Source organism: Onychomys torridus, chromosome 13 (assembly GCF_903995425.1).
Source record: "Onychomys torridus chromosome 13, mOncTor1.1, whole genome shotgun sequence".
NCBI classification, from domain to species: domain Eukaryota; kingdom Metazoa; phylum Chordata; class Mammalia; order Rodentia; family Cricetidae; genus Onychomys; species Onychomys torridus.
In genome coordinates, this window is record NC_050455.1 from 35,608,623 (window position 1) to 35,752,801 (window position 144,179).

The window sequence follows — 144,179 nt, forward strand, 5'->3', positions numbered from 1 at the left end:
AGGACATCCTGTCAAATGCCTGAGGGGAAGGGATCTTGGACCGCACGCTCTGAAACGGTGACCCAAACAAATCATTTCTCACTCAGATTGTTTAAGTTTGGCATTCCGTCACTGCAAGGCAAAATTAACTAATGGGCACGCTGGGGCTCATGAATCCTGTGCAGAATGCTACAACTATTGGAAGACACAGGAAACTCCATTATAACAGTAAAATTGCCAGTTCCTGGCTCCCTGCAGCTCAGTTTCTGTTGGAGATTACTCATGTTGCCTTACCAGAGTCTCACAACATCACATCGCCAAGTATGAGTCTGTTATCTCCTTGTATGTGTGAAGCTATTTGAAGCAGTCCACTGATGAATAGTTTCACACATCTATTAGAAAATATATAATTATGGGGTTTCATAAGAAGTTTTGCTTAGGCCAAGGCAAAAGACAAACAATAAGGACAATATTTAATAATAGTATGGACAGAGGTGAGAAATTTACATCTTCATAATTGATCATCTGCACTCAGGTGGCTAGTGTTTTTCCATGTTCCTCATTCATGCAGAGGAAGGTGTGGATTGATTAGTGAGTTTTGGAGAAAAAAACTTGCCCTGCATTAGAGTGGAGATGCCCCACCCTCTCTCTCTTTCAACAAGGGCTTTGTGCCTGAAGACAGTTATATGATGGGAAGGTGAGGCAGGAAGCCACCAGTGATCCTGATAAGCCAATGTGTAGGTGACTATGTCTAACTGAAAAGTAACAGATTGGTAAACCACACTTGGCTGGAATTCTGAAGCCACATTTACCAATGGTAACAGAGGTGACCACTAAAAAACAAAATTCCTTTGTTGTTTTGTTTTTTTAGATGGGCGTCTCCCTATCTTGTCCAGGCTTATCTTAACTCCCAAACTCACATGCAATCCCTGTGTGTCTATCATCCTACTAGCTGGGTGTGCTGGCTAGTTTTATGTCAACTTGACAGAAGCTAGAGTCATCAGAGAGGAGGAAACCTCAGTTGAGAAAATGCCTCCATAAGATTGGGCTGTAGGCAAGCCTGTAGGGCATTTTATGAATTAGTGACTGATGGGGGAGGTCCCAGCCCATTGCGGATGGTGCTGTCCCTGGATTGGTAGTTCTGGATTGTATTAGAAAGCAGGCTAGGAAGGGGCAAGCCAGTAAGCAGCACTCCTCCTTGGCCCTGCGTCAGCTCCTGTCTCCAGGTTCCACTGGGCTGAGTTCTTGCCTTAGCTTTCCTCATTAGACTGACTCAGAGTATGTAAGCCAAATAGACCCTTTCCTCCACAAGTTGCTTTTGGTCATGATGTTTCATCACAGCAATAGTACCTCTAACTAAGACACTGGGGATTGCAGGAGTACCCAGGGTGATATTTTCAATCATCTTCCAGTTTGCTCCTAACTGGGAACCACAGAAGTTTGGGAAGGTGAATTCCATAAAACCAGTGGGCATGGGTTTGGTTGTTTTGTGGTCAGTTACTACGGCCCTAAACACAAGGTCATTAAACGTCAAGCTGAAGTGACTTGGGGCTGGTCGGGCGTTCCCTTCCTGTTGGTCCCTTGATGCTTACACTGGGTGGTCAAATGACAAGCTGCTGAGTGTGAGCCTTGCTGTGTTAGGTACCCTCTTCTTTATGGGGCACAGACGAGGGTGTTACACTCTTCATCAGCCAGCTGTGCTCAGTATGTTCTCAAATCTTTGGTTTTAACAAACTTGTGCTCACAGGAGCACCATATGCCTAGACGACTTCGATGAGTTTGTCTGTCGATGGTACTTTTTTATCTTGAGGAATAAGTCGATTATCAGTCTCTGACCCGTATGGGAGATACTGGACAGACTGGCGGTGATGTCTACGTGCACAACGGGTGTGGAGTCATCCTGCCTCTCCATCTGAACTCAAACCAGAGTCAGATGTCACTGGGAAAATGAATGGCCTCAGGCAAGACACAGCTTGATAGTGGCGTACACGACAAGTGTGAACTTAGGGCATCATGGCGTGGCCTGAACTCCATGGGCTCACAAAGAAACTCCCAGGTGGTTTTGAGAATGTCTCATGTACATGCAACTAGCCTTTCTTCCATTTTGTTGCCTAGCCTAACCCTGCTGACACTAACCTATCCCTGCTGACACTAACCTAATACTACCACCACTAGCCTAACCCTGCTGATACTAACTTAATACTACCACCACTAGCCTAACCCTGTTGCCAACGCTTCATGACATGGCTGCTCAATGGTCCATCACTGCATCTCCACTTCTGGCCTCAGGGAAAGAACACCATGGCTCCTTCAGGGGACCAACCCAGTCTTCCATTGAGTCCCCACAGCCCATCAAGTACTAAGTAGAAATGAACTGTATGTCATGAAACACAATGAGATGAACTTTGAACAGAACACACTCAGTAGGTGGATTCTCTGAGACCTTAGGTTCAGGACTGCTCCAGGGTCTATGAAAAAGCCTCTTGTCCCCTCTGTGTGACAGGAAATAGCTCTGATACTTTTTGCTAAGGTTCCCACTCCACATCTGTGTTGGTTAGCTTTTTTCAACTTGACACAAACTTAGACATATCTTCAAAGAGGAAACCTCAATTGAGAAAATGCCTCCATCAGATTGGCCTGTACACAAATTCATGACTGATGTGTGTGTGTGGGGGGGGGGGCATGCAGCTCACTATGGGTGATGCCACTCTTGGGGAAGTGGTTCTTGGTTGTATAACAAAGCAAGCTGAGCAAGCCATGGAGAGCAAGGCAGTTAACAGTGTTTCTCCATGGTCTCTGCTACAGTTCCTGCCCGGCTTCCCTCACTGACAGAGTATAAAATGTCAGCAGAAATAAACCCTCTCCTCCCCAACTTGGCTTTGGTTAGTGCTTTCTATGACAACAGAGACACACAATGGGACAGCATTTTACACTGCTTGTAAAGATGAATAAATTTTCTTCTCTTTTCCTCCTGTGGCTGCTTCTTCCCCCTCCACTCAGCCGGAATCTGCCTCCTTCTGGAACGCCTGATAGGAAATGGGTGTTGATGAGAAATCTGCTGACCCCTTTCTTCCTCCATCCACCCTCTTATGGTCTGGTCCTTTGATCTTGACAGGATATTCATAAAGAAAACAATCCAACATCAATGCCTTCCCAAAGTTTGCTTCTCCATTCTTGAAAATACCAAGACAGGAATGTTCTCAGTCAGCCACATTCCTCTCTGTGGTCTCTTCTGTAAGGGGGATCTTGTCTCTACTGTAAGACTCTACAACTAGTCTCCTTGGATTCAGCTGGGACACCCACAGTCTGTAAAGAGAAAAGTAATCTATACTGTTCTGTACTATACTATGCTAATAAGAAATTTACAGAGACATAATTTATATTTAAAGCAATAAGAAATCACCGGGAGTGGCACACACCTTTTATCCCAGCACTCAGGAACAGTAGCAGACAGACCTCTGTGAGTTCAAGACCAGCCTGGTCTACGGAATGAGTTCCAGGACAACCAGGACTGTTACAAACAGAGGAACCCTGTCTCAAAAAACCAAGAGAGAGACAGAGAGAGAGAGAGAGACAGAGACAGAGATAGAGACAGAGAGACAGAGAGAGAGATATGGAGAGATATAAATCCAATGCATGTGATCATCCATGTCAACATTGGTACAGAGCCCTCCTGCTCTCTTGACTTATAATCATGTTTTAAATATATATCTGGCAGAGCTGGAGAGAAGGCCCAGCAGGGAAGATACTTGCTGCCCTTGCAGAGAACCTGGATTCAGTCCCCAGCTCTGACATGGCAGTTCACAACCACCAGGAACTCCCACCCCAGAAGATCTGACACTCTTTTCTGGCCTCTGTGGTGTACACACAGAAAACATACACACACGCAGAAAAAACACTCATGCACATTAAAAAATAAAAATAAAGAAACTTTTTTGTAAGTCAGAAAATGTTTCCCAAGATAAGTTTTTCCCAAAAGTAAAGGTACTAACAACTTGTAATTCAGATTTTCTCCAAGGTTTTATATATATATATATATATAATTGTAATCAAAGTTACTAAAATACCAGGGTATCCCACTACACATATTCATTTCCTGACTTGAAGACATCTATGTTTAGAATGTGTTTATAGAAAGCCTTTAACTATGGTGTTTTTGATGATGTACATTTCATATCTCTGTGAGTGCCTATTGCCAGAAAAGACCCAGAATGGTCATTTTGCATAACTTGCTACAACACAGGCACACTTGTCTTCAGAGGAGGGCAGAACAGGGTGCATTTTCCAGATCTATAATCCATCAGGGCTCACCTGATCCCAAATACCTTTGCCTGTGTTCTTACACCCTCTGTCTGTATGTGTCTGCTCATGCATGGTTTGGACCTTTTCTGACTTAGAAACTCAAGTGTTCTCTGTAGATTCCTGTCCTGGCATGAGATGAAGTACTAGTTTATGAGTCTGAATGTAGCCTGCGGCAGCCGGGGTAGTTACCACTACTAGGAGCTGTAGAATTTCATTGTGTGAGTCTAATTAATTTCAACCCTAGTTCAGTATCTACCAGACTGATGGGAAACCCTATTTTCAATTTTATTTGAGGAAGCTCCTTCCCTCCTTCAGATTATGCAACAGTTGAGGATGCCTATAAGTATAATGTTGAAAAAGTTCAGAAAATACCTCTGGTTTTCATTCATCTCGATAATTACCAGATTGCTTATTGCTTAAATCTCTCTTATCCCTTGAGGGATTTTGCTTTGTGAAAGGTTAGAATCAACAGGTCCCAGAGACTAGTCTTCCTTCTACATTTCCAAAATGCTTAATAGGATGGGTCATAGGTCCCTGTTCCCTATATGCACACACACTCACATACACATACACACACACACACACACACACACACACACACACACACACACACCCCTTTTCTGTTTACTTAGGATCCACAAAGGCCTTCAGAAGCCTTCCTCCTCACCCTCCCCAGCTTCCTACCTGAACACCATTATCCTTTCAATCACATAGTCAGAAAGAGGCCAGAGAGGCTGGCTGATGTCACTTTAGTCCCTAGGGACAAGATCACAAAGGTTTGTCCTCACATAAGAATGAGGAAGGGAAAATATAGGGAGAAGGCTCTGGAAGGCTGAGCGTCTACTTTTGTAAGCTAGCTGAAACAAGATACAAATGAATGTTTGCCAACTGGACATGGAAGGCTCAAGGCACAGGTTTCAATGGTCCAGGCAAGAAGTGTTGTCTTTGTGCTGGTCGTGAGCTAGGATATAGTGATCTGTTGATGAATGTTAACAATAAGCTCTTCAGGGGAAGAAAAACACCACAATTTATGGTGCTGACAAGTTTCCATGGTACGAATGCTCCCGTGATGGCCCACTTTATTTTTATTTATTTACTTGTTTGTTTTGTTTATTTACTTGTTTTGTTTTCAAGACAGGGCTTCACTTGTAGTACTGATTGTCCCCAATATGTAGATCAGGCTGGCCTCGAACTTTCAGAAAACTGCCTGCCTGTGTCTCCCCAGTGCTGGGATTAAAGGCGAGTGCCACCATGCCCAGCACCTATTATGTCTAATATTTAATCTGCTGGTTTGCTTGCAAAATTTCTGAATATAAATCCCTAAGAACTGTGTGAGCGTATGATGGCACGGCACTGCTTAAAAAGGTTAAAAGGTCAGGAGAATTCTGTATAAATGCATTATAATCATATAAATTTCTTTCTGGGACTGAAGACACTTTTTAAAAAAAGATTTGTTTATTTATTTATCATGTACACAGTGTTGTGCCTGCATGTTTGGTGAATGCCAGAAAAGGAGACCAGATCTCATTAAAGATGGTTGTAAGCCATCATGCGGTTGCTGAGAATTGAACTCAGGACCCCTGGAAGAACAGGCAGTGTTCTTAACTGCTGAGCCATCTCTCTAGCCCCAACTGAAGACACTTTCAATCATGCCCGTCACGGCTCTGGGCACAGAGGGCTATCCGACTTCAGTTGCTTTGGACTACTTTCCGGCTCTGAAGAACCTCTTTATTCTCAAGGGGTTGTTCTGGTTGTACTTTGTAAGCATGAAACCTGTCACTCTGGTATGTAGCTAGTCATCTCCAGATGTTTGACAGTTGAACAACCCCTCCTGAACTTGTGTAAGGAGACCCTTCAGACTACATATGGAGAGCCAGTTTTACGTAATTGCTTCATGTGCCTGTGAATTATTTTAAAAAATATACTGAGTATGGTGGCTCATAGCTGTAATCCCAGCACTTGTGAGGCCCAGGCAGGAGAATTGCTGACTTCAAGGTCAGCCTGGGCTACACAGTAAGTTCCAGGATAATCTGGGCTGCAGTGTGAGATGCAGTCTCAGGAAACAAAATAAGTAAATAAACAAACCAGGGCTAGAGTGTCAGAAAACAGCATTTGTTGGCATGAGTGAGGCCTTGGGTCTGATCCCCAGCACTGCAAAAAGGTAGCATAAAAAATAAGCTAGCCAGGCACAGTGGGGTACACTTTCCATCCCAGCACTTGAGAGGAAAGGGTGTGAGGATTATTTCAAGCTTAAGGCCAGTTTGCAGGCCCACTGAGATACTATCTCAAAAAAGAAATCAAATAAATAAAAAAAGAAACCCAAAGCCTCTCCATAAACATCACGTGGGGCATGTTTTCATGTGGTCCTGTCATACCTTCAGCCACTTAGAGGTTCAACACTGAAACACAAGAGCAAACACAAAGGATGCTTCAACGTTCTGAGGAGAATAGAGCAGAATTCTAAGTTGACCATGACCAACATTGGGCTTTCCTAAGGCTCTCTTGATTGTAATAGATAATCTCCATGTGAGTGACAGACTTCTGAGAGTGTTGGAGCTTTGCATTACCTCAGTTAGCTAGCGAGCAGAGGGAAAATGGCTGAACTGACAAGTGGGGATTTCAAGAGATGGGTTCTGCCCACACGAGAGCCTTCCAGCAAGGGCAACCCAACCGTCGACCAACACTCCACTTCCTCGGGCCTTTCATCGCACTGGACCCTCAGTGGAGAAATATACCAAGCAATATTTGTAAAATGCCATCTCCTGCCCTGTAGTCATTGCAGAATCGTTTGCAGTGGTAAAAGGTCTGAAAATATCCAAGATTTGAGAACTAATGTGCACGTGGTGGACCCTGATGTGGAAAGAGCTTGTGGGTGACCAGCACTGGCTCCAGAACACGAACTTGTTTATAAAAAATGGAGGAAAGAAATAAACAAACACATGAAATGGTAAACTGGCTGCCTCTAAAGGGGGAAACTGAATACCTGGTAGCTGGAAGGCAGGAGATCCCACCATGTACCTTCTACATCTTTTCATTACTGATCGTCATTGTGTCCTACCTATTTTGACACACACAGGTGTACTTCCCCCCCCCCAAATATAAATTTTGAAACAACTGTGATGAGAAAACATTTTTCTTCTAAGCATTCACCCATGCTCATGTTCTGTGGCATTAAACGCTTTCCCAGTGCTGTGTACCTGTTGCCATCATCAATATCCAAACATTTCATCAATGTCACCACAACCTCTGTTACCATTTCAACAATAAATCTTTAGTTCTCCTCACTCTAGTCTCCAATAACCCCTCTTCTGCTTTGTTTCCATGACTGTGCATATCCTGGTACTTCAAATATAAGACTGTACAATATTTGTCTTTCTGTGTTTGGCTTACATCATTTTTCCATGTGTATTTTTTTCTCTAAACACCTGCCAGTTAGATAAATAAAGTTATGAATGTCTGAGGTTTCCTTAGAGACAAAGAGGTCATATCTTTGTGAAATGTGTTGACACATCTCCGATGAGGTAGCTCATGCTTCTGATGCTTTCTAGAAACCCCACTGTAACCTGGAAAAGGTTAGGGATATGGCTCAGTGGTAGAGCACCTGCTTAGCATGTGCAAAGCCCTAGGTTGGGTCCTCAGCACTGAACAAAAAGTGTAATTAGCCATGCTGGAGGCATGTTTCTGCAATCCCAACTTTAGGGAGTGAGAAACCAGTGTGTGGTAAGTTCAAGGCCAGTGTGGGATAGCTAGAAAAATACTGTGTTTTGTACGGGGTATGGAGATGCATACCTTTCATTTCAGCACTTGGGAGGAAGAGGAAGATAGACTTCTATGAGTTCAGAGCCAGGCAGGTCTACTAATTGAGTTCTAGGCTAGCCAGTGATAGCCAGCAAAGCCATGTGAGCAAACAAAGAGATGTTAACTGTTGCCCTTTCTTGCTCATGTTAATGCTATCTTAATTTCATAAAATGAAGCCCAACGCGTCGTGGCTTGCATATGGCTCATATGGAGCATTACTTCATTTGTGGGGTTTGAGTGTTTTGTTTGTTTGTTTGTTTGTTTTAGATACGCTCTCACTTCATAGCCCTAGCTAGAAATCACTTTGTAGACCAGACTGGCTTTGAACTCACAGAGAACCACCTACCTCTTGCCTCCTGAGTGCTAGGCTTAACTGTGTGCACTGCCATGCCCACTTTCATGTGTAGTGTTTTGAGAGAGTCTCATGTAGCCCAGGCTGGCCTCCAACTCACTGTGTAACAGAGGAAGATGTCAAACTGATCCCTGTCTCCACCCCCACCAAGTGCTGGAGATGATATATAGCCATATGCCACCATACCCATCCCAAACCAAATCTTTATCTAGGGCCCCCAGGGACATTTACAGGAACCACGAGTCCCTTCTGAAGTTGCATGCAAATTGTGGGTGGTTTCTTTCTGGTGTTCTTTTTCTTTTGTATCCAAGATTCTCAAATTCATCAAAAGACACTAAATAGGATAATTAACACTTCCTTCTCCCATGAATCATATTCAAAATCCCTTTAAGGTTCATCAGCTTAGTTTGTTTAAATGTGTGATTGATGAACCCATACCAAAAGATGATTCACTGGACATAGATCCTTTAAAAAAAAAATCAGTGGATAAAAAAAAAAATCCCTGGAATTGACATATTTAACGGAAATAATATTGTTCATTTAATTGGTCACAGAGAAGAATGTACCATCAGGATACATGAATGTCTGATTACTGTGTGAGGAAGAGATGGAGTTTATTCTATGCATCTCTTAAATACCGAGCAGCTTCTGTGTGTCTTCATATTCCGAATCCAGCGGTAAAGGAAATCAGTCTCCCCATGGAGCTTCTGTCCTGTCAGCAAGATCTCCATGACAACAGGTGAGTGAGGACCAGGGACAGCATCCTGCAAAGAGTGGCTCCCAGCGTCCGGAGACTGCGCTGTTAGGTAGGGTGCATGGAGAACTCCTCTCTGGGAGGGGGAAATGGCGGCCTAAATCTGTGGAACTTTTGCTTATTTGCTTGCTCCATAATTTTGTTTCATTTTGAGATATGGTCTTATTATGAATCCCAGACTGAGCTGGAGCTCTGTGTCTTCTTGCCTCCGCCTCCCCAGTCCAGAGATGACAGGCACACACAGCACCCCACATTCGAGCTGAAATTTGAAGGGTGTGAATGAGCCATACACGTGGAGAGCAGAGAGAAAGGGTCCTCACTGACAGAGGGTGGTGGTGTGGAGCGTACTCTGATGAGTGGGGAGCCACTGAGTCCTATGGTGGTGTTCAGATGGCCTGACTTTTGAATCCTTTCCCCCTTTCATTTTATGTATGTTTATTTGTGTGTGTGTGTGTGTGTGTGTGTGTGTGTGTGTGTGTGTGTGTATGCATACGCGTGTGCATGCATGCTCCATGTTATATGTGTGGAGGTCAGAGGACAACTTTTGGGAACCAGTTTCTCCTTCCACTGTGGGTCCCAGGGATTAAATTCAGGCGATTAGGTTCTCACAGTGTCTTATTACTTTATGATTGCCGCGGTAAACACAAGGCAACTTGTAAAGGAAAGCATTTAATTTGGAGGCTCCTGGTTCCAGATCATCATGGTGAAGAGCGTGGCAACAGGCAAGGCGGGAATGGCCCTGAAACAGCAGCTGAGAGCTCACATCAGTTCCACAAGCACAAAGCAGAGAGAGAACTAACCAGCAATGATGTGGCTTTTGAAAGCATGAAGACCAGTCCTGGTGCTATATACTTCTTCCAACAAGGTCACACCTTCTGATCCTTCCCAAACAGTTCTACCAACATTTGCACCAAACATGCACTGTTAATACTAAGCCATCTCATTGGCCCACAAGGCTTTGCACCCTCATCCCTCTTTTTAGCAGCCAGGCATGACTGCTTTCTTCAAATGTTTTCTCACTTCAAAAATCATCAGAGGCTTTGCCACAGGTGCTGACAGTCAGTGAGCAAAGTGAATGTTAAGCCCTGCAAGGAGCAGCTCCTGTAGGGATCATACAAAAAAAATGAGGGAGAGGTCAGGGCCAGTCATAGAGACTGGGGACAAGGACATCCGGGCTGGGTTTTGGATTCACAAGGTCCTTGAGTTCACATGTTACATGCATGTCACATATAGGACGTGCCTGTGATTGTGTATTACAGGTGCTATCTATTAAATATTTTAATATACCGGGCTGGCAAGATGGCTCAGCAGGTAAAGGCACTTGTTCCCAAGCCAGACAACCTGAGTTCAATTCCCGGAACCCATACAGACTGTGTCTAGCACGTGAGGTAGGCTAGGCTCACCGAGGGGGCCAGGGAACAGATTGGGATAGACAGGAAGGCTCCCTGCCAAAGACACCAACATCCTAATGGTCTATTAATGTTACTGTTTGTGGCAAAAGAGATGATTAAGGGCACAACCTTGAGATGGAGACATTATCCAACCATGGAGTCCCTCAAAATAGAAAACAGAAGTAGAATGTAAGGGAAGTGATGGTGTGTGGGAGCCCATTTTCAGGTTCCTCATGGCTTTACTCAGCAGCTCTGCAGAGAGAGGATGATTAGACCATGGGCCTGAGTGCAGGTGTCTGAGATTGTCTGCACTTGGTGGTGCTGGGGGAGGTCTTTTGCTTCACCCCTTGACATTTCTATAAATACCCTAGGGCAGAGATAGTTGGGGCCCATTGGAATAGGTTCCAGGCCCTCTCGAGGCTATCCTGTATTTTCTGTCTGTTTATCTTCAATATAAATCCTTCTATCTAATATTTCCTGCTACTCTCACTCAAGAGAACTCTGGGGAAATGTGGGGGTGTGGGTAGCATGCCCCCCACCCCACCCAGTGAACCTGCCATTTTGTTGGCTCTGGAGATAGAAAGGGGCAGAATCAAGAGGCAGGAAAATCCAACAGCAGATCCTACTCAGAAACTACAGAAAGGGGCAAAGTCCTGATTAGCACAGCAAAACTGTTAGACTTCTATGACAGAGCCGATAGCAAACTGGAGTTGGCATTGCTTTAGGCTACTAAGTCTGTCGCATACTGTAGTCACAGAAGAAAAATAATAGCATCTAATGTATTAGGCTTGCTTTCCAGAATGAATTGTGTTATGTCCAAGTAACTGAATAATCTTTACTGTGGAGTAAGCACTCAATAAGCATTAATATCCACCTCAAAGATGCGAAGTTTTTGTAAGCGCATCTGAGATGATAGGTCTAGAAACCATTTCCGGAAAAGACTTTACTTCCTAACTGAGTCCCAAGATGCTTACTCCAAGATGATAAGAGACATCCCTAAGAGGATTGTTCAAACCCGGGGTAGCAAACTTAAATGCATATGTAGACTATGAGGGTAATATAAATAGAAACAGGTGCGTCGGAGCTGTAGCAGGCTGGAGGGATGGCCTCTTCAGGAGGAGCCCCTAGCTGAAAATACAGCCTAAGTTGCCAGATAACTTCAAGGTTTAAGATGTTAAGAATCTATCTCCTTCTATAATGTTTTCACTGTTTAAATGTTGGCTACAAAGCCCCATTTGAACACATGCAAACAAAGACACACATGCAATGTTCAGGCAAGAACACCCCTGTGTTGGTATTCAATTAGTGAAAATAGAACCCCCAAGTTGCTGTTGAATGTAGCTCCTTGGCTTTCACAATCCTTTATCATAAGAACATCTTTTGGGATGGGAGTATACCTCAGTGGTGAAGTATTTGCCTAATATGGAAGAAGCCTTGAGTTTGATTGCTAGCAACACACACACACACACACACACACACACACACACACACACACACACACACTAACCTTCTCCCAAACCAAAGAATCTTTTCACATTGCTTTGGTATTTTTATCTCAATCTAAGAAACGATCATTTATATGATGATTTTTATCATGTGGGTCAAAAAGCAACATCTACTTCTTCTCAAATCCGGTTTTATTAAAGTTGTTTGGCAATTTTGGTGGCAGTACCGAGGGGGGACACATTACACACAGTTTCAGTTTTTTGTTTGCAGGAGGTCTGGGTCCATGCGCATTTCTAAACCATTGCTGGCCAGTACCAAGGAGCCAACTTCTATGTGCTTCCCTATTCTCCATAGGAATTTGTCAAATAGGCTTGAAAAAATAAAATCCAGATTAAAAAAATTCCCATCAGATATTAAGAACATACAAAGTATATTAAAGATTTCTGCATTAGTCTTCCAGGTATATCAAAACTGACGTTTGATAGCTTGTAGTTTCTGACTTTTACTTTAGATTATTACAGTTCCGAGACCAGAGAGTTACCAAAGGCTGAGATGCCCCCAGTGACCCCCCCCCCCCAGTAGAGTTTCCATGGATTAGAGGACAGAAGAACCCAGAACAATGTGATTTGGCCATTAAAAATCATGCAAGATTTTCTTTAGTGGGATTTTTCTCCTGCGTAGCTCAGGACACCTTTGCCTCCTTAACGACCACTTTGCAGAAGAACCGAGCATGGGCTTATTGAACTGTGTTACTGGACAGCAAATGGTGGGTGGCCTCTCTGCCCAAAGTAAACATTCAGAGGACCCAGGAGCAGAACTTTGCAGGACTTGGTATGCTTTAGTTGTTCTCCAGTGAGCCTGAAGTTGGCTGTAAGGAAGGAAAAGAGAAAGCTGTGTAAGAATTTCTGCCCAAGGCAAGAAGGCTTGTGCTAAGTAGGTGGTTCTTAACATGTGGGTTGTAATCCCCCAAAGACTGTCAGAAAACACAGATATTTACATTATGATTAATAACAGTAGCTTATTACAGTTATGAAGTAGCAACAAAAGTAGTTTTAAGCTTGGGGGTCACTACAACATGAGGAATTATATTAAAGGGTTGCCTCACTAGGAGGGTTGAGAACCACTGCTCTAAGTGGTCTTATTTCTCAGGCAGAATTTGAAAGCCCCGCCATGGCAGTGGAGCCTTATGCCTTTCTTCTTGTGATAGGATTATCTTTTAGAGTTCCAAACATGGAAGACAAAGGTAAAACAAGACAATGAGTTACCTGAGGATTATGGCAGCCTGTTTCCATGTACTATTTCTTTCTTTCTTTCTTTCTTTCTTTTTTTTTTTTTTTTTGAGCTGAGGATTGAACCCAGGGCTTTGCGCTTGCTAGGCAAGCACTCTACCACTGAGCTAAATCCCAATCCCCATGTACTATTTCTTGATAAGTTTCCATGTACTTCATTTACGACTAAATGAAGACCATCCCAATTTATTTCACCAACAGCAGAAGACTGTTCTAACATAGTAATATTGGTTGTCCTATGGGGGAAAATGCTTGTCCTTCAAGAAGGATGTCTTAGCATATCTCAATATATTTGTGGTCTAAAGAACATCACATCTCAGTGAACTAGCTAGCACATGTGACAGTCCAAACACAGACTTCAGAACAGTCTCAGCAAATGCAATTTATTGATGTTCCAGTAAATTTGACCTATAAGCATTTTTAAGTCATTGTAGTGGGAAACAGGACAATAATGACTTCAGTCTTATTTTTCAAGTGGAGAAAACATTTTCTTTAGGAATGAGCATGCACATGGAAGTTTCTCAAAAAACAAGTCTTTGCATTTAATTTAATTTAAAAAAATAAATTATCTCCAATGTTTAAGAAATAATAAGGATAGACTGGACTTTTACCCAGAGATTTCATTCAAGAATATCTTAGACTTATGATATTTCAATATGCTTATTATTTTAAAAATAATGTGTACTTATGTGCTTGTGAGTACAGGTGCCCAAGTTGGTTAGGGGCATTGATCTCCCTGGACCTGGCGTTAAAGGAAGTGGTAAACTTCTGGGAATAAAATCTGGGAACCAAATACAGGTTCTCTGCAAGAACCATGAGCTCCTGAGCCATCTCTCCAGCACATTAAATCAGCTTAGGACAATAAAAGCCTACATGCAACACACTATTGTTAACCTCTAAGTCATGCATTTTAAAAAAGATTTATGTGTTGAGTGTTTTGCCTACATGTACATATGTGCACAATGTGAATGCCTGCCCATGGAGGTTATAAGAGGACACTGGCATTAGATCCCCCTAAAGATAGAGTTAAGAATGATGTGGAACCCATGTGGATCCTGGGAACTGAATCTGGGCCCTCTGCAAGAGCAACAGGTGCTCTTAACGCCTGAGCCATCTCTGCAGCCCCTTCTAAGTCATTTGAATCCAGGAAACTATACTTACAAATGGAGTCCTGATTCCAAATTTGCTGTGGAATGTCATGGTGACTTTGTTTTTATGCCCCGTTCTTTGATCAAAGGCATGGCATGTATCGAAAGGCGGGCTGTACAAGTGGAGGCTCACGGCGGGCTCTGTGTGGCTGACATTCTCCACTCGATGTAACCCGATGGAATCTGACCAGGCCAAAGAGGACAGGGAACAACAATCAAGATGGCAGCTGAAGGCAAAACGTTTCTTAACCACCCACAGTCTTTCATTGATATTGACAAATATGGAATGAATACACATTAGAATTAATTCGCTTGTTATGGATAGTAAGGGCCATGCAGGCATCCTTACTTCTCAAACTGCCTCACATTTCAGTGGAAGACTAAAACTAGATACAATACAGCAAGAAAGAAAACATTCATAACAACGTGAAAGCTTAAAAGGTAGTTTCATTTAAAAAAAGAAAAGAAAAGAAAAGAAAGTCCTTAACTACTCAGGGGGAAAAAAACCAAGAAAGAAACTTGATTTCAAAACACTCAGATAGCTCAGGAACTGGCAGTCCCAAGCCCTGACGGACTCAACACGCTGACTGGCTGAAAGGCCATTTAGGAAGAAGGGTCTCAAATCCCCCTTCACCATTTCCCTCCCCTCCATACTCCCCACCCCTGGAGACGACAGAACTGGAAAGAGCACCGTGGCTGAACTCAGGACTGGTGGGTGCCAGGTTAAATGCAAGTGAATGAAACATCAATCACGTGTGAATGACAAGGGTCTGGCTTTCCTGACCTGCCAGCATCATCCAGGACTTCTTTCTCCAGGCAGAGATGGAAGCGACTCTGTAAGGAGTCTCACCGGCTCATAGACAAGCCCTTCCCCATCCTGCCACCCGCACCTCTCTGCTAAAGGGCTCTGCCTGACCCTCAGAGAGAGAGCCTGTGACAAGCCCCATCCTGTGTACAAAGCACCAGTGAACTCTTTTTGTCCCTGGATTTTACACATGAGCACACAACTGAGTTAGCCTCCAGTACAGAGGACAGAGGGTGGCCTGAGCAGCCTGGAAAAGCGAGTTGAAACACGACACGGAGAAGATCTGGGAAAGTCTATTATTAGCATTCTTCCTGAGACAGAATACCCAGCAGGGAGCAGGAATCAAAACAATTTTTGTTTTTATTTATTTCTTCTTTGAGAGATGATCTCGTGCAGCCCAGGGTCACCTTGAACTTCTTTCTCTGCCCCTCCTCCAAGTTTGGGGTGGTTTTCTTTATGTGGGACTAGGGATTGAACCTCGGACTTTGTGCATGCATGCCAGGCAGACACTCTACCAGCTGAGCTACACACTCCAAAAGGCTTCTCAAAATAGAAAGACAGCTGGATGTGGTGGTGCATGCCTGTAGGAAAGGCTCAAGAAGCAGAGGCAGGAGGATTGCCAAATAAAACAAAACCTGAACAGAAGGGCTGGCAGAAAAAGTGGGAGGTAGATTCAAAGAATCAAAGGACAAAGATTAAAACAATAGCAAAGAGAAAAAGGATCAAAAGACATGTTCAGGGAGCTTAATATCCAAACAAGAGGCCTTTCAGAAACACGACCCACAGGCATGACATGAGAATATTTCATGGATTAATGGGGACAAGTGTCCAAACTGAAGGTAACCAGGCACCCAGCATAACAATGAGTCCTTAGGTGACCTTATTACTGTGAGACAACATGGGACAGCATGCAGGCACCACACGAGAGATTCCAGACCTTTCCAGAAGATCTTTCAGAGAAAGAGTTAAGAATCAAAATGACCATGACTTTCAACAGGATCTGGATGGAACAGGATACACTAAAAGATCAAGATACAGACTTCTTAGGAACAATGATTGACAGGTCACAATCCAAATCCAGCTAATTTATCTATCAAGTTATAAGATTTGAATACACGGTTTTTGGTGTTTCTTTTTTAGATATTAGGAAGTCTCAAAAATTGACTGTCCACGACTCCTTTCATAAAGAGACACCTGAAGACATGCTTACCCAAACAAGACTGTGAGCCAAGAACAAAGAAAACGTGCTTCAGGGAATAAGCTCCAACACAGGAAAAAGCAAAGGGAAGGCTTAGATAACATCCAGGGTACTCATAGATTGACAGTGAGTCTTGGCTTAGAGATAACTCATCTAGACAGGGAGAACTATGTCCAGGAAGATTAAAAAACAACAACAACAACAACAACAATCCCCCCCCCTCTCTGTCTCTCTCTCTGTCTCTCTGCCCCTCCTCCCCCATTGTTTTTTTCAAGACAGGGTCTCACTGTGTAACTCTAGTTGTCTTGGAATTCACTCTGTAGATCAGGCTGGCCTTGAAGTAACAGAGATCCACCTGCCTTTGCCTCCTTAGTGCTGGGATTAGAGGCATGTGCCACTATGCCTGGCCCAATGTTCTCTTCGGGATTTCTCTGTGTCTCCAAGGCTGACACTGAACTCACTGTGTAGCCCAGGCTTGCTTCAAACTTGCAATAAATAAATAAATAAATAAATAAATAAATAAATAAATAAATAAATAAATGAATGAATGAATGAATAAATAAATGAATGAATGAATGAATGAATAAAATAAATCCTCCTGCTTCAGCCTCTTGAGTGCTGGAGTTACATGGCATGCTAGCACTTGGCATTAATAAAACCAAGATGATCTAGCACCCGCTTATGCACAATTTTGAATGAGCATTTGGTGCTGACTGAATGTTCTACATACAAATAATGTTTGGCTTTTCTAATTGAAGGCACCGACACCAACCGGCTCATGATGGACAATCCCGCAGTCAAAGGCCCTCAGATCAAGTGACCCATCCTTTAGAAGAGCCCAAGGTCCATACATGGGCCTCACTGTTCACAGTCTCAGCATTTTAATCTTCGCCTTTGTCTCCCCTATGTGTCTGGTACACCTTCTGTTACAGTCATACTAGGCCTTTCTTGGTGGTTTTTAACCAAGGTCCTGTTGACCTTTTCCCAACTGAAACAGGCTCCTGGGTCTCTGTTCCAGCTCTCCTCTTGCCTCCATGCTATGTTGTATGCTGCTACCAAATGGGTAAAGCCATTCCCATTACAGCTCTGCTGGGGGGGGGGTCATCTTTCTCCTGCTCTGGAGGCTTGTGTCTTGATCTTGTTCACAGTCCCCTTGCACCTCCTGTCCACTCTACCTTCCTTCTTCTTTCCACTGGCCCCCATTCCTCAACTTTCCGTTCTCTGCAAGGATTGTGCCCTTCCCTGGACTGGGAACCTCCCCCTGATCATATCCATATCCACCCCTAATCTGTGAAAATCAGAGGTTGGAAAGCTTTCAACAGATTTCTGTAATTAGTCTACAAAAATATTCAGTATAGCTCACCCCACGTTTTACCAATTGGCAAAAATTAACATTAAAAATCAGATTTTTTTTTTCGAGACAGGGTTTCTCTGTGTAGGGGCCTGTCCTGGATCTCATTCTGTAGACCAGATTGGCCTCAAACTCACAGAGATCTGCCTGGCTCTGCCTCCCGAGTGCTGGGATTAAAGGTGCGCACCACCACCGCCCGGTTTAAAAATTAGAATCTCACACTTTTATGGAAAAAGAATCAGGACTCTCTCACTGGGGTTGGTGGCCTTGGCTGTCCCTTTAGTGTTCATCACTAAAATTGTTTGTCCCTGGTCTGCATCCACCTTCACTGTGCCTGTGGTCGCTTCTGACTGGAGCCCCCCCCCCCAAAAAAAAAGCTCTTTTTCCAGATGGAATGTGCGTTCTCAAGGACTCTGATTCCAGCTGAAAGTAATTATCCTAAGAGGCTTTTACTATGATATGGTGTCAGTGACAAGTCTGTTCTTACAAAGCTGGTGTACCTTCTATATAGCAACTCTCAAATATTTGAGAAAACAAAATGTCTTCAGAGGAAACCCACAGACTTGGGTGAACACAAGAGAAAACATTTCCCATACAATCTAATCTTTGTAAGCGATTTGCATTCCTAAACTAATAATCTAATAAATCTGAGCCAAGTAGCAAGGCCAAAACTAGACTTTAGGATATATGAAGGAAGTGGTGTGCTTGCCAGGGAAAAACTGTAATATTTTATTTTATATAAGCAGGACATCATCCTGATTAAAAGCATATGTTTGGGCTCAAACTGCATGGATTCAAATACTGGCTCAATATTTAGAACCTGAGTGAGTCCAGACAAGTTATTCAATCTTCATATGTACTGGCAATCTCATCTATAAATGAGAACAAAAATTATGACTCTCATATGTTTTAATGAACTTTTGGAAAGTTATGATCCTTTTTAGAAATAGAAGTAAATTTAATGCCTCTCCTGGGGAGCATTTGGCTCTTCCAGCAGACATTGGGGAAAGAACAAATTCTTGGTAAGATATCTATAAGTCATTACCCAACAATATACATTGCAAAATTTCCCTGGAGAAAAATCTTTTAGGTATGCTGTATGCAGTTTAGAAAAATGGGCACTAGCTAATGTTCTTAATCACGTCCAGAACATTTCTTTGCATTTTCTAATACAAACACACTATACATTTCCCAAGTAGACGCAACTCTTTTCTATAAATTCATATCCCACTATCTCTGTTCTATGTTTTGGCAGGTAAATGACAATCTTCATGCATATGTTTTGAATGAATGATTCCAACCCTGCTTTAAAGCCTTAGAAACCCATTGTGTTTAGGCCATATTCCAACTATTTTCCATCAACATGCACAGATAAGAGTTCAGCTTTTCCTGTGCACTCATAGACACAGGATAGGGTGTTACCGTTAATGTAGGCACACTGGTTTTCCCTCAAGGTTCTTTCTGACTTCTTGATCATCTCATTCGATTTTTTGTCAGGCCAGGCAAACAATGTTTCCTTTAGGTTTCCTTGCAGCATCTTCAAAAAGCAGTGGGAGTCCGTGTGATCGTGAATACTGCTATATATGCACAAAATGACAAAAGAACTCAGTGGTTGGTCCAGTACCCCATGGACTGAGCTGATTTGTTTCAGTTGTTGTGTTTTACATCTATCGATTTACAGTTCAGCATCATTGTTCTGGGCATGATAACAACACATCATCCACATCAAGGCATGTAACTTACCTTAGATGTAAGCTCCCGCTGAAGAGCAGCTTTTGATTTTGAAAATGTTATAACTGTAATCTGGTAACAAAACACAAACCCAGAAACCTTTCCTTTTATTTTTTCCCCCAACAGTTTTTCGTTTGTCTGCTTGTTTTTGTTTTTGTCTTTTTGTTTTTTGTTTTGCTTATGGTTGTCTTTGAGACAGGCTCCATCATGCGGCTAGGACTGGACTAGGCTTCATGACTTCCTCTCAGAAGGGAGGAATGCAGGATTGCTGGGATCACAGGCATGACACAGTGCCCAGAAAAGTGCAGCATTTAATAACTCATCTCAACTGTGCTAGAACTTGACCATGAAAGAATATTAGAAGAGGAAGAGTGCTTGTGTAATATGTGAGGTCCTGGGCTCTTATCTCTGGCATCTTACACACACACACACACACATGCCAGAGATAAGAGGTTCATTAAAGAAATTTTTGAAAGAACAAATATAGTCATCTTTAATAATTGTACCACATTGGAATCATGTAATAGTTTATGTTTTTCCCCATAGGCTTTTCCTCCTTTCTTCTTCGTGTGGGTGGGAGAATGTATATGAGTGTATTATCACCCTGAAATGATGATGTAAGGTATACATAGTGTTACCGTCTTACAGGAGTAGCTTTTACTTGTGATCATCTTGGAGTGGCCTACCTGTGAGGATCTTCCAATATTGGTGGGAGGAAGCAAACTACATATTAAGTAAAAAGGAATTTACTCATGTGATCTTAGAGCAAAAAGTATTTATATGAAGTCATCACAGTGACCAAGTTGATTAAAATATATAAATGTATTTAATTTTTAGCATTTCTATAACATTGAATTCTGTCAATGTTTAAATGTCTCATAAAAGGAACTGTTTCCTGAGTCCACAGACTCTAACCCTAACCCTGCTAATCTGTTTTTAAAAACTACCGAGGGAATGACTGACAGCTACCCCATTGTATCCATGGATGTCCCCATAGATCCAACATCCGAAAGACTTGTAATTTTGCATTTCTTTCCTCTCACCAAAAATGGGTCTGGTTATTGTTTTGACAAAAAAACCTGAGAGATCTGTTTAAAAGTACAGAATTATTCATTTGGTAACAAAGCTGACAAATGTACAAACTAAAGACAAAGAAACACATTTTATAAGTATTGGGGTTGGTGTAAACTAAACTGCCTTCCTGGTAAAGAAGCTGAACAATTAGCGGGAGGTAGACAGAAGTTTCCTGAATTTGTGACATGTTTTTCTAGCTCCAAATCTTGCCAGTTTGGTCTTTGGTCCCACAGTTGTTGACACATCTCACATACCGCAAAGGTCAAAGGTCAGGGTTAAGCAGAGTTCCAAAAACAATTTAACTCCATAAGAGACAGAGACATTGAATTAAAGTAACTATTCGCCTCCTTTGAATTACTACTCACTTGGGGTGGAGGCCTTGGTTTTTTGTTTTTTTGTTTTTTGTTTTCATTATTTTACATTTTCTTATTTATTTGTTTATTTCTTGATTCTGTGTGTGTGTGTGTGTGTGTGTGTGTGTGTGTGTACAATTTGTAAGAGTTGGTTTTCTCTCTGGATTCCAGTAATTGGAAAGAATCATCAAGCTTGGTGGCAAGGACACTTATTCACTGAGCCTTATGCTGGCTGGGGGTGTGTGGATGTGATGGGGGTGATTTTAATGTACATAGTACATACCTGACACACACACACACACACACACACACACACACACACACACCCGCCCTCCCAGACAAACTCCATGCTGAGATTAGTGGACAATGTAAACAAATAATTCTAAAATGTAAATTGCTAGTCCTTGTGAAGTTGGTGGCTAACCTGGCACTATTTACTGTTCACATGCTGGGCAGACACTAAGAACTACCTTGACTGGGACTGGGCCGTAGTCCATGTTAGATGGTAGAGTAACATGAGACACCATCTGATTCCTAGCATTGCAAAACACAGATTTATTTTTAAAATATTTATTTTGAGACAGAGTCTCACTAGGTAGCCCAGACTGTCCTAGCACTCACTGTGTACACCATAACTTAATACTAATGGAACCTTGAGATTATTAAATACCTGTTTAAAAATATATTATAAAAAGTTAACAGTTTAAGAAGTTGATAGAATGTGCAAAATAGAAAACAATGTGTATCTAGCCTCAACTTCGGCAACAGAGTATCACAAACACATACTCACTTTAGTATAGAGTACACACCAAAATGTTACTTCATAGTAGTGACATATGGCTTTTTGTAATTTCCTTGAACTCTCAGATATCCACCTGCCTCTGCTCTTATGTTGGGATTAAAGGTGTTTGCCACCATGCCCAGCCAAACCACAGATTTATCAAAGAAAAGTAGGAAAGAACCCCCACCCCAGGGTGGGTGGAGCCCGAGGGTGGGAGGAGCTCTGAGGTGGGAGGAGCCCCAATGGTGGGAGGAGCCCCGAGGGAGGAATACCCAAAGGGAATGTCTGAAGTGTGGGAGCTGTTGTATTACCTGCCATGTCCTTCACCCCAGCACAGAATCATCAGATTAAACTTCCCATTTCCTTGATCCACAAGATTTCGGGTGTACCTAAAAAGACAAACATATGCTGGTTTGCATCTGATTGTTGAGATAAGTACTAGAAAAAGTATCATTTACTATTATTTTACTACTATTTTAAAATATAAAAATATTTTACTACTATTTTATTTGCTATTATTATCATTTTAAACAAGGGTCTCACATAGCCCAGGCTGTGAATCACAGTGTAGCTGAGGATGACTTTAAATTCCTGGTCCCCCTACCTCTACCTCCCAAGTGCTGGGATTTCAAGTATCACTTATGCTCAGCCTTACTTTTTTTTTTTTTCTGTTTTATAATCTTTCATTCAAAAATAAAAGTTAAGTAGCCATTTGTAGGGCTTGGGGTTTGTTCCTTTAAAAACAAAACAAGAATAAGAGAAATGTAAAATCAAAACAAAACAAAAAAAGCAACAAGAACACCTAAAACCAAACCAAACCAATTTTCAGCTTTTCAAAAACCGTCAAGGAGCCAGAGGTGGTGGCGTATACCTTTGATCCCTGCACTGGGAGGCAGAGGCAGGCGGATCTCTGTGAGTTTGAGGCTAACCTGGTCTACAAAGTTGAGTTCCAGGAGAGCCAGGGCTGCTACAGAGAAACCCGTCTCAAAAATACAAACAAACAAAAAACAAAAAGCAAAACCCAAAAATAAAAAACCAACCAAACAACAACAACAAAAACTGTCAAGGAAAAGACAGAACATGGAGCCATAAAAGCTCTTATGCAAACCCTCTTTTCTCTGGTTATCAATAGTTCAGACTCATTTAATGTTAACGTGTATTCCTGAATTAAATCTACAGTTCAGTTTTGCTCACAAAGCCATCTAAAAATGAGCACCAGCTTGCTTCCTTTAGCCCAAACAAACTGTGAGCCACTTCAGTATGCATGTTGTTGTTGTTTTAAACAAGGGAGGCATTATTTAAAGAAAGCAGTACTTAGTCTCCAGATAGATTCCCAGGAAGGAATGGCAGATGTCGAAGGCCTAGCTGCTCTCAGCCTTTCACAGTGGACCAACTACCCCACTGTGCATAGGAGCAGGAGTCCCACCCCCACATTCTACCCCAATAAAACTTGAACATGGTTTTCGAATTTAGAGCCCAGAACAAATGAAAACTGTGACTTTTCTGCATTGTGTACTTTTCCTGGTCTAGAAAGAATGACAAGACCTTTCTGTATTTTGATTTGCTGACTTTACTGAGTTATCTGCTCAGTCTTTACCACCGGCATGAAAAGATAAGAGGGGGAAAAAGTAATCCAAATTTCAAATTTCTCCATGCTTATCAGTCTCAAACCAATAAAAAGTAGCATTCTCACGGAAGGTATTTAGAAAGTTCATTATTACTCCAGAAAAGAATGTTGCTATTGTTTGGGGCCTTTTTTCCCCCTCTTCTAGTAGACTTTGAGGACTGAAGTTTCATTAAAGGACTGTTCTAGAACTCTGCCCTAATACAAACACATTCAAAAGCACTCATCAGGAAAAGTTCTGCACAAATAAGCAGAGGGTTGAAGTAAATACCAGAATCAAGGCTACATTAGGTCAGAATACGAAACCTTTTACGATTATAATTTACAAGAAAAAAAAATATCAAAACCCAAACAGCTATCCTAAGGGACACTCGAACTCTTAAGTTGTAATTTGGTCCTCATGGTTCTGTTGTTAGCATCTAGGCAGCAGTGTCTGACAGCTGTGACATTCCTTTCAGACTGCCGGTGCTATGGGTAAGGAAGGGTTGCGTCCATTTGTTTTGGTGGTGTTTCTTTACTCAGTCATCTGTTAACTCAAGCTCTCCACGCAGCAGTCACCTTGTCCTGTCCTTCTTACCATCCCCCAGGCGCAGGGCCGGGTGCTTGCAGGACATGGGTCTCTAGACAGTAGTCAAGTACTATTATTTTCCTTCTAGCTGTTAGTCTTCCCTTATCCTTTAGTTCCTTGTGACCTAGGAAGGGGCTGTACACACAGCCTTTCAATCACAGCAAACAGGGTTCCTGTATTAACACTCCACTTCTCCAGAGAACTCACTGTCCGGATATACTGGAACACCCATAGCCCTGATCCCAACCCCCAGATCACAGATTGGAATCCTTTTGGGCACCAAGGACAATACTATAGGATTCACATCTATCTCCCTCTCTTCTTATTCTCTCTATAGTCCACCCATCTCCCACCCAGGACTTCACCCTTATCTTAATGAGCTGTGCCTTGGATCAAGAGAGAAATCCCGGGCAATGCCATTGTTCTAGAGGGCAGGAGCTATTGCAACACACCTGGTTAATTTCACTTGGACAATGCTGTCTCCCATGCTACTGTAACAAAAGAATTTGTCACAGGCCTAGAGGAAGTTGCATGGTGGTTTACAGCCCAGCTTCTTAAATTGTTCATTGCACAGTGGAATGTGGGATCATGGAAAATTGGAACAGTATAAGATTTCTGAATGTACAGCCAAAAATTAATTCCAAATAAAATGTATTGTGTAATAAATTGGTAACTGGCAGCACGTGCCTGTGGCATTGCATGACTCCATAGCAATGTTTAAACTTACTATTGTTGTGTATATTATGTGTATGTTTGGGCATGTGTGTGCCATTGTGCTGGTGTGGAGTTTTCACGTAGCTCAGGCTGTGAACTCACAGTGCAGCTGAGGTTTGCCTACCTCCATCTCCCAAGGGCAAGCATCATGCTCAGTATCAGTTGTTTTTTCATGTTTAATAATCTTTCATTCAAATGTAAAATCAAAATAACAAATAATGCAACCAAGATTTCTTTATGTAAAAAATAAACAAGCAATCTACCTCAGTAGTATGCATATTTGCTTTAATCTTTAATAAATGATAAAATTATATGTATGCCAAATTAAAAAAAAATTATGGTTGATTTTCGGTAAATATTTGATTTTTATTTTATACATCTACATATATGGAGCTATGTACGTTTTTCAGGCCAAAGGAGCTGCAGGTGGCCTTGTTCATTGCAGGCTCCTAAACAATAATGGGGAAACAGACCTGTGTCCTGTAACATGAATCTTAAAAGGTCTTATAATAACACACCCAGAGCCAGATATTGGGGTGAAAGCTGAAAGATCAGAGAAGCAGAACAGCCGGCCACTAGCTTAGCGCTATGAAAGCCTCAAGAGATGGAGTTCCTGTTTCCTCACGCCTATAGACCTTTCTGTGTCCTGACATATTACTTCCTGGGATTAAAGGCATGTGTCACCACTGCCTGGTTCTGTTTCTCTCATGTAGTCCAGTGTGGTCTTGAACTCACAGAGCTCCAGATGGATCTCTGCCTCCCAAGTGCTAGGATTAAAGGTGTGTGTGCCACCACTGTCTGACCTCTATGTCTAATCTAGTGCCTGGCTCTGTCCTCTGATTCCCAGGTAAGCTTTATTGGGGTGCACAATACATCACCACAGTGCAGCGTACCCAGCTCATTTCCTGCTGATCTTTGCTTGTACAATTGAAATAAGAACAGCTTTTGTTTCAGCACTGTGTGAAGGGACTGGAGGAGCACTTGGCCCACAAACAGGCAATGACTTGCCAGCATTTAAGTAGACATGGCAGGGGTACCCTTGCGGGACCCAGCCCAGAACTGAGTGACCAGAATCAGAGGCGACTGCTTAAGACCACTTCCCAAACACAAAATGCCACCCTACTTGTCCCTCGTTTTTACTACTTTAAGTTCTAAAATACAGTCAAGGGTCCTTGCTGACAGAACTTAATTGTATATGTTACATGTGAAGGAGAGACGACTTCCGAGGAAAAGTCCCATTCTCTGTCTTCCTTTCCTCCAACCAGCTTCCTCTCACTAGCCAATCTATCAAGCACAAGCACTGAAGCTTGCTCTTTCTTCCCCACAGAAACCTCAAGGGTTTACTCTGGCCCCGAGGGCTGACATCGCACAGACTTAATCCCTAAGTCAAGGCTTCCAAAGGTCCTAGCCTACCAGACACCTCCCTCCAGCGGGTCCGGAAGGTAGTGGTCTTTATTTAGTTTTCTCTTCCAGATTCTGGGAAGCAAGGGAAAGAGGAGGCCAAAGGCTTAGGTGGCTGCAAAAGCCACGGTGTGCCCAATTTACAAAATCGGACTGGGCGAGCCAACCCTCAGTCCGGGTGGTGAATGGTTTGCAAGAACAGGAGGGCACCAGCTCGCAAAAACCCGCCCGATGTTTTACACTAAAGCGTTCCAGGGTTGGTGACTGAGGACTGACTTGGGGTTCTGTCTCCCACCACCACCCTTTTCTTGATGGTTGGCAGGGTAATCTCCCGGAGCGCCCTCCGACCGTCCGCGGTCAGTCGCAGGCGGCTGCCCGGCCGGAGCTTGCCAGGTGGCGGAGGGGTCCCGTGGTGCCATGCCAGAGACGGCTGCGGAGGTGAGGTGTGGTGTCGCTGTGCTGGAGGCTAGGGGCGAGGGTGGAGGGGTTTTGCGGGAGACAGAGAGCAGAAAACCTGTGAGTGGTGCGGGGGCCCTCCCTTCCGACTGTGAGGACCCAGCTTTGCAGAAGCCAGGGCACGCTCACCTGTACTGGTCGAATTTGGCGTACAAAGCCCACTCGGCAGGATTGCTCTCGTAAGCTTCCAGCACAGCCTGCACCTCCTCCACGTTGACCTCGTCGCCCGCGAAGAGCTCATGCAGGATGCGGATGAGGTCGGCCAGGGTCCGAGGCTTCAGCAGCTCCGTCCGTTCCATCCCCGCAGGGCTGTGGCGCGTCCCTCCAGACCGGCTGCGGAGGACCCCGGGGCTGCAGGCTGGACAGCCGACACACCCAGGACCCGGAACGCCCGGGACCCACTGCACTAGACGCTCTTGCAAGGGTATCGAGACTCAAATCTAGGAGTCACCAGAGACCAGCCTAGTGCACCGCACCGAACAAGACCAAATCTGCGGGATCCGCCCTCCCGGGCCCTTTTTAAGCTCTTAGAGTCATCCAGAACGTACCAACCGCCTTCAGGGGGTGGAGTGAGGCGGAGAGAGAGGGGCCGGAGATGGAGAGCGCCAGAAGGCAGGCCCTGGCACAGGACCCGGTTGCGTGTGCGTGCCAGCGCTCTCAGAAACCCCACGGTTGCCCCTGCTCTATAGCTGTGGTGAGCTTTGGGCAATTTCTCCCCCCGCCTTAGCGGCTGATTTTGGCCGCCCATCCCATCACTTCCCGGGCTTGGTTTACAATGTATGCCTGTGCATGAAATTTCTGGGGGGTGGGAGTGGTGTTACTGAGGAAAGGGAACCCATCTTCCAAATGCAGCTATGGTGCTTGGGTAGATCAAGGATGGGGCCCATTCTCAGGCCAGAGTGACTGTTCTGTGAATCTAAATGGTCCACATACATGCCCCAGGCTAGGTGAATATTAATCTTTGAGTCACTCCACAGCACTGGCTGGCTGTGGACTAGGCTGGCCTTCAACTCAAAAGACCTGCCTGTCCCAGCCTCCAGAGTGCTGTTTTTCTCCCTTTTAAATGTAAATGTGCAGTAGTGTATTGTGGGTAGATTTTGACAATGAATACTCGAATTTTTAGTAAGATCAGGTACTTTGATCTTAAACATTGCCTGGTAAAATATAGTGAGAAGAGCCTAAGACGCTAACAGATGGGCGTTTTGCTAGGGTTGGGCTTGGGTGGTAGTGGTTGTCACTGCAGTCATTTAAAAGATTGTAATTGGGTGACTCAAATCCTTCAATTCTAGGCACATATCCACAGCAAACAGTTCTACCTCCTGGCACGTAGCATGCTCTAGGAACAGCAGGGGTTCCTTGAAAAAGGAACAGACACAGCTTAACAGACACACCTCTTTCCATTATGAGTGATTTGCGTTATGAAAGGTATTGACTTCTGTACCCCCACCCCTGCCATTGTGCATATGTGACATTTACTTGAACTGCATAGTTTTATTTTGGAACACCCCTGTTTAATGTTATCACACCACACATAGGTTATTAAGGAAAACCATGGCTTTGGGAGATAGGCTAGGTCCTGTGGCTCACACCTGTAATCCTAGCACTTAGTTGGCTGAGGCCCAATTGCTGTTTGTGGACATGTGTCCCACAGCCCAAGCAAGCAAACAAAACACATAACAAAAAGCGGAAAAACCAAAGCAAACAAAATACACACCGAACAGCTTTGTGGGTTTTCTGGAAGGTGGTTAGCAGAGCATCTGGGGTCAAATTAAATCTGTAGTTTTATAGCTTTCTCAAAACTTACTTGTTCTTGCCACTCTGTCTTTGAGCCTCTTGTTTTACTATTTGGAATGGAAGTCTAAATTGGTATCTCTGCACTTTATTCTCCATTTTCTTAGTTTCCTCTTATTTTCAAAGGTCTTTTTGAACAGTCACACACATTCTCCTTTACATCCGTTCAAGACTTAATTGCGGTCTACACATCTCCGATTTTCTATGACCAGCACACCCTCTTAAAACCTGTTGGCACCTCAAGCGCAGTGTTTCCGAGATCCTCTGGAGCATATGTTCAAAGCCTAGAGGTTGTTTCTGCATGGAGGCAGGTGCCTACTCCTTCCTTGAGTCATTCTCCAGAGCCCTTTCCTCTTCTGAGTGGGCCTCACTATGCAGACAAGGCAGGCCTTGAACTCATAGATGTGCATCTCTACCTCCCAAGTGCTGGGATTAAAGGTGTGTGGCTCCACACCAGGATTCAGAACCCCTTATAAACCAATCAGGAATTGGGATTGGGAGGAAAAAAAAAATCTTTCACTTATTATTTCCTGTTAAAAGTATCTTGCAGGGCTGGTGAGATGGCTTAGCTGATACAGATGCTCATCATGCAAGCCTGGAGGCTGGAGTTTGATCCTTGGAACCCAGGTAAAGAAGGAATTAAGAGAATTGTCTCCTCAAAGTTCTCCAACTTCCACGTGTGCTCTGGCAATCACACAGGAAGTTACTTTCACCCCAAATGTACCCTTTACCATGTATTAGTAATTTTCTTATTCTTAACCATGTCTTTTTTACTTCAACTTTTCCTTTTGCCTAGACTCTAGACCAGTGGTTCTCAACCTGTAGGGCGTGACACATCCTGAATATCAGATTTTTACATGGTGATTCCTAGCTAGCAACATTTCAGTTTTGAATAGTAACAAAATAATGTTCTGGTTGGGGGTCACCACAGCGTAAGGAACTGTGCTAAGTAAGGGTTGCAGCATTAGGAAGGCTGAGCAGCACTGTGCCAGACGGTTCTGGCACTTACCCTCCCTTGTTCTCTCTAAGGACCTCTTCTGACTCTGAACTGGACCAGCAGTCTTCACCCTCTTCATGGAGTTGGCATTTCGCAGCAGACGACTCACTTTTGAGATTAGGTCTATGCTGCTCAGGCTGGCTGGAACTTGGGTTAAATCACCAGCTTCCCACTAGATGTGACTATAGACAGACATAAGCCATCATGACTGGCAACTTTCTCCACTTCCGTCAATATCCCAGCTTTGTGCATGCCGGGAAGTATGTGCAAAAGGTGGTAAGAAAGCTGGGTAAGTGGTTAGAACGATCCAATTGTTTGTTTTCCTTTGGGGGATCCTGGATTTCTGAGCTCAAATTTAGTAAAAGGCAACAGAATTCTTCCTAAGAGCTGCATATTATAACTCATCTTGTGATAGTTACTGGCATTATTTTTGTTTATACAAGCAAAAGTCAAGATCCCGGTAGATCTACTCTACTGATTTGCTAAGGGCAATGACTGTAGCTTTGTGAGCGACTGGTATTCGGACAGCAGAGAGAAAGGAGCTACAAGTATTAGAGTTCAGGAAATAATTTGTCTAGCCATGAATGGAAAACATTTAAAAAAGCATGTACTGAGGCAAGCTTGTTCACACGATCCAAACTCCCCATATTTTAAGTCACTGTCCTCATATGGCTTATAGTCTAAGGTGAGGGTTGACAGACCAATGCAAAGGGAGAGGTGGGCAGATACAGCTGCATACTTACACAGCAGACATAGAAAGCAGGGGATGCCAGGGAGCGAGGAGCTGCCAGTTTAGAGGGTGTTCAGGGGAAGATGGCCTTAAATGTGATGTCTGAGCAGGAACCAGAGAGGTCAAGTCTGTTTGTCTTGGAAACACTTCCATGCGAAGGAAACACTAAGTACAAAATTCCTTGGGATGGATAGAACCTTAATGTCTGGATAACGAGCATAGCCTGGATGTGACTGGCAGGCTGTGGAGAAGGGAGGAGGCCTGCAGATCCAATCAATGGACTTGGCAGGGGTAGAGGAGCTAGAAGAGACAATGGCTGAGCTCTAACAAGTTCTACAGGCAAAGCCGTCAGGATCTTCAGACAGATGAAGTGGTTTGGAAGATGAGTAAAGATGTGAAGAGTCTAAGGGCTGGACTAGAGAGAGGAGGAACAGCCTGCTTTCTGAATCCAGATGCAGCACCTGGAAATACACGGGAGAGTAAAAACACCCATTTCAAACTGGACAGCGCTTCCCCAGACTCGAAGTAACCCATGTCAGGAGTCATGTTGACTTCCTATGATATAAGATTAACTTTGGGAGTTAAATTCTACGAGTCTCCTCATGATCTTTCACCGTTGACCTTTCAGGCATGAAAACTAAGAAAACAAGTAAACCAGTGTTGGTCAATGGTTTTTTTTTTTTTTTGCAAATTATTTGCAAAACAAGAAAAAAACAAAAAATGACAACAAAACCAAACCCAAAATCCCAACACCCCAAACCCTTAAGACTTAAATAAATAGGAAAGTCTGCTCACTCCATTACAACTGTCACAGATCACAGCTAACACTTCATTTCAGGGTTTTCTGGATACTGCCACCCTAACTCCCTAAAAAAACTGAAGCACGGACCCATATTTCACCACCAAGAACAGCAAGACTTACTTCTCACTATCATGTCAAGATTTGCTTTTAATTACTGAAAGGTAATGATTAGCACGTAAAGTTTTATTTAGATTTTTATCACCCAAGGTCTTTCCACACTTACTAGCCATTTTTCACTTTTTAAATATTTGGGGTGCTAGAGATTAACCCAAGACTATCAGAGATCTACCCCAGGCCCTGTGCTTTCTTTTTGCCGATTTGCATTTGCGTTACCCAGAATGAATCCATATATTAAGAGTGTTAGCCTTTCCATACGTTGCGAGTGTTTCTGTTACCTTCTGCTGTATGAAAGCTATAGATGTCCTTTGTTGCTGCTTTTGAAATTAAATCACTCTTAATTCAGTCACTGAAAAGAAACAGAACCAAACCCATCCCCCAATTCCATTTCCAGGCCTCATAACCACGGAGTGATGGGTGCATGTATGCATGGCAGATGCAGCTAAGCACTGTCAGTCACGGCTTTCCTACGGGTTCTTATGAAGAGGAGGGAGCTCCTGAGTCACTCACACAGACTTTAAGGAAGAGTTCAAAATCCCAATCAGACCCTGAAAGAGTCGGCTGGAGGAGTGAAAGTGTTAGTGGATCCCTGGAGGAACCCTAGGAAACAAAGACCAGGCAAACCAGGGAATAACTAATCCAGTGCAGGCTGCAAAATGCTGTAGGAAGTATTAGTAAGACAAAACCCTCAAGTTTTCTCAACGTTTTCCCTGTCATTAAGTGGCCTGCAGCTGGCTTTCTTCCTGCCCAAAGCTTACCCAACATATTACATTACTTGGAAAATAAAATGGGAGCTTCACAACTAGCCATTTTCAGTTCCATACTCCTGCAATATGTAATGTTACCCCCTGCTGGAAGTTAAACTAAGTCAACTGGTCGACTGAAGTTACGTAATCTGAGGGCAGAGCTTACAATTTCCAGTCTTCTTATGTGCTTAGAGAACATGGCAGTTAGAAACCCTTTAAGGTTAAAACTTCTAGAAATCAGACTTCTGGAAGAATTCAATCATTTCCATTAGCAACAAATCACTCTTTTACTTGCTGTATGTTCTAACTATTTGAACATTCATTATGAAATCCTTGGCATAAATAATTTTAAGGACAGGAGTGGAATATATGTATATACTTGGTGTCATGTATACTTTGTATGTGCCTGTACCTTTCTGCACAGGGAGGTAAAGTGTGACATTACTACACTCATCACACACATAGGAAACAAACTATAAACTGCAGGCTCATTCCCCCTTCCTCCTAAATTTCAGTGGCACTTGAGGTATCAAACTTTCTAGTCACCTCATTACTCCTGGGCTCCCACCTTACAAGTGCTAAACCGCCAGTGATGAAAGTTATTGGGCAAAGACAGTGTAAAACAGTTTGATCAAAAGTCTAAATCCCTGCACAGTCCTCAAAGCCCCTGGGGGAAGAAAATAAGGTATATATATTTAGTTAACTTGATTTAATATGGCAATAAGTTGTTTTGATAAAAACGACAAATTCAAACTCAAGTATTTTCGAATTCATAGAGGTAATAAGCACTCCGTCACCTGGGACTTCAGCAAACAGTAAATTCAACACATTTCCCTGTTACATATCCACTGCTGTGTTCTTTCAGCAACCCTGTAGTGGGCAAAGGTAGGACACATCTTTTCCCTATCTGACTGACAGTGCTTACGAGTCAGTACCTCCTGGCTCTCAGAATGTCAGCTGTTTTCCTGAGCCTACATTTCGTGTAACACACTACCACTCCTCTGTGAACTATTACCTGTATTAACTCACTCCAAGGCGATGCTGATAAAGGGGATACCTGGAACTCACATTCTTGAGCAGAAACAAGAAGTGAACAGCACTGTGCTGTGCTGCTACACAGCATCTTCCCTGGCTCACATGGCTGAGGACTATTGTAAAGCATACTCTAGAATTTGAGTTAAAAAGGAGCAGGTGCAATGGTGCACACATAAGCTTGGCACCCAGAAGCCTGAGGAGGTCAAGTCTTTTTTTTTGGATAAAAAACACATTTCTAGCATCACTTTTGAAAGCAAACCCTTGGAATTCAAATCCTGTCATCTATTTAGACATTTTTTTTTTTTTCAGGGGAGGGGAAGGATTAATTTCATGTTTTGTTGAGATATTCTCATCCTGTAGCTGACACTGGTCTTAAACTGTCAGCTTCGTGAGTGCTAGGTAAGTGTGCACTACTATGTCTAGTTCTGGCTGGAATACTTTTAGACACGTATGGAGTTGGGTGAGGTGGTTCATACCTTTAATCTCAGCACTCAGGGAGCAGAGGTAGGCACACAGATCTCTGTGAGTTCCAGTCTAGGCAGAGCCAAACAACAAAAAACAAACAAATAAAACATAACAAATAGGGAACATATGAAAAAGAGTTAAATTTCACTTCAAGCAATGACCAGTCTAATGATCCCAATGACAGTAATACTCTTTTTCGTGATGGCATGAAATAAGCATACAATTGGATTCTATTTTAAAACACTGTCTTTGAATGCTCTCAATCTGGAAAACACAGTATCAAACACTCAGCGAGTGCTGGAGACACAGCTATGCAGAGCTCTTGCCTCGAGGGCACAGGCACTGATCTCCAGCACAGCAAAAACACAAACTTTTAAAAACATAGATTACAAATGAGGGCTGGGATGAATGAAAGCCTGCTGCTGCTGCTGGTTCACTAAGTCAATTCCTGTGACACTGATAACTGACGGTGGGGACACATGGGTGGGGAAAGAATCTGGGATAAGTTCTTTGCAGTCCAGTCTGGTTTTGAATTCCTGATCCTTCTCCTTCCCAGGCTTCCTGAGCACTGAAATTACAAGTGTGGGTCACGATGCCCAGGCTGAGGCTCCAGAATCAGAAATGACAGACTGAAAAGCGTTGAGGACTCATTTGCTCACAATCAGTAAAACTGTTTCCCAGCATGACTGATTTTAAACGATGCACACCCTCCAACTCTTCCAGTCTGTCAACATAGTTGCTCTCCTGATCACACATTAACCAGAACTTAGGGTCAACAGCCTCCAATCGCCTGGCAAAGATGTCAAAACTGTCAAACCTTTTTGCTAACTGGGCTGCCCTCTACTGGGTAACTTAAGACATGGAGACAAGTCAGTGCACTTGGTTTCACAAGGCAACACAAATAAATGTAAACATTCCATATTCTGAACAAACAGAAGGTCCCTGAATAAGTTACAAACAAAACAAAACAAAACAAAACAAAACTACCACAAAATACAAACTCTTCAGTGAATTAGTTTTTACCATGGAAACAACACAGTGCCGACTCCACAAGTAAAGAGCTTCAGTCATTGAAAACCACAATAGACAGAGTTCTAGTCCCCTTCCTAACCTTGGAGGCAGATCTGAAACAGGAGTGTGTGGAGGTAATGGGCACACTAATCTTTCATGATTTTATGGTGGCAAAATCTCATTTTTTAGTCCATTTACTCTATGATGTTTTTTACACATAAGCACAGATTCATGCTGAGTATCTGACAGCCACTAAGCCTCTCCCTACAGCATCAACACTTCTCTGAGTCTCCTCTTCTGTGAAGACAGCAAGTTGTCCATCTGGGGCTCATCCCCATGCCTGCGATTTGCAGTAATGTAGGACCAGTTTACCATCACTGCCAAAACACTACAAAAAGAGAAGACAACATATTAAATACTCAATTTTTTTTTAAGATTAAGAAAGAGTTCTGTAACATACTACCTTTTTCAAAAGATGCCTCTTTCTATTACACATCTCAGTAATTTCTACATGTTCAACAAAACCAGGATACCTTGGGTGTGGGCTTAAATACTTTCACTGCCTTCATGATATTGCTGATCCTCAGGTATTTTCAGCTCTTTCCCGGTAGTGCTAGTGTATCTAGTAAGGATTATTGTCAGGAAGCAGCAATATTGAATAAGGTTATCTAGTACAGTTTTATCTATTTTTTGGAGTCAGATCACAATTACAGATGGAAATGAACACTGCAGAAGTGATACAGATTAGACAAAATTTCTAAGAAAAATGAAAGACGGCTTTTAAATGAAACTTATTCCTTGACTGTTGCTTAATTTATTAAGATCTTACTATGTTAAATGTGTTCATTCTCTTCTCCCATCGATCATTAAGATGGCAATGGCATGCTATCTCTTAAAGACGTGAATTAATAATCCAGACTATACAATAGACATGATACCCACGGGGGGAGGTTACTTACCTCATATAGAGTTCCAACTTCTTGGTCTGGGGAAGGGGCAAAGGATTGATTCACATAAATAAACTATAGGGAAGAAAAAAGAATAGATTCAAAATGGTATCCTTTTTATAACTAAGACACTTTCAAATAGTGTGCGTGCTGTGTGTGTGTGTGTGTGTGTGTGTGTGTGTGTGTCAGTGTGTCTGTGTCAGAGGTCGACAATGAGTGGGTGTTCTTGATGGTTCTCTTGCCTTATTTTTTGGAGACAGAGCCTCTCTCTGAGTCTGGAGCTAATCTAATGGCTAGTCCGGCTGGTCAGTGAGATCCAGAATCTGCCCATTTCCCCCACCAGGCACTGGGGTCACATACACTAGCACAGGGCCCTGAGTTTATGTAGGTGTTGGGGTCTTCATCTTTGTGAGTGGAAGACACTTGATAGACTGAGCCAGTTCCCTAGATAAATACATTTTAAATAGTTTTTCACAAATAGTTTTTGGAAGGATATTCAAAACGCTACATTAACAAAATGTCTCCTAGGCATAGTAGCTCCTAATTGTAATTCCAGCAGGTGAGTGTGTGTAGGCTTGCCCATGAGTACAACGTAAGCCTGGGCTACACAGTGAGACTACCCCAAAAGAATTGAGTCACAATACAAGACTTCTTCTAATTTTTTCTAATAATTTCACATATGCAGGTTAAAAAAAAATCAATACATTTGATATTGGGTATTTTTCTTGGGTATGTTACACACATTTTTCTTTTGACCTTTACTACTTTTGAAAAATTTCAGGGGTTATGAATTTGAAGCCAGACACTATTAGTATTAAATTACTCGCAGCTCATAAAAGAATTCATGTTCCAACTTTAATCTGTTTTAAATTAAAGTATTTCTAGCGCTTAAAAAATTCCTAAAGATATAAAGTCATAGGGCCAGAGAGGCTTCTGATCACCTTCTTAGAAATAGAAAATTGGCAGGTAACATTCAACGTCCATCTCCCAATCTAAGGACAAAATATTCTAGGCTTAACAATCTTGTCTCTTAAAAAAAAAGAAAGAAACAATATGAGAACAGCTAGTCAACAGGGATTATTTATACAACAATAAATACTGGTTAAGTTTTTCTCCCTTCAGTACTGAATGAGTCCTGGCCCTAAATACAAGTAACATTTCCTGGTCTATCCCATGTATACGAACGATACTGAACATAGAGATCACAGTGTCTGTCTCTCATGGGGCTACTCACAGATAAAATACACCCCAAATAGCACATAATACCAAGCACAGCTGTGTACTTTAGCGATGATTTAGTTAAGGAGGGACTGCATACATGATCATGGTCTCAAAGATCCTGTCTTCATGTGATGTGCTATTTTAACTTGTGTAACCATACTCTAGAATGTTTACACAAGAACAAAATTATCTAAGAACAAATTCCTCAAAATGTCTCCACTGTTAAATGTGGAGATAGCTCAGCTGGTAAAGTGCTTGATATGCAGGCATGAAGACCCGAGTTCTATCCCTCATACACTCCATAAAAAGCTAGGCAATGGCAGGACATGCTTGTAATCCCAGCAATGGGGAGAAAGAGACGGGGGACCCCTGGGACCTACTGGCTAGCCAGGCTAGCTTACTTGGTGAGCTTTAGGGGAGATAGAGACTTGGGGTGGGGGTGTCCTCTGGGATCTGCTGGCTAGCCAGGCTAGCCCACTTGGTGAGCTTTAGGCCATTGAAACCATCTCAAAAACGAGATGGATGGCAACTAAAGCCTGACACCTGAGGCTCTTCAAAGAAACAAATCCCTTATCACAACTAAACCCCAAATGGAGTGAGTGCATACCATACTGTATACCAGGAAATAGGTGTACGCCGCCTAGTTCTTTCATAATATATGAAAGAGATACTGCTTACCTCAAGAACAATGGGACAAAAGCAATACGGAATCAAAGTAAATTAAACGCCAAACTGTATCAATGTACAGAGAATATAATGTTCTATGACATATTTCTACATGGATATTCAGTGATATTTTGAGGAAACTAAAAATACCAGCCTTTAAAAAAATACAAAACCAAACAGACTGGAATGTGTTGTATGATATTTTGTTTGTGTTCTGACAAAGTTTGACTGCAGATCAGAGGGCGGAGCTAGCCAGGAGTTAACTATAGAAGCAGGGTGGTGATGGCTCACACCTTTAAATGGTCACACACAGGAAGATAAGGCGGGTGGAGACAGGATCTCAGCCTTTCGGTCTGAGGATCCAGAGAGCTAAGGTATCACTAGTAGCTGCTCCTTTGCTTCTCTGATCTTTCCATTATTACCCCATATTTGACTCCTGTTTTTTATTGGTAAGACTGATTAAGATCATGCTTTAGGAAAGAACTAACAGTAATAATATACATGACATTAAGGGCTTGGGGTAAGCACACTTCCTGCCAAACTGATGACCTGAGATAATTTGCAGGCACATGGTGGACGGAGAATCCACTCCCAAGCATTGTTCTCTGACCACTGCACGCACATTCCAACGCCCACCAGAGATAAACATAATAAAAAACAACTATCTTAGAAAGCAAAGTGAATCTAAACTCATTTCACTTCAGAGCGCCTCAAAGACTCTTCCGATAAAGTACATGTAACAAAAGTAATGTATAGCTTTGTATGTACATGTGTTACTCATGGTTGCCTAGGACTTGTGAACTTTTATAGGCAGACAATCAATACTGTTTTCATACCAACTGTTCGGAGGCCACAAGTTTAAGGAACTTTTTGATGAAGTCAATGAGTCCTTGGATGGTTCGGGTTCGCTCTACAGCCCATTTCTTTGTTTTCATTATAGGGGTATCTCCTACAGCCTTTAGCAGGATGTCAACTTAAAAAAAAAATATTGAAACAGCTGATGAGAATGTGATGTGAAACAGAATACAAACTTTCTATCTACGTATTTTATGTAATTATTATTCTGGAGCTATGTCAGAGATATAAAGATATTAGCCTCTTCTCCACTATTTTCCTTCTTGACCTTACGAAGTTCTTCCTAAGGGATTAATCTTTAAGACAACATTTTGACACAACAGAATTCTTTTTTTTTTTTTGGAGCTGAGGATTGAACCCAGGGCCTTGCGCTTGCTAGGCAAGCACTCTACCACTGAGCTAAATCCCCAACCCTGACACAACAGAATTCTAAAGATAAGAAATCGATCTAGCCCAAGATACAAAACAATGCCCAAACAGTCAACTAAAAAACTTACGCAATTTTCACCCACTAAACTGGTGGTAACAGGGTGGTAGTGCCAGTAGTGCTGCCGTTGCCCCTGAACATGGCATACCTTACTAGAAAGCAATATGGTAATACCTATCTGATACTTGAAGATACACCTTGACTCGATAATATACTACTTAAAATCTAAAAAACCTTGAGATTTATAAAGATTCATGTAGAAGGATGTCACCTTCATCAAAGCATTTATTTTTACAGGAAAAAAAATCAGTAAATTTACATATTCAACACATATATGTAGATGAGATTAAATGAAATATGGCAGACTTTATAGAGAAAGGACACATTATTCCACACTGGGTCCAAATGGTGGTTCTGTCTCTTGTAGAGCTACAAACATTGCAAGTTTTCATTCTCAAATCCCTGTAACAGCACCTACCCCAGAGGGTTGGTAAGAAGATTAAGTCAGTTAATGAAAACAGTACCCAGAGCATAACTTGTACCTTAAGATTATTAAATAGCTGTTCAAAAAACACATTATGAAAGCAGTTAGTTTAAGAAGTTGACGAAATGTGCAAAATAGAAAGACTGTGTGTATATAACTCCAACTTCACTAGGAAAGTATCACACACACATTCACAATAATAAAGAGTATACATCAAAATGTTACTTCATAGTAGTGACATATGGCTTTTTGTAAGTATGAAATTTTCTATACTTAACTTTTTAGTGAAAAAACAAAACAAAAAACCCAAAACTATAACCTTAAAAAAAAAAAAAAAAAACAGGGGCCCCAAAGAAGTTTCAAGGAAAGTAGTAACATTTCAATGATTTAAACACAGATATGTGAACCAAGACTCATCGCTTTAATGAAGGTTAATTCCCTCAAGAGACACCTACGAACAAAGCTGCCCGAAAGCGGCTATCACACTATGGCCCCATTTGTTTGGTATTCAAAGTTGGATCAATTTATTCAAGTTTAGTTTCCTTCTGACGCCAGGTGTGGCAATACACACCTTTAATTCTAGCACTCAGGAGGCAGAGGCAGAGGCAGGCCAATTTCTGGGAGTTTGAGGCTAGTCCAGTCTACAGCCTGAGTTCCAGATCAAGTTTCTTCCTGAAATGAAATACAGGCACCTAGAACATATGATGCAGCTTATCTTCCTGGAAAAGAACTATGTAAGTGTCCTTTCAGTTAATTTGGGAATAAGGCTGAGTGAGGAAGGCATAAAGGTGATTTTGGTTAGCCTATCTTTCATACCTTCCTCCCCAGTTCCCTCAACCCCCTGGAGCAATCAATAACTAGGCAGCAATTAGGCACTGAGTTGTACTACTAGAGAAAGAAGAGCCAGAGGGCAAGAAGCTAGAGATGTAGTAATTTATAGTAATTATATAGTAATTACAGCTGTAGCCTTAATTCCCAAAATGACTTGCTTGTAGCTCAGAACTCTGACTACACATTGGAATCAACTGGAGAACAGTTAATATACACAGCAATTGAAATCTTTTGCAAAGTAGGACCTTAGCATGGGCATTCAAAAGTTTGGCCAGGGAAGCCTGTAATACTGTGCCACCAGGGCCAGCCAATAACCTGTTTCAGCAATCCTTCTGTAAATTACAGTGGAAATGTGAAATATCTCATCATCAAATTGTCTACAAAAAGATATTTGTTAAAAAGAAAAGAAAATATAGAGACCCAAATAAATAGTCACCTCAGGCAGTATCTTGGATTATGGGCCATTTCTAGATTTTTTGTTTGTTTGTTTGTTTTGTACAGCAATCATCAGTGTGAAGGACTAAAGCTTTAAATTAAACAGAATTCTTTTGTTTTTATTTTTGGCCTGGGCTGGTCTTGAACTCACAGAGATCTGCTTGCCTCAGGCTTCTGAGTGCTGGAATAAAAGTGCATGTCACCACTCTCAGCCTGGTGCTTCCACCTTAAAGGAAACCTTTGAAAGTCAGCTGGATACGGCTAACGGGAAGAAAAAAAAATTAGGTTTTTTCCCCCCTAAATTGACAGTGGTTATCTGTCCAAATACTCAATACAGCATATATACATGGCAGGTTCCCTCCAAACGCAGAGTCAGTCTGTTTTTTTCTTTCTTGACGAGCTGGGAATTGAACCCCTGGATCTTTTGTAGTGTTCTAATGCTGAGCTACATACACCTGCAACGCCCGGAGCAGTGCTGGGAGACAGTTCTCTTCCCATGCAGCATCAACAAACTGGTGAGATTAAGGAGCAGACAACACAACTGGAGAACATAAGGACTAGGTCTATCTTTTCCACTGATACATGTTTATTCGCTGATTGTTCTTACAGTCAACTCTAACTTTACAGTGTTCAGGGCACGTTAACCTGAACTTCCTTACTTTCCAGTGGCAAACACATCCCTAAGGCAACACACAGGTTGAGGGCAGCTAGTTAAAGAAATTCAATGTCGCACAGAGGAATGGTCCCCATCCCAAATAAATAAAAAGTTAATAAAAAGGCAACACCTTAAGTTTGCCCTCAGCATCCTTCACAGTATCTGAAGTTCCAGGTTTTTGTTCTAAAGAATGAACTCATATTCAGTTGGAGGGGGACGCCAATAGCGAACTCGTCAGAATTCGTGGATTGTAACACACTTTTGCTGTCACCTTAAATTTTTATTCCAGTAACTAGTCTCGCGGTAAGTACCTGGAGCTACCGAGCTCTCGCTCCGCTCCCAGCTTCAAAGTGCTCAAAGACCAGACACCGTAAACGGTGCGAGGGATGGCGAGGCCGGGTACCACCCGGATCGCTTAGGCACTCAAAAGGCGTGAGCACCAGGAAGTACTTGTGCTCGGTTTTCAGAGGTGCACCTCTGGGGCGCGCCCTTCTCTAGCTTTTGCTACTTTATGGGCTGTCACTCTTAGAAATGCTATTAAACCTCCTGCCTCCGCCCACAAACGGATGTTGACATTACTTTTTTTCTTGGTGTCACCAGGAGGTTCTTCCGTCCCCGGCGAGACTGCGGCCGAAGATGGGGGCTCTGGGGTGGCTGTTTCGGGGGAGAGCTCCGAGAGGCTCTCGCCGCCGGCCGCGGCCGCTGCAGAAGGGAGCTGAAGCACAGCCTCAGGATCTTCCGCCATAATGCTCGCTGAGAGGCGGAACGGCGGAAGTGACGTAGCGGCGCAGAGGTTGGGCCTTGCTCCCCGGAGAGTCGCAAAGCAGGCGCCGGGTAGGGGGAGCCCGGGCCAACAGTGAACTTTAGGGGTGTCTGGAGAGCATCACACACAGATGCTCTGTTGGAATCACAGTATTTCAAGGAGTACTGAGTGCCATCTAGCTGCAGCGAGCTGCCGGAATGCTCCGGAGACGAGCCTCCGTGCGCCATCAGATGAGCAAGGACTACCCCCCCCTCCGGCAAGTTGGTTCCGGCCCGGGGCCGCTTCCGTTTCCTTCTGGCCGGCCCCGCCCAGGCCCCCGCCTCCGGGCCCCGCCCCACAGCGCGGGAGCGCGCGCGCGCGCGTGCGGGAGGGGGCGGGTGGGGAAGCCGTGGCTGCAAGCTCCCGGAGGCGAGGCTCGCGCGCCCGCCCCCGCCCTGGCCCCAGCGCCCACCCGGTCGGCCCCGGCCCAGCCATGATCAAGGCCATCCTCATCTTCAACAACCACGGGAAGCCGCGGCTCTCCAAGTTCTACCAGCCCTATGTGAGTATTGCCCCTGCCGCGGACCCGGGGAAGAGGGCGAGCGCCGGCGCAGGGCAGCGCCCTGCCGCTCCCCCAGCGCGACCCTCGCGACGCCGCGGCCCTCCCCGCGTCCGACTCTGCGGCCCGCTGCCTGTCAGCTCGGCCCGTGGGAGCCGCTTGCCACTCCCCGCCGGCAGCTCGCCGTCTGTGGGCGAGGCGGTTTGGCCGCCGCGAGGGGCGCTGCCCACCTGCCCGGCCCCTCAGCCCCACACCGCGGCAGCGCCGCTGCTTCCTGTCGAGCGCCCGCAGCGGGGGTAGCCGGCTTTCCAGCCCCGGGCTCCCTCCCGAGTCCCATTCCCTGTCGTCGCCCAGCCCGGCCAGGTGGATTGCTTTTCTGTCGCCCGGGGACAGATGGACCACTGTGTCCGCCCTAATCCTCTCCGAGCTCAGCAACTTTGGCTCGCCGCACGCCCTGGCCGGTCCGTCCAGTGTGTTTCCATATGGAAGCATCCGAAGCCCCGTAGGACTTCCAAGGTGGCTGTTGGGAAAAAAAAAAAATTAAGTGGGGACCTGACGTGGCTAGTGGGCTTTTATCCTACTGTCTGAATTTACTCTTTCAATAACTGGCAGCCTAAGTCGTTGACCCATCCGGAACGGGATTCTGTGCCTCGGAGTTAAAGATTTCATTTTGGTGTGACTTTTCTTTTTTCCGATCAAAACGTAAGGGCATTCATTTGCCCTGGGTTTTAGTTTAAATGAAATAGCATCTGTGAAAGTTCTCATCTAGAACTGTGAACATTGTTTAATATTGCTAGGAACAGATAACTTTAGAGTCGTGAAGACGGTTTGTAAAGAGTGAGGAGAGGTAGTAGGCTCCTATGCCTTAACCGAGGGCAAAACTCACACTAGGTCGTAGACTAAGCTGTCATTTGTAGGGTGAATGTGAGCTCAGTAGCTGTAGCGCTGTCTTGGGGCGTTTTGCTTATAGCCAGACATGGACTTTGAATTTAGTGTTGAAAATGTGCCAGCACCAACCCTTTCTGCGGGTGGCCCCAGATGGAAATTATTCCTGCCATTAAAAGTGAAACGTGAAAATGTCAGTTTGCCTAAAGTGATAATGCAGTCTGTGGAGGTGTTGGGTGAAGTGAGAAATGAGCTGCTTCCTTTCCTTAAGTTGCTTTGCTTTCCCTGATGATAAAGAACACTTTGCTCCACTTTTTTGTGTGGCTTTTAGTGTAGTGTAACTTAAACGCTAATGGTCTGTTTAAAAAGTCTAGATTATTCTTGAATCCAAAATAAAATTCTAGTTGTTCCTTCGGAGAAGAACAGTGCTTTAGCTTGACATTACCTGATTGTCTAAAAATGTTAACTAGCCCTTGTTGAGCCCGTTTGCTGTGTAGACAAGGTATGTCCCAAGAGTGAAACCACATTGAAGAGTTTTGGTTTTTTTTCCTACATTTAAATTTAGTAATTTGTCTGGCCTGATAGTGAAGGCCTGTAAGTCCAGCTACTCAGGAAGCTGAGACAGGAGCCATTGGAAGTTCAAGACCTGGGCTGCTGAGATCAAGGCCAGCCTGTGCAATTTAGTGAGACTCTCTCCCGACATAAAAAGTAAAAGGTGGGCTAGTGAGAGTGTGTCTCATGTCCACAAGGTCCTGGCTTCCATCCCTAGTATTATAAAATTAATTATTAAACATTACAGGTCCCTTGGCTAGTCCATGATTTCATAGTCAACCCTACTATAGGTAGACTTAATCCATATGAAATATGGATGTAACGTGGAGATGTAGAAATACAACTTCCTCCTGTCCAACAGTGGGCGAAGAACTGCCTTTTACTTTAGTTGTTGGGTGGCAGTGAAGGCCACCATGGAAGCAGTTGTGCAGCTGAGGCAGCTGTGGTGGCACTTTTTGGTCACTAAGTGACAGTGCTAATGGAGGCCCGAGACTGGATGGTATTTAAAAGGATGCTGGCTGTATAGAAGGTGATGCTTCAGAAGCCGTTTCTCCGTGTCAGGCGTCGCACATTGGATTTTCCCAACCATGTGCTAAATTGTCTTTCAGAAATTATGAAAGTAATTTATTTCTTTGCTTCTTGCACTAGACCATAACCCTTGTGGGGTCAGATGCTATTTTTCGCTCATTTATTCCCTTGTCCGCTTGTCACCAAATCTTTACTTCATGTCTGCCACATGCAGGCACTGTAAATGGAGAAACACATCCACTTCCTGCCTTGTAGAGGGGTATAGACATGGCTAATAAATAGCCTATATGATATCACAGGTATTAATATTAATAAATGGTATAGAAAACTAAAGCAAGGCAAAGTAGGGAGTGTGAGGATGCTAATTTAAAATACTGCAGCCAGTGACATTCTCGCCAGGAGGCAATGTTGAAACACAATATTGACTGTGCTAAGAAAAGTCAACTTTGTAGAGAGATGCCTGGGGGAAAGGGCATTCCGAGCAGAGATACACGATGCCCAGATGGATGGGAAGGTTGCATGTTTGGAGAATGAACATCAGGAGTACAAGCATTGCAAGTGGAGACTGTCAGGGAGGCATGGTTGGAAATGGTGTTTGTTGTGTGGGTCACCCAAGTGGATCCCTTTTTCATTGCCTGAAACTCCTGTCATGTCTTTGTGATGTGCCCCAAATTGAGTCTGTGTTCTTTGCTTAGCCCAGACACCACATCTGTGTTTTCTGAAGGGATTTCCCCTGCTGCTGCTCTTGTCTTAGAACTTTATTTTTAGGGTGTGGTATTCTGTTTCACAGCCCATAAGTCCTTGGGACATCCTATAGAGATTTTGTTGGAAGTTATGATTTAAGCATATTTATGTCACCTCCAGCAGTCAACATTGAGTCTTTAATGTGCTGAACTTTTTAAAAAATTAGTTTTTAATTGTGTTTATGTGCCTGTCTATGTGTACCACATGCATATAGGTTGCAGCAGAGGCCAGAAGGAGTGGGATCCCCTGGAACTGGAATTTCAGTTGATTGTGAGCTGCCTCACGTAGGTGCTGGGCCAAACTTTATCCCTCTGCAAGAGCAGTAAGCACTCTTAACCAAAACTCTCTCTAGCTCCGGTAGTAAACTCCTAATGGATTGGTGTTAAATGCATTTCTTTGGAATCTAGCTTTGGGATAAAATTGGTATTAAAATTGATTGTTAAATTTCTTTTCAACTGTTAAAATTTAGTTCTTCATTAAGTGGAGATTTTCCACAATCTGTATCTTTAGCATAAAAGTAAGAGTAGATTAGCTGTTACTTCGTCCATCCCTGTGTAAAGTTGGAAGAAGTCTCTTAAGAAGCACTCATCAGGCCTGTCAGGATGGCACATGTAGTAAGGCATTTACTGCCGAGCCTGATGACCCGAGTTTCATCTCCAGAACCCATGTAATGGAAGGAAAGAGCCCTCTTGCATGTTGTCCCTTTGGTGTCTCCCTCACACAAATAAATGAAAAAAATTCTTTATTTAAAAAGTATATATCCAGTAAGATCAGTTCGGAGTTAAATAAGTAAGCAATATTTAGGGATATTTCTAGGCCAATGGTTCTGTATCCTGACAGGATGCTGAGGTTTAAGTTGAACATGTATGGTTAATACTAACAGTTTGAAAATTGCTTAACTTTGACATGCTTCCCTTCTGCGGTGGGTTTTCATAACATTCGTGTGGTCATCTCTACCCCTTAGTACTGTAGGGTTGGGGTTGTAGTAGCCTAGGTCATGCCTCTCAGTTAGTGTCGTTTGTGAGATGTGAAGTACCATGTGTTTTGCAAGTCTTTGCTGAGGTAAAGTCTGGCTCGTTCCAGCAGAGGCAAACACTAAGAATGGGTGGGCCAAGTGCTTCCTCTTTTGGTTTTCCTGCTGACTCCTTGAGATTGTCATTGCAGAAGTTCAGAGTCTGTGTGTGTGCATATTCTCTTTCATGTAATGCTTAGCTACAGCAATCTGGCCACAGTAACTTTTAGTCTTACTAGTTACCGAGAAATGATTTGAATATTACTAACATTTAAACCAAAAGTATTTTTACTTAGCTACTAAACATAAAAGCAACAACAAAACCTCCTTGGGCTATGATTCCTATGTTACTGGTAAACCATAATATATTCCTTAGTGAGTCATGCTAATGAAGCAGGAATATGAGTTGTTGTCCTTGTTTCCACATATACTAAAGATCACCACACATTTAAAGTACAAGCAGAAACACTTCTAAACTGTAAAGTATGTGTGACTCCAATATAGTTGTAAGTTATGTTTTAGTATTAGGCCATTTAACAACTTCAGGCACCAGAAGGTACTCTGTTCTTTAAATCCTTAAAATGGGAAGTTTTGAATGTGTAGTTTTTCTTTAAAACATCTTTAAGAAGTTTTATTTAGGCTTATTGGTTTCCTTTTTAGTGACTTTTGACAATATGGCAGGTAGGATAGTAAAATGCATTTCCTTTTTCATCTCTCACTTTTTCCCAGTGCTGGGGATGAAACCCAGAACCTTATGTATGCTAGAGTATGCTGTACTACTTAGCTAAACCCCCAGGTAGTTATTAGTCAGGTGTGCTACCCAGATGTATTCCCAGTACTCACAACTACTAGGGAAACTGAGGCAGGTAGAGCACTTGAGCCCATGGTTTGGAAACCAGTCTAGACAACATAGTGAGTCCCTGTTTCAAAATTCAGAACAAAATGAAATTTAAAAAGGTACAGTTATCAACAGTTCTGAGTAATGTGATATCAATACATATTTTTACATATTTCAACTTTTTAAAGAAAAAAATTCATGATTTCATTTTAAAATATTTTTTAAAGGTTCATTTTATGTGTGGTTTTGTTTTGTTTACATTTGTGTATATGCACCATGTGCATGCTTGCTGTCTAAGGAGGTGAGAAGACAGCATCAGATCCCTTGGGACTGGTGTTAGAGATGGTTATAAACCACCACGTGGATTCTGGGAACTGAACCAGGGTCTCGACAAGAGCAACAAGTGCTTTTAACCACTGAGCCAGCTCACCTCTCCAGCCTCTCCATAAGACTTGTTCTCCTTTAGCATTGGTTAAAATTCTTTGGGGCACCTAAACTGGGTCTTAGGTGATTGATGTAAATGCTTCTGCACAGTTCCTACAGGGTAAGTAGTACAGCGTATAGATGGATTCCAGCATAGATTCAGCCAAGTCAGTGACTTCCTTACAGAGTGCTTCTTCATTTGCTTACTTGGCACAAAAATTAGTTATCCGAAGGCTGATTTTTTTCTCCCTGACAGTTCAATCTGAATGGTTAGTTCCTGTAGCCTAGAATTTGTCCCCTGTCCTGTCCCCTCAAAAAAAAAAAAAAAAAAAAAAAAAAAAAGAAAAGAAAAGAAAAAGAAACAAAAACAAACAAACAAAAAACCCCTGACAATCTGGCTAGACACACCCAAACAAAACCAGTAATAGCTTTCTTTCATCAGGCTATAAGCTTGGAAACAGATGAAGTGGTATTGTCAGAAAGCTGGAAACAGGAGTATGTGTTGATTATGATGAGCAAACTAAGGGTCTGTTATCATCTGTTTAAAAAGAATCTTATTGTTAGGGCTGAAGAGATGGTTCAGCAGCTACGAGCTTGTACTGCTCTTCCAGAGGATCCGAGTATGGTGCCCAGCATTACTTGGTGACTCACAGCCTTCAGTAACTCCCTTTCTAGAGGATCCAGCGCCCTCTTTTGGCCTCCCCAGGCACTGCTTGAATGTGATAACACTAATACACATAAAACTAAATAAATCTAAAAAAGCTTAAAAATAACTACCACATATGTTAATGAATAGGAATTACTGTAATTTAAGAAATTAGGGCTGTGGAGATAGCTCAGTAGATATAATGGTTGCCATGCACGCATGAGAACCTAGCTTCAGATCCTGAGTATTTATGTAAAAACCATGTCCTCTATGTGCCTCCAATCCCAGCACCAAAGAAATATCCCAAACCAAGAAGATCTCTAGGACTTGCTGGCCAGCCATTCGAGTTACCACAGGAAGCTCCATGTTCAGTAAAAAACCTTGCGTCAAAGGGTCTAATAGTGGTACACATACCTTGATAGTAGCCAACAGTTATCTAATTAAACTAAACTAATTAAATCCTACTCAACAGGAGGGAGAGCATGCCTGATACTGGAAATCTAGCTAACTGCTTATTTCTGCTGAACTCATGGTTATTGGAAGAGAGTATAGCCACTAATTTACTAAACCAGCATAATCTCTAGCAGCAGTCTATAAACATTTGTCCTTGCAACTACAGGTAAGTGTGGTCTTTATCTAGAAAACTTCTCTTTGTAGCAAACAGTGACCATTACAGAAAACCACAACCATTCAAAATGCAGAGTTGTGGAGCCCAGTTCCAATGGCTACATCTACAAAACACTCCCATTCTTAAGGTTCAGGGAACATTTCAGAAAGATTGTAAGAGCCAGGGGATCAGGGAGTTTGCTGTGAGATTGTGTTTCGTAATAACATCAGAAGCTTACAGCCATAAAGTCTCACCAACATGATTGTGCGGATGTGAACTGAAGGATGACACCAGTGAACTGCCAAACTGGGTAGAGAAACGCCCAGGAGGTCTCAGCCTTACAGAAAGAATCTAAGCAGTGGAGGAAAACTGGTAACAGGAAAGGTAGCCTTCCATAGGGAAGAGCACACCAATTTGTTGTCCAGTAGCAAATGGTCAGCCCTGAAAATATACATACAGGTAGCATTCATTATACCAACTGAACAGGTTATATTTAGAAATATGTGTGTATATACATATGCTTATGTGCATGCAATAACAGTTTAAAAAAGACTGAATTTGAAGCAGAGCTGGGAGAGGTATATGGGAAGGTTTGGAGGGAGGGAAGGGAAGGAAGAAATGTTGTAATCGAATTATAATCTCAAAAGTAAAAAGCCTCTCCTATGTCCCCTTTCCCAAGGCGATACTTTTATCTGGTTATCACAGCATTGTGTAAACAATGTGGTTTTGTCGAAGTTTTCATTTGTAGACATTTCATGATCTGTTTGGTTTTGTTATTGGAAATAATTATTTAGTTCTGACTTAGAACATCTGAATCTCAGTCCCTCAAAGCTATTTCATACCGGATTACATCACTCCTCAGTGCTCACATTAGTTTTTTTATGTAATCTGTCTTCAACTGAGCCATGTCATAAATTTTGTTGTTGTTTTCCTTCTGATATTTTATCTTCCTTGAAGATAATTGCTTTCCCTTTGAGCTAACTTCTTTTAATTTACTTGTCTCTAATTTATGTCTCTGCCAGCATGTGTCTGTCAGTTTCCTGTTCATTAAGCAATCTCTTTTGGAACCTTCTGACTAGGACCAGTATGCACCAGTTGCCTGGCAGTCATGTTTGGACTTTAATTATCTGAGGGATTCCTCTTGCCTGTTGTCTATGTTAGTTAGATCTTCAGTTGCTTGATTCTTTATGTGTTGCCTTATCATGGTGGAGCCAGTGACTTCTTGGGGAAAATGTAACAAAAGTAGATTTTATGAGACCTCGCTGTTCTAAAGTCCTAGTCTAAGTACATTGATTGAGATTTAGAATTCCAGGTCAAGAAGTACTTCTTCCATGATTGCATGCTGTGCACCTTTCTGTTTCCAGGGTTGGTTTTCAAAAAGTCTACAGCAAGTCTGGCTACTCCCTTTGTGTGTATGATGTTTTACTGATGTACCAGGATGTGAGACTCCTGTTTCTAAGGGCTCAGAGCTTCTTGCCGTGAGACTGTTCACATCGTAGCATGGGATGCCCCTTCAGGCCTTTCATTCTGGAAGCTTTCATTGTCTACTGTGATCACTTCTTGGTTTCTTTGTATTCTGTTTTGATGCAGGGATTAAGCCTGGGGCCCTTGAGTGTACTAAGCAAGGGCTGTCACCAAGTTACCTATATCCCAGTCCTCTCTATTCTGAGTCTGTAATTCTTCATTCCTCTGGACTGTTGTAAATTCTTTTTTTTTGAGCTGAGGATGGAACCCAGGGCCTTGCGCTTGCTAGGCAAGCACTCTACCACTGAGCTAAATCCCCAACCCTGTAAATTCTTAAAATGTTCTCTTTTCTTCTATGCCTCCAATCTCTTGTGAAGGCATTTTCCGGAAGTTGTTTTTTTTTTTTTTTTTTTTTTCTTTTCTAGTTTATATCCTGAATTTGAAAATTTCTTGTGTTACAATTTCCATGATATCCTTAATTTCTGAATTTGACTTGTTTCACAGTATACGTCTCTCCTGAGTGTTTCAGATACAGAGCTCCGACCCTGCTGTTAGAATTGGGGTCTACGAAGGAGGTTCAAGGGCGTTGTTTTCAGTGTGTAGCAGGAGTGGAAATGGTACCAAGAGCGTGGTGGCAGGAAGGACAGTGTGTGTGTGTGTTCTCCTGAGAGTCAGAAGAAGGGTGCCCAGAGTCCTCGTGTTCAGCTGAGACCTAAGAGGTGCTGATAGCTAGTGGAATGAACAAGGTGTTTCAAGACAGAGGCAGGGACTGAAGAGAGCAGTGAGTGTTCTCGGTGGCTGACGTGGGGTTGGGGAGAAGCCGCAGGCCAGCAAACTCCACAGGTATGGCCAAAGTAAACTAGGAAGATGGTCATGCTATGGAGGGGGTTTTTGTGTATTAAGTGTATGTCTTTCCACTTTGCGAAATTTGGTTACTTCATACACACACACAACATACACACACACACAACACACACACACACATTCTCTCTCTCTCACACGAACTGTCTCTGAAAAGAGAGAGCTTTTAGGTCTTACTCTCTGGTTTGGATTCATATCGGTGGTTTATTATTTTTTTTAAGAGCCTATTTTGAGAGCAGACAGGCTCTCCAGCCCTTTGTGCCCCGGTGACCAAGGTCCTCCTTTTACTCAGCTATGATGGGGTTAGCGTTGCCGAACCTGTGAAGTGGATGCTAGGAATGAGGGATGGAGAAGGATCTGACCAAAGTCTCAGTGTGACATCATAAACTGGAGGTGGTTGGGAGTTGTGGAAACTAAGGATACCCAAAACTCTCTTCCTAGGATGCTCTCTAGGAAGTGGGGGTGTCAATCGCTTAAACTTTCTACCAGGAAATCCCTTTACCCTACCTTGCTATTTATTGCTGTAATTTATTGATCTTAAAATGCTGAATGACAGACTTCTCTTGGGTCAAAGAGAGATCCTAGGACTCCCCGCCCCCCACTTTCAGGAGCCCCAGGGGGCCAGGATGGGTTCATCTCATCTGCCAGTACCTGCAGAAGAATGTCTGTTTCATTTCGCTAGAGTTGGAAAAGGGATCATGTCCTACTTTTCCACGTTTCCCAGAGCAGGGGAGGGATGCAGGCACACTGAGCTGACTTCCCTAGTTTGAATACGTTCAGGTTGGAGCTGCAGCTGTGCAGCCTTCCAGTGTCATAGAGGAGTCTTTTACCCAGGACCCATCTCTCCATTCAGAAGCTTGCAGTCTTTATGTACAGAGATGAGAGACTGTTGGCTTATGATCTTTCCATTAAAAGTTTGATTGAAAACTAAAATAATTTGCATTTAACTGTTGATTTTTTTCTACCTAATTGTAATGTGATTAGAGAATATGATTTTTGTGAAACCAATCCTTCAGTATTTGCTACTCATGCTTTTGGTTTTCTTATAGTTTAATTATGTTTTATACAAAGTCTCACTCTGTAGCCAGGCTATCATCTGACTTTCCATGTAGTCCAAGGTTACCTTGAAATTGGAACCCTCTTGCTTCAGCCTCCCACATACTTGGATTACAGGCGTGTGCCACTATTGCTGGCAATATTTTGTTTCTACTACCTGCGATATACGTGTTATTAAGCAGTGTTTAGTTTTGCTTAGATTTGAATTTTATCCTAGTGGAATGATTATGTATCATTACGTCCCTTGCCCTTTCTTTTTCAGCTGTGGATTGAAGTGTGTCTCTCCCAGATTCCCATGTTGGAGCTCCAGCCGCAATGGTGTCTGGAGTTTGGGAAGTACTGAGTTTAGATGAGGGCATGAGAGTGAGCCCTCTGGTGGGAGTAGTGTCTTCCTAAGAGGTGCTGAAGAGCTTGCTTCTGCCCTCTTTGCCACACCAGGACCCAGTAAGAAAGAGCTCATCCACAGGCTAGGAGGAGAGCCGTGCACCAGAAATGACTGCAGGGATCTTGATTTTAGACTTGTGGCCCCCAGACTTCCACAGAATAAGCCATGCATTGTAGACTCCCCAGTCTGCCTCTTGCTGTTGTGACACATTGAATCAAGGCACTTTTACTTTTCACATTATGATTTGGAAATGTAAATGGTTAAGGGTAAGAATATATCACAGTTTATCCATTTGTTTTGTTTTGTTTTTTCAAGACAGGGTTTCTCTGTGTAGCCCTGGCTGTCCTGGAACTTACTCTGTAGACTAGGCTGGCCTCGAACTCACAGAGATCCTCCTGCCTCTGCTTCCCTATGTTCCAGCTTCTTAAAAGGCCATTTTATAAGTGTTTTCCTATTGTGCATGTTAAGAGTTTGTTATATGTATGCCATTGCTGGATAGTTGTGTGTGATTTTTTTTTTTAACCTCAAATAACTGGTTTCGTAGGAGTCAGAAAAGTATAAGGAGTAAAAGTGTTGATTAATGAAACTTGTGAAATGTTAGTGCCGCTTACCCTTGCACTGGTGGGCTAAGAGTTTCTCTGCTTTGAAGTTTTTTTGAATTTTATACCTGTGTTAGTGTGGCTCCTAAAGTGTTGCCATTGTTCCTTTAACTGATGCCACCAATTACTATGGGGCTTAGCACCTTTATATTTGTTTATGGACCATCATATTTCCTTCCTTGTGAGGTTTCTGTTCATAATTTTGCTCACATTTTTAACGACTTGGGAAGTTAGTTCTTTTTTACTGGGATATGAATTGCTTGGTTGAGTTTAGAAAATATCTACTGAACCAATTCTTGGTTTGGGGTCATGTTTACATAAAGATGAATAACATGGACTCAATTTGTATTCTATCAAGGTTCATTTTATCTGTAAACCAAGCTTCTCTATTGTCCCTGCACTCAAATATTCTTAACTTTAGCTCCATGAGTTAATCTAACGTTACTTCTGGCTTAGTTTAGCATTTGTGAAGCATCCGTCTCCGGCGCTAGCCAATGTCTGCTTTCCTCTTTCACTGGTGTGTCTGAGTGTTCTGGTTCTCACTTGTTTTTGATGGTAGAAATAAGTTTGTTTCTTTGTTTCTTAAGATTTTTCGTATTTAATATGTACATAGTGTTCTACCTGCATGGATGCCTGCATGCCAGAAGAGGGCACCAGATTCCATTATAGATGGTTGTGAACCACCATGTGGTTGCTGGATTTGAATTCAGGACCTCTGGAAGAGCAGCCAGCCCCAAATAAGTTACTTTCATTGTAGTGGTAAACTATAATGGATTTCCTCTCTTTCATCAAACTATGTTGGGTTTTGCTTTTGTAATTTGTATCTGATTTCCAAGGACCCTCCCCTTTTTTCCAGATTAAAATGACTATCTTTTATTTTCAAAATGTCTTAAAATGCTGTTAAACCTGTAAACTTGATCCTAATGCATATGAATTATCCTTTCTCAGAGTGAAGATACGCAACAGCAAATCATCAGGGAGACTTTCCATTTGGTGTCTAAGCGAGATGAGAATGTTTGTAATTTCCTAGAAGGAGGATTGTAAGTAAAGCATTTCATGGGTATTTCTAATTTCTATTGTGTGATGAAAGTGTATATTACTAGCCAGTTTATGATGAAAATTCCTCATAATTAATTAAATTAGGTAAATTAATTGCTGTCACTGTTAGGCATAACTAACTGCTTACTGACTAACAAACCAGTAAGCAGCACTTGTCCATGGCCTCTGCATCAGCTCCTGCCTCCAGGATCCTGCCCTGTTTGAGTTCCTGTCCTGCTTCCTTCAGTGATGGACTTCTATGTGGAAATGGAAGCCAAGTTAACCCTTTACTCCCCTGGTGGTTTTTTGGTCATGGTGTTTCATCATAGCAATAGAAACCCTAACTAAGACTTCATACTAGAGTTTGTATCAGTATTAGACTTGTTTAAAGTGAAGTTATATTTTCAAACCCAACTATGGACTTGCTTTGCAGAAGTCCTTAGTTTCTCTGAGCATTAATCAGTCTACTTTATAACACATTTTTCAGAAGCACAGTCTTTAAAACAAAACAAAAGACAACCTACAGTGAAATTGCTGGTGTGTTTATTTCACCCCTTCAAGGAACAGTTGTGACTGCTGTCATAACCAATCTCAGAACGTTAGAGTGTACATGCAGACTTTGAAATTAAATCCTCTGTAGACAAGTAACAGCATAATAAGAAATCCTTCATCCCCCCCCCCCCAATTATTTATTTTTGCTCTTACAGGATAAGGAAGTAGTATAGAGCTTGTAAGTTTAGTGTTATATTTATGGAATAAGAAAAATGCCACACCCTATATTGTTGTGAATGCTCTCTTAGTTCTGATTGTATGTAGCCTAGTTTTAAATTATGTTGATGTTGAAGTGGTCTTGAGAAGGTGAGTTTGATATTATAAACTCAACTATTATACAGCTATAGTGTATTTGGAAATATATAAGATGCCTCAGATGATTCCTAAATTATTTTAAAAATGCCGAATTCTAATCAATATGAATAAAAGTATTTGATGAAAGAATTGAATATTCATTAGCCCAGCCTTCTTACATTTAGATTTGAGAACAGTGTTTTTAGAAAGCATCTGTCTAAAACTTAAGAAATAATCTTTTTTTTTCTAGCTGATAACCAGTCTTAAGCTGTGTATTTTACTGTGACCTATGAAGTTATATCTTGTAAGCACTTGCACATACTCTATGATCTGGTTTTTGCCTGTTCCTTCAGCCTCATTGTTTACTAATCTATTCTTGTCTACTGGCCTCCTGTCTCCTTGAAAGTGCATATTGTCTTGATAAAAGGCTCTTTTCAGCCATTGCTACCTTACTCCAAGGTGCTCCTCTTTCCATTTTTCAGTGGCCCACCCTAATGATTAGATGTCAGTCTAAATCCTTCTTTCTTTCTCAGTGTCCATTCTGAAGGGGTATGTCAGGACCTGCCTTGGTTCTCTCTGTGTGACACCTTCCCCTGCCTGTTAACTTTCTTGTCTCTTTTCTGCTATCAGTGCCTGACACACCGTACTTACCCAGTGAATACTTTAATGAATAACTAACTAAAATTAAGTACTGGCTTCTTTTACTTGACATTTCTGAAGACAATTGCTGTCCTAACTTACTTAACTTCTGAAGTTTACTTGAATGCTATGCCATTGTTGCTTTTTGTTTTATAAAAGGTTTTAACAAATGCAAATTTGCTTGAGCTAATGAAATGTTCTGTATTTTGTTCCCTACACTATTTTAATTATTTTGTTTTGTCATTTAGATTAATTGGAGGATCTGACAACAAACTGATTTATAGACATTATGCAACACTATATTTTGTCTTCTGTGTGGATTCCTCAGAAAGTGAGCTTGGCATTTTAGATCTAATTCAAGTAAGTTAATAGTTGCATCTTAACTACCTTTAATTAGTTTTTTAATTATATTTTTATAAACTTAAGATTAAAATTTGATGAAAATATTTTGTTTGATAAGAAGTGTTCCATAGTTGATATTATATAGGTATGCTGTGGCATATTGCCTGACATAAATCATGTTAAAGGAAAGATTTATTTTGCTTCATAGTTCTGGAAGTTTCAGTCTGCCAGCTGATCCCATTGCATCTAAGTCCATGGCAAAGCAGTAGCATAGTGGAAGGGCAGAGGAATGCTGTTGTCCTCATGGCAGCTGGGAAGCAAAAGGGCCAGGGACAAGAGAGACATTTCAAAGACACCTCCAGTGGCCCCTGTCTCCAGCTAGGTTCCACCTCCTGCTAGACTGTTTAGCTATGGACTTGTAAGTAGATGAATTCACCTCGAAAGACAGTGCCCTCATGATCCAGTTCCAACCATATCAAGGGATATAGAAACCAGTCTGATTAGGACTTATTACAACTAATTTCATCATGCCTTTTCTGTTCCTGTGAGTTACTGCAAGGAGCCCAAGATTGTGAATGTTTCTGTATATGTCCAAATCTGAGCCTAAAGACTTCACTCTCCTGGTCTCCTGAAAAGCTTTTGTAATGTCCATAGAACTCAAGGTCAGTTGAGTTGAACCTCATCTGTTCATACTACTTCATTTCTTGAAGTTAAATCTTGCTTCTTCATTATTGCCTTCAACCTTCATAAGTAACAGGTTGTGTGCGTGTGCGTGTGCGTGCGTGTGTGTGTGTGTGTGTGTGTGTGTGTGTGTGTGTGTTTGCTTTTTCATATTGTTCGGCCTAGAGATGTTATATTTGTGTCTTCCAGCACATTTTCTTTTAAAACATATCTGGATTTCATCTTCTGTTATCAGACTAGTCTTCCTCCTACACATTAAGTGGTATTTTATCTCTTTGTACCTCCCGTGCCTTGAGGATTTTGTCTACAGCTGTCAAGTGTTGGAGATTTTCCTCCAGTCTCAAACTGATAAGTTAACCTAGTTTAAAGGATGTCGGCAGAAGAGGAGACAGAGACTTCTCGAATTACTGACAGCAAAAGCATTATCCACAAAACACCCCAAACCATGCTAGTATTTGCCTGTATTAGTTCTCAGTCTCAGAACTAGTGAGAGTCTCAGAACTGGCTGTGAAGAAGCTAGGTGATGCCTGCACCCCAATAGCTCATCACATGGTGGGGGGGAGACCCCAGGCTTAGGGAGCTGAAATTCTTTATAATGGGTAAATCATATCTGCTCTGGGGAGGATGAGATTCTCTTTAAGGGAAAAGGTAAACTTGTCCTTTCCTCTGGAGGAAGACACTATTTTTCCAAGGCTGTTTGTCAGTGTGACAGATTTGAAAAGATAGTCCAAGACTGATGTGTGAAAGTTCTTGGGGACTTTGGTGCTCACATGTACAGCATTCAATGGCCCCGTGTCTTCAAACCTGGAACTACACTCCTTCAGCGTTTGCCTTCTGCCCTAGCTTTCTGTTCATGCGTAGACCTTGTTTTTTATACAAACTGCAAATCAGACTATTATTTCAGTCTCAGTTTCTCCTCAGCCACCTTCATATCTTTGCATGTTTCTATTTCTCTTACTCTAGGTCCATCAGGTTTTAACATCTGACATATTTTTCGTTCTTGCTGATCCTACCTGTGATGGGGAATGTCTTTCTGACACTGCAAATATGTGTTTCTCTGATTGGTTGGTAAATAAAGCTGTTTGGCCTATGGCAAGGCACCTTAGAGGCAGGCAGGAAATTCAAAGGGAGAGACAGAAAGAAGGTGGAGAGAGACGCCAGCCAGCCACCCTTGGAGCAACAGGTAATGGGTTGCAGGTAAAGAAAGCCATGGAACAAGTGGCGATACATAGATGAATAGTTATGGGCTAATTTAAGGTATAGAGCTAGCTAGCTAAAAACTTGAGTCATGGCCATGTAGTTATAATTAATATAAGCCTCTGTGTGTTTATTTGGGGGATGCGAGTGGGAGAGATTTGTCCCGACTGCCAGCAGGCCAGGACACAGAAAAGCTCCAACTACATACCTGGGTCTCTCTTGTCTTTATTCAGTTTAGATTCCATGGGTAGTCACAGTGTGCATAGCCTTCTATGCACTTAATTCCTGGCCTGTGCTCATATGTTTGAAAGTATGTAGAGGAAAGGTACAATCACATTTATTGCTCACTTTAGGTCACTGATCTCAGGAAGTCCTTAGCGCTGTCCACTGATCATAGTTCATCTCTGCGTCCATTTTTTTTCACCCTAATGTCACTAGCTAGACCTCACTTCCTAGAGCACTACCACGATAGAAGCAGTCAGAAGAGAACGTTGGCACGCTCTTGCCATCTACCTGCCTGTCTATGTGTGTTCTCTAAGGGCTGCACCCCTGGTGCTCCTTGTATAGTACTCACTTCCTCTTGCTCCAGCACCCCTCCTCGCATCATTTTATCCTCCCTTCTAATTGCCCCTCAGCCAGCACTGTGCTCTCTCAGCTTCACCCCTCTGTCACGGACTTCATGCCTTCCTCTCCTTTGACAGCAAACTATTTTGTTAGCAAAAGTATATCTGAAACCCCTTTGCTCTCCTGCACTGTTGTTGCTGAATTGCGAAGGTCTTGGCAGTCTTGATTCAGATTCTTCACTCTTGATGAGTACTTTCTTTACTGGACTTTGAGGATAGTTTTCTTCACTGGTTTTTGTCCTACACCTTTAGTTACTTCATTGGGGCCTCTCCATCGCACCACCTCTAGTTGTTAATAATGATGTCCGAGGGTTCTGTCTTGAGTATCTTCTCTTTTGTTGCTTTTTTCCTTTGCTAAGGTGATTTGATCCAGATACTGTCTGTGTATTGAATGTACTAAATTTAATCTTTAGCCCAGATCTTTCCTTTGAATAACTGACTGTGAAGCCCAGTTTTCTGCTGGATGCCTCCACTTACGTATTATGTGAAGATCTCAAGCTCCCTGTGTTCCAATCTGAGGTAGATCTGAAATCTGTATTTCCTGTAGTGTTTGTGTTATTGTTAGTAACAGCTTCACTCTTCCAGTGCAGTAGTCAGAACCCGAGTACTTTCTTGTCCTAAGGTCTCATTCTCTGTGCCCTGCCTCCATCTGAAGTCAGTCTCTGCCTGACCACTTGCTACCTACCTTCTTCACTGTTACAGCTACCACCCTTACCTGTATTGTGGCAGTTTCCTGGCTGGTCCCCCTGCTTCCACTGTTTTCGGTCTTTACGAAGTACATCAGCCAGAAGCCATTGCAGTATGCCGCATCTCACACCTTTATTCTAGACTCCTCATAGCCTCCTCTTTTCCTAGAGTAAAAGCCACATTTGTTAGAGGTACCCAGGAGCCTGTGTGTTCTCACACCCACCCTGCCCCATTGCTTATCTTCCTTCTGTCCCCTTCTCATGTGCTTAGCCTCTTGCTGATGTCACAGGCAAACTTCTACTTCACAGTTTGTTTTGCTGACTTCTGTACCTGGAGTGTCCTTTCATTTGATACTCACTTGGCTGGCTCCATATCATTCTTCCAGATTTTGACCTGGATACTTCCTTTTCAATATGGAAATCTCCAGCCATGCGTTTTAACAATCCCCTCTACATTTCTAACATCCATCTGCTATATTTTTTTCCGTAGCGCCTGTTACCATTTTATATGGCATATGGTTGACATACTTTATTATCATTTACTGCTAATAGGATAAAAGTTCTATGAGGGCCTAGAAGTTATATTATTTAATTGGCTTGTCTAACAGAACTATATATTGCATTGCATTATTTTTTATTTATCTCATATAAAGAATAGTAGGTCTTCAAGCAATAATTGTTTGATGTGTGAATAAATGAATGAATTTAATGCCCATATACAGTATATAGCATAAATAATTGACAATAAAGCCCAAAGGCTAATTAGAATAATTATATAGAAAATAAAATATAGCTATCACTATATGCTATTGACATTTTCTTATCTGAATTCTGCTTGATGTGCTAATTTGTGAGAGTCATTAAGCCCTCTATATGTACTGAGGATTTTTATATTTTTAGTTTATATGCAGTACCATCTCTAAAAGCTAAAGAAAGAAGAAGAAAAGCCAACTACCTTTAAAAAGGTAGTTGTGGGCCAGAGAGCAGGTAAAAGCATTTGGCGGACAAGCTTGCTGGACAGAACCCACAGCAGAAAGAACCACATCCATGAAGTTGTCCTCTAACCCCATATTCCCATGTGGGTGGGCTCGGGTGGCCGGACACACACTAGTAAATAATTCTTAAAAATTTAAATGTAATTGATACAAGTAATTGTATCAGATCAAGATTATCAAGAGGAAATACACAGAATTTTTTGTTTGTTTGACTTCTATCTGAATAGTACACAAACAGAGATGTGGCATCCGTAAATTGTAAGCTGGGGAAAGCTGCATGTAAAAAGATTTCTTTTTCAGTTGAGTTACAGCTTTTAAATCTGCGGGAAGGAAGCATCCCTGGATTTTAAATGAGAAATTGCTGAATGACCAATCTTAGAAATATAAGTGGCAAGACTAAAGCTTTTGGTATTGTAACTGTTAATAAGTAAAAATAATAAATGATAGTGGAGCTATTAGTATATCACTTTATTCTTAAACCTGTAATTCTGTTTTTTGTTTGTTTGTTTGTTTGTTTTAAGACAGGTTTTCATTATGTAGTCCTGGCTGGCCTCATACTTATTAGGTAGGTCAAGCTGGCCGCAAGCTCACAGAGATCTACCTGCCTCTGCCTCATGGGTGCTGGGATTAAAAGTGTGCACCACCATACTTGACAAGTCTGTAATTCTTTTTTGTTTGTTTTAAGATGTATTTGATTTTTATGTATGTGTCTGTGCATGTGCATATGAGTACCCAAGGAAGCCAAAAAGAGTGTTGGAATATCTGGAACTGGAGTCACAGGCCCTTGTGAGCTGCCCAATGTGGATTCTGAGAACTGTACTAAGGTTTCCTGAAAGAACCTTATGTGTTCTTAACCACTGATCTATCTCTCCAGCTCCCAAATCTGTAATTTCTTGCACTGAGTTTTGAGTGTCTTGGCAGGTATCAGTTACATGAAACCACAAAGTAATCATGGTAAGCATTTGCTGTGTGTCTGTTTCTCCCTTCTCCCCTCATTCCTTTCTCCCTTAATTGGTGGTGGTGGTGAAAAAAATGATAATTTTAAGATAAACCTATAGGATAAAGTTGAATATAATTTTCAAATAATATTTAAAGCTCTAAGCAGAGAACTCAAAGAAAGTTTAAGCTTGCAATAACTGACTTTGGATGCTTGGTTGTTTGTCCTTTTAGCCCTGAGGACCACTGAAGAATCATGGTTTTGCTTCCCTGCGTACTTTCCTAGTAAAGAAAGAGAAGACAGTTTTTGGTTTTATATGGCTTGGTAACAGAGAAGAAATGACCAGGGCTATATATTGCATTCTAACTGAGTTCATTATTACACTTACTAATTTATTTGATATACAATTATAATTTTATTCTAAAACTTTGTATTTCTGTAGAAAATAATTGTCCGTGCTTTCTGTTTCTCTGTTGCTGTCCATGACTGAAGAGAATGGCAAACACACGCCACATTTAAAGTACTGGTTTTTATTTACCTAAGCTAGCCATTCATTAGAGTTTCTAGAGTTAACAAGAGGAAGAACTCCTTTAAGATTCAGTCTAAGCCGAGTGGTGGCGCATGCCTTTAATCCCAGCACTCGGGAGGCAGAGACAGGCTGATCTTTGTGAGTTCGAGGCCAGCCTGGTCTACAGAGCGAGTTCAGGAAAGGTGCAAAGCGACACAGAGAAACCCTGTCTCAAAAAAAAAAAAAAAGAAAGAAAGAAAAAGAAAGATTCAGTCTGTTTTATCAAGAAAGATTAAAATGGATGTGAATTTGCTTAGAGGTAAAGAAGTACTCTGCTTGTATGCTTTAGGTTTTCATGTTTGGCCCATTTACGGGACAGCTGTTGCGTCTTGGAAGGGAGTTAGAGGGGCTGTCAGAGGACAAGAAATTGTACGTTGGAACTGAAGCCATTCTGCCATGTGCTTTTGCAAAAGGAAAATGTCTCGAGTTTTGCTAATGTTTTTGGGTTTATTGCTCAAACATTAGTAATTTTAGTGGTGATGGGATTTGAATTGTGTGTGTGTGTGTGTGTGTGTGTGTGTGTGTGTGTGTGTGAGTGAGAGAGAGAGAGAGAGAGAGAGAGAGAGAGAGAGAGAACCCAGATCCTTACATGTGCTAACCATGTTCCACCCTAATAATTTGTTTTATTTTGCATAAAGTGCAGAAAAGAGTATTTCAGGAGAGTTATATCATTTTGCTTATTATAAAAGCAGACTTAGAGGAGCTAGAGAGATAGCTTGGTAGTTAAAAGGTACTTTTGCAGAGGACTCAGTTCAGTTCCTAGCACCCACCTTCAGTGGCACACACCTGCCTGTAACTCTACCTCAAAGGGGTCCAACACCCTCTTCTTGCCTCCTCAGGCACCCGCACAGATACACACTCACACAAATACAAAATAAAGTAAAATATACAAAATAAAAATAAATTTCTAAAGGAAACAAAAGCTAGAGCTATTTATATAAGACCTTTGGCATATTACCGGTCAACTTGCTGTGTTACTAAAAAAAGACAAATTGTGTAATTTACCTAACAGGTAGTGAGTCTGTCGTTGCCTTGAACATGTTCATGTCTTTGCTCTTGGTTACCAGTTGTTTTATTGCTTAAGAGGGAGTGCTGAACATGTGTGAGCCAGCTGCCATGATAATGTGGTCGAGTGAACAAAGAGGAGTTGAGGAGCTCATCATTTTTGCTTCAGTTTCATCAAACAGCTATTCAGAGCTTATTTAGAACTGATTTTCTTGATTGTTTTCACCACAACTCTAATGTAAAACAATTAAAAGTGGAAAATGAGAACCCTAGAAGAGCTGAGAGACCCATTTGTGCTTGCATGTTCGTAGAGGATAAAGAAACACCAGTATATCTCTTACTAAGCATATACTTGTAATTTTGATATTTCAAGTGTTAAAAAGAGTATTATTCAAATAATCATTGAAAAGCACATATTGTGTGCAAAATTTGGCGTTCTTAAAGTATGCTTGTGTTTGACTTTGTGTCGTGTAAAATCTAAGCATTTAAATACATTATATCACTCACTTGAACAATAGCTTCTATTTCTTTGTTTTAATTGCTCATAAGTGGATAGAAAGAGTAGCCCCCTCCTTTTTTTTTTGAGCTGAGGATCGAACCCAGGGCCTTGCGCTTGCTAGGCAAGCACTCTACCACTGAGCTAAATCCCCAACCCCGAGTAGCCTTTTTTATTCCTTTTTAAAAATCTTTCTTTTTTTCTTGTTTGTTTGTTTGTTTTTGAGACAGTCTCTCTATTAGTCCAGACTGGCCTCAAACTCACAGAGATCCTCCTTTGCTTCCTGGGTGATGGGATTAAAGGCATGCACCCCCATGCCAGACCTCTTTTCTACTCTTGATATGTAATAGCTGGCCTTAAGAGTCTTTTCTGTTGCTGCATGTGTACATTGGAAATGTTAAAATATTTACACAGTAAGGACAAGTTCATTAAATATTAATGTGGGTCGTTTGAGTTATTTATAAGCAGTCATAGTATCCTCAATTTGTGTATTATGCCACACAGATAATGGAAGCACAATAATGAATAATTCCACACTTGTGCTGTGGTTTTCTGTATTGCCTTTAGCAGTTACCCCAGCATTGACCTGGTTCATTTGTAGTGGAGAAATTGAGTTTAGTTAGGATAACCATGGTGTTGGGATAGGTGTTTAATTTAAAGCTCCATGTGTAATGTTGGCTGCGGTCACAGCACTGCTAGACTAGCTTTGGTGAGGCTGTTTCACTGTGGATGCTGTGCTAAATTAGTGTGGTATTCATGGAGTTACTGAATCTCTATAGATCTCCGATTTTGTCTATAAAATGTACTTCTTTTGAAGATGCTGCTTGTAGAGCTGATAGGGTGGTTAGAAAGGTCAGGATGTTCAAGCAGTATGGTATCTTGTATTAAAAGTGTTCAGGCTCTGCCGTATACTAGGTGTACAAACTTTGACTGTAATTTTCTCCTAATGGTGCAAATAATAATACCAAATAGGTGTGAACATTGAAAAGACATTCTGTATAATGCCTGTAATGTTTCATTTAACTTTTCATTAAATCATATATTAATAAGAAAGGAATATAAAGGCCGACTTAATACACAAACTGAACTGATAATTCTTTTTTCTGTCTTATTTTTAGAAACATTTATACATCTTTTCTCCTATATGCTGTATAATGTCTTGGAATGAATTTTATAAGGTGACATATATCATAAGAAGGGCTTAGCTGAAGAGATGGTTCAGTGGTTAAAAACATGTACTAGTCCTACAGAGGACCCAAGTTCAGTTCTCAATGCACACAGTTCTCAATGCACACATCAGATGGCTTACAACTGTCTGTGACTTCAGCTCTAGGGAACTGGACACTCTCTTCTAGCCTCTTTAGGCACCATACTCACACGCACACTCATACATGTTTGTGCGCACACACACACACAGTTAAAAATAAAAATTTTTAAAGAATAGTAGGCTTAATTGGGGCAATTGATGAGCAAAGAATACTGAGCTGAAAAAGATCTCCTAATCTTCCCTTTATCCTGTAGTAAATTATGCTGAAGTGAATGTTACTGACCTGTGGAATTGCCTGCTGCCATGTGCTAATGGATCCATCCCTGCCTCTATCATTTTCCTCTTTTATACTGAGGGTGGCTTGAAAGCATTCTTGTTAGTGGATAACAGATATGCTCTGGAAAGCTGTGCCTATCCAGGTTTAGAATCCACTTGTTAAAAGATTGGGAAAACCGACTACCCAGTATCAAAGCACTATGGATAGTTACAGTCCTCTGTTAAGTTGAAATCAACCTCTGGTCACATGGGAAGGTAAGTTCCCATACATTTCCTTATGGAGACGGGGAACACTGGCCTGCAGGCTTCCATTCTGAGCAGTCTAGAGGGGATGTTTCAGGAATCGTTTCAGGAAAATTTTGCTTTCTACATTGTTAGTCAAAATAGTTTAAGCTTTCCATTTTTAGTGAAAATATGTATATGTATGTATGCATATGTTTGTAAGAATATGAGTGAAATATGTGTGTGTATAAACCAGAAGATGTCACTAAGTTAGAATTGCTCAGATTCCTTAAATCTCTTTCCTGTCTTGTTTTTACAATTGAAATGTTTATTTTTCAGTAGTTAGAAATGTAATGATCCCTTAGATTTTACATTTCACCTGTTCAGATTGGTGATGTCTACTTCCCTAATTTACATACTGTATTGCTATCTCAATCTCTTGGAAGACATCAGAACATCAGATTAATAGTTAAGAGTCACAGTAGAGTAGTATGAGTTTAGGTCTTAGCTAATATAACAGTTGTGTAACTTTGAGTAAATCACTTAGCGTCGATTTTTTTTTTTCACAGATTTCTTTTCTATAACTGACTAAGCACATATCTCTCTGGCTGAATTTTATACTAAAGCTACTGAATATAAGCAACCTGCATGGAGTGTAGACTGTAAAACATCCATCATTACTACTTCCAGTAACTGACGCAGTTAGACAAGACGTTTTGGGGCTGGAAACCACGAAAGTTTATTTTCTCTTATTCAATGAAAATTTCAGAAAAACACGAGCTCTTGTTACTTTTGTTGTTGATTTGGACATAAGGTAAACTTGTTGCTTCCTGGTGTAGAATGGTTGGTTTTTAAGGTAAGAATTGGACGTGGAGGAGAGTGCTATTTGAGCATAATTAAAAAACTTTTTCTAAAAACTCAGATACTATTTTTCCATTTACTGACTGTCTGCACCTGCACATAGCAGCAGGTGTGTGCATGCTGTGGCATGGTCTAGAGGTCAGAGGACAGCTTGCAGGGATTCTCTCCTTTTCCTGGTGGTTCCCTGGGTGGAGCTCAGGACATCAGACTTGGTTTATGAGAAGCATCTGTACCCCTGAGCCATCTTGCTGACCTTGTAAAGATTTCTTTTAAAAAAGTTGGAATTATTTTATACTTGCAAAAAAGTGTCCTACATAGTACAGAGAGTTCTTATATACCATATATGTTCACTCAGACCCCCAGAATTTAACATGTTCCATAAATACAGTATAATTATTAAGATTAGGGAGCTGGAGTCATTAGCCTGTTCCTGAAATCCTGATACTCTGGAGACCAAGCAGGAATATTGAGTTCTAGGACAGCAGCTTAGCTGTAGAGCAGACAATGTCTCAAAAAGTAAAAAGAAACTGTCACAAAATAAGGAAATGAACATAGATACACTACTTTGTGAAATCTGTACACCTTGTTTACAATTTGTTATTTTGTCTTTTTTTTTTTTTTTCCCAGAGCTGAGGACCGCACCCAGGGCCTTACGCTCGAGCGCTCTACCACTGAGCTAAATCCCCAACCTCCTTGTTTACAATTTGCCAGTTGTATTTTTAATGTAGTTTGTTTTTTTTTTTTTCTCAGAAGTAAACTCAGGCTGTGTCTGTAGTCTTCATGTCTCCTTAGTCTACTTTTGTGTTGTTTTAAAACAGGGTCTCACATAGTAGCCCCAATTAGCCTGGAATTCACTGTGTATTTCATACTGGCCTTAAACTCTTGACAGGTCTCCTCCCTTAGCTTCCTGAGTGCTGTGTTTACAGGCTTGTGCTAACACCGATCCCTTTTCACTGTATAACATGTCAATTTAACCTTTTCATTTCATTATTTATAGATCCAAACCAGTTGGATCCATTTCTCATGAATTTTAACAAAAGTTCCTAAATGCAGACAAAAAATCCTTTCTTAGCCTAGAAATCCTAAGAAGTCTGCCACATAAGTACTATTGCTTGGGAATGTTTTATGACATTTGTTTTTATATTTACTTATCTGTGTATTTTAACAGTAGCCAAGGTGTGCATTGCTTTCTTTCATGAGACATTCTGAGTACTCGATAGTTACTCATTTTATTATTATGACAGCCTTATAATAAAGGAGTCATTATTATGCTCAGATGGAGAAACTGAGGCTTGGTGCTAAGTAGACTGCTCCAAATTTCTGAATTAGAGGCAAGGCTGAGTTTTGAGTATAGACATGCTAATGCTTGTGTTCTTAAGTGCAATTCTGAGCCACACAACATCATTTCAACTGAATGCATGATAGTTGTCCCATATGGATTTTAAAAAGTCCCTGTCACCTAGTGAAATCATAAACCTTATCATGTTTGTGGTGATGCTGTTGTAAACGGGCTGCCTGCATTACCTGTGTATAGCACACCTGATAGTGTATACCCCATAGTGTATACCCGATAGTGCCGAGCAGTGGCGGTGAACATCTTTAATCTCAGCACTCAGGAGGCAGAGGCAAGGCAGACTTCTGAGTTTGAGGCCAGCCTGGTCTACAGTGTGAGTTTTAGGACAGCCAAGGCTACACAGAGAAACCCTGTATTGAAAAAAACCAAAATGTGTGTGTGTGTGTGTGTGTGTGTGTGTGTGTGTGTACACCCAACAGTAAGTTTCTCTCTGTTGCTGAAGCATTCTGACCAAAAGCAAAAGAACTAAGGGGGGTTAAGTTTTATACTCGCTTACAAGTCACAGTCTATCTAGGGGAGCTGGAGCAGGAGCTTGAATCAGATACCATGGAGGATTCCTGCTTGCTGTCTTGTTCACATGCTCGTGCTTAGTTACTTTTCCCACCTTCCCAGGAATGGTCCTGCCCACAATAGTCTGGGCTTTCCTGTAGCAATTAACAGTTGAGAATCCCCCCAGATGTGTCCACAGGCCAGTCTGATCCAAGCAATTCCTCAGTTGAGAGTCCCTTCTCAGATGACTCTAGACTATGTCGAGTTGTCAAAGCTAACTAGGACACTAAGTAACAACTATATGACTGGTTTATTTATTCATGAGACTGAGCATATCACACCATACCTTTTTATTGTTTTGTAGTCCACCCTTATCTATTTCTTTTGTGAGTTTTCTCTAAAATAGTATGCTGTGTTCCATCAGCACCAACCTTATATGTTTAGTACTTACTATGCACCTTAATTGCATTATTTTCTTTTCTGCTTAATCTAAGGGGGCTTTGTTCTTGTTGGGTTTTCTGTTTTTACTGGGTCTCGTGTATCCCAGGCTATCTTGTGCTCACTGTATAGCCAAGGATGACCCTGGACTTCTGATTTTCTGCTTCTGTCTCCAGATACAGTGTATCCAAGCAAGCACTCTACCCACTGAGCTGTGTCCTCAGCCCCTAATCTTAAACTGTCATTCACCAGAGCTCTAGGAGTAGTAGTCTGTATTATCTCTGTGTATAATACAACCTAAGTGTGGTGGGCTGTGCCATTCCTCTGTACGTTCATTATGTGATGTTTGCACAATGACACATCATCTAATAACATTTCTTAGGACACATCCCCGTAGGTAGAGGGAGAGTTTAACTCCAAAGACAAAGCTGTCTTGTAATAGATTCTTCTTAGCCTGTGTGATAGACTTGCAGATTTTTTTTTTATTAAAGATGAAACAAGGGGCCCTGTTATGTGTGGATGTGTCACTTTCCTGATTATGACTATCATCATTAAACTGTCAGGTACTAATTTGATTTTTTTTTAAGTTAAAATATCCTTTAGTAAAGTAAAAGCAATTTATCTCCTACTAGCCTTTGAATTCCTTAAAGGCAGAGGTTAACTCTTGGGTTTTATGTTCTTGCCATGTAAGACACTAACTCTAAACTTTATACCTTTTTAAATAGTGAGACACAAGGGGGTGCTGTTTATCATATTACTTCTAGGTCTTGATTTTTTAAAAATCATTCGCCTTGGGAAATTATAATAGGATGGTACTTTTACTATTTTTGTGATCCGTAACTTCCAAGAAATAAAAAATAATTGTGTATTTTTGCAGATAGATTTATGTTTGTGTGATAGAATATAACTTTTGTGCTCTGGGTTTTCTAATTATATAAATAAATTTTGCTGAATGAAAAGAAAATCGGTGAATTGTTTTTTGAAGAGAGTCTGAATTTTTCCAGCCACACTTAATGCTTGAATGGTTTATATGTAAATCTTAAGAATTAGTTTTATAAACTAAGACTATATAGTCATTATAACTATATAGTTGTTGTTGGTGTTCATCTGTTTTCTGAGATTTTCGGAGCTGATTCTTTTATCAGACATGAGAATCACAATCTGTGCCCCAAATCAGGTCTGGCCACTTGTCTTCAGAAAGCTAATTAAAGGTATAGAGAAGAATGTATTCAGTGTGGCTGTATTGGGAAGAAGGACAAAAAGATGGGAACCTTCCGAGTCAGAAATAGACCAGGGTTTAAATAGAGGCAAAGGATATGCACCTCCAAGCAGCTGTAGTCAAGGTGTGGTCCTGCCCACAGTTAACTCATTCTTGCCTGGACTTCAGTCTCCGCCTGTAAGGTGGTTTCATATGCTGTTAGAACTGGGTGAAATCTCTTTTTGGAAGACAAGCTCCCACTCTGGCTGGTGCCTTTTCCTTCTCTGAATGAGATTGCTAGGGAAATTCCCATTTCTTTGGGTCCATTGTTTCAATAGTCCGGTAAATTCAGAAATACAAATTGTCTCTTTAGAATGTTTCATTTCTACTAGGCCAGTAAGCATATAGTTAAATTAACAATAAAATTCTGAAGTCTTGGCAACTGGAGCATTAGTTATCTTGTCTTGTTCTATCAGTATTTACCAGCAGAATTAGACTTTTCTGTTACCCTTTTGTGGTGATATTGTGTCCCCCAATATATTGTGCACCCTGATAAACTTACTGGGTTCAGAGAACAGAACAGCCACTAGATAGACAAAGAGGCCAGAAAATGGTGGCACTCACACCTTTAATCCTATCACTTGGGAATCAGAGATCCATCCAGATCTCGGAGTTCAAGGCCACACTGGAAACAGCCAGGCAGGGTGACTCATGCCTTTAATCCCAGGAAGTGATGGTAGGAAGCAGAAAGTTATATAAGGCGTGAGGACCAGGAACTAGATGGAGGCTTTTTAGCTTTTTGGCTTTTAGCAGCAGTTTAGCTGAGATCCATTTGGATGAGGACTCAGAGGTTTCCAGTTTGAAGAAAGAGGATTGGCTGACAAGTTGGCAAGGTGAGGTTAGCTGTGGCTTGTTCTGCTTCTCTGATCTTTCAGCATTCACCCCAATACCTGGCTCTGGGTTTATTTTTATTAATAAGATGTTTTAAGATTCGTGCTACACTCTTTTAATTTTAGCATCATCCTGTGTTTGTCTATCTATCCAGCTGCACAGTGTTGGCTATCATTTGTTAGCTGGGGTTTGGGAACTATGCTGTGAATATTCCAGTCAAGTGGTTTAACAAAAACTAGTCAATAATCCAGAAAGTGAGACCTACCATCATGTTATAGTTCTGAGACTAGAAAGAGGTTAAATGATGCAGAAGGCCATAAAGCTTGGTAGCAGCAGAGTAAACATTTGAAGCCAGCTCTTAATGATTTCAAAGCTTCATCGTCTCTATGCCACACTACCTGTGCAGGCAGGCTGTTTTATGTCATTGTAGCTAAGTTCTCCAGGGGTACACATAGTGTCTCAGCTACTTTGTCTTTTTCACCCGACATAATCTGCACAGTAAGAACATGCAAGTGAAGGGAAGCTGTTCGCATAGCTATATTCGCAGCAGAGTAGTTACTGCTTTTGGTACTAGAAACAGGATGACTTCAGCATGTAGGTTAAAGCCATAGAACTAGCTAAGGTAGGCATAAGCATACCAGACCACTGAAAACATTGTTCTGATTCCTAAGTCTACTATTGATTTAGGATTAGAAGAGACACAAAAACCAGTTCCAGATAGAGTTGATAAAAACGTGGAAAAGAAAAAAAAAAAAAAGATTTTGTTTTCTTCTGGGAGAATAGTTTTCCTGACCTTGTTGTAGGTGATGATTTCTTAAATCGAGACCTGCCAATAGCAGCAAACTGTAAAAAAAAAAAAAAAAAAAAAAAAAAAAGCAGAAAACTTGGACTTTAAAACTTTTGTGGACACTATTTAGGAGGATGAGTGGAAAGTTGTCACGCACACACACAAGTACACTCCTCGTGTGGTTGAAGAAAATTGGATATAAATTGGATCTTAAAGAATGAGCAGATGCTCTGTGCGTAGAAAGGAGAATAGAAAAAAGGAAAGGGTAGTCCTCCGACAGAAATACCATGCAGGCGGCTCTGTATGATGCACCACACTGCGACTCTATGATTGCCCTGGATTTGGAGGGGCACATCAAGGGGCTGCTCTTGAGAGCTCTTTGCCCACATAATCACCTGTGAATAGGGCAACACTAAGCTTCAATTTCCCTGAGCTTTTCTCGTTCATGGCCGCAGTTTCAGAATGCTAGTGTATGTAAGATAATATTGAATACTATTATGTGGTAGTGTTTATAGCTGTCCTTTTATTCTCGGCATTGCTTTATTTAGTATGTAGGATAAATAGTATGGTCACTGTTTTGTGAAGACTACTTCTGAGAAGGGAATAAACGGTAGTTTAGTACTTGTGAAACTATAAGATGAAATTTAAGACGATTTACTGATTTTAACAGGACTCAGATCTGTAATATACTGATGGTTAGGATTTATACAGTGAAATGGTGTAGAGTAAAATAAGCAGAGACACATGGTGAGAAATTTTATTTGGAAGAACCAATTGTAAGCTACTAGGTCTCTTCCTGTGGAAGTCACAGGACACTCAACTCCTCAGGAATATGTGATGGCATATTTTAATCCAGGAAAGTTCATCCTAGCTTGGGTATTGACTTTTATTAGAGGTCAGTCACATGAGTATATAGTGCCTATGTGACTGATCTTGGTTATGTAAGATAAAGACCTCCCAGAAAAAAGGCAATTATTGTCCATAAAATATATTACTAACACAGACTGATAATCTGCTCAGATCAATCAGGTCAATAATGTAAGGCCCAAATACCATATGTGTTCAGAAACACTTTATAATCAGACAGAATATTCTAGAAAGTCAGAGCTTAGTTCTTAGGATTAGAAGGGAAGTCCTGAACCAGGTCATTTGGGGTATGTGTGTGCATTAGTTTGAACCTATGCCTACTGAGGTAATTCTTCAAAAAGACATACAAGTTATTGAGACTCAGTTCAGTTTGGTAATGAAGTCTTGTTCTTTCTTTAAGTAGTGTCTAGGGGTTAGTTACAGTAATTTTGTAATTAAAAATGACTGGCCACACTAGATGTGAAAGAAACGTGGACTCTGTCATTATAACTCTCTGATGAGCTTTTATTCAAACACTTTCCTGAAGAAATCTTATTTGAATATTTAAGTGGTTTTTTTTTTAAATAAGTAATGGTGTTAATCCTGTTTAATTTTAGTAATTTTCAGAAGTTTGTTTTATGTATTATAGTGTAGTTTATCTGAAAGTAACATTTACTTTTTAATTATAATTTTATATTATATAATAAGGATTGTCTGCCTTATAGATAAGAAGTTTGAATGAATGTATATACTTTTCAAAAATGTCTTTTTCTTTTTCCATAGGTATTTGTGGAAACATTAGACAAATGTTTTGAAAATGTCTGTGAACTGGATTTAATATTCCATGTAGATAAGGTACTGTTTTCTGTATCGTCAAGTATTTTAAGCTTTTTATTTAGGAAAAAATATTAATTTGCACTTGTCAGAGTAAAATGCCATTTAATGAGCAGTGATTTTTATTCTGTTAAATTATTTTTACCATGAGCCAAGCCACTGTGCTTGGAAGAAAATAGTGAGACTTTGTGCTAGAAGAATTCATACCTAGAAGAGGAAATGATATGGGCAGGGTATTGGTGGAAACATGGTTGCCTCTGCCTGGGTGTCTGTGATTGGAGGAAATTGCATTTAAACTGGATCATAACAATGAATAAATGCTCCATGGACAGAAAAGGGGGCTAGAAAAGCAGAGAACCCTACTGGAAGAAATAAAATACAGGCTGTTCTTTAAAGAGGGATTGATACTAACCAAGAAGACTGATTTTTGAAGAGCTGTTACTGCCTTGAATTTTGGACTTTATTCTGAAGCATTTCAATGTTTTAGACAAGTTTCTCTTGGAAGTGTTTTGTTTGTGTGTGTTTGAAGGGAGACATTTTTTCCCCTGCAGCATGGAAATTAGTTTTGTATGCATTGAGACTTAAAAACAAGTGAACAAATGAACTAAGAGCTTGTTGGAATAGTCAGAAGGAAATTTCCACCAAGGGAGACTAAAGAAAGATTTGGTCAGAGTTGATGGCTATTAAAAGCCAAAGGTGAGAAGGAAATTGTGTAATCAAAGTTGTTGGCATGTTTGGAGATAATGGTACATAAGAGAAGAATTCCCAGTGGATGCAGACTGGTTTTCTGTGTTGAGTAACCTGATGTTTTTTTTTTTTTTTTTTTTTTTTTTTTTTTTTTTCTGGTTTGTTTGTTGAAATTTTTCTATTTATTTATTTGTTATTTTATGTGTATGGATGTTTTGTCTGCATGTATGTCTGTGCACTATGTGCATGTATGGTACCTACAGAAGCCAAAAGAGGGTGTCTGATTGGATCTCCTGGAGCTGGAGTTACTGACAGTTGTGAGCTGAAAAGTGGGAGCTGGAGGTTGAACCTAGATCCTCCAAAAGAGCAGCTAGTGCTCTTAGCCTCTGAGCTGTCCTCTAGTCCCTGTTGCTATTTTTGAGAAAGAGGTGATTGTAAGTGTTGCAGCTCTGAGGGGAAAGGTTTTCCCCAGTGGAAATGTTGCATCTCTGAAGAGAAAGGTTTTCCTAGTGGAAGTGGTGCAGCTCTGAAGAGAAAGGAATCCTGGCATTTGTGAGTCAAAGGATACCACAAAGTCACACTGCACAATAAACCTTATACAAGAGATTTATTGGGAAGGACACTAGAGGGGGGCTTCCTCTGCTCTTGTGAGAAGCATTGAAGAACTGAGCAGGAGGCAAGCTTTATATAGGGTTTGTAGGGCGGCAGAGCTTTCCAGGGTGGCCTGATCTTGGGCTGTTTTTCTGTAGGGCAGGGCCTGGCCGTTCTTCACCTTGAGGGGCTGGGTTTGTTATGCCACGTTAGAGAAGCCTGGGAAGAGGAGCTTGTAATGACTCACATTCCGGGTAGAGTGGAGTAAAACATGCATTTAAAGCTTGTGAATTGTTTATTTCGATGAGTTTCCTACCTAATATTTTTGGATCCAAATTGACTGCAGGTAAATGAAACTTCCCCAAAAAATACAGATGAGAGAGAATCCTGTAATTAATATTTATCACTTCCTTAGTTTGGTTACTTTTATAGGTTATCTAATTCAATCCTTTCAGGAATCTTGTGGAGAAATAACATTCCCTGTTTTCAACTCATAAACTCAATGCCCACATAGGTTGTATAATTGCCTGAAGTTCCACAGTACTGATGAAAGTGGAGTATGACTGCCATTATTACAGCAGACTTTAAAGCAAAAATTACTGAAGTAGTGAAACTTTTTGTAGTGAATTGTGTTTTTATTTTATTTTTTTTTCTTTTAGGTTCACAATATTCTTGCAGAAATGGTAATGGGGGGAATGGTATTGGAGACCAACATGAATGAGATTGTTACACAAATTGATGCACAAAATAAACTAGAGAAATCTGAGGTAAGACTGGTGAATGCTTTAGTTAGTGAAGGTTCTGAGCATGACCATGAGCTATTTATGCATGACTTTGTAGCCTTCACTGTTTGTCTTCAGTATCAACCTTTAGGCACAGCTGGAGTGCCATTCAGTTTCAGTACACGAGTGTGCACATTTTATGTCAAAATCTCCCAAGACTGCCAACCCCCAAACAGCTTTATGTATTCTTTTAATCACAATGGTAGCATGCCTTCAAATGCAGTTTTAAACTTTTTCTGGGGGGAAAGGAGAGGAAGTAGAATTCTTCTGAGGAAGTCATGTTTTGTAATAAATAGATGTTTAGTCAATCTGCACATTGAGAAAAAGAGATTCAGAACCTTACTCTTTTTTGATTCTTCCCCCAAAGCTAAATATCAAGTTAATTACATATTTTATTCATTAACACATAAATTTTACTGTATTCTATGATGGAAACGTGTTATTTGTGGCTAACTGTGCTGTTAGAGGCAGCCTCAGAATAGGTTGAGTAAGGACATTTACACTCTGTGCTGGGTGAAACCCTACTTTAGAGTTTTATTCATTCAGATCAGCGACACGTGCTGTGCCTGGATCGTTCAATTTCATGTTATTTTATGACACACACATGCAGGAAGATGAGCGCGGTCTTGATAACTTATTCAGCATTTTACTTATTTAAAGACACTCTTTTGTTTTTTGGTTTTGGCTAATTTTTTTGAGACACAGTCTCACTGTGTTTCCCAGGCTAGCCTAGTGCTCACGGAGATTCACCTGTCTCTGTCTCTTGGGTATTGGGATTTCAAGGCATGTTTACCATGCTCAGCCTTTAAGGATACTCTTATGTTTTATAACTCAGATTGGAAAACAAAACAACAAAAACAAAACAAAAAGAATTATTAGTAGAAGTTCAAACATTTGGTCAGTTTTAAATCAGTATTACTATAAAAGGAATGAGATTACTATTACTAAATTAATTTACAACAGGTGAGTTCTGAAAATATCTTGTTGATATTTAAAGTTCAGTTTGATACAATTTTGTGCTCATTTTAATTGAAGAAAATACAAAATATGAATGAGAAACAGATGAAGCTCCTTATATTTTAAAGTAAAGGTGGTCTTCCATCTCTCTTTATCTCCGTTTGCCATCCCTGTTGATTTGCCAGAGGAAGGGCTTATGGTGGTGTGTGCTCTACCACCTGTTTTTACAACGCTGGGTTTGGAAAGCAGAAAACATGCAGTGGTTATTGGAGTCAGTTTTGTTTTAGGTCAAGGAAAAGATCAGTGTTATTCACTACATTTATTTGTAACATTATTTAGTACAGTAAAAGAAAAACTATTAACTTGAATGTGTCATTTAAAGTTAGAAAATGTTGACTTGAAATATATGCAAATTGTTCAACATTGCTTCACAAAACTATGTAAGTAGTTTTTAATTAGGGCTTAAATGCCAAGCCACAGTAACATAATGCATTAGTAGTTGGTTTAAAATACAGGGTTAATTTGTGAACTCTGTAATAATCTCATATACTGGTCACGTGACTGGTTTTTTTCACATTTTAGGGATTCATTTCCTGTTAGTGATGGCCCCTCCTTTTCCTCCTTTTTTCTTTCTTTTTTGTTACCTGTTTACTTTTGTTCTACATAGTGTTTTAGATAGTATTTGCAAAAGTCATGAGTAAGAAGTACATTTGGGGTGTTTGGTTTTTGATTTTTCCAGTAGACTATATTAATAAGACAGTTTTTCTTAGCTATGGAGAGTGGCAAGATGCAGAATTTACATTTTTGATGGGAATGCTATGGTTTTATAAATTACTATGCAGAGATACTCTTTTACAGACATAATCATCTTTAAAATTTAGAATATTGGTGAATATTTCTAGTGGTCATCCACTGGCTGTGTTTTAATATGTATAATCAGCTGTATCTGCTGCCAAATTATTTTTTTTCTGTGTGTGTGTGTACTTTGTAAGAAGATATATTTTAATCAGATAAGGATTAAACCACAAAACTACATTATCATGTGCTTCTCTACATTTGACATCCTATTTCTTGAAATTGTGTTAACATTATATTAAGTTGTCATTAACTATATTTTTCAATGTTTGGAAGACCACACACTAAAATTGAAATCTTCATATACTTTAATTTTTTTTAGTTAACTTCAGGTATTTAGACCTAACCAGCCAGGTGGCTCTGCAGACAAATCCAAAATTATTTAGAGAGCTAAATATTAATTTCTTAGTAAATTTCAGTTAAGTTATTATAAAGCAAAAATAACAAGGAAGAAATAACTAAAATTCAGATTGGTTAAAAAGAACTGATCATATTTTAATGATTCATGTGGACTATTTTAAGATTATCTTCTAGCTTTTGAAAATCATCCTGAATATAATTAAGATACAGTTTTTGAAATATGAATTTATTTAGGTCACCTGTCAGAAATCAAATACAGGGACTTTTAATGCATTTCCTGTGATTGAAGAAAGTGACCAGTTTAATTCCCAGCGTCTAGACAGTAGAAGGACAAGTCTATCTGATCCTGAAGGAGAGAGGCATGACAGTGTATTTCATCTATTGTGGTTGGAGAGGAAAAAAATGGTTTATCATCTCTTTGGGACTTGGGGAGAGAGGGTTTAAGTTGGGGTATTGGTGGGGGTTGGGGAAATTTAAGAGGCACCCAGCAACCTTCCAGGGAATAAAAGGAATTCTGGGGGCGGTAGAGGGGTGGGCTGGGGAGACTGTTGGAATTGTGTATTTCTTGTTATTCTTAAGGTGGATAAATGGGGTCTGGATTTAGTCACTACTTTTTAAGTCAGTCCTCCTTTTCCCTGAACATCCTGATCTTTCTAGCTCTTTCCGTTCTTCTCTCTTACAGACCTTTATCTTTCAGTCTCCCAGACAGGACAGGTAGACAAGGTATTGCTGACTTTGAGAAAACGTACTTAACAAAGGGAAAGCAAAATGATGTCGAAGGCAATTATTTTTTAGGCCAGACTCAAAAATTCTTTGTGTTAATGAACCCATATAGTCCCTGTAGCCTATTTCCATTCTAGTTTCTCTGTGGCTTCTCCATCTTTTATTGGACCTAGTGTATTTCCTAGTGCATCATTGATGTCATGTTTGTTCTGTTCTGTCTGCCTGCATTGTGAAAGAAAGTTTAATTCTTTGTTTTTTGTTTGTTTGTTTGTTTTTATAAAAACATGGTCATTTAATTGAAAACTTGCATTTGTAGAAATGACAATTGATATGTGAAGTTAATTTTTAGCATCCCACTAGCAGAACCAGCCTCAGTTTAACTCTGGCAGTACGTATAGATATGCCTGTATTTTTTAAAAATAATCTCTGCATTAAGGTTCTAACATAAAATTACCTGCTGGGCTTTGGAAGCTATGAGTTTGAGAACCAAAAGCCAAACTTTTTGAGTTTTCCATATAAAGTGGTGAAGGTTTATTTAGCATAATGACTGTTAAATAGTATCCTTTCCTCCTAAAATGGTTTTCAGTTCCAAAATCTTAACAGAATTGCTTTTACTGCTTTGACCTACAGGTTCATATTAACAGTGGCTAACAAAAAGACAAACTTTTAAAAGATGAACGAAGTGCTCTAAAAATAAAAATACATATACCAAAATTCCAGACATTGAAATATATTGTGTTTTAAAGCCTATTAGAAAAGGCTTTTTTTAAACTCTTAGGTTTACAAAACTAATTTTTCTTGTTTATGCCATACACGTACACACACCTACAACCCCCCACACTCACCCATCCACCCTAAAACACACACACCACACACACACCACACACACACACAGATCTACAACCCTCCATACCCACCCACCCTAAAACACACATGCACACTTTTGATTGTTCTTGTTTCACACTATAAATTAACAATGAATTACTGCTTAAAAAGCTTTAGGATGATGCTGTTAAACAAGTTTTGTTTTTTGTTTTTTGTTTTTAAACAAAATCATGTCAGGAAAAAAATTAAAATGGTTATAAACTTCCAATTGAAAAATTCCAAATCAAAATAATTTACTGAGTCCTGTGGTAGATAAAATACTCTCCAAGCTAACAGCCATTACCTGTCCTGAATAACTGGAAATGCCTGTCTGAGTCCAGCACTGCTTTTCAGCCGAGACATTATTACTCTGGATGGTTTGAGAAGTAGTGATGCATAGTAATAGATTTATAACAATTATAATTTATATCTTATTCTGAAATTATGGGCTATTATCATGAAGCTCAGATACAACTTTTGGTCCCGGTATCTAAGTAGTATTTTTTGGAATGGAAAATATATGACCTCATTTACTTCATTGATTGAGATCACCAGCAATTTCTATGTTCTAGTAATTAATTGTATTTAACTATTTTCTAGCAAAGGAGCCAATAACCACTTAGGTCTTTTAACTTCTATCCCTAAAACTAGTAATTGAGTTTAAAAACAATCACATACCTGTTTCAAAAGAGTAGAGAATAGAAAAATGACCCTAAGATACAGATGTGGAAAGGTCAGCACATGAGTTGATACCTTGTCCTTAACTTGATAGGGACATTTATTTTGTAGTTTTACAAAATTACTATGAGGACCCCTGAGGTCATGTGCTATGGTCAAAACGACCTACAGTCAACCCACGAATGGTATTAGTCTGCTGTGTTCATTTCACCCAGGCAGATCCTGTGTCGGGTATTAAAACTATGGGGCCAGACATGGTGGCATGCACCTTATTCCCAGCGTTTGGGAGGCAGAAGCAGGTGGAGTTCAGGGTAAGCCTGCTCTTAATAGAGAACCCCCTGGCTATCGGGGGCTACTTAGTGAGATCCTGTCTCACTAAGAGAATAAGAATGAAACAGAGAGAAATTAAAGCCAACACTGAAGATGATATATGTTAATTTAAAAGTTTTTGAACATTGAAAATTCACTAAATTTGTTTATAAAATACTATAGGTCTGGCTCATTAGAGTATCATCAACATTTCTAATATGTTTGTAATTGTGATGTTAAGCACTGCCTTCAAAACAAGAAACAAGCCTGTTTTGTCTTGCTTGTTTGTTTTTTTGTTTTGTTTTGTTTTGTTTTTTTGTTTTTTTGAGACACAGTCTGGCTATATCGCTCAGGCTGGCTTTTATCTGAGTTCTGGGACTACAGGTGTGTGCCACTGTGCCCTGGAAGGACAAGGCTATATAAATTCTCAAATTAAAAGTTAATCTGCCTCCATTAAGAAATTAAAAGATTTCGGATTTTCTGTTTTACTGAAAAACATGAACTTAAAACATGTAATTATTTTGTTAATGATTTTGAGTCTGAAACCATTTAGTACCATGTTTATTAATGTTGGTCTTATTTGATTTGGCTGTTTGATCAAAATTATGAATGTTCATGTAGCAATTTCCAGAAAAAAGGTAAAGAAAGACTTTCGTTTGTGTAGATTATCCCAACCACCATCTTACACTGCTGTATGGCAAGCTTGAAGAAAATATTTTAAGATGGTAGTATGGTATTTTATACATTATAAAATAAAAAGTACATGAACTATCAATTTCTGTTTCCCAAGAAAATTGATAACTGCATGAGGAGAAGGAAGTTTCAGGTTATTTCAAATATATTTTAGCAATGCTGCTTTTTTAGTTTTGCTTGTACATATTTTGTTTATTTTTGGGTCTGGCAATTTAAAAACAAAACCAAAAACAAATCATATCCATCCATTACTATCTTTGTGATTCAGGTGCTTGAAATTTCCAAGAGTATGTCTGTACAAGTCTTCTATCTGTTTGGCCTCATTTTGGTATACCTGCAGACTTCATTTTGTTTTCTTTCTCTTAATTCTGTTAATTTATTTAATCTCATGGGAGAGAAAACATGACCATCTTTTCTCTATGGTACTTCATTCTGTCATCAGTTCATACTCTTAGCTGCTTTGGATCCATATATTTGTTTTTGTTAGTGGAGTGGCCGCTGCGTAGCTGCCTCCACGGTAGTGCACTAGTGTAACAGATAGAAACAAGTTATTTCTCCAGTAGAACTTCATTCTCCCTGTTTTTGCGTTGTGTCCACTATGTAAGTCTTAAGTCTTTACAAGCTATACTGTACTGTCCAGAATAGCTTATTTTTATATTTTAAAATTATACATATCTATATACCACTAAAAAGTGAGGTAAACTTTATTTCTATAAATGCTGCTGTTGGAAAAGTTGTTAGTAAAAGTTATCCATATGTTTAAGTACATCTTCCAAAAGAAAAAAAAAATTCTTAACCAAGATGTAAATTACTTTCACCTATGTCAGAAAATGGATTTCCCAATGGGAAATTACCTTTTCCACATTTTATGTTTTAGTAAACATGTTTCAGACTTGACAGTCATGGACGTCTGAAAATGAAATTTATTTCCTGTTTTGATGTTCTGTGAATAACACAGCCTTTTTGTTTAAGTCATAGTTTATATTCAAACATCTATAGCTCCTGTTAGCTTTGTGTGGTGGTCAGTAGTCCTGTTTTTCTTCATATATTCTACAGAATCTGCTCTCTTTAAATATTGACTTAATTAAAATTAAGATACGTATTTCATGGTTTACTACCATTCCTTTCCTGATATCCATACTACACAAAAGCATTGAACATGCTTGAGAAATAATTTGATTCTCTAATTCATCTGCGTGTTCTAAATAACCCCATCCTCTCTGCATGTCTACGGCTTGCTGCATTTGTTTAGATGAGATATAGATGGTTGTACCTAGAAGCTTCTGGTTTTGCACAGTAAGGATGTGGCACATAAATGCCATTGAAATCAGTTCCTGTGATGACTTTATATATTTTCATTAGCAGCTAAGAGTTGACACTATCTTTGGTCACAGAAAGAGTTTAATGAAATGAAACATGATATTTTTCTTTTTCTTTGCCTGAGCTTAGTTAGCTATACACATGGTATTATAGAAAACAAGTCTTCACGGTATTAATACTGAAAAAATAGGTTTCCTGTTTATAAAGGTAAAATATAAAATCAGTAAAAAGACATACTTTTTCACAATAATAAAGCCTTTTAATAATTTATAGCCTTTAAAATATTTACATTCAAATACTTTTCCATAGTAAATTTTTTTTATGTAATCCTTTATGGAAATTCAAATGCTAAAATAGTAGCAAATTGATCTTGGAATTTGAAAATTTACCAAGTCTTTTTCCTGGAAAAATTATGATAGTTCTAGATGTCTACAACTTTAAAATAATTTCTGATCCCTTGCAGACAACATACTTTTGGGGAAAGAAAATTTACAAGGTGGCAAATCTCTTTGAACTGGATTGTTCTTTGATCCTCAGTCATTCTAAATTTTGATAGCTAAAACTTTTACTTGAAATTACCAAATTAAAGATTCTTTTGAATATGATATATATTCAGCTATCTTATTCTGAAGATATGATATTCAGTTGTAACTTTAACACTTTTGGAGGGTGAAAAAGAAGTGGGGTACACCATAAACTTCATTGTTTCAGGTAGGTACAAATGAAGAAGTCAGTCAAATTTTTAATTTTGCCTCAAAAACAAGCTCCATTCGATTATGGAAATGGAATTCTCCCAGCCTGTCTGGACTTGGGTATGGAGCTTTTATCCGTTCTCACCAATATCACTGCCTGTGTAGACCATATCTACTATTAGTGCAATTTTACTAATTTTCCTATTTCCAATCCTAAATTGATAATCCATGGCTTTTACTTTATTGCTTAACAATGTTTGTATCCTTTATTCAGCAAATAGTTTACACTGGCCTATTTTGTATCAGTCAAGATTTTTCTCAGGTAACAACAGCTTTATTATTATTATTATTTTAATTAAAAGAGGTAGGATTACCGAAGAAAAAATGTAAATTATGAAAAGGGACTTTAAAACTACTGCTTCTAATTTCATGGGTATTGTCTTTTTTATATATGTAATTGAGCAAAGGAGAAGTGTTTGTTTGTTTTGTGTAAAACAATGCCACTGAACTCAGATATATTTGTTGGCTGTGCTTTTTATATAGTCTGAATTTTTAAAAATAATGAAATCTTACTGCTGTATGTTAAATCTTGACAGTGAAGCCTATTAATATAACTCAAAAAATTATATATGTATTTTTCTTTCATTTTTAAGTGTAGTTTCTATCAAATTATTTGACAAATTATAAATTTGTTCCTACTAGAGGAAGCCAAGTATTACGCACTAAAGGTGATAACTGGAAATTTGATATTCATTTCTTTATATATACTGTTTTTTTCTCCAACTTTGTGTGGTTGAAACTCAGCATATATTGTTGAGTCTAATTCAGATGACAAAGCATGTTTAATCACTAGATTTCCACTGATGGCTTGCTTGGGAGAGTCTCCATGCAGTTTCAGCTTCAGGCAGAATTACTCTTTTTGGACTGAGGCTTCCCTAAAGGTGTAATTTTTTTTTTTTTTTTTTTTAATGTTTTCGAGTTTGGAAGAGTCCCAACAGTATTAAGGCCAATTTCATTGTTTTGAAATGTAAGGGCTTAGCCCTGAATGAAGAAGCTAAATAGTCACTAGTGCTTTTATTTCACAAACATATGTTGATGATAATTTCCATTTTAAAATAAAAACAAACCTGTCATGATTGTTTCAAAAGATGTTTAATAAGGAAACTAATATAAATCACTCCTTCAAAACTCATGTCTGTTAAATTGTAGCTAAAATTTAGCTTTTATTTGAACATTGTGTATGGTATCTGGGTAGCACACATAACTCGTACTTAAATCTTTCTTTACATTGTTATTGCATGTGTTCACTGTATTTTCTAATGTGTCAACTGTTTTCTCTTTATAGATTAGTATTTCAAAGTAATCATCTCATACTGACTCAAACTACCATCTGGTCTCTAAGCTTGTTATGTGAAAACCTTTTTATCATTGTCTTCCATTGCTAAGTTTGTTTGTAATGAGCTACACCTGAGTTGTACATTTTCTTTTTCTTTTATTTGCTTCTGTATACAGGCTGGCTTAGCAGGAGCTCCAGCCCGTGCTGTATCAGCTGTAAAGAATATGAATCTTCCTGAGATCCCAAGAAATATTAACATTGGTGACATCAGTATAAAAGTGCCAAACCTGCCCTCTTTTAAATAAAATATTAAAAAGGCCACTCCCAGGTAAAATCCAGAGGGAAAGTCATCTAAGTTTACCATGCAGTTGTTTACCAAAAATAGAGGAGTCTTAACTTGGCTCTTGGATTGAAGTCAAGGTACTGTATAGAAGCTGCATAAAATCAGTATGAAAGTTCAATGTTGCTTTTCTTGCTCAGTGATTTTAAAGAAATTGAATAGTTCCCGTGTGATTTTTTTTCTTTTCTCAATTGCATTCCTGTGCCCACATAAAGGCATGCCTCTATCTTTATATTGGCTATCACAGTATTTCGAAAAGTGAGATGTTTCTTTAATTATGTACAACCCAAAATGTTGATGTTTTGTATGGATCACAAGTGCAGCATTCTCTAATTCTTCCTGCTGTTTGTCACAATTGTTATTTAAAGAACCAAGTATGTATTGCATGAAAACATGACCTTTTCCTTAGTTTAAATAAACTCCAAGGTAACTGGACTTCTAAAGTACCTTCTGTTTTGCTTGGTATCTACTTTAGCAATAATTTTTTTTACAACCTTCTGACTCAACAAAGTAAATAAAAGTCTATTTTACCAATGTTAAACAACTGTCAGTGTTGACTTTTCAATTCATACTCAGTTTTTTATTCCTCAGAAGCTCAGTGAATCATTGGAAGCCGCTGTGCCCCAGACTGAGTGGTGTGTCTCAGCGTGATTATTTTGTCTGATGTCTGTGTCCCAGACTGAGCGGTGTGTCTCAGCATGATTATTCTGTCTGATGAGACTTGCATTACGGGATGGCATATCTGTTTCAAAAATGTTAAAGAACTGTTTTATTTTCCTATAAATAGCCTTGCCTTAAGCTCTTTGCCTCATTCTTGCCCAGATGGTGAAGAGTGACGTCAGGATTCCAGTCAGTGTTCTCAAATCACAGCTAAAGTAACTGTTGAATCTTGATTGGTTGCTTCTGCCTTTTAAGTTCTGGCATGTGTCCTAATTTCTTGTCATTGGCCCATATTTTCTCCTGTGGTCTTACCTCAGGAACTGAGGGTTCCTGTTCAAGTTAGACCATGGTTTTCCATATAGTTGTTCTTCTCAGACATGTTTTCTTTGAAGCACTTCTTCAGATTTGTTTTATATATGAATTTTACTCCAAGAACGCCATAAGAAAAAAAAAAATCACTGTTTAATTTTTTTTCAAGCTTTGTCTGCTTTATTTCACCACTTTAAGCAATAAGGCAAAACAATAACCTGTTATTCATAGGGGTGTTTTTTTCTTACACTGAAGCATATTTATCTCTCTGTGGAATCCTAGACCCCATTATATTGAGGTAAAAGGAACCTGCACCATCAGTTTTTACAGTTTCCACCAGCTCTGAGATGGTGAAAAAAAAAGACTTAGAGGAAAGTCATACATACACGTGGGAATTTGTGGGGGCAGAGTGATGAGGAAGAAGAAGAGGTAAACAGCAAAGCCCATGTCCAGGGATGGAGTGAACTTCATGTCCCTCTGGTTGGTTCCCATGTTTATCCGTGCCTGGGGCCAGCATAGTCAGTAACCTGAATGAAGCAAGGAAAGAATGTTCACTTGAGCATAGATTATTCATTAAAATGACAAAATTTTAAAAAATTACTTAGATGCAAAGTGTCAAAAAGAATTAGAGGTGGTAATAAGACATTTTGGGAGATAGGAGCTTGTAAAGTGAGCATTATGCAAATAAAACAAACCTTGGAAAGGTGAAGTCAGTCAAGCTGGCAGTAAGTCTTGAAAGTGTGTGGGTTTACACTAAAGAGCCCCTCAATTTTAGGAGCTGGAGGTACTGGTAGCACTTAGAATTGAATTATTCCTATAGTTCTATAAAAAACAAATTGACTTTCAGATCCCCCTGTTGCCTGTCCTCTCTGCAAGAGACTGCAAGGACAGGCATGACTTAGGACCAAGCACTGAACTAGCCAGAGGACTCTAAAGACCAGCCAAATGGTGGGACTTCAGGCCAGCCAGACTTACATCTTCCTCAGCTCTACCCTTGTGGGGAGATACTAGCCTGTTCTTCCTAGGGTGGCTAGCACAAGAGAAAAGACCTGCGTGCTTTGTTGTTTTGATCAGGTCTCTCTCTCTAGCTCTGGCTGGCCTGCTGGCTTAGAATTCAGATTCTCCTGCATGCTTGGCTTAAGACCTACAATTATTAAGAGTTTCTCATTAATGGGAGCCAGCCATGTCATACTCCACTAAAGCTGTGCAATGGAAAATTCCCTTTCCATATTTCTTGTCAGGTCTTTAGGCCCTTCCTGTCAAGCAGATAACCCCACATCACTGGGCCATTGATGACTGAGAACATTGAAAATTAGAAGCCAATGCAAACAACATAAGCAAACTTAAAGGTTAAACATTTAAAAAAACAATGAAGTTCTCACTATGTCCAGTGTTTTAGGTCCCACTGTGTTTCACTGCAGAAGTACTCTCAGCCACTGCTCTAGGAACCAGCTCTTCATTGTTTTGACCAGCCACACTGGACTACAGCTGGGCATTGCCTTGGACCTCTCCCTCCATATCACTGCCTGCGTTCCCTAGGACGTCCCTGTCCACACTGGATGGAAGAGTGTAGGAACCCTCTTAGCGCTCACCATGTGCAGTTCTGAGGTGGAGGGCAAGGGACACGAGATATGTGAGGATGGAATAAACATTTCTCCTTTTCTACACATCAGGGAGACAGTTCCCAGGATACTGTAAAAGTATTTCTCAATAACTCCCACAGATTGAGAGTCTTTGTAGCAACAACCAACCATAGTAACTCTTTTTTTTTTTTAACCTATATTTAAAACATTTTGGGAAGTAAAGAAATTATTGGATGCATGCAAATTGTGTGTCTGGACTCAAGGTTCCTGAAGATGACTTTGAACTCTTGATCCTCCTACCTCTATCTCCCTGGTGCTGAGATGCTGGCAAGTGCCACCATGCCAAGCACAGTTATTGGATATATTTTTAAATATTATAAAGTTGAATATTTAATGGGAGGATTAGAAGATAAAAGTTCAGACAATTTCTAGAAACGTTAATAAAAAAGACATTTGGAAAGTAAAAAGTAAAATCAGAGAATCATTCCATGAAGTTCTATAGGTTGAGGAATCAGAAAACATAGGGGAGAATTTAGCATGTATTCCCCATCATTCATTTTTCTTAATATTTGCGTGAGTTGTAAGTTTTGGGGCTGAAGGGCCAACAGAATACACAATGAAAAAGACTAACACTAGTGCCCTAGTTGCGCTGACGTTATGTAATAAAATAACATACATTGATTATAAATGGCAGAATTTTTTTCTCACTGTTCTGGAGACTAAGAAATTTCAGTTCAAGAAATCAGATTTTTGTATGGCAAAGGCCTGGTTTTTTGGTCCAGACAAACACCTCTTAGTTGTGTCCTTAGAAGACAGAATGGACTAGCTAGCTCTCTAGGACCTCTTGAAGACACTAATACCATTCATAAGGGCTCTATCCCCATGACATAATTACCTCCTAAAGGCTTCCTTTGTACTTTTGTGTTGGGAATTAGCATTTCAGCATAAGAGTTTTTAGCAGTGTCTTATTCTTTTTGAGCTGCTATAAAACTATGAGTAGTTTATAAACAAATGGCAGTTGTTTTTAATAGGTCTGGAAGTTTCCATTCAAGATCAAGCTTTCAGCATATTTGTTGTTAGGTAAGGTCACATTTCTAACGGAAGGGCCTACTTGCTGTGTCTTCACATGGTGGGAGAGGGCAAAGCTCCATTGGAAATTGTGTGTGTGTGTGTGTGTGTGTGTGTGTGTGTGTGTGTGTGTATACATGTGCATTGCAATACATCCCTGGAAGTCAGAGGAGAATCTGAGTGAGTTGGTTCTCTCCTTCCACTGTGTGGGTTCCAGGATTGAACTGAGGCTTGGCAGCAAGTGCCTTTATTCTGTGAGCCATCCTGCTGGCCTTCCATCAGTACTCCTAAGGGCATTATTCATGAGAACTTCATTTCTTGGAAGGGGCCATTTTCTATATAATTAGAATCATTTGGGATTAAGGTTTGGCTTGATTCATCATTGGGCAAGGACACATTCAGATCATAATACCAAAACATTCTAGAATCTGTGAGGAGGTAAGGATAAGAAAAAAAAAAGTCATACATGCAATAAAAAATATTTTATAAACTACAAGAAGAAATGACTTTAAATTCTGAAGAAAAAATTTTAGCACAATTCTGTGCCAGTCAAATTTTCAGTTACATATGAGCTTATAATAAATGTTTTCATACATGTAAGATTTCAAAAGATGTATTTCTCTTGCCTCCTTACCGTTATCATCTGAAACATGTATACCACCAAAATACATGGTCAAATAAAGACATGAGGTGGTCTATTCATGAATAGGTACAGCCAGGGAAGAAGATGAGGGAAGCTCACTGTGCAGGGGTGAATTTTAGAGCTTTGCAGCAGACCTAAATGACAGTTAGTCTCTATTGAAACAGGAAAATAGAGGATTCAAGGAAATCTTTTTCTAAGGAAAAAACATTTTAGTAGGTTAGGGAATTAATTAGCTAAATGAGGTGTTTAGCCAGATTGTTATGTAAGTTTATTGACATGCTTTTTCAGTCTTAATACTAATACAGAGTTTTTGCTCCAAATAATCTTGACAATATATAACAATATCAAAATGGGGGAGTAAAGCTTTAAATACTTATATTTTAATGCAGCTATATGTATGGAGTATCAGGGTAAACGAATAGATACTATAGTTTTTTTTTAACAGATTCTTAAAGCTTAAATATGTAAAATGTTCAAGAAGAATGAACCAGAGTATATTGTAAGAATTAAAATATGTTTTGTGGACCCACAAAGTAGTTGGTATAAGTTTTAAAAAAGGGTTGGTAGACCGACATACCAAGATTAGACTGTTGGTAAGAAAAACAAGTCAATAATATCAGTACCCAATAAATCCATAGTGATGCTTGACCTCACTGGTTATCAGGGAACCCAGGCTAAAGGAATTAGATGTTATTCACATCATCTTGGCAAAGATTAGCAGCATTGTTCTACAGCCAATGGTAGAGATGATTGGAGGAAATGAGAGAGTGCTCATGTTGATACCTGGGATATGATTTACCCTAACATTTTCAAAAGGATATATCAAGTTCTGTACAAATTTTTAATGAAAAATAAACATATGCAAACATATCTTGTGACACCCTTTGGTGATTCTGGATTCAAGTATGATTCCTTCCTATCTTTTGTTTCACTTTTAAAATAGGATCTGTGTGTTGCCAGTGTTGACCTTCATGATTCTCCTGTCTCAGCTTCCGATGTGCTGAGACTACAGTGTGTCCCACAACTCCTAGGCTGATGTCTTTTAATATAAAGGTGTTTATTACATTAATTTTCTACCAAACAAAATAGCACATGAAGTTAACTAATTGCTTATCTACCAGAAAATGGTTAAAGTAACTGCCGTACTAGTTGTAATAGCAAAAGACTAGCATGACCCAGTGTCTGTTAAGGATTGACTAAAAGGACTTGTTGCATCCATACCATACAATCCTGTGGCACTGCCAGGGAGAGTCCAAAGGTCTCAGTATTGCCAAGAAATAGTCTTTAGAATATATTACTTGGTGGAAAAAGGAAGATAGGGAAGTAGATTTATGGTATGTTACATGTGTGTAAGGGCTCTTCAGAAAAACCATGTGTAGGACTATTGAGAAGTTATTATAAGTTATATATAAGGAGTTGGATTACTCGATGTTGAAAAGAGTGACAGATCTCAAAATCTCTGCAGCATCAACTAGACACATGGCTCAGGAAGAGGTACTGCTTCAGTTTTCATCCTAAGAAAGGAAAAGGCAGTGAGACCAGAGGACATCCCTTTCTAGGGGCCAGGCAGGTAAGCCATGTTCTTGTCAGAGCTATGGATGGGATGAGCCACATGTACATTACAGACACTCATTTACTTCTCTACCAACTTAGATGTTAGTCCCTCCCCCATTACACTATACAAAATACCCAAAATGTTTGATCAGATATCTGGATATTCCATTGCTTAGTCAGGTTGACACACAATTAACCATCATAATACATCAGTTGTCTAATTAAAAAAAAAAAAAAGGAAAATGAGTTCATGTATTTACCCTTTTTAAATGCAAACTAAGTCATGCATAGTTAGTAAGAAACAGGGCAGAAAATTGGGAACACAGGTAAACTTTCTCAAAGTACACTATTTTGAAACCATTTTATGTAGTTTATATAGTTTTATATGGTTTATATATTATTAAAAATTCCTAAAGTTGAAATTGAACCAGATAAACTGACTCATGCAATAGGCTGGTAATATTACTGCCCAGAGAAGAAATACTTCACATAACTTTAAAATACGTGGTCGTACATGGCTCAAGAAACAGACCTGTGGTCCCACCTTCTAACTGTTCTTGGGAATTGGTGTTAGTGCTGTTTTAGAGACTGCTTGTGGGGTTGGAAGTCCATGTTCCCATGTAAATTGATGGATCTGTTTCCTACATCTAGGCCCTGGAAGATGACAGTGTACTACTACAAATTTCAGGTTGCAGCCCAATTGTAACAACTGTGTCAGTATGATATCTGTTAAAGGAGATTAATAAAACCTCCCGTAGGTGGTGTGTGTGTGTATTACATACACATGTACACATACACACATCTAGTGTTGATCTGGCAAATGTGTTGTATGTCTGTGTGTCTGCAGTGCATGTCTGCAGGTGTGTAGGTATATGTGCATTTAGAGGCCACAGCGGTGGTCAGGTGTGTATCTTCCTCCATTACTGCCTTACTGCTTTGAGGAAAGATCTCTCATTAAGTAGAAGCTTACCATCCTAGCTAGTCTTGCTGACAGCCCTTAAGATCCACCTGCTTCCACCACCCCCAGTGCTAGGGTTACACGCAGCCATGCCTTGCTTCCTTTGTTTGCATTTTATTTTTAGTTATTTTTGCTTTAATAATGCATGTCTGTTCACACAAAAGGTGTGAAAGGAAGGAGAGATTTAACTTTGCTGATGAAGAAAAAAAACAAGCAGGGATGACATTTCTAGTTTCATGAAACCGAAAAGCCCCACATGTGGTACCAGAGAATAAACCAGACTTAACTGTCTTCCCTAAGGCGCTTTGGCTAGGGTGAGGGAAGCTGTGAGGACAGTGGCCTCTAGTGGTCAAGGAAAGTTGTTGATTTTTATTCCTTTATTTTGATGGTAGATGATGCCAAGGAAACAAGGCCCATCAGGGAAGGTAACACATGAACTCATAAAGATTAACAGCACGCACAAGACCTGCACAAGTTCAAGCCAGACAGAAATCTCAGCACAGCAAAGGGAAGTGGGTACAAAGTCCCACTCCCTAACCCACTGTTAAAGGGAAAAGAAGTTCTGTCCAGTGGCGTGTCACTGGGAGTATCAGCCACACTCCAGGGCAGGACCCTTGCCGGGGCTGTGCAGCTGCAGTGGATTCTTCCTTGTGTACTCCCTGAGCACCCAGTGGTATCAGAGCTGCCAGAGATGGGAGAAGATGCTGTGTAGTATTTATGGGCATGCCCTGGTTGGAGAGTCCCATTTAGGATTTTGTAACCATATCATGCAATTGACAGAGGGAAATGGCATGTCCTGTGGAAAACCGTTCTTTGGGTATCTGGGCCCTGAGTGTGGCAAGTGCTATGTGTATCCAGAACAGCTGCATTTTGTCTGTCTGACAGATCATGAAGATAGGCAGACCTGGAAATGGAAGTAAGATGGAAATGGTCCATGTGGGAAATGACGGGGCAGGGGGTTAAATCAATAGCTAAATCAGTAGCCATTATATGATCCCATGTCCCCAGTAAGTAGACTGCACAGGTCTCAGGTACCACAGGGTAGAAGAATGAGTGGCCCCACTTCTACCCCAATTAGAAGAATGAGTGATTGATTTACAGCTCCCTGGATAAGACTTCAAAGCCAGACATTAAGATCAGTCCCTCTCTCGAGCAAGAATTGGGCATAAACCCGACAACAGGTTGATGAAGAAGAGTAAAGGTGTCTACGAGGTTACTACCCATGTAACACCACGGGATTTAGGAGATAAACATTCTGTGTCAGAATTAGCTTCTACCACCAATGACTCCATAAGAGTTTGATAGAGTTCACGTAAGTCAAAACCTCATTGACCTCTTCCGTTTCAACCACCCACCTTCCCACTCCCTTCACACTGTAAAAGGAGTCAAGGCAAAGCTCAAAAAGAACATTATGCACCTTGCCTCATGAGGTATATGGCCTCAAGACTCAAATGCCCTACTGTGGTGATTTGAATAGGAATGGACCACACAGGCTCAGATTTGAGTGCTTGGTCACTAGGGAGTGGTATAGGTGGTGTGGTCTTGTTGGAGTAGGTGACCTTGGAGGATGTGTGTCATGATGAACTCAGGCTAGTTCTCTAGTACCATGTCTGTGTGCTGCCATGCTTTGCATCACAATGACAATGGACTGAACCTCTAAACTGTAAGCCAGCCCCAATTAAATGCTTTCTTTATAAGAGTTGCCGTAGTCATGGTGTCTCTTCACAGCAATAGAACATTGTCTACTTTCTAATCCTAGCATGGGTCCTTTGTAAAATGATCCTCCTAAGCCTGGGTTTTCTTGTCTGAAGTGAGAATGTTGGTGGTGTGTGTTTACCTCCATCACTGGGATGGCTGCACACACTAATCCACATAAAGGGCTCAATGTAGTGCCAAGCATGTCAGCAGTGTGCAAGGAAATGGGGTTTGTTGTTGTTGTTGTTGTTGTTGTTGTTGTTGATTCATTTTGTCATTAAGGTATGTACCTCTGCTTCAGAAATTCCATACAAGGGCTAAGAAAGACTGTTTTCATTTCGAAGTGTTTGTTGTGCCTGAAACATTCTCTTCAAATGCCTTCCTTACCTTACTAATAATGCTTCTGAATTTTTGAGGTTGCTAAGACCATTCTTTACCCCTTTCCAGCCCTCCACCACACAGTAATTAATATCACACTGTTTTCCCAGTAAAGATATTTTTGTTTCAGGAGGCAGGGATTTAAATGCTTATGTCTGAGGCCTTCTTTGTAGTGTATCATCCATCTCCTGGCCGTTTTTATTGGTGCTTTCATGTTCACATGGAAGCAGAAGAGACACTCCTTCCCAGACTTCAAAACAGTTGACTGAGGAATTATTAGTGATACAGGTGAGACATTCCCCCTAAGTGGAGGCTAAAGTATAGTGTATTGGAGGCTTTAGCACAATCTGCCACCCCTCACCCTAACCCTCTACTCTTCACTCCACCAACCTGAGCCCCAAGGAACTGGGCCTATGCTCATGGCTGGGGCCTGCCCCTAGAGAGCTCCCACAGAGGCTCTCATTCGATGTCATTTCCTAAACATAATGGTGTGTGTATACTGGCCTCTTGTAGAAACAGCAGCTGTCAGATACTCACCAATCCTTTCACCTTTAAGCACTGTCCAGTGCCCTAAACAAGGCATGGAAGGTTCAAGATGCAAAGTTATTTTCAGAGTGTAGATAGCCAGATTGCATTAGAAAGCAGAAGTCACTCTCAATTATATTTGCAGTGAGTCCACGCTGCCTGTGTCCTGTTCAGAAGATCAAGACTACCTTCCATCCGGTCGCAGCTCAGGCAGATTTGGAAATGGCAGGGAGATCCTGCTTTGCACTTTGTCAAGTCTGACACATGTGGCAGATGCGGTTGTTTAGCCAAGATAGCATCAGTCTGGCATGGTTGTGGGTGACTGGATCTCGGACATCCCATCCCATCACCATTTCCAGAGTTTCTTGAGAAATTCGTTTATTCATTTAGTTAGCTAGAGATCGGTTTCCCACGTGGCCAGGCCGGCCTTAAGTGGCTAATCCTCCTGCCTTCACCTCCGAAATTCTCAGATCACAGGCATGCAGCCGCTCATTCGGCTCAATCCCACTTTTAAAGTGCTGCTGTCACTTGCTACAAGCTTAAAGATGAGCAGGATGATATGAAGTCAAACAGGAATTTTGCTGTAGTCATTCCTAAGAGCTAAGTCACGGTAACCATGAGTGGCTCTTTGAAGATACAATGAGAAAAATGCAGGAACTGAAATCTGTTTGTCAAGGAAGTTGAATATTCAGTGCTTAGCCATGACCTATAAAGAAATAGAATAGACTCTCTGACATATTGCTGGGGTTTTTGATCTAGCACAGTGTGCTGGCTTTATCTACCCCATTACTCTTTAAGTTAACTTTACATGATTGTGCAAACCTTAGAATGTTTTCTGAAGCTTGTCTGCCTCAAAGGTTCCTTTGTGACTTTCCAGTTTCAGGAAATATAAATGAAGTTCTTGATGTGAAACCTCGAAGTGTATTCATGGCTCACTGGTCCAAGCAAATGCTATTACATTTTCCGTTAAAATTTCCGATGAGTGTACACATGGGTCCATTGCTCAATAAAGAATAACATTGCTGAGTGAAATCGGAGTGGTCTGTTATACTCTGTGGCTGCTTAGGTGGGGATGAAATACTCTCGAAAGGGGGTTTGCTAACTCACAAGCCATGCTGGCTGTCCACAGAATTAGCTTACAAAGCAAGAGCACGGGGAATACAAACTACATGCGCAGGGTTGTAATCCCAGCACTTACTGGGTGGAGGCAGGAGGATCAGTAGTTCAAGAGTAGCTTTGACTACCTATACAGTTCAAGGTCAACTGAGCTTCTAAGGCCCTGTCTCAAAAAAGCAAAAATAAACAACAAAGCCGGGCATTCAATTTCCATGCACAACACAAGCGGGATGCTGCCCTACTCATCTCTGGTCTGATGATCATTTTTCAACCCCAGAATCAGTATTTGCTGTCAAACAGAAACAGTTTGATAATGGCTTTTATAAACAGCCATTTCTCCTGTTAAAGATTTACTTTTATTTATTTTAAGTGTGTGTGTGTGTGTGTGTGTGTGTGTTTACAATGTATGCATTCAGATGCCCTTGGGGACTAGAAGAGTCAGATTCCCTGGAGCTTGATCTCCTGTAGGAGCTTGTGAGCAGCCTGATATGGGTGCTGGGAACTGAACTCAGGTCACCTGGAAGAGTATTGGAACCACTGAGTCATCTTTTCAGCCCCCTTTCCCCTTGTTTAAGCCACTTTCAGGAAGTGAAATCTGTATACTATCAAAAAGCAAAATCACCCCCCTACTTCAAGGCTATACATATATTAGCTCACCTGGACAGAAGAGAAGAGATGGATAAACAGGGCTATAGAGAGGGAGGGATAGGTAGAAAGTTGTAATGCAAACTAGACCCTGAAAACGGGCCTGATGTTGGGTATTTTCAGCACATGGACACTGTAATGCTGACTACTTGATAAACGATACTCATCAGTGTTGTCTCCCTTTGCCAGGGTCAGGGAAGAATGACTTAGGAAGCCCTTGGCTGTTCCAGTGAAATATAATCCAATAAAGCATTTTATACCACCGTCCTTAAAACTCTCTGAAATCTATATGTAATAGAACAGAAACAAAGACCCTGCTCCCTCCCCACCCTTCCCCCCCAAAAAAAAAAACTGAAAAAAACAAAAACAAATAACCTTTCCATCTTCTGTAACATAAAGATGTAGCCAAAAGCCCAGGCCACAAACTCCAAAGGTACTTGAAATACTGTGAAATCAGTCGGGGTCGAGGGGTGGGGTGTGTGTGTGAAAGCTAACCCTATTTCCTAAGATATTTGACAGCAAACATTTCTGTGAAATGAACTTTTACATTATGAAGAGGCCTATCTAGGAAGATTTCTGCTTATTGTGGTCAGTCCTAAGAACCTGGCTTTCAAAGAGGGGAGAAAGTAGAGAATGTTCCTAGGCAGAGCTCCCTACCACAAGGAAAGAGAAGCTGCCTGTGGGCTCTGCTGGCTGTCACCATCATCAGCTAGTCTAAGGAGACCAGGGGAATCTGAGAGCTCTCCACTTACAAAGAGCCCAGGGCTCAACACCCAGGCCACCACCTGCCCCTTGAAACCCAGCAACAGTGATCACCCCCCATTTCCTTATTCTTGATGTTCCTAACCTGAAACAATGCTGAGGGCTACTTTATGACCTCCCCACCCCTCTTCACTCTTGACTGGCCATCAATAAAGAACTATTAGGATAGAGCAGGGAGCTTCTGGATTCTACCACCAAAGGAAAGAGAGCAGAGAAGAGCAAAATGCACTGAAAGACACACACAAATGAACTCAGAAACTGCAAAAATCATTCGTCATTTCAAAGGGAATTTAAGATACGTTGATTTCTCTAAGAACTTCAAGAACTGACAGCAGTAGTTAAACAGTGTAACACAAAGGGATAAAGGGACCCGTAGAACTCGAAAGAGATGAATGAGAGAACATACCATAGCAGAGCCACAAAAAAGAAGAGGGGAGGAGAGAGGAGGCAGGAAAGGGGAAAGAAAGGTGATGGGAAACCTGGATAAATCTAGCCTTGAGAAGAATACAGCATGGGGCAGGAAGAAACAGAGATCCTGAAAATTCAAGAGCATCTGGTAGTGTGGTGAGATGGTTTAACAGGCAAGGGCGCTCACTGCCAAGCCTGACCACCTGAATTCAAATCTAGGGGTCCTGTAAGTGTCTCCTGACTTCCACATGTGTCCCAAGTCATGTGTCTCACCCCCAACACACTAGATAGATAGGTGGGTAGGTAGGTAGGTAGATAGATAGATAGATAGATAGATAGATAGATAGATAGATAGATGCACACACACATACATACATACATACATACATACATACATACATACATACATACATACATACATGAATGAATAACTAAATACATGTAGAGGAGAAGGCAAGGAGTGGGATGAGAATCAGTGATGGCTGATAACTGTGTTGCAGGAGTTTCCTCCACCTCAGCCCTGTCAGGCCCCTGAAAAGCCAGGCTCAGCCACTCTTAACTGAACAAGCAGTAGTGAGAGGCAGGCAAAGGACATTACATCAGTGTCACATCAGGAAGGGAACAAAGAAGTCTCTCCACTGCTCCAATTTTCCTGAGTCTATCTTTAGGTTCCTGATGTGCACCTTAGGCTTAAATAGAAGGCAAGAGTTCAACTGAGCGGGTCCTGGTCAAGGTGTGGCCCTGGCCACCATTACTTTGTCGCCCGCCCCTCCTGCAACGTGACCTGAGCAGTTATAAACCCCCTTCTGCACACAAACTCTACCTTTGGCTGGCTCTAGGCTTCAACCTTTCCCTTCCCAGTGTGTCATGTCTGGGGAAACTCGGACTTCCTGGAGTCCACTGTTCTAATGGTCCCTTGGTCAAAGGGAAAGATGCAGTGTCTCTTTAGAATATCTTTATTCCTGCCAGGATGGTCATAGCTACAGAAGATAGATTAAGACCCTCTACGGACCACATCCTTGGTATGGCTATAGCAGACATCAATTTAAATGCAAAACGTAGTTAAAAGTTTGATTTTAAAAGATGTTGGGGGCATAAACAGACAAGAATCTACAAGTTGAAAGGGGAAACTAGATGTCACAAAAATATATGTGAGTATATAAATAAAAATTTAGAAAATAGAACTGACAATAATACAATTTGTATTTCACCTAATACAGATACAGCCAAAACCAAAGAGATATTTTATAGATATGTGTGTATACACAAATTAGTATACACCCATGTATTTTACTCCATTGCTCAGGAGGCTTAAAGGAAGAAAGTGCCACACCCAGGACAATGGGGCCATTCCGCACTGAGTTTCTAAATCCCAATAGCAAGTAAAAGGGCAGAGGGCTCCTTGGGGAAATGAGAGATTCTAGGATTGGGGCTGGGATATACAGGATGGCCCTGGAGCATCTTCTGCTTCCAGAAAGTAAGGGTGTGCTCACATAACAAAGCAATGGGTGTGTTTCTAAGGGACTCAAGTGCCAATGCCAAGAGCGACCCATGGCAGACATTCAAACAATAAAATAATAAAGCAATAAAATAAATAACAAAGTATTGGACTCTACCCCAAAGTACAAAATTAATATTCTCAAGTCCGTACTGACAAATACGTGACTCATAAATGAGAACTGGCAAATCTGTAAAAAAGAATTCCATGTAGAATTGTTCCCTCCTCAAGTAAATGAAGCATCATTTTTCTGTCCCTTCAGTTCAGGCTGCGTAATGTGATTTCCTTCCAAAGGACGCATGTGGAGAAGGACATGAGTGGAAACATGTGACAAGCACTACTCAGCTGTGTGGTCAAGGCCAGGAGCTCAAGGGCTATGGATGGCCAGGGCTCCCCAGTATGATATGCTGATGAAGCGGTTGGTAGAGATTGTCTGCAGTCTCCAGGTAAGTTTTTGTCCTACCCTCCCCAAGAATGGAGTGCACAGAAAACAAAGACGAGACAGGAAGTTCTCTATTTGTCATTTCAGAATTAACTTTTCAACAAAACAACTTAAAAGGGATTGCCCCACAGGATCTAAATGAAACAGTTTTGAACTCTTCATTAGCAGTAGAATGCTAGCCAGAGCCCTGAGAGCTCTGAGAAGTATTGTAACTCAAAAGTTCTAGGAGAAAGCAAGGTATAGTGGCACATGTATTTAATCCCAGCACTTTAGACACAGAGGCAGGCACGTCTCTGTAAGTTCGAAGCCAGGCTGGTCTACATATGAGTTGAAGGCTAGTCAGAGATACTGGAGTCAACAAACAAACAAACAACAACAAAACCCCATGAAATGCAGCCTTTTTTGTTTTGTTTTTCGAGACAGGGTTTCTCTGTGTAGCTTTGCACCTTTCCTGGACCTCGCTTTGTAGACCAGGCTGGCCTCGAACTCACAGAGGTCTGCCTGGCTCTGCCTCCCGAGTGCTGGGATTAAAGGTGTGCGCCACCACCGCCCAGCGAAATGCAGTCTTTTGCAGAGCAGGTCTGACAGTTGCTGATGGTAGCAGGTCTGAACCCTAGGCTTCCAAAACTTCAGGCCGGAAGTCTTCAGCCAGAGTCTCAGAAGCAGACGAGGCTGAGAGTAGCTGCAGGGAAGGACTTGTTTCTGCCGCCCTGATGAGTGTGCAGTCTTAGAGGTAGAAGCAGGAATGAGTGAGTCCTCCCTGACAGCTACTGCTGGAATACTTACTGAAGGCTGGCTCCAGGGAGCTCTCTGCCTGGCACAGGAGCCCAGGGAGCAACGACTTCCCATAAGTCTGTACCCAGTAAGTCTTCCCTCTGCAGGCTTCTTGTCCTTAAGCCCTCAGCCTGCCAGCTTTCAGAAAGCTTCATGTGGAGATGCCTTTACCCCAACAATGAGAATGAGTTTTTCCTCTTATTCCTTCCCAAAACCTCAACGCCCCCAGTCCAATCATGAGGTGGGAAAGGGAAGTTCAATTTGAGGACATCCTAGCTTGAGCTCAAAATCTTGTCAAGACTCTCTCGAAAACAAGGAAGGTTGGAGAAGCAGCCACAGTCTAGTCGAAGGAGCCACAGTGGTTTAATGGGCTGTGGTGACATGCAGGGATCCTGGGTTAGTAAGAACATCAATCAAGTCAAAATCAAACAAAATGTGGCCTTTCTAATGCTAGTGCACTGTAGTGTGTTTGTAGTTTAGAGGATTATAAAATACTGTAACAGCAGTAGGGGTAGCTGGGTGCTAGGTGCAAGAGACTACGTACTTCTGCAAACCCACGGTTACCTTGAAATTTATGAATGTTTACAATGAACCTTTATGAGCCCCTAAAGCATATATAATATGACTCTTTTCTTCCTTCCTTTCTTACCACTCATCTATAATTCCATCTCTCCTCTTTATTCTTCTTTATATACACCCAGAAACATGCCTGTAATGCTCCTTACCCCATTTTAATGTATCTGCAGAGGGCAATTGATAAAGATCCTCTGAATTTTTTAAAATTATTTTAACACCCCCCCCCAAAAAAAAAGCTGGGTGGAGGTGGTGGTGCACGCCTTTAATTACAGCACTTGAGAGGCAAAGCCAGGCGGATCTCCGTGAATTCAAAGCTAGCCTGGTCTATAGAGCAAGATCCAGGACAGGCATTAAAACTACACTGAGTAACCCTGTCTCGAAAAAACCATAAATACATAAATAAATAGATAGATAAATAGATAAATAAATAAATAGATAAATAAATAAATAAAATTTTTGATAATCATGTGACTTCTATCCAAGTATTAAACCCACTGTGTTATTTAAATGAGGTGCTTGAGAGATGCAAATCACTGAAGCCTGACAACACCCTAGCACTGTTCTGGTACCAGCATAGGAACCAACAGACTATTTGATCTTATAATTGTATGAGGATCCAAGAAATTACCATAACCCATCAGGGTATTTGAATGTAGCTATGTTTTTATAAAGCTTATTTTGAATTATTTATTTATTTATTTGTATGAGCCCGTGTGAGTTCATGCATACCTGTGGAGGGAGTCAGATCTTTTGGAACTGAAATAATAGGCAATTGTGAGCTTAGGGTATCTATTACTGTGAAGAGACACCATGACCATGGCAACTCTTATAAAGAAAAACATTTAATTGGGCTCACTTACAATTCAGAGGTTTAGTCCATTATCATGACAGGAAGCAAGGCAGCATGCAGGCAGACATGGTACTGGAGAAGAAGCTGAGAGTTCTTACATCTTGACTCACAGGCAACAGGAAGTGATCCATCTCACTGGGTGTAGATTGAGCATATATGAGACCTCAAAGCCCACCTCCCCAGTGACATAATTCCTTCAATAAGACCTACTCCAACAAGGCCACACCTACTCCAACAAGACCACACTCCTAACAGTGTCACTCCTTTGGGGGGCCATTTTCTTTCAAATCACCACAGCCACCATAGCCAAGTGGGTTTTGGGATCCAGACCCAGACCCACTGCAAGAGCAGTAAATGCTCTTAACAGCAGAGCTATTTCTCTAAGCCCAGGATGCAGTTGCTTTATAATGAAAAATAAAAACTAAAGAACTCAAGTATTTTCTCACATGGAATGCGCTGATTTTGTGATTCTTCTGTTGAACACGGCATCTGTTTTACCATCGGCTCCCACAGGAGGGAGAGATACTCAAGTATTTTTGTCTTCAAACAGCAGAGTGCAGTTAATTTGTAGTGAAGAAGTAGACATATTTAAAAGCAAACAGCCAAGTGATTCCTGGTACAGTTTTGCTCATGTGAGAGGTGAATTTGACTTGGTATAAATAATTGTTTCAGGCTAATGCAGTCACTGTATAGGGCTGGTTAGGAATAAATGAAGATGAAACCCAAGAAGAACCACTGCACTTCCTATGGTTGGGAGACTGGAATGTTCTACTTGAAGGTGCGGAGACTGTTGGGTTGGAAGGACTTAGGAAGCAGACACAGGAAAGCCTTTAGCCTGTTGTTGTTGTGGGGCACCCCCTCCCCAACAAGACCACAATGCCTGTGTGTCAGGAAAGGGTGAAGGGTTGAACCACTCTAGAGATGGCTACAAGGAACAGGATTGGCTCTATTGCACGTGAGCAGCCATTTATATAGTGGAAGCCCATGGACTGTGATTTCTTAGCACATCACCTCGGACTACACATCCCTTTTAAAAAAGTTTTTATTTTACATACATTGATGTTCTGCCTGCGTGTATGTCCATGTGAGGATGGCTGTGTGAGAAAGTCAGATCCCCTGGAACTGGAGTTACAGACAGTTGTGAGCTGCCATGTGGTTACTGGGAATTGAACCTGGGTTCTTTGGAAGAGCAGCCAGTGCTCTTAAGTGCTAAGCCATCTCTCCAGCGTCAGCATATCACCTTGGATTGGACAGTGAGCACCATATCACCAGGGTCTCTAAGCACATAGAAGGAGATGTGAAGGAATGCAGACTCCTCAGCAGGCCAGCCACCAGCTACTTCAGAATTCTGTGTTCTGACTTCTGGGAATATTCAAGAGCATGGGGAGCCATGCTTCTTATTTAGAAGTGCAGTGAGCCAGGTAGGCTAGCCACTAGGTCATTCCTACATTAGCCTTCTATGTGATGGCCTGTAGTCAAGGGCCAGATACACAAAAACAAGAGAGACCTGGACTGCTTTCTACCATTTATCTGCCATTTATTCACCTTCTCACAAATTATCACAACTAGAGATTCAAAATCTTTTGTCTTGTTTATTTTTTTTAAAGTGCTGTTCTCAATGGAAGACGCTGTAGAAAGACAACTTCCTTTCAACTTTTTTTCTGCATGTTTTGCTTGCAAATAATGATATATAGGTTAATAATAAATCTATTTGCTTTCTGTTATCAGTCTGTCTTCTGATACAGGGGTCCAATGCACACAAGAAACTTGAAGGCTGAAGGAAACATTCTTTTCCCTCATCTGTACATCAAAGCAGAGACAGTGGCCGAATTTCAGGTTCTAAAATCTAAGGTTAATTGACCTCGGCATCTTAGTCCTGGATACTGGATTTTAGCCTCTTCAAGTATCAGGTAAGGGGTGGAGGTGGGCCTTCATACTCAGCTTTAAAGAAGCCTGACAAACCAGGCTCTAACTGCAAAACAAATAAATCAGGAAGTATTCCTTTTGGAGGATTGATTCCATACTGTGTTCTTTTAAATGTGCTCTCCATATGTTTTTTTTTTTAAATGATGGCTTAACTTATTAAAATTGAATTCACATGTAACTTTTCAGAATTCATCTAAATTTAGCCAACACACATTCCTGAAATGTCTGTATACAGGGCTCTGTGCAGAACACCATAGAGCTTACAAAAGTGGCCCCCAGCTCCACTGTTAGGTATCGACTTTATATAAAGTGTCACTAATCCTGCAAACAATCTCCTCAGTAAGCATACAAAATAGGGTACAACGGTGTTTAGAAAGCACAAGTCCACACAAACAGCAAAGACCATTGGGAGAGCTGGGCTCCTCCCTGTGGTACCTTTACCTTCCTCATTGCTTATCTTAGGTACCAGTTTGGAAGCCCACAGACAACAGACTAGAACAAGTCAAAAATCCATAACAACCTAAACAGAAATCAACTAGCAGGGGGAAAGTACTCAAATGCTTCTATGTCCTTTAGATTTCTGTTGTCGGTGGGCATGTGTACTAGTGTTATAACTGACCTCTGTGACTGGCCCGAGTTTTCAGGCAATCATACCCCTTGGAAGGGAATGAGACTGCACCATTTGTCCTCCTCACAGAAGCACACTGAGAACATTGAATTAGTAGGGCAGTGTGAAAGCTCACACTCCTTGGAAGGCTCCACAGTGAGGGATGTTGTTTGCTGTAGACAATCACAAACGGTCAGAAATCTTAAGAGAATTTGTAAAACTCCACCTCTAAGACTAGGAACAAAACAAGAAGAGAACATATATAGGTATTAGTTTATGGAAGCAAAACACCCATCTGAAAGCCAAGGTCCACAGAGTTGGGGAAGGACTTTGAGCTGAGGCTGAGGCACAGGCAGAGGGCTGGAGCTGAGGTGGAGGGGATTAGCACTGCTTACACCCTATCAGTGGTACCTTGAGACACCAGTGGTCAGGGAAGATCCAGACTTTTTTCACAACCAAGAAAGACTTTGAGAGACCAAGTGGGAAAAGGAGGAAGTGTCATCTCCATGAAATTCAAATGCAGCTGGGTGTGGTGGCAGGCTGAGGGGCAAGGATTGGGTGTTTGAAGCCAACCTGGGCTAAGCAGGAGGTTACAGGATAGTCTGGGCTATGAGGTGAGACTTCCTTCCAAACAGAACCCTCATTTCTCCAACAACAGACACAGATACCCAGCAAAGTGAAACCCTGAATCTGGTTATAAATAACAACATAACTTCCTATTTCTATTCCATACACCTCCAAACTGTGACATCCAGGCACAAGATCTACCGTGTCAGCATCTTTCTTTGAAAGCATTTATCTGAATTCAAGCTTTCAAGTAATCAGGGAAAAAGCTAATAGACCTGAAGTAGAAGGAAATAGACCAGAGTAGAAGGAAAACAAAACTCAGTAAGGAAAACAACTTCCTGCTAGCCCATGTGGCTGGCAGGGGCGGCACCCAACTAGGAGCCACCTAGGGACTTTAGCCCTGGGCTGTGACACAGCAATAGCTCCCCACCATGTCAGCCATGTCATGTGGCAGGTAGGGTAGATCTCAACTAGGAGTGAGTGAATACAGGATGGGGGGGGGGGAGAGAGAGAGAGAGAGAGAGAGAGAGAGAGAGAGAGAGAGAGAGAATGAGTCATGTGCATAGGAGAGAGGCAGATTTCAAGAGGCAAGGGAGGTGAGGAACTGGATGACACAGATCCCCTACTGCCACCCAGGGCCAATATCTGGGTCTGGGCTGCCTTCAAGGGCCGTGACTTGATCCTGGACCCTGATGAAAGTAGAGAAGATAGGGCCCTGCCCCTCACTGGCTGAAACACTCTGGAGAGAGGGCCCTACACCTCACCAGTATAATAGAATTGGCCCTGAGTGGGGTGAGAATGAAAGAGCAGGCCACTCCCTTCTCGTCTGTCATGTGGTGGCATGGGTGAGGGAAAGATGCCCTTCCCCCTTCACCCCTCAACACCTACAGCAGGTGGGAGACCTGACCCAACCCCTCACCAACTGTAGCACTTGGGAGAACAGGCCCTCTGCCTCACATGGGCAGGACAGTAGAGTTGACCCTGTAGACAGGGGCATGGATAAGCCAGCCCTGAGGATGTGAGAGGGGCATAGCTGGTATGGTGTGGTGGTAGGGATGAAGGAAAGATGCCCTCCCTCCCTTGCCCCTACCATCTCCAGCTGGCCAGGGAGTGGACCTTTGCCAGCTGCAATATTCAGGAAAGTGGGCCCTGCACCTCATCTGGGCAGCACAGTCCTGTTGACAGGTGAGCCAACCCGAGAATGTGAGAGTCGGATACCTAGCCCCACCCCTCATCTGCCATATGGCAGCATGGGCAGGGGAGAAACGCCCTCCCCCCAACCCCCTGCCTGTCAACACCTGAGGTAGGTGGAAGAGCTGGCCCTGAAGTCTTAAGATCCGGAATGCTGTCCTTGCCTCTCATCGGCTGCAGCAGTCAGGGGAGTGGCCCCCTTGCCTGGACAACACAGTCGAGCTGGCCCTGAAAGTGTAGATGTGGGCAGGAGAAAGGCTGAGGACAGGAAAGCCAGAGAACTGCCCCTACCCCTTGCTTATTGCTGCAAGGGGTGACCTAGCTGGGGCAATGCTGGAGAGCTCACCCTGGTGGCCAACACAGGGGAGAGCTGGCACGCTGACAAACAACCCTGCAACTACCTAGGCCCAGAACCAGGGTTATATGTTGGCCCGCACCAACATCCATCCCATCTGCGATCTGCTGGAGCATGGAGGTGGAGGGTGAGGGTGGGGTCCATCCTGTGGACCCAAGGTTGCAGGATCTCCACCATACAGGGCAGCAACAGGCTATCCAGGGAGAGTCCCAGTGAGGGCCCAGCATCGGTGTAGCAGAGACCAGGGGTCTTGAACCAGACCAATGATTCTTTGCGATGAACATCTGCATGTAAAAATGTATGAATAAAGGGGTTTGCTGTGTGATCCACTGTGTCACACTCCGGCTTCCATGATGAGATTTTTTTTTTCCTTTTTTTTTCCACTTAAATTTTATTTTATTTTATTCTGGGGGTGGGGGAGAGATGGGTGGGATTGGGAGGCATGATGTGAAAGACACAAAGAATAAATAAAAAGAAAAACAACTTCCCGAAAGAGGAAAGAATTCAAGGTGAATTTGGATTTGTACAATTCATGTAACTCTGGCTGGGAGAAGAACGTTTGTTTGCCAGTTGGCTTGGCGCAGCTTCATGCTGAACCCAGGCACACATGCAACAGAACACATGCAACAGAACACATGCAACACATGTCGGAGCTGCTTCCCAGAATCGTATGGCCATATTTCCATCCCTCAGGATTCCCCAGCTTAATCATCTGTGAGACTGGAACTTGTCCTGGCCTCTGGAGCCATGTACATTCTCACAAGTGACCATTTGGAGCATGACTTCTCCTAAGGGGTCCAAAGTGCATCATGTTCCTGGCAGGCCTCATGTCCCGATGTGTCCCTGTCAAATTCTGCTCCTTCTGGGAAGACCTGCCATTGCTATGTTTCAGTCTCACCCTTTCCTTCTCTCTGTCAGTTGGACATGCTCTCCTCACCATGCAAAGTTCCCTTTGGATTTTTCTAGAAACGCACCACTAACATTTATGGGCCTGGTCTACATCCACATGCCCTCAGCAGGCAAGAAAACTCAATGGGCTTCAGAGAGGTTAATGAAACATAGCCTGGCCACTCTAGCATTCACAAATAAAGTCTTAGAGAAACCAAATGGAAATGGATAAAATTGTCAAAGTTGAGATCTTAAAAAGCACACGTGGGAAGAAGTGGGGCAAAATTCCAGTTCTTTGAGAAAGAGTCAGTTCTCTGCTCACATCTGGAAACCATGCTCACTGTAGTTAGGACATGGACTTGAACCTTTAGGCCAGATCAAATCAAGTCACAGTCTGGGCAGCTCTCTCTGGGGCAGAGTTAAGAAGCCAGCTACGCTCCAACTTGAGAGTATGATGCCTGGCTCTTCCAGTCTCTTCCAGGCTCTTTGGCATGTAAGTACACTGAACTAAACCACTTGATATGAAACTCCCCAGCACCCCTAAAAGGCTATAAAGGTCAGATCCTCTTGTCGATGTTGCCATTGTTAAAGGGATGGGTTGGAGACTCCTCGGGAGAACTTCTGGAACATTGCTCTGAAGGCTGGCCTTTAAAGGGTCTTTTCTGTGTCCCCCACTATCATGGCTACTCTCTCTCATTCTCACTTTTTTCTTAATCTTCAAATCTACATTTACTTAGACATCCGGCTGTGTCTGTCAGTCTACATCCAAGGTTGCTGCTAAAAATAAAATAAAATCATATCCCATGATAGGGATACCCAACCTGAAATCCCCTGAGTCCAGCTTGTTGTAAAAACAAATGATTCATTTCTTTTCATATCAAAATTTTCATAAAAATTACATTTTCCCTCTCTATGTAGAGATGATGCATGTAAAAAGTTAAATATAATACTACCTTGTGAAAGAAAAGGTGCATTGCAAAGCCCGTTAGCAGCATTTACAGTGGCATTTGCAGGGTGGGATCATACAGTTAGGTACTCATTTCCAATGTGCAGATGTTGCCATAATTTAACCCTGCTTTTGATTCAACTTCAAAACTTAAACATTTTACAGGATTGAAAAGTACACCCAGGGCCTCTATCCATGTCCTAAGGCCCCTCCCACTTTGGTCTCCTTCTAATGTTAAAGTGGACCTCAAAGTGTTTCTTTGAGTTTTAATTCACTTCACACAGTCAACAAAGTACACATCAAGAGATGTTCCATGTACAATCAGATAATGAAGACTGTGTCATAAATTCTGGGAGTCCTAGGTGACATGAATCCTCCCGAAAGCCCCGGTGTTTACCACCCCCTTCTCCAACACACATATCTCATATGTGTGCTTCCATCTTGAAACCCAAGGCTTCTACATCTTTGATTTCACTGCAGTTCTGTAGAAAACTTCAGGATCATCTGACAGTTCCAATCCAGTGAGGGGAAGGGAGCAGAGAAGAGGGCTGGTTGCTGCTCATGCTTTATAACCAGAAAGATCCTGTCCTAGGAAAGGCACCTTTGCCTACTTCTTCCCATGCTGCCTCACTCTTTATGATGTTCCTCTCCAGATTCTCAAAAGAACCATTCCCTTTAAGGCCCCATTGTGTTTATCTCTTCATTTATTGCACTGTTTCTATCTGCTGCTCTCCCCTGACCTTGAGGATCCATGATTCCTTGAGTCCCTCATATCTGAGAGGAATTTAGTGAGCCTCCTTTCTAGACTGATTACTGCTGGTTATTTATTATATTTAACAACTTCCAAGCATTCTGAGCACTTGGGGCAACTAGTTGACAGAGGAGATGTGAACTGTTGGTTCCAGCATTTCAGGACCATGTGTCTTACAGCAGAATTCCTGTACTGATAGGAGCCTTTCCTTCAGGCCTAGTCATCTAAGCTGCTACTTCAATTTAATGACGGTAATAGTTTATATTTGGTTATCTTACCAAAGTTCTGGTTCCTTTATCTAATTAGTTTCTCTTAACGTGACTTGATCTTGTCCCAACAAACAAGCTGTAAATTCCTCTAAATACACTGTTGGGTGCCTGTTCCGAATGTCATGGTCTAGGCTAGATAAGCAACTTGTAAGTGGTAGATGTCCAATCAAGAATGGCCCTTGAGTTACTCACCAACAGTATAGAACCCCAAATAAAATTCCTGTCCTTTGATCCCAGTTTAAGGTAGATGGAGTCTTTAACTCTATGGGGGGGGTGGGGTGATTTCTTGCTTCCGTCCTTTTGTTTCCTTTTAAGTAAGAGGCTGTGACTTCCCTGTTATGGAATAAAATTTTTAATTAATTTGTTTTTATTTCATGTGCATTCATGTTTTGCCTGCATGAAGTTGTTGATGGTTATGCACTGCCACATGGGTGCTGGGAATTGAACCCAGGTCCTCTGGAAGAGCAGCCAGTGCTCTTAACAACTGAGCCATCTCTCCAGCCCTGGAATAATCTTTTTGTACACTGTGAAGATATGCCTTTGCCAAGGTGCCTTCTGATTGGTTTAATAATACTGACTGGCCAGTAGCTAGGCAGGAGGTATAGGTAGGGCAGCAAGACACAAAAGAAGAAAAAGGGCAGAGTCTGAGGAGTTGAGAGCAGACACAGAGGGAAGCAAGATGAATGTACTGTGTTGAAAGAAGGTACCACCATGTGGCAGAGGGTAGATAAAAAGTATGGGTTAATTTAAAGTGTAATAGCTAGTAACAAGCCTGAGCTATTGGCCAATCATTTATAATTAATATTAAGTCTCTGTGAGTTTGTTTGGGAGCAGCAGCTGGGAAATAGAGAAACTCTGCCTACACTTCCCCAGGACTCTCCCCCCATACTTAATATACCATTTGTAATAACTTGTATTGATGTCAAAATAGATGGGTAAAAGTCTGGGTAGATTTATACTCACTGGTGCCACCCCTAGCCACTAAGTGTTCTTCCTCCCTGCTGTCCACCCCCAAACTGACATCCCTCCTGGTTTGGTGGCTAGAGACATTGTAACAAAGTACCACACACAAGCTGTTTCAGCAACAGACATTGTCCTACAGTTCTGGAGAATACCTAGAAGCTCAGCATCCAAGTATTGGCTGGATCATACCCCCTGGTCCTGTTCTAGAACTCTCCATAGTGTCTACTAGTTTGTTGGCTTGTGTATTCATTGCTCAACCCATTTTCAGGTTAATTCTTTTTTTTTTTTTGGTTTTTCGAGACAGGGTTTCTCTGTGTAGCTTTGCGCCTTTCCTGGAACTCACTTGGTAGACCATGCTGGCCTCGAATTTACAGAGATCCGCCTGGCTCTGCCTCCCAAGTGCTGGGATTAAAGGCGTGCTCCACCACCGCCCGGCTATACTACTCTTTAAAGTACTGTATTTTATTATTTTTAGATTATGTATATGGTGGAAGGGGTCTGGAGATGGGTGGGCGGGTTTGTGCATATGAAAGCAGTGCCTGCCATGGTCAGGAGAAGAAGGCTTCAGAGCCTCTTGAGCTGGAGTTACCGACAGTTCTGAGCTACTCAAAGTGGGTGCTGGGAATTGAACTCAGGTCCTCTGGAAGAGAAGTATGTGTTCTAACCTGCTGAGCCTTCTCTCTAGCTCCATACTTCCCCTTTTTAATAAGCACCAGTTGTGTTGGCTTGGGGGCCTACTTTACTCCAAGATGACCCCTCTTTTAACTGATTATATCTGCAACAACCTTATTTCCAAATATAATTAAGTTGTAAGGTCCTGGGGTTTGGGACTTCAAGCTTTTAGAGAGACAAAGGGTAACCCATGATGCCATCTCTCAATTAGAACTGAACAGTTCATACAACAGGAGGCATCCAGGATTCACTCTGACTCATAAACATTCTGATTCGCCAGTATGCATGATATAGCTGTTGATCAGTATTTTACCATCTTGTTCCCAACAGGTTAATTCAGTGACTACATTGACTACTTCACAAAGGCATGTAGAAATCTTTTTGTTCCATAGCTGGATAATACCAGAAATGTTACAACTGAGCATGTTAGAGGCTCTGAGCCAGAGGCATGCTCAAAATTCCACTTCAATATTTTACCAGCTAGTCACACAACACCAAATGGGTCTCCATACCACCCTTCCCAGGCCTTCAGTAGCTAACTGTGGTATGCTGAGGCCTCTGAACTCTTGTTCTGTTGTTGTGAGCTGACCTAGATTGTAAGTGGCCTCACTAGGGTATGTACACCCATCTTTTGTGGCCTTTCTCTAAGACCGGTACCCTGGATTCCACACCACTCTGTTTTCAACTCAACCATTGGTGGTTAATTCAATGTGGGAGTCTGTGGGTGACCAGCTCTGACCAGCTCCATGTGGGAGTCTGTGGAAGACCAGCTCTGACCAGCTCTCACCTTTTGAAGGGTTCTTGGATGGAGGAGAGAGTAATGAGGAAATATTAGATAGAAAGAAAGAGATGATAAGAAAGACAGAGATACAGGATAGCTTCAGGAGGACCCTGGGTCAATACCCAGTCACCCCTAGAGCTTTATTCAAAAGGGCTTTTTATAATATGCCAAGGGGAGAGGCAAAAGAGGTCTCCCTTGCAAGATCAAAGCACCCTGCACAGCCAAGTGTATACCCTTCCAAACACCCGGTAAACATGCCCGTGGCAAAATCATCTCATTATGCAGCCCTGCTGGTAAAGCAAATCCAGATTCTCTGACCCTGAGTAAGGTCTCACTAGATAGCCTCTGTGAGCCTCCACAGAGCTACTTTTCTTAATTTCTTTCTTTCTGGTTAAGAAGAGACATCCTTTCAAAGGAAGGACTCTGTTCACAGAACCCCGAAAAGGAGCTATGGCTTAAGAAAGAGAAGGAATATGGTAAAGGAGACCTTGGATTGTAAACATCTGGACAGCTGTCTCGGGCATGTGCCTTAGCACACCAACAGCCTGATGTTTTGATCTTACTACTTTCTCTGAAATCCTTAGTAAGGCTTCCATTTCTGTAATGTAGGAGTGGGAGGAGCAAGAGAAAGAGACGAGAGTAACAGCCTAAAGCTTCCACAATATTCAGCAGCACTGTAAGACCTACCCACTGCCCCTTGAGTGGTGTTCATACATCAAGAACGGGCTCCTCCCCTTCCGGATGAGGGTAGTGGCAGATGCTAAACAAATTCCAGGGTCCAGTGACTCATGGAATTAATGATATTCCAGAGTGTTCCAGGAGTAACAACAGTGGACATCCAAGAGTGATCCTGTTTTCTTCTTCAAATATGAGGCCCTGGTCCTAGTTCAAGGATAACTAGCCCAGCACTTTCTTCTTCAGAGGGAAGAGAAGTACTCAGCCCCAGGTGAGCCAGCTCCATAATGTGTTTGGGTGCAAAGCAATTGCAGTGCTGGCAGTGACATTTGAACACAGGCCTCATTGCAAAAGGCTCTGTGAGTGTGTTATGTCAGTCTGGTAACAATCTACTTGTAAACTGCCACACTTGCTATAATAGATCCACTTAAGTTTCCTTCTGGCTCAGTTCCACTATGCCTCCAAAGCTCTATTCATAAAGTCACATCTGAAAGTGTTCTGGTAGGTGTTCAGAGGCCGGATGCTTGACTGCACAAATGTTTCCATAGCAGACACCAGATGCCAGATGAGGGTTAAAGACTTCGAACCATTCCTTGCTCTGTACCTTATGAGAAAAAACACAAACACACTTAACAGTCCCAACATTGTGAGTTGGGAACAGAATGACCTGAGTACTCCCCTCCACTTCGAGTTTCTTGGTGTGAGTGAAAGGCAAGAGATAAATCCACATGCTTTAAAGATCAGCTTCTAAGGGGGAAGTGGCAAGATGCAAGCTCAATCTAGATTTTTCCCTTTGAAGGGGGAGGGTTGGCTGAACAGATTCTGTCCGCACAGCACAAGTCCCTGAGGTCCTAGCCCCACTACAACGTTTGGAGATGACTGCTTGCTTTGTTCTGTGGGAACTTTTGTTCTTACTTAAGAAACCTTTAGTCTGGATTTCACAGAGTGGGCTCTTAGGAAGGAGTCAGAGTAAGCCTTACTAGACAACGTAACCACGTTGTGTGACACTATGAGGAGACATAAATGAAAGTCTACTCACCCCTGAAAGGGAACTGATGACAGACCAAAGTGTAAAAACTACCAAAGTCCAATTTAGTGAATCAATGAGTTTTCTTGGGGTTACTTACAGAAATGTGGATGAGGAGCTATAGGACTCAAATAGACAGCTGGATCACCAAATCCCACCCCAGCATGGGTGACAGCTCACAAAAATTAGGAACCTGGAGCTCACTGTACGGTCTGCAGGCAGCTCAATGGGCCAGAGAGTGCCTTTGGCAGGTGGCTCAGTTGACCTGAGCTTCTTCCAGGCAGTTCAGCTGCTCTCTGCTTCTTTCAGCCAGCTTGGCTGACCTCTCTTGCTTCCAGGTGGCTTGGCTGGTCTGAACCAGCCAAGTGCAGAGTCCTTAAGTCCTCCGGGAGACGTGTGGTCCTTGGAGTCTAATGTTCTTGTTGTGTGATTGGTCATGACAGTGCAGCCAGAGAGTACAATAGGTACCACAAGAGAATTCAAGGCTGGAAAGAGCTGGGATTTAGGCCCATGCTCTGTATTTAGCTGAAAATCTGCTTTTGGGCTCTGAGGCTGTTTCTTCAAATGTCACATGTAGAGGCTCTTTTTATTGTTTGTTTTTCACTCTTTTGGGGGTGGGGTTCTGCTACCCAGCTCCCAAATAAATCACACACAGAAGCTTATTCTTACTTATAAATGCCTGGCCTTAGCTTGGCTTGTTTCTTGTCAGTTTTCCTTAACTTTAAATTAACCTGTCTGTCTTTTGCCTCTGGCCTTTTCCTTTTCTCTTACTTCTGTAAATTTTACTCTTACTCTGTGGCTTGCTTTATAGCTAGGTGGCTGGCTCCTGGAGTCCTCCTCCTTCTCTGGCTACTTTTTCTTTTATATATTCTCCCTGCCTGCAGCCCTGCCTATCCTTTCTCCTGCCTTGCTATTGGCTGTTCAGTTCTTTATTAGATCATCAGGTGTTTTAGACAGGCACAGTAACACAGCTTCACAGAGTTAAACAAATGTAACATAAACAAAAGTAACACACCTTAAAATAATATCCTACAACAGCTCTACTTCTAGGTATGGCAAAATCTCAGTCTGGGCTACAGGTAAAAGAATATAGAAAGCTGACTTTTCCATAGTCAAAGAATCCTACTTTGATGTGACATATATTATGTATCATTGTATATGCTCATTTTGACTTTGAGTTGGAAAGGACTGAGAATTTTCTGGTTTGTCACAAACATCTCAAAATAAAAATAAAATTTTATTAGCTTGAAAATAAAATAAGTTATTGAAATGTAAATACATCCTACTATTAGTTATGGGAAGTGGAGAATATAATCTAAGTAAATATGTATGAAATCCAACCAAGTAGGCATTCCCTTGGATAAAAGCTAAAATTATATGAATTTTTGTATTGATCTTTTTCTTATTTCTGTGACATAAAAGAAGCACCTGAAGAGAAGAATTTATTTTGATTTACAATTTAAAGGTAACAATAACATGGTAACATAGTTTCTAACAGGAAGCAAAGAGACCTTGGACCAGAAGCAGGGTTGGACAATGACTCTCGAGACATGCCTAGTCACTCACTTTCTCAGCTAGGCACTACTTCCTAAGGGCTCACAATTTGCTCCTTCCCAACCCTGCAAAAAAAAGTACCATAAGCTGGGGATCAACTGTTTAAAAACATGAACCTGTAAGGAACATTTCACATTCAAACTTTAACAGCTTGAATTAAAGACATTATAATTAAAATTAAATTAGTTGTAGAAGTAACAAAAAACACATGATGGACTTTACCTATGACCTCATGGGCCACAGAAGAGGACAACATAGGTGAGCGTCAAACCACTGTCCCATTGACAAGTTTCATGATGTTAGCATTCAGACTCACTTCTCGGAATCCTGGCCAATAAACATATTATTACCCTGACCCGCCTGGCCCGCCTAGTGTCCTGACATCATCTTACATAAAGTCTACTTTAAGAGAAAACTGCTCCTCCTCACCTCTCTTTTCTCTCTATTCCCACGAGGTGTGCATCTCCCTCTCTCTCTCTCCTTCCCTCCCTCCCCTTTCTCCTTCCCTCCATTCCCTTCTCCCTTCCCCCAGTAAACTTTCCACATGGACATGTGTCTGCATGGTGGGAGTAACTTTCTGCCGAGTCCCCTTGGCCGCCACCGGCATGGTGTGTCTCCTTGGCTCAAACCCGCCAGGGCCCAGAGACACGACATTTCACAACAGTTGGTATATCTTAAGTGAAACTCCTATCTCCATTGAATGCTACTTCTAGTGAGCATGGACCGCATGACTCGATAAAGTACTGCTTGACAAAGTTCCAGCATTTCGACATTGCAGACCCCAGTTCTCCAGCACCTTTTTACTTTCCTTTTTAATGATTCTCACATGTGTTACTGGGGTTCCCTTATGCCTTTCCCTTATTTCCTTTGGGGAATTTTGTGTGGGCTTCAGTGGAAGCTGTGGATGTATATATACCAGCAGCCTCTTCGAACAAAGTAATTCTTTGAGGAAAATCCCCACCACTGTGGAACCATAAAGCATGATGACTCTACCTACTCCCACACAAGTTAACACCATGTTGCTAGAAAATTTCGATAAGTAACATATGCTTGATAAATAAGGTATACTTGATAATCAAGATTTATAAATTCCTATTCATAAATTCTACTCAGGTAGTAGGCACTTGTCTACAGTAATATTTTGCTAGCTTCATCTTCACCCACTTTAAGCTTTAGCTATTTGGATAAACTAAGCCTTACAAAGAAAACTGCAATAGTCTATAAATGGAGTGTCTGGGGCCCTGAGAAACTCCTTTTCCAGAGGTCAGGCATTTAGACCAAAGCCCCCATTTCCCAGGGGCTTGAAGGAAGTTCCTGCTTGCTACAGAAAGAGTCCTTCTCCTTATCTCTGACAAAAGGAACTTGTGGCCCTTCGTTATCTTGTGACTGTGATGCCTACTAACCTGTCAAGGTCAATGCTAGCTTCCTCAACCCCTGATCACAAACCACACCCCAGTTAACAAGCCCGCTTTCTCCCATTCCATTTAATCCTTTGTGTAATTATAGAGTATAAAAGGTGTAGCCTTTTTTCAGTAAAGCAGCAGCCATCCTGATAGCGTCAGTCTCCTTCCCTCGCTGACTGCACACCTCCCCTTTGGGAGCTGAACCCTGCTGGAGCCGGACTCCACACCTAGCCTCTTTCCTGAGAGTGTCCCCACAGGTCATTAGCCTCGCCTCTTTTTCTACCTCCACCCTGTTTTTCCAGATGCTCACTTATTAGTACTTGCCAATTTCTTAACTATTATTGCTCCTGGAGGGCCTTTCATAATAAGGAGTAGGCCAAGTGAGCAGTTCGAGTCATATGAGTTTGAATTTTCCAGGTTGTGAACTTAAGCCATGTAGTGATTACTGTCATCCAAATGGCACTTCTTTCCTTCATTGGAGAGCAGAGACTCCAGAGGGCTGGTGATGGTCCAGCAGCTAAGGGTATCTGCTGCCAAGCCTGTCAATGGATTCAATCCCCCAGGTACCCACACAGTAATTTTCTTTTTGAGTGCCATTAATTATCAGCTTTCCTTAGATTTGTGTCATAACTGAAAGCTGAGAGAAGGAAATTCCAGAAGAAAATTGTGATATTGATCCACAAATAGAATCAAAAAGAACACTGTTACAAAGCATTTGAAACACCCAAAAGGCAGTTTGGATGGGTGGCTAGATATACGGGGGGTATGGACCAAGCTGTGTGTTAGCATTCAGACCCACTTTTTGGCATCCTGGCCAATAAGCAGGTAATACCCTGACCCACCCAGGATCCTGATGACGTCATTCTATGTAAAGTCCCCTTTAAGAGGGAAAAACCCCTTCCCCCTCTCTTCTCTCTCTCTCTCTATTCCCATGAAGTTGCACCTCCATGCTTCTCTCTCTCTCTCCTCCTCCTCCTCCTTTCCTCCCTTCCTTTCTCCCTTCCCCCATTACTAATAAAACTTTTCACGTGAGTGCTACCTGTGTGATAAGTCTTTCCTGAGGCTTCCACCTGCCGTGACCGCCACACCCACCATGCCTGCATGGCGTGTCTCCCTCACTTGCTGTGGGGCTCCTGGGCTCCAACCCACCATGGTCTCTCTTCTGCTGTTTTACACTCTGTCTAGTTGGGTTCATGATGTGGATCTTCCTAGTATTTCAAACACTTGATAAATTAGTGAAAGAGAACGTGTATATTTGAAATCACTCTGAGAAGTGTCAGGCAGAGCTGACAGGCAGAACAGTGAGTTTGAGTTAGCTGAAGTTGGTGGGGAGTGCAGACATTGTTCAGAGCCAGCCCAGGACCACAGACAGGATTCCTGTGGGGTCAGGGACTTGGAGTAAGGGCAACATGTCATGAATGAACTGCCATCTAGCCTTCTAAGGAAAACGAAAACTTTTCTTCTGCTCTGAAGTTGGGTAGAATTGGCAGCCCCTCGGATCTGGTCCCAAAGTGGGTTTTCTGCCAATTTTCAAACAAACCACAGTTCACGCTGGCTGCCTGTGAGACGGGCATTCTCATATTCCTTGTTACCTGGTCACCTCACTGATTCACATGGATTCTTCAGTGACAGCAGAGTCCACATGTGTGACAGCTGGTGCAGTATTTAAGCCAGCCTCCTTTCCCTGGCTTCCTTCTCTCTCAGTATACTGCCCTTTCCTGCTGACCCAGCAGATTGCCTTGGCATAGTCTTGGACTTATTCCTCCACTTCATTCCCCATTACAATAAGCCGACACATTCTGTTGATTTCACAAACAAAAACACAACTTTATTTAGATACACCTACTGAAGACACACAATTTTAGGAACTGGGGAGATGGCTCAGTGGTTAAGCATGCTGGCTGCTCTTCCAGAGGACCTGAGATGGCTCAGTGGTTAAGCATGCTGGCTGCTCTTCCAGAGGACCTGAGTTCAATTCCTAGCACTCATGTTGGGCAGCTCACAACTATCTGTAACTTGACCTCCAGGAAATCTGACACTGTTTTCCAGCCTCCTTGGGTATTTGCATGTGTCCATACTTCCACCCTCGTGTGTGTGTGTGTGTGTGTGTGTGTGTGTGTGTGTGTGTGTGTGTGTATACCTCATGTATATACCTCATATGTATCTTTTGTATATATAATATACATATATAATTAAGAATAAAATAAATCTTTAAAAAATAGAATTAGATTTTTTTCTGTAAATTTACCAATACATAGAACAGTCACCACTGTCAGCTTTAAAATATTTTTGCCATCTTGAGGATACTCTGTACCCTTTAGTTCCATATTCTATCACCCCCTACTCTACTCATCCCTAAGAACTACTGCTCTGTGTTCTGGCTCTCTGTATTTGTCTATTAATGGATTTTCATGTGAATATAGTTATGCAATATGTGGCCTTTTGTGACTGCTTTCTTATCTGGATGTTTTCAAGATTCCTCCTTGTTGTATAACAATACTTTATTCCTTTTTATGGCCAAGTAATATTTCATTATATGGATATATCATATTTAAAAAATACATTCACCCAATTGATGGACCTTTGATAATTTTATATAAATAATGTTTTTGAATTTGTAATGTTATATAAACATTGACTTATTTTAATTTTTCTTGTACATGTACCTAGGTCATATGACAATTGAGAGTCTAATCATTTCAGGAATGCTAGACCATTTTCTAAAGCAGCAGCATGACTCTGCTTGACTCAGGGCTTCAGGTTCCCCACATCTTCTCCAACACTTGTTGTCTGACATTCTGATTTTACCTTACTGGAGTGTGAGGCACTATGTTCCTCTAACACATACTACTTCCCTTACCTAGACATTTTGCTCTTTTCCGGTGTAAATGTTAGCTTTCTGAACTGCCCCTTGGGGACCCACCCAGCATCCTGATGTCATCTTATGTAAAGTCCCCTTTAAGAAAAAAACCCTTCCTCCCTTTCTTGCCATGAGGTAGTGCATACCTCTACTTTCTCTCTCTCTCCCTCCCCCCTCTCCCTTTCTCTCTATTCTCTCTCTCCCCCTCTCTCTCCCCCTCTCTCTCTATTCCCTCTCTCTCCCTCCCCACCCCTCTCTCTCCCTTTCTCTCTATTCCCTCTCTCCTCCCCCTTTAATAATAAAACTTTCCATGTGGATGCTGTGTCTGCACTGTTGTTGTTTGTTTTTGCTCTTTACTCTTTTGGGGGGCCTGCCACCCAGCTCCTAAATAAATCACACATGGAGGCTTATTCTTACTTAGGAATGCCTGGCCTTAGCTTGGCTAATTTCCAGCCAGCTTTCCTTAACTTTAAATTATCCCATCTACCTTTTGCCTCTGGGCTTTTCCCATTCTCTTACTTCTGTAAATCTTACTCTTACTCCGTGGCTTGCTTTTCCGCTGGGTGGCTGGGTGGAACCCGCCCCCCCCCCCCCACACACCCCAAGAGTAAAGAACAAAAAACAAACAACAATTTGGCATACCAACTTGGGGCTCAAATATCCATCTAGAGCCTGAGAAAGCTGAACAACAACCAAAAAGGGATATGGCTTCTTTAAGAGTTTCAGCCAGGGGGCTGGAGAGATGGCTCAGCGGTTAAGAGCACTGGCTGCTTTTCCAGAGGTCCTGAGTTCAATTCCCAGCATCCATATGGTGTCTTACAACCATCTGTAATGAGATCTGGTGCCCTCTCCTGGCCTGCAGGGACACATGCAAGCAGAACGCTGTATACATAATAAATAAACAAATCTTAAAAAAAAAAAAAAAGTTTAAGTTTAACTTAAGACAGTTAAGGAAAGCTGTCAAGAAACAAGCCAAGATAAGGCTGGACATTCGTAAGTAAGATATTCATGATAAGCCTCCATGTGTGATTTATTTGAAAGCTGGGTGGTGGGCCCCCTAGAAGAGCCCCCCCCAAAAAAAACCCAAAAACCCAAAACCAAACCAAAAATCCAACAACACTGCAATGCTGCCGCCTGCCTCATCTGCCGCAGGATACCTGGGCCCAAACCCACCAAGGCCTCTCACATTCACTGTTTAACAACAGTAAGTGCTCCACGCCAATCTAGTATTTCATCTCATACAGAACTCTAGGTCCTGGCTGTGAGAATTCCTAGCCACTCCCCCAACTATATGACCGCACATTCGCTGTCCAGTAGCCAGGCAAGATGCTTAGTCATCCCAGGGCCTTCCGTTCTATGTAATCCATGTGCTGTGTGATCAGGTAGTTTTTGCAAAGTACAGTCGTAATCTATACGCATGTGTAGCATAGCTATGTAAGCCCATATGTGCATGTACGGGGTGAGGGACCTATAAAAGTGGGTTCCACCTATCCCTCCCCTCTCTTCCTGCATGGTCATTTCATAGGCCTATGTGTAGGGCCCTGGAACTCCCAAGTTGGGTAACTGCCACCCTGCTTGCCTGACCTTGACCTTGATGTCCTCCCTATGCTGATTCCCTGCTGGTCTCCACCCTCCTGAATGCTTAAGGGAAGTTCCTTGTTTGTTTATCCTGCATTTGGTGTAAACAGCTTAGATGCAAGAATGTAGAACATTCAGTAGCGAACTTCTGCCCTCAGTAGCGAACTTCTGCTCTCCAGAGGTTCCTCCATTGTGCTGTAAGCCTGTATTTAAGGTTCCCTCCCTTCTTTAATAAACGGCATTCGGCATCCCCTGGCACGAACGAACCGCTGTCTTTTGTCTCTGTTTTTCGATCCACAGCCCCTCGCTGGGACATGGTAAATGAGTGGTGGTAGCGTGGGCGCTACCACAACACCTATGCACACCCCTTCTGCTCCCTTCCTTTAATAAACTCTTAGAGTGGGTTTTGCTGTACCTTGTGGCTTTTCTTGCATGGTAAACAGTGCTGCTTAATGAATAACATTGCACCGCTTAATAAATAACACTAACCTGCCTTTTTATTTCTAAGCCTCTTATTATCTGCTGCTCCCCATGGGCTAAGGTTGTAACCTAGGAAGAATGTCATGGCTTCCAGAGGAAATCAGATGAATAAACCTGTCGGGACAGTAAGATCATTTTATGTAGATATATTAGAGGTCTATTAATTGCTATATTAATAGGTCTTGTCTGTGACAGTGTAGGACCAGAGTCACTGCTTTTCTGACAGGGGCAAGTGCTGCAGTTTGACCCCTGCATGTCCCTCCAAGCCCATTTGTTAATGGTTTGCTTCCCAGGGGGGTGCTGCTGAGAGGCAGTGTCCTTCTTCAAGAGGCGGGTCCTAGTGAGAGGCCTTTAGGCCACTGGGGTCAATCATTAGAAGGGGCTAAAGAAAGACCCCCTTCTGTCTTCTACTTCCTGAAGAGTAGTTTTGCTAGGTTATGTGGTGGCACTTACAATGTACCACTACCCGTGATCTTCCAGAACCAGCCCAAGGCAATAGGACAAACCGATCATGGACTGAGGCTATGAGCCCAGCTGGACCTTTCTTTGTTTATAAGTTTATCTTGGGTGTCACAGTGACAGAAGCTGACTACACAGAAAGTCACATGGTTTCCCTGTCAGCGTTCCCTTCTGTGATCTGAGGTCTTCACGACATCTACTAGAGACGACGGTGATGCAGGTAGACCACATGACACTGTGATATAGCCAGGCCATGTGACACTTTGTAGCATGTTTCTTTGCTTTTGGATTTGGGGCTGAAGTAAAGGTGTGTTTGAGAGGAGAGACTAGTTGATATGATTTTTTTTTTAAAAATCTGTGTTCCTTGATTTGTTTCATGAAAGATTTATGAGGTAGGTGTGGATTGTGTTAAGAAGTGGGATGGGGACCGAATGTAGGAAAAGCGGGGTTTGTAACTGTAAGTGAAGCGTCAGCTAAGGCAGCCCTTATCTTCTCTCATATCGGAAACAGTCCGTACAGGAGGGCAAGGTTGAACACTGTTATCATATCAGAAGATCAAAGAGCCCGGCCTAATGCTCTGGGGCAGGGATGCTATCAGCCTGGCACGGCTGGGGCGTTAAAGGCACAGAGAAGAACTTTAGAGATCGATGTTGGAGGGCAGGCTGATAAAACTTGGCAATTGATCCAATGCAAACAGTGAGAAGAGGGAGAGACCAGGGCTAACTCCTTGATAAGGGGTTTGAGCATTTGGGTGGAGACCGAGATGCTTTTTCCCAAGGCAGGGAACACTTGACACAGCAGCAGACACCCTGGGGCAAGAGGTCAGAAGAGAGAATGTTCACAGCTCAGGCGAAAGGGTCTGGGAGACAGTCAGGATGTTGAGGTGTTGAGTGTGCTTGTGTGCATGCATGCGTGCGCAGCTAGCAGGCCAAGTGCAGATACCTGTAAAGAAACACCAGAGAGGAACAAAGGAACTAAGGGGAGCTGGGTCCAGAGGTCAAACAGAAAACAGTCGTCTGCTGTCCAGGAGGCTGCAGAGACACCGAGCAGTGTGAGGACTTGACTTAGAAGCACTCTGTGTCGTGGTTTTTTTCAAGATGTGAGCTCTCAGCTATTACTCTAGTCCATGTCTGCCTGCCTGCTGCCACGCTCCCCACCGTGGTGGTCACAGACTCCACCCATCTGGAACTGTGAGCCCCAAATTAAACGTTTTATTTTGTAAAGTCACCTTGGTCCTGGTGTTTTGTCAAAGCAATTGAAAAGTAACTAAGTGTTTTAATATGTGGTTGATTTTTGGAGAAAGTTCCATAGACTGTTGAGAGTAATGTGTATTCTGTAGTGTTTGAGGGGGATGTCCTGCCGGCATTTGCTAGGTCAATTTGATTTAGGATGTCATTTAACTCTAGAGTTTCTCTATTGGGTTTTGGCCCATCTGTTGGTAAAATAGGGTGTTGAAATCACCCCTATCATTGTATTGTGGTTAATCTGTGGCTTTCACGCTAAGTGTACTCAGAGGGTTCTTTGATTGAGAGGCCAACCTCTGGTTTGAAAACAGTGGATGGCATAGTTAAGAAGGCAGCTACTAAATAAAGTTCTAGGAGGTCATTTTTCAGAGCTGCTAACATAAAACAAAATCCTCAAATGTATCCCATTCCTATAGAAAGCAGCTAACCCTGTATTCCTGAGCATTGGGGCATAATGAATGAGTCATCGTAAACAAAATATCATCCTGTTTCTTATTCCCCTGCCCCCCCATCCATTAAATTATTATGAAAATATGTCTGTGCAATACTTGCGGCTTTTCTCTTCCTCCCTTAGGATGTATTACTTATTTTCTCTGGTCAGTTAATACAAGTCTCTGTCAGTTCTATCCACAAAGAATTTATTTTGAACACTTTGGAGGATTGCTTGTTTTATCCTAGTTTGCCAAAGTAAACAAAATCTCTACTTCTTCTAGAATGATTTAATCTACAAAAAAAAAAAAAAAAAGGCAGTCATAACCTCATGTAACAACAAATTTGTGTTTTGCAAGCAAAGCTATCCTCTATATTTGTGGTTTATTTTTTTCAGTTGGAAGAGGGTGGCATGTTTAAAGCAATTAAATTTGTTCTTTGACAATTTCATCATGCTAATATTATGCATTCTAATTATTTTCATCATCCACCCTTTCTTAGGTCCCTCCTACCCCTGCCAACCTCCCTCTTCTTCCCCAAAAACTCCTTTCCCACATTCACATGTTTGTTTGTTTTGTTTTCTTTTGTGACCCGTAGGCTTGGAAGCATCCATGAGAGCCTGGTAGCCCCACCAAGGGTACACAGATGAAGAAAATTACTCTCCCTCTAATAGAGCCTGTCAGTAGCCAATAGTTCAGGAGGGAGGGAGAGGAGCTTAGGAAGCTCTATCCCATCCATGATGGTCGTCGATAGAGCTGGTCCTGTGCAGCAGGCCCAGTGCAGATGACTCTTGCTGGTGTGAGTTCATGATTAGAATGACCGTGCCCAGAGGAGAGCATGTCATGGCACCTTCCCCTCCACCCCCCATTTTCCTGCTCTTCCATTCTTCCGGCCCCTTCTTTCTGTGGTGTCCCACAAGTCTTAAAAGGAACTATATGACTTGTTATTCAACAGTCACTCCCCAGCTTAGGCAGCGTAAGTCTCTGCACCCACTGCCATTTCCTACAGAGACGCTTCTCTGAATCAGACTGAGAGCAGCAAGTTCTTGTGGATATCAGCAGAGCTGTTTAGAAGACATGTTGATGCTCGGTCTATTTAACTAAATAACAGTCGTAAGTTCCTCTCAGGGCCTGTGGCTTCCCTGAACACGTATTTTTGGCTGGATTGACAGTACTCCCTAAACATGTATTGAGACGTGAGTTCTCTCTGAGGAGTAGCAGGCCTCAAATGCAGAGCATAGCTGGTTACCCCCATACTAGGCATGCCACTCATGCACAAGTTGTCTCATCGTGCCTGGTGGTTGCTCTTGCAGTCCATCTAGTTCACAGCTGTTTAGGAATGGTGGTGCATTTCCCCCTCAGCAGCCTGTGCAGCACCTTCTGGTAATAGGAAAGCTAGCTGGCCAGCTGAAGTTTTCAACTTAGTTCTAGCTGGACTTCTCTAAATATTAAAAACAAGGTATGTGGTTTTTCACTCAGTTTTTTGTTTCTACTTAGCATGAAAAAAGGCCGTTTAAGTGCTCTGCTATATAGCAGAGTTTCTTTTCTTTTTTTTAAAAATTATTTATTATATAGACAATGTTCTGCCTGCATGTCAAATATACTTAATTTGCAGGCTGAGATTGCTTGGTGGGGTTGGGGGGATAGAAGTTGGGGAAAGAGGGTAGGCAGAGGACTGAGTAAAGTGGATAGGTGTATATGGGAGGCACTTTCTCTTTGAATACCTATGTGTTGACCTAACTACTAACCAGTCCCACATCACTGAGGCTAAGCCTTCAACTTTGCTCCTATCATTTTATTGCAGAAAGAAGCAGCTTGTTTAGTGTCCACGTACTAAACACCTAGCTTCCCGCACAGGGAGGACAGAGCTAGCATCTATTATTTGCTGTGCATTATTGTTAAGACTTCTCTAGTGTTATCTTAATGATCCTATTTTCAAAGACCTTCGGGTTATGTTTTCCTTATGTCTCCGCTTTATAGATGATGTCTCAGAGGCCCTGAGAGGCGGGGTTATCTGCACACTTAGCTAGAAAATTCTTGCCTGAGGGTTGGAATTCCAGTTGCCTGATTTCAGATCCTCCTTCATTACCTTGAATCCAGCCTCTTTTCAAGCCACCTAGAGCCTTGGATTCTTAGGAATAAATGTGCAAGGGGGTGGAATGTAGTTATAAAAGAATTTGGTGGGTGTGAAAAAAAGATCTTAACCCTACCAGTAAGGTTAAACACTACATAATAAAACACTAGGAATAAAAAGAAGTGGTTTCTCCTCTTCCCATTAGAGAAATTTACTACTTTTAAACAGTAATTCCCAGCACTGTTATGAATACAGATTGGTAGCCCAGTAAATTAGCATGATCAGTGAGATATTCTGCTGGTGTGTCCTTGTGCTGGCTGCTGTCTACAAGCATCAGCTCCCACTGCCTGGTCCATACTAGGTGTTGGACATTTTAAATTCTATCCCTATTGGTAGGGTGCTTGCCTACTATGCTCAAGGCCCTGTTTGATTCCCAGTACCACAGTACACTTACAAAATACATATTTTCTTCACATTAGAATTGTCTCCATTGTTGGTTGGACTTTTTTCAGTGGATAGCTAGAATGATAATTCAAAGGGAATTCCCAGTGTTCACAATTATTTATGTTAATGTATAGTGGAGGTTCTCTAGAGCAGTGGTTCTCAACCTTCCTAAAGTTGTGACCCTTTAATATAGTTCCTCATGTTGTAGTGACCTTCAACTATAAAATTATCTAATTGCTGCATCATAACTGTAATTTTGCTACTGTTAAACATTGTAATGAAAATATTTGATATGCAACCCTAGGAAAGGTTAGTTTGAACCAGATAAATCTTAAAATGCCTTATTAAATTAAAAAACTCAGAACCAGATATTGGGGTTAAAACCTGAGAGATCAGAGGCATAGGAAAAGCCACAAGCCAGGCTCATCTTTCCTCATCTGACCCTCATCTTCCAAAGTGACCTATTTTCTGTATACCCACACCTATATGCCTTTCTGTTCTGCTATTTCATTTGCTTCTTCTGTCCAGCTACATCGCTTCCTCTTCCTGCCCAGCTCTGTCACTTGCTGTCTGTCTGTCCAGACCTCCAGACCTTTATGGTTAACTAGTGCTGGAATTTAAGGCATATGCCACCTTGCCTGGCTCTGTTCCCAGTGTGGCCTTGAACTTACAGAAATCCAGACAGATCCCTGCCTTCTGAATGATAGGATTAAAGGTGTGTGCTACCACTGCCTGACTTCTACATTTAATATAATGGCTGGCTTTTTCTTCTGATCCTTAGATAAACTTTATTGGGTTTCACAAATAAAATATCATCACATTGACCCCCCAAAGGGTTGCAACACACAGGTTGAGAACTGCTTCTCTAGAGTAACAGAGTTTGTAGAATGAATTGCTGTCTGTATATAGAAAGGGAACTTATTAAAATGACTTATTAGCTATGGTCCAGCTAATCCAACAAGGGCTGCCTATGAATAGAAGGTCCAAGAATCTAATAGTTGTTCAGTCCACAAGGCTGGAAGTCTCAGCTGATCTTCAGTATATTCCGAAATCCCAAAGAAGTAGGCTCTAATGTCAGTGAAGGAATGGACTTTGCTAGTGAGGTGAAAGCAAGCAGGCAAACAGCAAGAGCTTTTTTCTTTCATATCCTTATATAGGCTTCCAGCAGAAAGTGTGGCCCAGATTAAAAGTGTGTCTTCCCACCTCAAAAGGTCTGGATTAAAGGTGTGTCTTCCTACCTCAAAGATACAGATTAGAATTGGTTCTTTCCACTTCAAATTAAGCAAAAATCCCTCACAGGAATATCCCTCCATTTTGGGTGTTTTAGTTAATTCTAGATATAGTTAAGTTGATAACCAAGAATAGCCATTGCAGTTAATATTGTAAATGTATTTTTATGTTTATTTTGTTTGTATATATTTTTAAAGATTTATTTATTTTAAAGAGATTTTAAACTTAATTAAGTATAATTACATTATTTCCTCTGCCATCATGAACTCTTCCCATGCCTCTCCCCCTATCTTACTCCCTTTAAAATTCATGGTCTCTTATTTTTTGTTATATATTCAAATAAATGTATAAATGCAACTACTGAATCTGTTTAGTGTTGCTCACATGTATATGTGTCTAGGGCTGATCACTTGGGATTTGAGTAACCATTTAGCAGACTCATTCCTGCGATTCTCTCTCTCTCTCTCTCTCTCTCCCTCCCTCCCTCCCTCCAGTATTTAATGGCCTGTAGCTCTTCATCTAAGGGCAGGCACCCACACACATCCGTGTAATTTCCCCATCCACATTGGGATGTCAACTGGTGCTATCATTGTCCCCTTTAAGTAGACATATTGTTGAGATTTCATGGCTGTAGGTTCTCTGTTATATCTAGAAGACACAATCTCACAACAGATTTCTTGGCCCTCTGGCACTGACAATCAAAATGTATTTATTTTTATTTCATGTGTATGAGTATTTTCTCTACATGTATGTAAATGCACTGCATGTGAACCTGGTGCCAGTGGAGGCCAGAAGAGGGGACTGCTCTCACAGAGGACCTGGGTTTGGTTTCCAGCACCCACATGGCAGCTCACATGGTCTATAACTCCAGTTCCAGGAGGTCCAACAGCCTCTTTTGACCTCTGGGGGCACCATGAACTAATTTGTGCACAGACATACAAGAGAGCAAACACACATAAAGTAAACAATGGAAAGACACCATCATAGAGATAGATAGTGTACACAAGGACTGCTTCTTACCCAAAGGTCCATGTAACAGTGTCAGAGATAGACTGCTCTTCTATTTCTAGTCAGGTTGGAGCCTCTTCTTCTATCTTCCTTTATTTCAAATTTTCATAAAAAGTGGCTGGAGGTAGGGTCATTTGAAGCAGAGTTTTAAAAACCAAGGATAAATTCTAGCAGAGTTATGTTCTGTAGGGATGGAAGACAGTTTGGGAGTGGCAGATAGAAGAAAGATTTATTGTGGAGACAGGGGAGGATTTCTGTCTTCAGACAGACCTTAACTGGGAGAGGTTCAAGGCCAGACTGTGAACATCCTTTTTACACCAAGTCCTGCCTTCCCTCCCTGCCCTGCTGGGAGATAGAACTGTTTGAAACCAGGTGCGTCTGTGCTGCCTTTCCACACGGTGAGCTCCCATAAGTGAGGCCATTCAAAGAGAATTTTAGAAAAGGCTTAGCAGTACCCTAGCAGAGGGTCTCATTAATTTATGAGGATGCAAATGGAGCTGTTGGCCCTGTTTGATTCTTTTTACCTTGAAGAGCCTTCATCTAACCTAGCTGAGCCAGAATATCAGGGTGTTTGATGCTGAGACTGAAATGTCAGAAGTTTCAAAGAAAATCAAGTGGTGGGCAAGTGGTTTAATCGATAAGAGTTTATCCTGTTGTAATGTTGGAAGGCTTCCTTCAGTTCTCAGAAAAGTCTGTCTGTGATGTAGTATAGAGCTACTTCAATATCATTTGCAAATACTGTGGCACAGCATGAAGTAATTGCCATGGCAGAGGGCAATATGGCTTTTCCAATAGAAATATTCAAATTCCCAGCTTCTAAATGAGGTTAGCCCATTGACTTTAGCATTTGAACAAACTCTGAAAGCCTCTTCAATGAAACCCCTGCCACAATATCTGCCTTTGAATTTATTGTCTGAACTATGTCAGGATCTACAAATCTTGCTGTTGCTCCCAACGATCTGTAGTTAGGCATGAAGGTCTTCTAGTTTATGAACAAAGATGTGAACTTGACCTTCAGGTCACAGAGATACAAATCAGAAAGAAAGAAGTGAAGGTGTCCTTATTTGAAGATGATATGATTCTATGAATAAAAGACTCTAAAGACTCCATCAGGAACCTCATACAACTGATAAACACATTCAGCAAAGTAGCAGGATATAAAATAAATGCATGAAAAGTAGTAGCCTTTTAATATGCAAACAATCAACACACTAAGGAAAAAAATCAAGGAGATAATAGCCTCAAAAAAAACAAACAAAACAAAAACAAAAACAAAAAACAAAAAACTTGGAATAAATCAGACCAAGGAAGTAGAAGACTTGTAAAATGAAAATTCAAAGGCATTTTAAAAAATTAAAGAATATACCAGAAAATGGAAAGATGTTGCTGTGGAACAATCCTTTTCTACACTATGAATATGTATTACTCTCATTGGTTAGTAAAAAGCTGACAGGCTGGTATTCGGGCAAGCAGTTAGGTGGGAAAGCCAAAATGAGGATGACAGGAAGAAGGAAGTTGGAGTCAGGAGAGATGCTAGACAGCCACTGAGCAAGCAGGATATGTAAAAATGAGGTAATAAGCCATGGGACACGTGGCAAAGCATAAATAAAAATATGGGTTAATTTAAGTGTAAGAGCTAGCTAGTAACAATCCTGAGCTATGAGGAAAGCATTTATAATTCATATTCAGCCTTTGAGTTGGTTATTTAGGACTGAGCAATTGGAACAGGAAATGTCCAGCTACAAAATATCCCATGCTCATGGATTATATCATTACTATTGTGGAAGTGGCTATTATACCAACAGCAGCCTACAGATTCAGTGCAATCCCCATCAAAATTCCAACATAGTTCTTCAAAGAAATTGGAAAAAGTCTGATTTCACAAAGAAAATTCAGAAAACCCATGATAGCCAAAACATACTGAACAATAAAAACAAAACACAAGAAAACTGCTATAGGATCATGACCCCAAATTTGAAGTTCTACTACAGAGCTATTTTAATAAAAATAGCATGGTACTGGCATAGAAAACAAAATCAAGCCAGGCATGGTGATCAATGGGATAGACTTGAAGAACCTGTACAGAAGTCCACTCACTAGCATTTGTGGTGTTGGCAGGTACTTTGCACATAGCTGGAGGAAAAATATAGACACCAATATCATCCAGATACAATTTCTGTAAGCTACAACAGCTGTGTGACTACAAGACACACTGGTACAATATTGGCACAAATGTTATGGAAGTAATCAACAACCTTTCAAAAATGGTATTTAAGGCCTACTCCATGCAATGGGACCATGTCTGACACAGCTAAAGTGGCCAAGAACCTGAGACTGGATAGGTCATAGGCCTTAGGAAAACCTACTGCTATTATTCTGCTGAAGGAACATAAATAGAAAAGGACTCCTAATGACATATTGCTCTACCCACAGATCAGTGCATCACTCAACAATCATCAGTAGACAGTAATTAACACAGGGATTCACAGCAGGACAGTGTGAAGAGAGTGAGAGATATTGAAACACTGAGCCCTTCAATGGGATGTCCTTAGACCACACCCCTCCCCCATGACTCAGAGATCTGTGTGGAAGAGGAGGTGGAAACATTAAAAGGGCCAGAGGTGATGGATGTCTCAAAAATACCTAATCTTCCAAACACAACAGGATCGCTACACATAACACATATAAATTCAAAGAAATGGTGAACCCTTGCCCAGGATCTGTACAAGTTCAAACCAGAGGAAATCCTAACAGAGAAGAGGAAAGAGCCACAAAGTCCCATGTCTAGCCAAGAAGCCGTTTCAATTGATACCTACTGGGAAAGGTAAAATCAGTTTTCTCCAATGAGTGTCACTGGGTATATCAATCACATTCCATGGCAGGCCCCATTCAATACAAAATAGAATCCATGGCTGTTGGTGGTGGTGGTGGTGGTGTGCATGTGTGTGTGTTTTGTTTTTGTATTTTTTATCTTACTGGTTTTTGCTTTTTTATTATTGTTTTGTTTTGATTTTGACTTTTTGTTTTGAGAGAGAAAAAGAGAGGAAGAACATGAAGTTTGGTTGGGAGGGAGATGGGGAGGATCTTGGAGGAGCTGGGGGAAAGAAAAGAATATGATCAAAATATATTGCATGCCGGGCGGTGGTGGCTCACGCCTTTAATCCCAGCACTCGGGAGGCAGAAGGAGATGGATTTCTGTGAGTTCGAGGCCAGCCTGGTCTACAAAGCAAGATCCAGGAAAGGCACAAAGCTACACAGAGAAATCTTCTCTTGAAAAACCAATATATATATTTATATATTTATTTTTATTTATTTATTTATTTATTTATTTATTTATTTATTTATTTATTTGTGGAGCTGAGGATTGAACCCAGGGCCTTACACTTACTAGGCAAGTGCTCTACCACTGAGCTAAATCCCCAACCTCTGAAAATAGATTTTTTAAGTCTACTGACCTATAGCCACCTGGTTTTTGACAAAGAAACCAATAATACAAAACAAAATAGTAAAATAATAAAAAAAGCATCTTCAACAAATGGTGCTGGTCAAACAGGAAAGCAACATGCAGGATACTAAAACCATGTACCTTTTCCTCATCCTGAACAAAACTCAAAGGAAACTCAATGTAAGACTCCATACCCTGAATCTAATGGAGGACAAAGTATGGCAGTCTTTCATCTGGAAAGAACTTTTTGAACATGGCTCCAGTGACACAGGCATTAAGACCAAAATTGTCAAATGGGATCACAGGAAACTAAAAGGCTTTTCTGTAGCAAAAGACACCATCAAAAGAGACAGCTTACAGAATGGGGAAAATGCTTATCAGCTATACATATGACACAAAGTAAGTAGACTATACAAAGAACAAGAACAACAAACCCCCCAAAAAACTAGACATTAAGAAAGCAAGTAAATGAACTTTAAAATGGGATAAGAAACTAAACAGAGTTCTCAAAAAGATAAATGTAAATGGATAAGAAATGTTTTTTTTAATGTCCAGCATTCTTAGTCAGGAGGGACATGCCAACCAAAACTACTTAGAGTTTTCATTTTACCCGAGTCAAAACGCTAAGATCGAAACAATAGCTGATAACAAATTCTGGTGTGGATGTGGGGAAAAGGGAATGCTTTTTCACTACTGGAGAGAGTACAAACTGGAGTACGAAGCTATATTGAAATAAGTGTGAATGTTTTTAGAAAAATCTAGAAACAAATCTTTAACATGGCCCAGCTACACCACTCCTGGGCAAGCAACCAGAAGACTCTATGGTACCAGAGAGATACTGGCTGACCCATGTTCATTATTACTCTACTCACAATAGCCAGGAAATGAAAACAAGCCTCGAGGTCCCTCAACTGACGAAAAGATAATGAAAATGTAGTAACTTATACTCTTGAGTATTATTTAGTTGTTAATAAAAATGAAATTCACAGGTAAGTTGATAGAAAAATGTAGTTGGACAATCTTTGGGCTGCTTGCTCCCAAATAATGACATACTGAGTATGAAAGCTTGGCCTTAAGTTAGACTTATTCCCAACTAGCTCTTATAACTTAAATTAACCTGTTCATATTACTCTATGTTCTGCCATGTAGCTTGTTGCCTTTCCTCCATACTGTATGTCTAACTTCCTGCACATCTGGCTGCCAAAGCCCCTGCCTCTCAAATTCCTCCCAGAGTTCCTATCTCTGCCCAGAATTCCCACCTATCCTATTCTGCCTAAAAAACTGACCATTCAGCTTCTTATTAAACCAGTCAGAAGGTGCCTTAGGCAGGGGAGGAAGGACCACATACATCTTCACACAGTGTGATCAAATATTCCACAACAGAAAGAATCACCCTGCCTGAGATAACCCAGATGCAGAAAGACAAATGTTGCGTATTTTATCTCATTTGAAAATGCTGTCTTTGATCTTCAGATACATATGTTTCATTTGGGACACACATCGAGGTCGGAAAACTAGTAAGGGTCCATGGAGTGTGTGTGTGGGGGGCTTTCAGAGAAAGGAAGGAAAATGTAGTGATATAAATGGGGAAGGGAAGAAAGAAACAGAAAGGGAGTTAAGTAGGGGAAGGAATGAGAGGGTGGAGTAGAGGGAGTATAGTGAGGGATAACTAATACTAAAGACCTTTTGAAAAAACTCAGATGGAAATGTATGACTGAAGAAGCTTCCTAAGATATATACATAGACATACAGAGTTTAAATGGAGTTACCCAATAAAGGCAGGGGGAGGGGGGGACTCCCCCTAGTAGAAAGCACAGGCTAGCAAATAAAAAGCCCAGTGCCAGTCAAATCACAAGGGTTGAGCCACCATTGCACTGGCATATCTTGCTAGCAGAACTCTATTGCAGATCAAAGGGTTTGTGGCTAGGTTGATGTATACGTTTCTCCATTGGTAGCACGCAGAGTACCTTCCTGTACCAAAGACACTAGCACACAAGGGTGAAAGCTCTGTGTAGGCACAGGCTCGACTTCTCCATGTTCAGTGAGTTGTGTAGGTGTTGTCCTCAGCAATAAGACCTTACCTTCAGTTTGTGGAGAGCAACCTATAGTCTTAGCAACAGTATAGGCTGTTTGGGAATTCCCAATATCCGATTTGATTTAAGGCCCACTCGATGAGATGGAACTCACACCCAACACTGCTTGGATGGCCAAGAGCCTGAGACTAGAAAGCTTATGAACATAGATTAAAGCCAAATACTATGGTTCTAAACAAACAAACAAACAAACAAAGAAGACAGCAATAAAATGACTTCTAATGATAGTCTGCTATGTTCATAGATCAATGCTTTTCTCGCCATTATCAGAGAAGCTTCCTCCTGCAGCAGATGGGAACAAATACAGTGACCCAGAGTCAGACATAATGTATGTAGAGTAAGACCTTGAAACACTCATCCCTAAATGGAATGTCTCCATCCCATCCTTCTCCTCAGGGCTCGAAACCCTTTGGAAGAGGAGAAAGAAAGAGAGTAAGAGTCGGAGGGGGTGGAGGACACCAAGGAGACAGGGCCCTCTAAATCAACACAATGGATGCACACATGAACTCACAGAGACAGAGGCAGCATGCACAGGGACTACATGGGTCTGCACCACGTGGGGTCCTAGAGGTGAAAAAGAAGTCGACATATGCTCCAGTTGCTAGCCCAGAAGCCATCTCCAATTGATAACAACTTGCAAATGTTTCTCCAAGGGCATCCCACAGGGGAAACACACTACTTTTAAGGGTAGGCTGCATGCTCAGCAGGAGATGGCCAACAGAAAACAAACTCAATGGTATCTTTGGAGGTTCCTTGTCTCATATTGTCATGTCAGGGGTTTTCCTTTGGTTTTTGTTTGTTTTGTTGTTTGTTCTTTTAATTTATATTTTACCTTATTTTTAATTTAATTTTATTTACATTTTTTTCTCTAGTTTTACCCTACAAGTCCTTTGTGTATGTATTATGGCTTCTAGTTCAGTGTTTTTATGGAATTCCTGAGTGTAAACATATAGGTCTCTGCATCTATGTCTGTTTCTTGTGCCTTTTCTTGGGTTCTATTTCTTCTTCTTCTTCTTTTTTTTTTTTTTTTTTTGGTCTTAGTCTGCTGTGTTAGTTTTTGTTTTATCTTACTGTGTTTTATTTTATTAGTATCCTTAGAAATCTGTTTTCTAATGAGAGACAGAAAGGGGCTGGATCCAAATGAGATGAGAGGTGGAGAGGAGCTGGGAGGAGTAGAGAGAGGAGAAACTATAATCAGGATATACTACGTGAGAAAAAAAAAAATCTATTTGAAAGACAAGAAAAAAAAAAATCAAAAAGGAAATAATGAAAACCCCAAATGAACACCACTACTGAGTCAAGGGATGTAATTTCCCATACCAAAAACATATCAGAAAGGAAGGAATGCTTCCTGTGGGCATAAATACTCTATTCCACAACACCTACCGGCTTGTCACACTCCATGTTTGCTGTTCTATCAAAAACTATGAGATCAGGGGAAAAAAGACCATCAAGAGACACCATCACAAACCCAGTCGCAGCTGTGACACAAGCGTCGGTCGCAATTCTCTGTCTTCAACTGTGGTTAATATGTTGAGGGACCCAGTCAAGTCAGACAACAGGCATGAAGAGTCTTGCCCTGTTAGCAGAAATAATGTTACTAGAGATGTTAAGAAAGTTAACACCATCAGAGGTACAAGCTTCTGCAATGGGGAGTAGTGTGCCGGTAAAGCAGAGGGAAAAGCCAGTGAACCCAGAGATACGTCAGTAGAAACCATTCACTGGAAAACTCCAAAAGGAGAAGTATACCCGCCTTCTCTTCCTCCTTCCTTTACTTGAAGCCAGATTAACAGTGAATTTTGATGGCTTTCCCATTTCCCCCAGCTCTGCATCTATTCCCCCCTGCCCCCCCCCACAGTCATTTCCTTTAATACAATTCTTGTGTGTTTAATCTCATCATGGTGTTACTCAACATGGGAGAATTCAACTTTACACAGGGCTGTGACTTCTTTCAGGCAGACAAGTAGTGCATTTGTGAATCAGCTTAGCACTTTGGGGTACATTTCTGGTAGGCCAGGTCTAAAATTCCCTTTAAGGTTTGTTCAGCCATGAAACTAAAGTCTTATTCTCCCATGGCTCTTCCTCTGTGTCCTGAGATTTATGATGCTTCACGCTGGCTGGCTGGAATTCATCTCTACCCCTCAGCTGTCTCTGGGTTCTGTTTCCAGCTTCCTAGCTGGTCCTTGCTGGATATGTGGCATTTTATGCTATGTGTGAGAAGCTAAGTATGAAGTAATTGAATCAACGGACCTATGCATGTTTCTCCTACAGTCTATAAATTCTAGGCACAGCCATCTTTTCATATTTTAGTCCAGAAACCAGTGATCATAAATATTACTTCATTTACATTTGTCACTGTTATTAAGCAGCGCTGTTTACCGTGAGAGACAAGGTACAAAAAAAAAGAAAAAAAAAAAAAAACACTATAAGAGTTTATTAAGGGAAGAGACTAGAAGGGGGTGCTTAGGCCTAAGGAAAGATCATACAGGAAGACAAGGCAGAGGGATGAGTAGGACTCGCTTTTATAGATTTCCCCCCACATGCGAATATGGGCTTACGTAACTGTGCCACTCGTGTGCATGGACTGCGTGATCACACTGCACGCAAATTATGTGCTCACGCAACACATGGATTACATAGGACGTAAGGCCCTGGGATGACGAAGCATCTTGCTTGGCTACTGGACAGAGCATGTGCAGTCATGTAGTTGGGGGAGTGACAAGGAATTCTAACAGTCACAGTCCTGTATCAACTATTGTTTAATATCTGAAAACAATTATTGCTTACGTATATTTTCTATCCATATGGTTGATAGCCACAGGAGGGAAAGTTTAGCTCCAGTTGCATTATCATATCCAGAAGCAGAATTCCAGGGCTGGCCGGTGGAATTCTTATATGTGGGCCAGCTTGTATCTCAGTGGGATGTCCTTCAGAACATCTTTTTAAATTTTTCAAGTCCCCTCTGTCTTTGATAGCTGATATCATTTGGGGAACTAGGTTCATTTTGTTGGGATCCCCCAAGTCTGATTGAGGCCACATGCTCTCTCTCCTTAACCTTTGTGTTGTGTGTGGGCTCACTTGGATGTCAAAATGGCTCTGAGGCAGGAGTGTGGCTTAGTTGCCTCCTGTGGTGGATATGGTGTTTCTTCTACATGTTATGTGAGGTTGTACTTCCTGGAAGATGCTAACATGCTGATTTAAGGTAATACTCACATGAGACATGTTGTTCTCTGATCTTCTCATTGTTCTACATCAACACACCTCCTTATGCAGGCGTAGAGCCTGGGTATTAATGTTCACACTCGTACTCCAATTGTTCTACAAAGCCAAAGCCCCAGTCAGAGTGGTGGGGCAGACCCTTTATGTGGAGGGCACCCAGAGCTCTGCTCATCTCCTCCACAGGCTCTTTTCCTACAAAAGAAGGCTGTTTCAGGAGGAAGAGAGCTGCGTCCACTGGTAAAGAATGCTCAGGAGAATATAATGGTTTAAAGTTCTCATTTTTGTCTGTGTGGAGTATCCCCTGTCCCAGTATCCCAATCCTTCTGAAGCACCCTTTGCCTCAGCATTGAAGGCCTGCTTAGTCGAACATTTACTTTGTACTGCAACTCTAGGCCTAATCCATACAGTTCTGTCTTGGAACTTCAGTAAGGTGATCACACTGATTTCCTGACTGTTCACTTGTACTCCGAGTTGAGAGTTGAAATCCTTGAGTTTGGCTTTTTCTTTCTAGACTTTCTCCATGCTAATCAAAAGTCATGATGCTCTACAATCTTATAATCACCATACGTACTGGGATAGCCAAATTCTTCAACCACTCAGCCTTCCAGTGTTTCCTTTATATCTGTTGTTCATGCTCTGCCACCATTTGGTGAGAATTTGAGCAAGCACTCATGGCCTGACAGAGGAGGGCAATTATAAACTCTTAAAATGGTTGAGACATCTGAGTGACAACGTGGACATGGCCACTCTGAGGTATGGTTGAGGGGAAAGTTTTATTGTGGATATGAGGAAGAGAACAACCAGAGGCATCTGGAAGAGTCCAGACAGCATGATCAGCAGACTGAACTGGGCCATTAGAGGAGAGAGGTGAGGAGAGCAAGAGAGGAAGAGAAGAGAGAGGGAGACAAAAGAATACCAAGAGGTCAAAGAGAAACAAGAGAGGACCAAGAACCAAGAGGCCACATAGCCAAAATGGCTGGGTTTCATGGACAAGAGAAGCTGGGGAAGGAAGGGAAGCTCAGGGGCTAGAGATGGTTAGGGTAGGGGCAGGGCAGGGATGAGAAGTGCTGAGGAACCAGGACTCTGTAACAGGTATCCTCAGAGAGCCTGGAGGCCAGATAGATGATATGTCAAGTAGGCACCTGGGTCAGCCATTTGTCCCGGGTTTCTTGGAGACCTAACACTATCCACACCCATAGTCATATTTGAGAGTCTATTTCCTGGAACAATATCTGATGAAACTACTGTGTCACGTCCCAACCAAAAAATGAATGACAGAGTCGTGGCATAATTGAGGGAAATTTAATAAACGGACTAATCCTGAAAGTATGACCAGAATTAAGGGAACAGAAAGAAAACATTACACAAGAAGGGACTAGCAGCATTGAGAAATCATTGTCACACTCAGACCTTAAGGAGTGAGAAGAAACAGGATTGCCAGAGCCTGGAGGAGGCTGATTGCAGAAGGCCGCTCAGTCTGAGCTGTAGTCACAGGACGGTGCTGTATTCATAGACTCACAGTGGGAGGCCTCCAGGAGCCAGGAAGAGGGCTTCAGGTGGCTTCTCTTCCGCCCTTTGTCTCTCACAATGGTACCTCCCACTAGCCAAATCCAGCTGGTGGGATGCCAGAGATTATGAGAATTAAAATACACAAACACTGGAACAACCCTTTTTCATTATTCTTGATCTTGTGTTGATTCTCTTAAGTCACAGAAAAGCTCATTAGTGAAGAAATGAGAAAACCAGGAAGAAACACATCCACTTCTTGGCCAGCCTTTCCGTTCTCTACTTGGATGTGTGAATCTCCCACTTTTATTTTAGAAGTGTTGTCTTGATTTACAGAAATATTGAAATGTCCCTTGATGTAGTCTAAAGACATCTGCACTATGGGCAGACTGGGTGAGGTGCCATCAACAGCACCTCCTTAAACTATTGGGAGCTGGGTTGGGTGGTGACCTCAGAGCAGGAACTGAAAGTGCACCCGGCAATATGGTATATATCCTGTGTGACAAATGTTAGTGGCCCAGAGTGTGTTCTGTGCGTTTCTAGGGGAAAAGAGTACTCAACACTACAGCATGCTCTCTGAAGTAGCTCTGTCATGGTTTTCTCTCTCTCTCTCTCTCTCTCTCTCTCTCTCTCTCTCTCTCTCTCTAATTCCAAGACAAGAAGGATGGTATCACTATTCCTTCAAGGATGGCAAATAGTATAATTTCTCCTGGTGCCCACCTTTTCCTTTCTTCATTCACTGACATGCCTTCCACTCAACACTGGAGATACATAGGCATGCAGCTTTCCCCAGGGTTTCCTTAGAGCTACAGTTCCTTACCATTGGAATAGAAGCAAGAAGGACTTGTGCAACAATGTCACTTCCCTAGTGGTTCCCCAATGGAGAATATGTACCCCACACTTCCTTGCTCTTCCTTTTCTGGGACCAAGTTGCTGGTGTGGCACTGGTGTGTGCAAGTTGAGCATGATAGCTTGATGATGGCTATGGAAGAGCCTGCCTACTCATCTTGGATATACTACCTACCTCTGGATTATTGTTTAAAAAATGTTCTGTCTAGTTTGAGCCATTGTTTACTAGGATTCTTTATGACTAAACTTTAACCAAAGGTCAAGATTCATTGGCAGCAAGAGCAGCTCAAACAGTTTCGTCTGAGGTGTTTGTTCTCCTGATGCATCAATCTTCCATCTAAATAATCAGGTGGTCACACAAGATATTAATTGAAGATAAAATTTTATGTGATCTTATGTAGTAATATGAACAGCTAAAAGAAATGAGTGCATATTTAGTATGTGACATTAGTACTGTTACCTAAGATGTTTACTTTTTCATGTGTTTTCTTTTTCTGGTTTTAGAGGGTTTTTCATATTTGTGGTTATCATACCAGATTGTGTGCAAGATATTGCAGAGAAGAAAACAATCATGATTGTTTCCTCTTTGGAAATAGTTTTATTTTAATTGTATTTAAGTTGCTAAAGCCAGACTGTATATTTTCCAGTTTAGTAAACAGTATTGATTTACACAGAGTCTATCTTCATTTTAAGTATATTAATTCAGTAATACTAATTAAAATATCATATCAGTGTTATGTTGTGGGAAAAGTAAACTCCTCAATCACTTGAATTCCATTGTTCTTTCTGTAAATAATTATTTGACTTGTTTTGCTGCTGTAGTGTTATGTGTGGTGCTGTGTCAACACTCAGGTCATGGTTTCTGTGCCAAATGTCTTTAAGAAGATGAACTATATGCATGTTCTGTGAAACACAAGACCTTCAAGTCCAACTTTCTTCAGTTTGTCACTGAAATATCAAATCATCTTAGGAAAGAATAAAAATAATACCACCAGGAGCCAGGGAAGATGGGTCTGTGAGTAAATTCATTTTCTATAAAAGCCCAATGCTACCACAGCCAGATGTGGTAGCACACATCTGTAATCCCAACACTTTTATGGTGAGATGGGAAGAGTAGACAAGATAATCACCAAAAGCTAATGGGGACAGTTAGTGTAAAGTTTGGAACAAAGTGATTAAATAAGGGAGATCCTACCTCAAAACAAATTAAAGTCAAGAACCAACTTTCTAAATCTGTCATCTGATCTCCACATTCACATACATCTGTTGGGAGGCCCTCCTGGTCAGAGGTTGCAGTCTACCATGTCCTGACAGCTCACTCAGAGCTAGAGGCAATATGGAGGACTCCATCCCCCACAGTAAAGGCTTCCTGCTCTCTACCTAAGCTTATTTGGAGAATGTCTCTAAGCCCAGAAGCCTGACTTACCTCCTGTGATCCTTGATACAATTCCCTGCAAAAGCTTGCCCCTGCTGCCCATAGATGGTAATCATACATTGTGTTAGGAGCCTTATGTATGATAGGACCATGTTGTCACATATGATAACTAGACGTTGTACTAGGAGCTTTATGATAGGAACGTGCTGCCTAGTGCAAGTTAGGTGATGTCCCAGCTGCTGTTCCTGTCCTATGTATCTCCCTCAGTCTGGATTCAGGTTGAGCTGTAACACTGACGCAATCTCCTGGAAGGCTACTGCCATCATTCTCAGAGGCCAGACTAAGCCCTGCTTATGGCTTCTGTCCTTCTGTCCGTGTGGCCCAGTGGCCAACAGATTGCAGAGAAGGAAGAAAGAGTTGATCAAAATTAATAACATCAGAGATGAAAAGTGAGAAATCACAGGAGACATTTAGGGAAAAACTCAACTCCAAATGGATCAAGGACCTCAACCTGAGATCAGACACCCTGAATCTGATAGGCTTGAACTCACTAGCACAGCAAAGGACTTTCTGAACAGGATCCCGATAGTGCAGGCATTAAGAACAACAATTAATAAATGAGACCTCATGAAACTAAAAAGCTTCCCCTTCCTTCTCTCCTTCCAGTCATCCCCCTCCACTCCTCCTCTGTGTCTATTCAGAAAAGGGCAGGCCTCCCATGATTATCAACTAAACACAGCCTATCAAGTTGCACTAAGACTAGGCACCTCCCCTCATATTAGGGCTGAACAAGGCAACCAAGTCTGAGGATAGGGTCCCAAAAGCTGCTCCCACTGTTAGGAGTCCTGCAAGAAGACCAAGTTACACAACTGTGACATACATGCAGAGGGCCTAGGTCAGTCCCATGCAGGCTCCCTGGTTGTTGGTTCAGTCTCTGTGAGTTCCTGTTGTCCCAGGACGGTCAATTCTGTGGGTTTTCTTGGAGTAGTCTTGATTCCTCTGGCTCCTATAAGCCTCCCTCTCCTCTTCCGCCCAATGGTTGACTGTGGGTCTGCATCTGTTTCCTTCAGTTGCTGGATCAAGGTTCTCTGAAGACTAGGTACCAAGCTATGAGTATAGCAGAATATTTTTAGGCATCATTATATTGACTTTTGCTCCCCTAGTCATGTTTGGTTCTATTCTAGGTCTCTGGGCCATCCAGCCTCTGGTTCCTGGTACTCCAGATAGTGTCAGAGTGAGCCTTGTCTTGTGGCATGGCTCTTAGGTTGGCCACTCCCAGAATTTCTGTGTTACCTTTACCCCAGCACATCTTGTAGGCTGGACAAATTGTAGGTGGAAGGTTGTGCAGCTGGGTGAAAAACATTTAAAAATGTTTTCTTTTAAAAGTTTCTTCTAGTCCAATATTTTTTTTTCAGAAAGTTCATCATTTTTCCTTAGTATTTCAAGTGTTATTTCCCAAAGCCCCAGATACAGTTACCCATAGACATTCCTGAGACTAAACAATATGAGTCTAATGTAACCTGAAGCCAATGTGTCTGTATATCCTTGGGCCTTAGTAAGTAATGGTTCCTGAGATTAAAGTCCTTTTGTGGGAAAGTGAGACTCAATTATTCAAATCATTGCTAGTTAAACAATTTGGTGCCATTAAATATATCCACAGTGCTGTGGATCCAAAATCTGTCCCTAAAACTTCTCATCATCTCTAAGAAAACTTCTGTATATGTTAACAGTAGAGTCCCCTTCCCATTCCTTCAAGTTCCTGTTAATTTCTATTCTACACTTTGCCCGTGTAAGACTGCCTTCTCAGATTTATGAAATTATAAATAGTACTTGTGTCTGGCCTTCCCCCCCAATCTGATTATTTTATTGTAGTATATAGAACAGGTCTTTTTCTTTTACCCCTATCCCACCTCTCCGACTGACTCCTGTTCAACTCTTTCTTTATGACTTACTGAGTTTAGTCTGGATCCCTGGCGTGAGCAGGGGTCAGAGTTGTGAGGGCATGTACAATGTGCCAGAGGCTTCATCCCTGAAGAAAGATGTGTCCTTCTTCCTCAGCAGCCACCAACTGCCCACAGCTCCACAGACATAGTGGGGCCTCATGAGTCTTTATCCTGAGGTTTTGTGCAGGTAATCACAGCTACTTTGAACTCAGGAGTACAATAGCCACATCATGTCAAAAGACAGCATTTGGGCTGGAGAGATGGCTCAGAGGTTAAGAGCACCGGCTGCTCTACCAGAGGTCCTGAGTTCAATTCCCAGCACCCACATGGTGGCTCACAACCATCTATAATAAGATCTGGCACCCCCTTCTGTATACATAATAATAATTTAAAAAAAGACGGCATTTACAGAACTCCTTCCCATTCTGCGGTTCTTGTATTCTTCCTGTCTCCCTCCTCTTCTGCAATATTCTCTGAGTCGTGTGTGTATGTGTGTATGTGTGTATGTGTGTGTGTGTGTGTAAGAGAGGAGGGAGGTGAGGGAGGGAGGGAGGGAGAGAGAGACATCCTGTTTGGGGCTGAGTGCTCAGCACTCACTGTCATCACTTTGATGTGTCTCTGTATTAATCATGGCCCACTGCAAAAAGAATTTTCTTCGGCAAAGATTGAGAGCAGCATTTATCTGAGTATAAACATAAATATTTAGAAATTATCTTGACAACATGTCCATTTAGCAAACAACCATAGTAAATTCCTCCCTAGGGCTTATGAATTCCCCACTCATGGTTTGCAGTCCAGGTTTCCTCCTGTGGAGCAAGCCTCAAATCCAATCATAAAGACATTGGTTACCCACATAACAGCCATTTGAGTATTGCACCAGTGGGCACACCTTGCCTGGTAGATCTGTATTGTAGCATGCAGGGTCCACCACTGTGTAAGACCACTGATGACGTTTCTTCCCCAGTGGCCTTCATGGCACCTCCAGGCTCTATGAAAGATACCTGAATCCCAGCTCGATTTCTCTATGTCCGTAAAGTGCATGATGTTTTCTGCAGCAGGATCTTACCATGTAGTTCTGATGGGTAATCCTAGAGCAAAGGTAATAGCCTGTATTGTTTTGGGGGGAGTTTCTGGAATTCCCTTGCCCAATAATTCACAAGGAGGAACAGCAGATTCTTAAAGTATCTAATATCCCCAATAGAGTCTTTAAGGAACTCTCAAACTTCCTTCTGAAACTTCACAAGCCAGCCTCCATCATCTGCACCACTTTCAACATTAATGTTCCAAGTCTCCACAGTCATCCCCCAAACATGGGTAGGCAATATCCCGCAGCAATATCCCATAAATCTGGTCCCAGTGTCTGTCTTAGGGTTTCTATCGCTCTGATAAACACCATGACCAAGAGCAACTTGGAGAGGGAAGGGTTTATTTCATCTTATAACCCTCTCTGGTCACTCTTTATCACCGAGGGAAGCCATGGCTGGAACTCCAGCGGGAACCTGGAGGCAGGAATTGAAGCAGAAGCCACGGAGGGTTGCTGCTTACTGGCTTGCTCCCTATGGCTTGCTCAGCCTGCTTTCTTATAGTATCCAGGCCCAGCTGTCCAAGGGTGACTCTATCCACAGTGAGCTGGATTCTCCCATATCATCATCAATCCAGAAGGTGCCCATAGGTCGATCTGGTGGGGAGGTCTCCTCAGTTGGGGTTCCTTTCCCCCACATGACTCTGGCTGTGTCAGGTTGACAGAAATGAACCAAGACAGATGGGTAACTAGCAATTTCTCTCTCCCATTCTTTAGGTTGTTTCTTTACTCAACAGCATCCACTGCCATAGTAGAAGAGTGGCAATTTCCTGAAGTTCCATTTGTTGATTATTGGTCTTATTTGCTGAGCAATCTGAGTCCTGTTTAGAGAGTCCTTATTTATGCCTATGTGTTGAAATGTACTCTTTACTTTTTCCTAAAGTGGTTTCAAATCCTCTACTGAAGTTCTTAATCTATTTTGAGTAGATTTCTGTCCCAAGTGAGAGAGAAGGGTGGAGTTTCATTTTTGTGCATGCAGATATCCATTTTCCCCAGAACAATTTGTTGAGGTGGCTATTTTTTTTCAATGTGTATTATTGGCATCTGTGTCAAAACCTCAGATGACTTTAGTTGTGTGGTCGCATGTCTCGATCCTCTCTTCAACTCTCTCCATCTATGTGTCTGTTTTTGTTCCAGTACAATGCTGTTTTTATTGCTAAGGTTGACAGTAGAACTTGAAGTTGGGTATGGTGATAGTTCCACCAGTATTCTTTTTGCTCAGGATTGCTTTATCTACCCAGATTTTTTGTGGTTCTGGATTGATTTTCAGATTTTTCTATTTCTTTGAAGAATTTTCTTTATAATTACATTGAATCTGTATCTTGAGTCCACTTACATGATGTGTAACATTTATTGATCTGTACATATTGGACTCTTCCCAAACCTCTGGAATAGAGTGAACTTGATCATGGTGAATGCTCTTTTTGATGTGTCCTTGAGTTCAGATTGTGAGTATTTTGTTGAGAACTTCTGCATCTCTGTTGGTCGGGGAGGTTGGTCTGCAATTTAACTTTCTCTTGTTGCTGTCTTTTCATCTGGTTTTGGTGCTGGGGTAACTAACTTCACAAAAGGATTCTGGGAATGTTCTTCCTTTTCTTAAGTTATAGGATAGTTTGAGATAGTCTGCTGTTAGTTCTTCTTTGAGATTCTGGTCAAATCCCCCAGTGAATCCATATGGAACAGAACGTTTTCAGTTGGGAGATTTTAAATGATTGCTTCAATTTCACTGATTTTTATGAAATTTTGAATAAATGTCCGTAATCACCTCAAAGAAAATATCTGTAAAATACACGTATATACATGAGAAGAACTGGCCATTGTGTCTATGTCTCGAATCCTAGGATTCTCTGTCTCTGTCTCTCTCTCGTCTATCTATCTATCTATCTATCTATCATCTATCTATCTAAAACAACTTCTCAAACCTTACCCAGGCACTTGGCATTTTTGCCTTAGCCACCACATTAAGCAGAAGTGCCTCAAGACCAGTCACAAGTAGGAACACACATTTTCCAGTGGTTTTCTACACACACAATTGGAGGAGGCTCCCTCCCCAGTTTTTGACTCCTCCCCCTACTCACATTTTTTTCTTTTACCTTTCCTCGAGGAGTCTGGACTCCAGACAAAATATCCTGGGGATGTAGCTCAGTGGTGTAGTCCTCGTGTTCAGCCCAGGAGTCGGGGTGGGAGGGAGAATTGAGAGGGTCTTGCCAGTGTAATTAATTAATTAGCTTAGTCACAAGTTCCGTCTGGTGACTTAAACCCAGAAAGCCTGCTGTGACCTTAGATCCCAATCCCAGCAGCATATCTGTGACGGTATAGGGAATCTTTCTCCTCATCGCCACCCAGGGTCTTCTAAGACTCAAGCACTGTGGTGATAATTGTTTTTAAACAGGACTTCTCCTTTTCTGAAGAAGCAAACCCAAGCAAGGACAGGGAGCCTGGACCACAGATGACAGGGCATCCCTCTGAGCTCCCTGTCAAACTGGCTTCCACCTCCCTGATTTAGAGGT

General features: G+C 41.5%; 3 protein-coding genes across 7 annotated transcripts; 1 reads left to right on the forward strand and 2 right to left on the reverse strand.

The window, feature by feature from the left end:
• Window positions 1-12,195: 12,195 nt before the first annotated feature.
• On the reverse strand, window positions 12,196-27,504 carry Cdo1 (cysteine dioxygenase type 1). The gene is made up of 5 exons (XM_036205060.1): window positions 26,645-27,504; window positions 22,064-22,141; window positions 19,236-19,390; window positions 14,473-14,642; window positions 12,196-12,890 (listed from the first exon to the last, which is right to left on the reverse strand). Exons 1-5 carry the CDS (start codon window positions 26,812-26,814, stop codon window positions 12,861-12,863), a joined length of 603 nt encoding a protein of 200 aa, XP_036060953.1. The 5' UTR covers window positions 26,815-27,504; the 3' UTR covers window positions 12,196-12,860.
• Window positions 27,505-33,370: 5,866 nt separating this feature from the next.
• Atg12 (autophagy related 12) lies at window positions 33,371-41,520 on the reverse strand. Of its 2 annotated transcripts, XM_036204287.1 has the most exons (4): window positions 41,310-41,516; window positions 37,880-38,016; window positions 35,169-35,231; window positions 33,371-34,597 (listed from the first exon to the last, which is right to left on the reverse strand). In XM_036204287.1, exons 1-4 carry the CDS (start codon window positions 41,473-41,475, stop codon window positions 34,538-34,540), a joined length of 426 nt encoding a protein of 141 aa, XP_036060180.1. In that variant the 5' UTR covers window positions 41,476-41,516; the 3' UTR covers window positions 33,371-34,537. The 2 variants fall into 2 exon arrangements, with proteins under 2 accessions (XP_036060180.1, XP_036060181.1); XM_036204288.1 differs by lacking the exons at window positions 33,371-34,597; window positions 37,880-38,016 and having other exon boundaries at window positions 35,170-35,231; window positions 41,310-41,520.
• Window positions 41,521-41,816: 296 nt separating this feature from the next.
• Window positions 41,817-83,780, forward strand: Ap3s1 (adaptor related protein complex 3 subunit sigma 1). Of its 4 annotated transcripts, none has more exons than XM_036204285.1 (7): window positions 41,817-42,034; window positions 53,580-53,671; window positions 55,403-55,514; window positions 72,097-72,168; window positions 74,085-74,192; window positions 77,062-77,102; window positions 83,171-83,780. In XM_036204285.1, exons 1-6 carry the CDS (start codon window positions 41,966-41,968, stop codon window positions 77,095-77,097), a joined length of 489 nt encoding a protein of 162 aa, XP_036060178.1. In that variant the 5' UTR covers window positions 41,817-41,965; the 3' UTR covers window positions 77,098-77,102; window positions 83,171-83,780. The 4 variants fall into 4 exon arrangements, with proteins under 4 accessions (XP_036060178.1, XP_036060177.1, XP_036060179.1 ...); XM_036204284.1 differs by lacking the exon at window positions 77,062-77,102 and adding an exon at window positions 81,678-81,778 and having other exon boundaries at window positions 83,171-83,238; XM_036204286.1 differs by lacking the exon at window positions 83,171-83,780 and adding an exon at window positions 81,678-81,699.
• The last annotated feature ends 60,399 nt before the right edge of the window (window positions 83,781-144,179 follow it).

Excerpts from the sequence above, each read along its gene's own strand:
- Cdo1 (XM_036205060.1), bottom strand. The coding sequence starts at position 26,814 with ATGGAACGGACGGAGCTGCTGAAGCCTCGGACCCTGGCCGACCTCATC. Across the intron at positions 22,142-26,644 it reads GCCAAATTCGACCAGTACAG|GTACACCCGAAATCTTGTGG; the intron begins GTGAGCGTGCCC and ends TTGTCTTTTTAG. Across the intron at positions 14,643-19,235 it reads CCAGTGTGCCTACATTAACG|ATTCCATCGGGTTACATCGA; the intron begins GTAACACCCTAT and ends TGGCCTGGTCAG.
- Ap3s1 (XM_036204283.1), top strand. The coding sequence starts at position 41,966 with ATGATCAAGGCCATCCTCATCTTCAACAACCACGGGAAGCCGCGGCTC. Across the intron at positions 53,672-55,402 it reads AATTTCCTAGAAGGAGGATT|ATTAATTGGAGGATCTGACA; the intron begins GTAAGTAAAGCA and ends TTTGTCATTTAG. Across the intron at positions 55,515-72,096 it reads GCATTTTAGATCTAATTCAA|GTATTTGTGGAAACATTAGA; the intron begins GTAAGTTAATAG and ends CTTTTTCCATAG.
- Atg12 (XM_036204287.1), bottom strand. The coding sequence starts at position 41,475 with ATGGCGGAAGATCCTGAGGCTGTGCTTCAGCTCCCTTCTGCAGCGGCC. Across the intron at positions 38,017-41,309 it reads TGGTGACACCAAGAAAAAAA|TTGACATCCTGCTAAAGGCT; the intron begins GTAATGTCAACA and ends TTTTTTTTTAAG. Across the intron at positions 34,598-35,168 it reads AAGTTGGAACTCTATATGAG|TGTTTTGGCAGTGATGGTAA; the intron begins GTAAGTAACCTC and ends CTCTTTTTGTAG.